The 143,453-nt window shown below is 54.5% G+C and overlaps 4 protein-coding genes across 8 annotated transcripts; 2 read left to right on the top strand and 2 right to left on the bottom strand.

Moving 5' to 3' along the window:
* Nucleotides 1-6,627: 6,627 nt before the first annotated feature.
* Nucleotides 6,628-33,428, top strand: LOC136613080 (insulin receptor substrate 1-like). The gene is made up of 4 exons (XM_066593918.1): nt 6,628-8,451; nt 18,597-18,889; nt 19,077-20,853; nt 32,344-33,428. The coding sequence occupies exons 1-4, from the start codon at nt 8,127-8,129 to the stop codon at nt 32,349-32,351; spliced, it is 2,403 nt and encodes an 800-aa protein (XP_066450015.1). The 5' UTR covers nt 6,628-8,126; the 3' UTR covers nt 32,352-33,428.
* Nucleotides 33,429-43,826: 10,398 nt separating this feature from the next.
* Nucleotides 43,827-45,394, bottom strand: SAP25 (Sin3A associated protein 25). Its single transcript, XM_066590111.1, has 3 exons — nt 45,331-45,394; nt 45,018-45,112; nt 43,827-44,170 (listed from the first exon to the last, which is right to left on the bottom strand). Exons 1-3 carry the CDS (start codon nt 45,350-45,352, stop codon nt 43,934-43,936), a joined length of 354 nt encoding a protein of 117 aa, XP_066446208.1. The 5' UTR covers nt 45,353-45,394; the 3' UTR covers nt 43,827-43,933.
* A 17,057-nt stretch (nt 45,395-62,451) lies between these two features.
* Nucleotides 62,452-121,197, bottom strand: LRCH4 (leucine rich repeats and calponin homology domain containing 4). 3 transcript variants are annotated; one of them, XM_066593914.1, is made up of 19 exons: nt 120,922-121,197; nt 104,759-104,903; nt 104,560-104,686; nt 104,015-104,120; nt 103,702-103,838; nt 103,502-103,620; nt 103,279-103,372; nt 102,971-103,058; nt 99,411-99,514; nt 99,246-99,307; nt 98,208-98,369; nt 91,309-91,371; nt 91,171-91,219; nt 90,414-90,453; nt 90,255-90,335; nt 89,980-90,077; nt 89,672-89,809; nt 89,518-89,595; nt 62,452-63,172 (listed from the first exon to the last, which is right to left on the bottom strand). In XM_066593914.1, exons 1-19 carry the CDS (start codon nt 121,136-121,138, stop codon nt 63,065-63,067), a joined length of 2,016 nt encoding a protein of 671 aa, XP_066450011.1. In that variant the 5' UTR covers nt 121,139-121,197; the 3' UTR covers nt 62,452-63,064. The 3 variants fall into 3 exon arrangements, with proteins under 3 accessions (XP_066450011.1, XP_066450009.1, XP_066450010.1); XM_066593912.1 differs by lacking the exon at nt 62,452-63,172 and adding an exon at nt 86,748-87,548 and having other exon boundaries at nt 120,922-121,167; XM_066593913.1 differs by lacking the exons at nt 62,452-63,172; nt 91,309-91,371 and adding an exon at nt 86,748-87,548 and having other exon boundaries at nt 120,922-121,190.
* On the top strand, nt 111,405-140,702 carry FBXO24 (F-box protein 24). Of its 3 annotated transcripts, none has more exons than XM_066593916.1 (12): nt 111,405-111,431; nt 124,914-125,140; nt 125,590-125,640; nt 125,909-125,977; nt 127,830-128,001; nt 128,076-128,320; nt 129,040-129,289; nt 129,387-129,545; nt 129,627-129,748; nt 133,822-133,953; nt 135,621-135,791; nt 140,349-140,702. In XM_066593916.1, the coding sequence occupies exons 2-12, from the start codon at nt 125,114-125,116 to the stop codon at nt 140,682-140,684; spliced, it is 1,734 nt and encodes a 577-aa protein (XP_066450013.1). In that variant the 5' UTR covers nt 111,405-111,431; nt 124,914-125,113; the 3' UTR covers nt 140,685-140,702. The 3 variants fall into 3 exon arrangements, with proteins under 3 accessions (XP_066450013.1, XP_066450014.1, XP_066450012.1); XM_066593917.1 differs by lacking the exon at nt 111,405-111,431 and adding an exon at nt 121,042-121,146 and having other exon boundaries at nt 129,040-129,268; XM_066593915.1 differs by lacking the exon at nt 111,405-111,431 and adding an exon at nt 121,042-121,146.
* Nucleotides 140,703-143,453: the final 2,751 nt, after the last annotated feature.

Below are 143,453 nucleotides of genomic sequence, written 5' to 3'. Positions count from 1 at the left end.
CCCATATACTGAGTGTGAGCAGTGGGTGCACCCTATATACTGAGTGTGAGCAGTATACACCCCATATACTGAGTGTGAGCAGTGTGCACCCTATATACTGAGTGTGAGCAGTGTACAGCCCTATATACTGAGTGTGAGCAGTGTACACCCCATATACTGAGTGTGAGCAGTGTGCACCCCATATACTGAGTGTAAACAGTGTGCACCCTATATACCGAGTGTGAGCAGTGTGCATCCCATATACTGAGTGTGAGCAGTGTGCACCCCATATGCAGAGTGTGAGCAGTGTGCACCCCATATACTGAGTGTGAGCAGTGTGCACCCCATATACTGAGTGTGAGCAGTGTGCACCCCATATACTGAGTGTGAGCAGTATACACCCCATATACTGAGTGTGAGCAGTGTACACCCCATATACTGAGTGTGAGCAGTGTGCACCCCATATACTGAGTGTGAGCAGTGTGCACCCCATATACTGAGTGTGAGCAGTGTGCACCCTATATACCGAGTGTGAGCAGTGTGCATCCCATATACTGAGTGTGAGCAGTGTGCACCCCATATACTGAGTGTGAGCAGTGTGCACCCCATATACTGAGTGTGAGCAGTGTACACCCTATATACTGAGTGTGAGCAGTGTGCACCCCATATACTGAGTGTGAGCAGTGTACACCCCATATACTGAGTGTGAGCAGTGTACACCCTATATACTGAGTGTGAGCAGTGTACACCCCATATACTGAGTGTGAGCAGTGTATACCCCATATACTGAGTGTGAGCAGTGTACACCCCATATACTGAGTGTGAGCAGTGTGCACCCCATATACTGAGTGTGAGCAGTGTGCACCCCATATACTGAGTGTGAGCAGTGGGCACCCCATATACTGAGTGTGAGCAGTGTACACCCCATATACTGAGTGTGAGCAGTGTATACCCCATATACTGAGTGTGAGCAGTGTACACCCCATATACTGATTGTGAGCAGTATACACCCCATATACTGAGTGTGAGCAGTGGGTGCACCCCATATACTGAGTGTGAGCAGTGTACACCCCATATACTGAGTGTGAGCAGTGGGTGCACCCTATATACTGAGTGTGAGCAGTATACACCCCATATACTGAGTGTGAGCAGTGTGCACCCTATATACTGAGTGTGAGCAGTGTACAGCCCTATATACTGAGTGTGAGCAGTGTACACCCCATATACTGAGTGTGAGCAGTGTGCACCCCATATACTGAGTGTAAACAGTGTGCACCCTATATACCGAGTGTGAGCAGTGTGCATCCCATATACTGAGTGTGAGCAGTGTGCACCCCATATGCAGAGTGTGAGCAGTGTGCACCCCATATACTGAGTGTGAGCAGTGTGCACCCCATATACTGAGTGTGAGCAGTGTGCACCCCATATACTGAGTGTGAGCAGTATACACCCCATATACTGAGTGTGAGCAGTGTACACCCCATATACTGAGTGTGAGCAGTGTGCACCCCATATACTGAGTGTGAGCAGTGTGCACCCCATATACTGAGTGTGAGCAGTGTACACCCCATATACTGAGTGTGAGCAGTGTGCACCCCATATACTGAGTGTGAGCAGTGTACACCCCATATACTGAGTGTGAGCAGTGTGCACCCCATATGCAGAGTGTGAGCAGTGTACACCCTATATACTGAGTGTGAGCAGTGTGCACCCCATATACTGAGTGTGAGCAGTGTACACCCCATATACTGAGTGTGAGCAGTATACACCCCATATACTGAGTGTGAGCAGTGTGCACCCTATATACCGAGTGTGAGCAGTGTGCACCCCATATACTGAGTGTGAGCAGTGTGCACCCCATATGCAGAGTGTGAGCAGTGTACAGCCCATATGCAGAGTGTGAGCAGTGTACACCCCATATGCAGAGTGTGAGTAGTGTGCACCCCATATGCAGAGTGTGAGCAGTGTGCACCCCATATGCAGAGTGTGAGCAGTGTACAGCCCATATACTGAGTGTGAGCAGTGTACACCCCATATACTGAGTGTGAGCAGTGTGCACCCCATATACTGAGTGTGAGCAGTGTGCACCCTATATACCGAGTGTGAGCAGTGGGCACCCCATATACTGAGTGTGAGCAGTGTGCACCCCATATACTGAGTGTGAGCAGTGTACACCCCATATACTGAGTGTGAGCAGTGTGCACCCCATATACTGAGTGTGAGCAGTGTGCACCCCATATACTGAGTGTGAGCAGTGTGCACCCCATATGCAGAGTGTGAGCAGTGTGCACCCCATATACTGAGTGTGAGCAGTGGGTGCACCCCATATGCAGAGTGTGAGCAGTGTACAGCCCATATACTGAGTGTGAGCAGTGTACAGCCCATATACTGAGTGTGAGCAGTGTGCACCCCATATGCAGAGTGTGAGCAGTGTGCACCCCATATACTGAGTGTGAGCAGTGGGTGCACCCCATATGCAGAGTGTGAGCAGTGTACAGCCCATATACTGAGTGTGAGCAGTGTAAAGCCCATATACTGAGTGTGAGCAGTGTGCACCCCATATGTAGAGTGTGAGCAGTGTGCACCCCATATACTGAGTGTGAGCAGTGTGCACCCCATATACTGAGTGTGAGCAGTATGCACCCTATATACCGAGTGTGAGCAGTGTGCACCCCATATACTGAGTGTAAGCAGTGTACTGCCCATATACTGAGTGTGAGCAGTGTGCACCCCATATACTGAGTGTGAGCAGTGTGCACCCCATATACTGAGTGTGAGCAGTGTGCACCCCATATACTGAGTGTGAGCAGTGTATACCCCATATACTGAGTGTGAGCAGTGTGCACCCCATATACTGAGTATGAGCAGTGTGCACCCCATATACTGAGTGTGAGCAGTATACACCCCATATACTGAGTGTGAGCAGTGTACACCCCATATACTGAGTGTGAGCAGTGTGCACCCCATATACTGAGTGTGAGCAGTGTACAGACCATATGCAGAGTGTGAGCAGTGTGCACCCCATATACTGAGTGTGAGCAGTGTATACCCCATATACTGAGTGTGAGCAGTGTGCACCCCATATACTGAGTGTGAGCAGTGTGCACCCCATATACTGAGTGTGAGCAGTGTGCACCCCATATGCAGAGTGTGAGCAGTGTGCACCCCATATACTGAGTGTGAGCAGTGTACACCCCATATACTGAGTGTGAACAGTGTGCACCCCATATACTGAGTGTGAGCAGTGTGCACCCCATATGCAGAGTGTGAGCAGTGTGCACCCCATATACTGAGTGTGAGCAGTGTGCACCCCATATGCTGAGTGTGAGCAGTGTGCACCCCATATACCGAGTGTGAGCAGTGTATACCCCATATACTGAGTGTGAGCAGTGTGCACCCCATATGCAGAGTGTGAGCAGTGTGCACCCCATATACTGAGTGTGAGCAGTGTGCACCCCATATGCTGAGTGTGAGCAGTGTGCACCCCATATACCGAGTGTGAGCAGTGGGCACCCCATATTCTGAGTGTGAGCAGTGTACACCCCATATACTGAGTGTGAGCAGTGTACAACCCATATACTGAGTGTGAGCAGTGTGCACCCCATATACTGAGTGTGAGCAGTGTGCACCCCATATACTGAGTGTGAGCAGTGTGCACCCCATGTACTGAGTGTGAGCAGTGTGTACCCCATATACTGAGTGTGAGCAGTGTGCACCCCATATACTGAGTGTGAGCAGTGGGCACCCCATATACTGAGTGTGAGCAGTGTACACCCCATATACTGAGTGTGAGCAGTGTACAGCCCATATGCAGAGTGTGAGCAGTGTGCACCCCATATACTGAGTGTGAGCAGTGTATACCCCATATACTGAGTGTGAGCAGTGTGCACCCCATATACTGAGTGTGAGCAGTGTGCACCCCATATACTGAGTGTGAGCAGTGTGCACCCCATATGCAGAGTGTGAGCAGTGTGCACCCCATATACTGAGTGTGAGCAGTGTGCACCCCATATACTGAGTGTGAGCAGTGTGCACCCCATATACTGAGTGTGAGCAGTGTACACTCCATATACTGAGTGTGAGCAGTGTACAGCCCTATATACTGAGTGTGAGCAGTGTGCACCCCATATACTGAGTGTGAGCAGTGTGCACCCCATATACTGAGTGTGAGCTGTATACAGCCCATATACTGAGTGTGAGCAGTGTACACCCCATATACTGAGTGTAAGCAGTGTGCACCCCATATACTGAGTGTGAGCAGTGTGCACCCCATATACTGAGTGTGAGCAGTGTGCACCCCATATTCTGAGTGTGAGCAGTGTGCACCCCATATACTGAGTGTGAGCAGTGTACACCCCATATACTGAGTGTGAGCAGTGTGCACCCCATATACTGAGTGTGAGCAGTGTGCACCCCATATACTGAGTGTGAGCAGTGTGCACCCCATGTACTGAGTGTGAGCAGTGTGTACCCCATATACTGAGTGTGAGCAGTGTGCACCCCATATACTGAGTGTGAGCAGTGTACACCCCATATACTGAGTGTGAGCAGTGTACAGCCCATATGCAGAGTGTGAGCAGTGTGCACCCCATATACTGAGTGTGAGCAGTGTATACCCCATATACTGAGTGTGAGCAGTGTGCACCCCATATACTGAGTGTGAGCAGTGTGCACCCCATATACTGAGTGTGAGCAGTGTGCACCCCATATGCAGAGTGTGAGCAGTGTGCACCCCATATACTGAGTGTGAGCAGTGTGCACCCCATATACTGAGTGTGAGCAGTGTGCACCCCATATACTGAGTGTGAGCAGTGTGCACCCCATATACTGAGTGTGAGCAGTGTACACTCCATATACTGAGTGTGAGCAGTGTACACCCCATATACTGAGTGTGAGCAGTGTACAGCCCTATATACTGAGTGTGAGCAGTGTGCACCCCATATACTGAGTGTGAGCAGTGTGCACCCCATATACTGAGTGTGAGCTGTATACAGCCCATATACTGAGTGTGAGCAGTGTACACCCCATATACTGAGTGTAAGCAGTGTGCACCCCATATACTGAGTGTGAGCAGTGTACACCCCATATACTGAGTGTAAGCAGTGTGCACCCCATATACTGAGTGTGAGCAGTGTGCACCCCATATACTGAGTGTGAGCAGTGTGCACCCCATATACTGAGTGTGAGCAGTGTACAGCCCTATATACTGAGTGTGAGCAGTGGGCACCCCATATACTGAGTGTGAGCAGTGTGCACCCCATATACTGAGTGTGAGCAGTGTGCACCCCATATACTGAGTGTGAGCAGTGTACAGCCCTATATACTGAGTGTGAGCAGTGTGCACCCCATATACTGAGTGTGAGCAGTGTGCAGCCCATATACTGAGTGTGAGCAGTATACACCCCATATACCGAGTGTGAGCAGTGTACACCCCATATACCGAGTGTGAGCAGTATACACCCCATATACTAAGTGTGAGCAGTGTGCAGCCCATATACTGAGTGTGAGCAGTGTACACCCCATATACCGAGTGTGAGCAGTGTGCACCCCATATACTGAGTGTGAGCAGTGTACACCCCATATACCGAGTGTGAGCAGTGTACACCCCATATACTGAGTGTGAGCAGTGTACACCCCATATACCGAGTGTGAGCAGTGTACACCCCATATACTGAGTGTGAGCAGTGTGCACCCCATATACTAAGTGTGAGCAGTGTGCAGCCCATATACTGAGTGTGAGCAGTGTGCACCCCATATACTGAGTGTGAGCAGTGGGTGCAGGGTGTACAGACACTTGCACAGACTGGGTGCAGCAGCAGTTGGGTGGCCTGTGCAGCTGCTGCCTTTAGGACCCTGTGCTGCCTGTCATTCAGCTGCTGTCTGGCCATGGGAGGGGATTGCAGAGAACAAGTTTAGTTCAGCTGCTGGGTGTGCGGTGCTGCCCTGTCCAGCCTGCTGCCATGCCTGCAGCCCCTGCATGAAGAGCCGCACACTGCTAGCATGGAGGGAGTGGTGTGCCCAGGACATACGGATGGCACTGCCTCACTGCAGCATGCCAGCAGCTCCCAGCCCTGAGCTGCAGCGCCATCCTGCAAGGACACATGTGCAGCGCTATGTGGGGGTGAGGCCTGGACGCTAATGGATACATTGTAGCAGCTGGCGCAGCACGTCACGCCTCGCACCGCTGGGCGGCTGACAGCTTTGGGAGAATTATTGCATTTTTCTGCTTTTTCAAAAACTTGAATTTTTTTTATTTTTATTTTTTGCCCTGGACGCCTGACAAAACCTCCTGGCAGCGGACCGCCGGGGCGCCCGATAAAACCTCCTGGCAGCGGACCGCCGGGGCGCCCGATAAAACCTCCTGGCAGCGGACCGCCGGGGCGCCCGATAAAACCTGGCAGCGGGGCGCCCGATAAAACCTCCTGGCAGCGGACCGCCGGGGAGCCCGATAAAACCTCCTGGCAGCGGGGCGCCCGATAAAACCTCCTGGCAGCGGACCGCCGGGGCGCCCGATAAAACCTCCTGGCAGCGGACCGGCGGGGCGCTCGATAAAACCTCCTGGCAGCAGACCGCCTGATAAAACCTCCTGGCAGCAGACCGCCTGATAAAACCTCCTGGCAGCGGACCGCCTGATAAAACCTCCTGGCAGCGGACCGCCTGATAAAACCTCCTGGCAGCGGACCGCCGGATAAAACCTCCTGGCAGCGGCACGTTTATTCTTTTCTCTTTTCCATGTGCCATTTTTGCTGTATTTTTGAGCAAAGTTCTATTTTTGTTACATTTTTTTTTCTCTCAGGTTTTAGGATAAATTTGCCATTTTTCCTCCTCTTTTCCTGGTTTCTGAAGTCTGGGTGACCCGCGGCCGACAGTGTAGCTTCTACGGAGGGCACAGATGGGCACCGCTTTGTGCAGCTGCATTTAAACATCGCCTTACTTGCAGAGAATGTTTTGTGCTGAAACTGCAATTTTTTTTTTTTTTTTTAAGGTGGCAGTAACCTGTTTTGTAGCCCCCCCCCTCCCCCGCAGATGAAATCTACCGCAATCTATAAGCTGCCAGCAATCACTGTGGGGATTGTTTAGGGTTTCCCACACACCCGGAGCTCTAGAAATATTTTCTTGCGCCAAATACTCGGCCGGCGGCGGCGCCTTCCAGTTTTGCGTTTCTGACTGTGTGCCTTCTCGCTGCTCGTTGACCGGTCAATCATTAACGACCTCACTTGGAGTTTTCAGCTTTATTTGCACATTTTTTCCCGTATTTACTGGATGATATTGAGAATTCTGAACGAAGTTCGGCACTAAGAATAATTTTTTTCTTTACAATTTTGTTAATTCCCAGTTTTTAGCTTTTTTCCCCCAAACCTTGCTTGAGATTCTCTGGAGATTCTCTGTTCTGGGAGGTGAAGACGCCGCGCCGATCCCGTTCAGGAATTGATCACTTTTTTTTTTTTTTTCTTGTAACAAAAGTTAAGAGTCAAAAACTTTCAGACTTAAAGCGTCCGTTGTTTCGGGAGCTCCATTCATTGCCTGCAAGCGCTGTGTTGCACAATCGGATGCCTACGCCGCGCCAATCGCTGCCCGCGGGGCTGAAGATATTTCTGACCGTGTTGTATTTGTTTTGGCACATGAGGGAGTATACAGGAACACATTTATAGGTATATAGTCTGTTCGTTCCGCATCATTCGCCTATAAGGTTTCTACGGAAAAATCTTCTAAAAACAGATGAATTGCGCCATTTTGCGGGTTTAGAAGCAAAAACTGCACTTAGGGTTTTTTTTTTTTTCTCAAAAACATTCTACAGGGATGGAACCGTTTTTTGAGGTTTGACGGAAGTGGATGGAGGGCGGCGAGGCGCAGAGCGGCTATTAGGAATACCTCCAGTCCTCACCTGTGGATGTACCGGCCCCCCCGGACGACTGACTTTTCTGGACACTTTGTGATATTTTCTTTTGTGATTTCTTTTTTTTTTTTTTCCAAGAACACAAATGTTTTTGTGGAGTCTGAAGGATCTAGAAGAGGAATCGGAGCTCCTCGTAGGGACTTGGCGCAGGGCTCAAGGCATCCTGGACTCTTATTGTGTTTTCCTTTTGGAGGGGGGGGGACACGAAAATTAAACAGTAATACCAAAACCAGATTTGCTGCAGCAAGTAATGGACGACGTGAAGAAGTGCGGCTACCTCCGCAAGCAGAAGTCGATGCGCAGGAGATTTTTCGTTCTGCGTGGCCCCGGCCCCCGAGGTCCAGCCCGGCTAGAGTACTTCGAGAATGAAAAGAAGTTCCGTCTGGGGGACGGCTCTGGGGGTCCGCGGGGAACTATTGTCCTAGAAGAGGCGTTTGGGGTCAACAAGAGAGCAGATGCCAAGAGACGACACCTCCTGGTGCTGTATACCCGGGACGGGGGACTGTGCGTGTCTGCCGAGGGAGAAGAGGAGCAGGACGCTTGGTACCAAGCCATACAGGAGCTGCAGGCACAGGGTAATGACACCGGCCACGTGCCCTACACGTCCTAGGCGGGACTCAATATGTACGCAGCCAGTCTGCAGACTCATGAGTGACTCCCACCTCAGACGTGGAGGTCACAAAACACCATATATATGTCACGGGGTAGCAGTGCCTGGTCTGTGTGTATACGGGGCACGGTGTAGCAGTGCCTGGTCTGTGTGTATACGGGGCACGGTGTAGCAGTGTCTGGTCTGTGGGTGTATACGGGGCACGGTGTAGCAGTGTCTGGTCGGTGTGTGTATACGGGGCACGGTGTAGCAGTGTCTGGTCTGTGTGTATACGGGGCACGGTGTAGCAGTGTCTGGTCTGTGTGTGTGTATACGGGGCACGGTGTAGCAGTGTCTGGTCTGTGTGTATACGGGGCACGGTGTAGCAGTGTCTGGTCTGTGTGTATACGGGGCACGGTGTAGCAGTGTCTGGTCGGTGTGTGTATACGGGGCACGGTGTAGCAGTGTCTGGTCGGTGTGCGTATACGGGGCACGGTGTAGCAGTGCCTGGTCTGTGGGTGTATACGGGGCACGGTGTAGCAGTGCCTGGTCTGTGGGTGTATACGGGGCACGGTGTAGCAGTGCCTGGTCTGTGGGTGTATACGGGGCACGGTGTAGCAGTGCCTGGTCTGTGGGTGTATACGGGGCACGGTGTAGCAGTGTCTGGTCTGTGGGTGTATACGGGGCACGGTGTAGCAGTGTCTGGTCTGTGTGTATACGGGGCACGGTGTAGCAGTGTCTGGTCTGTGTGTATACGGGGCACGGTGTAGCAGTGTCTGGTCTGTGTGTATACGGGGCACGGTGTAGCAGTGTCTGGTCTGTGTGTATACGGGGCACGGTGTAGCAGTGTCTGGTCTGTGTGTATACGGGGCACGGTGTAGCAGTGTCTGGTCTGTGTGTATACGGGGCACGGTGTAGCAGTGTCTGGTCTGTGTGTATACGGGGCACGGTGTAGCAGTGTCTGGTCTGTGTGTATACGGGGCACGGTGTAGCAGTGTCTGGTCTGTGTGTATACGGGGCACGGTGTAGCAGTGTCTGGTCTGTGTGTATACGGGGCACGGTGTAGCAGTGTCTGGTCTGTGTGTATACGGGGCACGGTGTAGCAGTGTCTGGTCTGTGTGTATACGGGGCACGGTGTAGCAGTGTCTGGTCTGTGTGTATACGGGGCACGGTGTAGCAGTGTCTGGTCTGTGTGTATACGGGGCACGGTGTAGCAGTGTCTGGTCTGTGTGTGTATACGGGGCACGGTGTAGCAGTGTCTGGTCTGTGTGTGTATACGGGGCACGGTGTAGCAGTGTCTGGTCTGTGTGTGTATACGGGGCACGGTGTAGCAGTGTCTGGTGTGTGTGTATACGGGGCACGGTGTAGCAGTGTCTGGTCTGTGTGTATACGGGGCACGGTGTAGCAGTGTCTGGTCTGTGTGTATACGGGGCACGGTGTAGCAGTGTCTGGTCTGTGTGTATACGGGGCACGGTGTAGCAGTGTCTGGTCTGTGTGTATACGGGGCACGGTGTAGCAGTGTCTGGGCTGTGTGTGTATACGGGGCACGGTGTAGCAGTGTCTGGTCGGTGTGTGTATACGGGGCACGGTGTAGCAGTGTCTGGTCGGTGTGTGTATACGGGGCACGGTGTAGCAGTGTCTGGTCTGTGTGTGTGTGTGTGTATCCGGGGCACGGTGTAGCAGTGTCTGGTCGGTGTGTGTATACGGGGCACGGTGTAGCAGTGTCTGTGGGTGTGTATACGGGGCACGGTGTAGCAGTGTCTGGTCTGTGTGTGTATACAGGGCACGGTGTAGCAGTGTCTGGTCTGTGTGTGTATACGGGGCACGGTGTAGCAGTGTCTGGTCTGTGTGTGTATACGGGGCACGGTGTAGCAGTGTCTGGTCTGTGTGTGTATACGGGGCACGGTGTAGCAGTGTCTGGTGTGTGTGTGTGTATACGGGGCACGGTGTAGCAGTGTCTGGTCGGTGTGTGTGTATACGGGGCACGGTGTAGCAGTGTCTGGTCGGTGTGTGTGTATACGGGGCACGGTGTAGCAGTGTCTGGTCGGTGTGTGTGTGTGTGTATACGGGGCACGGTGTAGCAGTGTCTGGTCGGTGTGTGTGTGTGTACGGTGCACGGTGTAGCAGTGTCTGCTCGGTGTGTGTGTATACGGGGCACGGTGTAGCAGTGTCTGGTCGGTATGTGTATACGGGGCACGGTGTAGCAGTGTCTGGTCTGTGTGTGTGTATACGGGGCACGGTGTAGCAGTGTCTGGTCTGTGTGTGTGTATACGGGGCACGGTGTAGCAGTGTCTGGTCGGTGTGTGTGTATACGGGGCACGGTGTAGCAGTGTCTGGTCGGTGTGTGTGTATACGGGGCACGGTGTAGCAGTGTCTGGTCTGTGTGTGTGTATACGGGGCACGGTGTAGCAGTGTCTGGTCTGTGTGTGTGTATACGGGGCACGGTGTAGCAGTGTCTGGTCTGTGTGTGTGTATACGGGGCACGGTGTAGCAGTGTCTGGTCTGTGTGTGTGTGTATACGGGGCACGGTGTAGCAGTGTCTGGTCTGTGTGTGTGTGTATACGGGGCACGGTGTAGCAGTGTCTGGTCTGTGTGTGTGTGTGTATACGGGGCACGGTGTAGCAGTGTCTGGTCTGTGTGTGTGTGTATACGGGGCACGGTGTAGCAGTGTCTGGTCTGTGTGTGTGTGTGTATACGGGGCACGGTGTAGCAGTGTCTGGTCTGTGTGTGTGTGTATACGGGGCACGGTGTAGCAGTGTCTGGTCTGTGTGTGTGTATACGGGGCACGGTGTAGCGGTGTCTGGTCGGTGTGTGTATAAGGGGCACGGTGTAGCAGTGTCTGGTCGGTCTGTGTGTATACGGGGCACGGTGTAGCAGTGTCTGGTCTGTGTGTGTATACGGGGCACGGTGTAGCAGTGTCTGGTCTGTGTGTGTATACGGGGCACGGTGTAGCAGTGTCTGGTCTGTGTGTGTATACGGGGCACGGTGTAGCAGTGTCTGGTGTGTGTGTGTGTATACGGGGCACGGTGTAGCAGTGTCTGGTCGGTGTGTGTGTATACGGGGCACGGTGTAGCAGTGTCTGGTCGGTGTGTGTGTATACGGGGCACGGTGTAGCAGTGTCTGGTCGGTGTGTGTGTGTGTGTATACGGGGCACGGTGTAGCAGTGTCTGGTCGGTGTGTGTGTGTGTACGGTGCACGGTGTAGCAGTGTCTGCTCGGTGTGTGTGTATACGGGGCACGGTGTAGCAGTGTCTGGTCGGTATGTGTATACGGGGCACGGTGTAGCAGTGTCTGGTCTGTGTGTGTGTATACGGGGCACGGTGTAGCAGTGTCTGGTCTGTGTGTGTGTATACGGGGCACGGTGTAGCAGTGTCTGGTCGGTGTGTGTGTATACGGGGCACGGTGTAGCAGTGTCTGGTCGGTGTGTGTGTATACGGGGCACGGTGTAGCAGTGTCTGGTCTGTGTGTGTGTATACGGGGCACGGTGTAGCAGTGTCTGGTCTGTGTGTGTGTATACGGGGCACGGTGTAGCAGTGTCTGGTCTGTGTGTGTGTATACGGGGCACGGTGTAGCAGTGTCTGGTCTGTGTGTGTGTGTATACGGGGCACGGTGTAGCAGTGTCTGGTCTGTGTGTGTGTGTATACGGGGCACGGTGTAGCAGTGTCTGGTCTGTGTGTGTGTGTGTATACGGGGCACGGTGTAGCAGTGTCTGGTCTGTGTGTGTGTGTATACGGGGCACGGTGTAGCAGTGTCTGGTCTGTGTGTGTGTGTGTATACGGGGCACGGTGTAGCAGTGTCTGGTCTGTGTGTGTGTGTATACGGGGCACGGTGTAGCAGTGTCTGGTCTGTGGGTGTATACGGGGCACGGTGTAGCAGTGTCTGGTCTGTGGGTGTATCCGGGGCACGGTGTAGCAGTGTCTGGTGTGTGTGGGGGTGTGTGTGTGTGTGTGTGTATACCTGGCACGGTGTAGCAGTGTCTGGTCGGTGTGTGTGTGTGTATACGGGGCACGGTGTAGCAGTGTCTGGTCGGTGTGTGTGTGTATACGGGGCACGGTGTAGCAGTGTCTGGTCTGTGTGTGTGTGTATACGGGGCACGGTGTAGCAGTGTCTGGTCTGTGGGTGTATACGGGGCACGGTGTAGCAGTGTCTGGTCTGTGGGTGTATCCGGGGCACGGTGTAGCAGTGTCTGGTGTGTGTGGGTGTGTGTGTGTGTGTGTATACCTGGCACGGTGTAGCAGTGTCTGGTCTGTGTGTGTATACGGGGCACGGTGTAGCAGTGTCTGGTCGGTGTGTGTGTATACGGGGCACGGTGTAGCAGTGTCTGGTCGGTGTGTGTGTATACGGGGCACGGTGTAGCAGTGTCTGGTCGGTATGTATACGGGGCATGGTGTAGCAGTGTCTGGTCGGTGTGTGTATACGGGGCACGGTGTAGCAGTGTCTGGTCGGTGTGTGTATACGGGGCACGGTGTAGCAGTGTCTGGTCGGTGTGTGTGTACGGGGCACGGTGTAGCAGTGTCTGGTCGGTGTGTGTATACGGGGCACGGTGTAGCAGTGTCTGGTCGGTGTGTGTATACGGGGCACGGTGTAGCAGTGTCTGGTCGGTGTGTGTATACGGGGCACGGTGTAGCAGTGTCTGGTCGGTGTGTGTATACGGGGCACGGTGTAGCAGTGTCTGGTCGGTGTGTGTATACGGGGCACGGTGTAGCAGTGTCTGGTCGGTGTGTGTGTACGGGGCACGGTGTAGCAGTGTCTGGTCGGTGTGTGTGTACGGGGCACGGTGTAGCAGTGTCTGGTCGGTGTGTGTGTACGGGGCACGGTGTAGCAGTGTCTGGTCGGTGTGTGTATACGGGGCACGGTGTAGCAGTGTCTGGTCGGTGTGTGTATACGGGGCACGGTGTAGCAGTGTCTGGTCGGTGTGTGTATACGGGGCACGGTGTAGCGGTGTCTGGTCGGTGTGTGTATACGGGGCACGGTGTAGCGGTGTCTGGTCGGTGTGTGTATAAGGGGCACGGTGTAGCAGTGTCTGGTCGGTCTGTGTGTATACGGGGCACGGTGTAGCAGTGTCTGGTCGGTGTGTGTGTATACGGGGCACGGTGTAGCAGTGTCTGGTCGGTGTGTGTGTATACGGGGCACGGTGTAGCAGTGTCTGGTCGCTGTGTGTGTATACGGGGCACGGTGTAGCAGTGTCTGGTCGCTGTGTGTGTATACGGGGCACGGTGTAGCAGTGTCTGGTCGCTGTGTGTGTGTGTGTGTGTGTATACGGGGCACGGTGTAGCAGTGTCTGGTCGGTGTGTGTGTATACGGGGTACGGTGTAGCAGTGCCTGGTCTGTGTGTATACGGGGCACGGTGTAGCAGTGCCTGGTCTGTGTGTATACGGGGCACGGTGTAGCAGTGTCTGGTCGGTGTGTGTGTATACGGGGCACGGTGTAGCAGTGTCTGGTCGGTGTGTGTGTATACGGGGCACGGTGTAGCAGTGTCTGGTCGGTGTGTGTGTATACGGGGCACGGTGTAGCAGTGTCTGGTCGGTGTGTGTGTGTGTATACGGGGCACGGTGTAGCAGTGTCTGGTCGGTGTGTGTGTGTATACGGGGCACGGTGTAGCAGTGTCTGGTCGGTGTGTGTGTGTATACGGGGCACGGTGTAGCAGTGTCTGGTCTGTGTGTGTATACGGGGCACGGTGTAGCAGTGTCTGGTCTGTGTGTGTATACGGGGCACGGTGTAGCAGTGTCTGGTCTGTGTGTGTATACGGGGCACGGTGTAGCAGTGCGTGGTCTGTGTGTATACGCAGCACGGTGTAGCAGTGTCTGGTCTGTGTGTGTATACGGGGCACGGTGTAGCAGTGTCTGGTCTGTGTGTGTGTATACGGGGCACGGTGTAGCAGTCTCTGGTCTGTGTGTGTGTATACGGGGCACGGTGTAGCAGTGTCTGGTCTGTGTGTGTATACGGGGCACGGTGTAGCAGTGTCTGGTGTGTGTGTATACGGGGCACGGTGTAGCAGTGTCTGGTCTGTGTGTATACGGGGCACGGTGTAGCAGTGTCTGGTCTGTGTGTATACGGGGCACGGTGTAGCAGTGTCTGGTCTGTGTGTGTATACGGGGCACGGTGTAGCAGTGTCTGGTCGGTGTGTGTGTATACGGGGCACGGTGTAGCGGTGTCTGGTCGGTGTGTGTATACAGGGCACGGTGTAGCAGTGTCTGGTCGGTGTGTGTATAAGGGGCACGGTGTAGCAGTGTCTGGTCGGTCTGTGTGTATACGGGGCACGGTGTAGCAGTGTCTGGTCGGTGTGTGTGTATACGGGGCACGGTGTAGCAGTGTCTGGTCGGTGTGTGTATACGGGGCACGGGGTAGCAGTGTCTGGTCGGTGTGTGTATACGGGGCACGGGGTAGCAGTGTCTGGTCGGTGTGTGTATACGGGGCACGGGGTAGCAGTGTCTGGTATGTGTGTGTATACGGGGCACGGTGTAGCAGTGTCTGGTCTGTGTGTGTATACGGGGCACGGTGTAGCAGTGTCTGGTCTGTGTGTGTATACGGGGCACGGTGTAGCAGTGTCTGGTCGGTGTGTGTGTATACGGGGCACGGTGTAGCAGTGTCTGGTCGGTGTGTGTGTATACGGGGCACGGTGTAGCAGTGTCTGGTCGGTGTGTGTGTATACGGGGCACGGTGTAGCAGTGTCTGGTCGGTGTGTGTGTATACGGGGCACGGTGTAGCAGTGTCTGGTCGGTGTGTGTGTGTATACGGGGCACGGTGTAGCAGTGTCTGGTCGGTGTGTGTGTGTATACGGGGCACGGTGTAGCAGTGTCTGGTCGGTGTGTGTGTGTATACGGGGCACGGTGTAGCAGTGTCTGGTCTGTGTGTGTATACGGGGCACGGTGTAGCAGTGTCTGGTCTGTGTGTGTATACGGGGCACGGTGTAGCAGTGTCTGGTCTGTGTGTGTATACGGGGCACGGTGTAGCAGTGTCTGGTCTGTGTGTGTATACGGGGCACGGTGTAGCAGTGCCTGGTCTGTGTGTATACGCAGCACGGTGTAGCAGTGTCTGGTCTGTGTGTGTATACGGGGCACGGTGTAGCAGTGTCTGGTGTGTGTGTGTGTATACGGGGCACGGTGTAGCAGTGTCTGGTGTGTGTGTGTGTATACGGGGCACGGTGTAGCAGTGTCTGGTGTGTGTGTGTGTATACGGGGCACGGTGTAGCAGTGTCTGGTCTGTGTGTGTGTGTATACGGGGCACGGTGTAGCAGTGTCTGGTCTGTGTGTGTGTGTATACGGGGCACGGTGTAGCAGTGTCTGGTGTGTGTGTGTGTATACGGGGCACGGTGTAGCAGTGTCTGGTCTGTGTGTGTATACGGGGCACGGTGTAGCAGTGTCTGGTCTGTGTGTGTGTATACGGGGCACGGTGTAGCAGTGTCTGGTCTGTGTGTGTGTATACGGGGCACGGTGTAGCAGTGTCTGGTCTGTGTGTGTGTATACGCGGCACGGTGTAGCAGTGTCTGGTCTGTGTGTGTATACGGGGCACGGTGTAGCAGTGTCTGGTGTGTGTATACGGGGCACGGTGTAGCAGTGTCTGGTGTGTGTGTGTGTGTGTATACGGGGCACGGTGTAGCAGTGTCTGGTCTGTGTGTGTATACGGGGCACGGTGTAGCAGTGTCTGGTCTGTGTGTGTATACGGGGCACGGTGTAGCAGTGTCTGGTCTGTGCGTGTATACGGGGCACGGTGTAGCTGTGTGTGTATACGGGGCACGGTGTAGCAGTGTCTGGTGTGTGGGTACACGGGGCACGGTGTAGCAGTGTCTGGTCTGTGGGTGTATACGGGGCACGGTGTAGCAGTGTCTGGTCTGTGGGTGTATACGGGGTACGGTGTAGCAGTGTCTGGTGTGTGTGTGTGTGTGTGTATATATATATATATATATATATACGGGGCACGGTGTAGCAGTGTCTGGTTTGTGTGTATACGGGGCACGGTGTAGCAGTGTCTGGTCTGTGGGTGTATACGGGGCACGGTGTAGCTGTGTGTGTGTGTGTGTATACGGGGCACGGTGTAGCTGTGTGTGTGTATATACGGGGCACGGTGTAGCTGTGTGTGTGTATACGGGGCACGGTGTAGCAGTGTCTGGTGTGTGTGTGTGTGTGTATACGGGGCACGGTGTAGCAGTGTCTGGTCGGTGTGTGTATACGGGGCACGGTATAGCAGTGTCTGGTGTGTGTGTGTGTGTGTGTGTATGTATACGGGGCACGGGGTAGCAGTGTCTGGTGTGTGTGTGTGTGTATGTATACGGGGCACGGGGTAGCAGTGTCTGGTGTGTGTGTATACGGGGCACGGTGTAGCAGTGTCTGGTCTGTGTGTATACGGGGCACGGTGTAGCAGTGTCTGGTCTGTGGGTGTATACGGGGCACGGTGTAGCTGTGTGTGTGTGTATACGGGGCACGGTGTAGCTGTGTGTGTGTGTATACGGGGCACGGTGTAGCAGTGTCTGGTCTGTGTGTATACGGGGCACGGGGTAGCAGTGTCTGGTGTGTGTGTATACGGGGCACGGTGTAGCAGTGTCTGGTCGGTGGGTGTATACGGGGCACGGTGTAGCAGTGTCTGGTCGGTGTGTGTATACGGGGCACGGTGTAGCAGTGTCTAGTCTGCGCAGTCTAGTTCAGCAGAGTTGTGTTAGTGCCAAACCCTCCTGATTTCATGTATATTGGGCTGCGTACCTTTCCGGCCTATGAATGCCTCCTTGTAGGTAAATGACCACAGGCTCCGCCCCTTCATGGTCCTGTTCGCAGGTTAGCCCTTTGAACAAGCACGGTCGGACATTAAATAGCTGCTGCACAGTTCGGGGATCGGTGACCCTCTATCTGTGACTTCATGTTTAGCTGCACATTACACCTCCACCCCGCTGGCCTGAGAAGCTGACACTCATTAGGCCCGAAGGTCTGACTCCTGGTTGTCATGGTAACCACAACTGCATCTACCAAGGTGAGTATCCATGGTGATCATGGCGTCAGAATGCTTGTTTTTACCTGCAGAGTGTCTCATCCTTAGCCCTGCGCATCCTGCTTTAATTTCTGCTTTTAAGGAGGTTCAGTGAGAATGTGCTGCAGATCTCCAGAGAGGTCAGAGGTGTAATAATCTGCAGGATATATCACTATATGGAGGTAGAGAGGATAGAGCGATGTGCTGCAGATCTCCAGAGAGGTCAGAGGTGTAATAATCTGCAGGATATATCACTATGAGGAGGTAGAGGGGACAGAGCGATGTGCTGCAGATCTCCAGAGAGGTCAGAGGTGTAATAATCTGCAGGATATATCACTGGATCAGGAGGTAGAGAGGACAGAGCGATGTGCTGCAGATCTAGAGGTCAGTGGTGTAATAATCTGCAGGATATATCACTATGTATCAGGAGGTAGAGAGGACAGAGCGACGTGCTGCAGATCTAGAGGTCAGTGGTGTAATAATCTGCAGGATATATCACTATGAGGAGGTAGAGGGGACAGAGCGATGTGCTGCAGATCTCCAGAGAGGTCAGAGGTGTAATAATCTGCAGGATATATCACTATATGGAGGTAGAGAGGATAGAGCGATGTGCTGCAGATCTCTAGAGAGGTCAGAGGTGTAATAATCTGCAGGATATATCACTGTGTATCAGGAGGTAGAGAGGACAGAGCGATGTGCTGCAGATCTAGAGGTCAGTGGTGTAATAATCTGCAGGATATATCACTGTATCAGGAGGTAGAGGGGACAGAGCGATGTTCTGCACACCTCTAGTTCTAGCGGTGGGGAGGTGCGCGCGGCTGCCTGTGTGCGCCGGGGAGGTGCGCGCGGCGGCCTGTGTGCGCCGGGGAGGTGCGCGCGGCGGCCTGTGTGCGCCGGGGAGGTGCGCGCGGCGGCCTGTGTGCGCCGGGGAGGTGCGCGCGGCGGCCTGTGTGCGCCGGGGAGGTGCGCGCGGCGGCCTGTGTACACTTCACCGTCAGATACCTTTAAATGCGGCGGTTTTATAGACCGGTCCGTTTGCCGCCGCAGCCAATCTACAGTTTAATTTTTTAAAGGAATACAAATTGCTCTGAGCGCTGCCTTGTGATTGGCTGCTGTGGGGAACTGTCTTGCCATTGTCTTGTACAGAACATCCTGTCATGTTCTTCCTCCGCAGCACGGGCTCTATCCATCCCCTCAGAAGATGGCGCCACCTTGCCTGGTCCACCATTCCGTGAAGTCTGGCAGGTGAGCTTGCGCCCCCGTGGCCTGGGCCAGACACGTAACCTGTCCGGAGCGTACCGCCTGTGCCTGACAGAACGCACCCTGAGCCTCCTGCGTCTTCGCTGTGACACCCCATCCGTTACCCTTCAGCTTATGAACGTTCGCCGCTGTGGCCACTCCGACAACTACTTCTTTGTGGAGGTGGGGAGATCGGCGGTAACTGGTCCGGGAGAGCTGTGGATGCAGGTGAGAGCAGTGCTGCCATAACTGACTGTGGGAGGGGCTAGATAGGGGCTCCTTACATATCGCCGTTATGGACTGTGGGAGGGTCGGTCAGACTGAATAATGATGGGGGTCCTCTGCATGAGCCCATTGTTGGGGGATGAGGGTGAATACTCTTGATGGCGGACACTTACGCCCGCTTACTTTTTAGGTGGATGACTCTGTTGTTGCACAGAACATGCATGAGACCATCCTGGAAGCCATGAAGTCTCTGAGCGAAGAGTTTCGTCCTCGGACCAAGAGTCAGTCGCTGTCCTCCACTCCCATCACTGTCCCCTCTCGACGCCACTTACCCAACCCACCTCCCCCCAGCCAAGTCGGTTTGTGCCGTAGATCTAGGATGGAGGTATCGATTGAAAACTCCCCGACTCCGAAACCCCGAGATCTGAGTCCACATTCCCCAGAAGAAGAGGAGGAGAAGCGTCCACCAGGAGAAGCCAGTCACCCTCTCGCAGACTACGGCTCAGCCTCATCTGATGAGTATGGCTCCAGCCCGGGATTTGAGCTATCAACGTTTCTGCCGCCATCATCATTGACTGAAATCAATTACATCTCCATGGGGCAACTGGCGAGAAGACCCAAAACGTTAGAGCTCGTGCCACCGCCATCTGTCGAGGAAAATGAAGGACGATTTAAGTTAGAAGACGAGGACAACTACGCGATGATGGGGAAGTGTGAACTGCGTCAAGAAATGGGCTACATGCCCATGTTACCGAGGAGTAGATCCTCCCAAGACTACATGCCCATGACCCCAACCAGCGTCTCACCCCCAGCTTCTATCGAAATGGCGGGCTATGTCATGATGTCTCCCCTCGGGAGCTGTTCCCCAGACAGGACAAGTTGGCCACCCTCTGGGGACATGTCAGTAGGCAGTGCTGACAGCCAAGTGTCAGATTACATGAACATGTGGCCACTTAGCCGTTCCGCCTCCAACACGCCACCACCAACACAGGAGAATCTTCTGTCGTCCATTCACCAGCCCACCAGGATCCCAGCCTCCTACCGATCACTGCCCCGTTCCTACAAGATGGACACTGTGCCTCTATCTCCTCACTCCTCCTCCTCCGATAGTCTGGAGGAAGTGACTGGTGGCAGGAGCCGGAGACCGCTCAGTATGTCTGTAGACACAGGACGGGCCAACACACTACCTGGACACTACCGCAGAGCACCTAGTCCTGGCGAGTACGTCAGCATCCATTACAAGTCTAAGCCAGAGAAGATATCTAGGAAGGATGACTCCTTTCAGGCAGAATACCTTGCCATGGACAGCCACCGCCATGTGCCAAATGGGGACTACACACACATGACATTTAAGCCGGAGTCCCTACTTTCTAATGTCAAAATGATGGCCAGACCGGAAAACGTAGCCGAAAAAGTGTGCAGACCTGCATTGCATAAGGCTCAGTGGGCATCGCCAGTCATGGAGTCCTCCACCAAGACCTCCACAGAAAAGACTTACTGTCTGTCCACCACCAGTGAGAAGATGCTCCACCCTGCAGAACCTACAGACGTGTATAGTAACACAGACCACATGGAGAAGATGGTGGTGAGCAGGTCCTCCTCTGAGGATGCCACCCTGAGGGGGCTACTCAATGCCGTATCCGGGTGTAATCTCTGCAAGGGCTCAGAACGGACAAAGCTCTCCAGGACAGAGCCTCCCACCAGGACAAGACACTGCTCTGAGGGGGCTTCTATCACTCCACTCAATGGTAGACGACCTTCAGTAGAGCAGTCCGCACTCAACTACATAGATCTAGACCTGGTGAAAGATGCTGGAGCTACTGCCCCCTCAGCAGTACTGGTGGGGACCAACGTACTGCCCCCCATGAAGACTGGAAACGTGGTGTCTGTTCCATGTATTAACACCTATGCCAGCATAGACTTCCAGATGTCTGGAGAACTAAGAAGAGGAAGCAGAGATGAAACAGGTACCGAAGAAGGTGGAGTGAAGTTACGTGTGTACAGTATAGGAATAGTAGAGATACGGGACGGACGGAGCTGGAGCGTAGATGGGTATGGGAATAGTGGAGCTATGGGAGAGGCGGAGGGGTGGGGGTGGAGTGTAGAGGTGTACAGGAATAGTAGAGATACGAGACAGACGTTGAGTGTAGATGGGTACGGGAATAGTGGAGCTATGGGACGAGCGGAGAGGTATGCGGGAATAGTGGAGCCACGCAACGGACGGAGCAGAGGGGTAGAGGAGAATGGGAATAGTAGAGCTATGGGACGGACTGAGGTGGGGCACAGGGATGAACGTTAAATAGTGGGGCGGAGATGGATAGAGGAATAGTAGAGATACGGCTGGAGGGTAGATAGATACAGGAATAGTAGAGATATGGCTGGAGGGTAGATGGATACGGGAATAGTAGAGATACAGCCGGGGGTAAGATGGATACGGGAATAGGAGAGACACGGCTGGAGGGTAGGGGGATACGGGAATAGGAGAGACACGGCTGGAGGGTAGGGGGATACGGGAATAGGAGAGACACGGCTGGAGGGTAGGGGGATACGGGAATAGGAGAGACACGGCTGGAGGGTAGGGGGATACGGGAATAGGAGAGACACGGCTGGAGGGTAGATGGATACGGGAATAGGAGAGACACGGCTGGAGGGTAGGGGGATACGGGAATAGTAGAGATACTGCTGGAGGGTAGGGGGATACGGGAATAGGAGAAACACGGCTTGAGGGTAGATGGATACAGGAATAGTAGAGATACGGCTGGAGGGTAGGGGGATACGGGAATAGGAGAGACAGGGCTGGAGGGTAGGGAGATAAGGGAATAGGAGGGATATGTAGAGGTGCAGGGGGATGGTAGAGGTGTATGGGGCGGGGGTGAGAGGTGTGCTGGGCGGGGTCGGGGTGAGGTTTGCGGGGCGTGGGTGAGAGGTGTGCGTACCGGGGTTAGAGGTGTACTGGGCAGGGGTCAGGTGTACTGGGCGGAGTTGGGGGTCAGAGGTGTACGGGTCGGGGGCAGGGATCATGTGTACAGGGCGGGAGTGTATGGAGTGGGAGTGTACAGGGCGAGGATGAGGTGTAGGGGGCGGGGCTCAGAGGTGTGCGGGGCTCAGAGGTGTGCGGGGCGGAGGCGGGGGTCAGATTTGTGGGGCGGAGGTCAAGGGTGTATGAGGTAGGGGTCAGAACTGTATAGGGCAGGGGTCCGAGGTATATGGGGTGGAGGCGGGGGTCAGATGTGCGGGGTGGGGCTCAGAGGTGGGGGTCAGTGGTGTACAGGGCAGAGGTGGGGTCAGGTGTACTGGGCAGGGGTCAGAGGTGTACGGGGTGTAGGCGGGGGTCAGAGGTGTACGGGGTGGAGGCGGGGGTCAGAGGTGTACAGGTCACAGGCGGGGCTCAGGTGTGCAGGGCGGGGCTCAGGTGTGCGGGACGGGGGTGAGAGGTGTTTAGGGGGCGGGGGTGAGAGGTGTGCGGGGCAGAGGTGGGGGTGAGATATGTATGGGGCGGGGGTGAGAAATGTGCGGGGTGGAGCCGGGGGTGAGAGGTGTACTGGGTGGAGGCGGGGGTCAGAGGTGTATGGGGCGGGGTCAGGGGAACGGGCGGGGTCCAGAGGTGTAGGGAGCGGGGTCCAGAGGTGTATGGGGCGGGAGGTGTACGGGGCCGTGGCGGGAGGTTACGGGGTGTGGACCAGAGGTGTACAGGACGGGGGTCAGAGGTGTGTGGGCCGGAGGCGAGGGTCAGAGGTGTGTGGGGTGGAGCGGGGGTCAGAGGTGTACGGCGCGGGTGTCAGAGGGGTACGGGGTGGGGAGCAGAGGTGGGGGTCAGGTTACGGGGCGGGGGTCAGGGGAATGGAGGCGTGACTCAGGTGTATGGGGCGGGGTCAGGTGGGCAGGGGTTAGGTGTACAGGGCAGTGGTGTGGGTCAGATGTATGTGGCGGAGGTCAGAGGTGTGCGGGTCAGAGGTGTGCAGGGCAGAGGCGGGGGTCAGAGGAGAACAGAGGCGGGGCTCAGGTGTATGGGGCGTGGCTCAGAGGTGTAGAGGGAAGAGGTGGGGGGGTCAGGTGTACAGGGTGTAGGCGTCGGTCAGAGGTGTACGGGGCGGGGGTCAGGGTAATAAAGGCGTGGCTCTGAGGTGTATGGGGCAGAGGCGGGGGTCAGAGGTGTGCGGGGCAGGGCTCAGGTGTACGGGGCGGAGGACTGCGGGTCACATGTACTGCATTACTGTTAGCCAGGTATGAATTATCTATTTATTTATTATTTAACCCTTTCACCTCTGCTACATGTTCGTGTTTGCAGTTATTTGGGGTGTTTTGGTAGCCCGCCATTTTCTCCGGAGTGCTCTCTTCTTTGTCGTGCTCTGGTCGCCGCTGGCTGTGCTGATGTCTGATTGGTCCTTGTGTTTTTGATTATATTTAGTGTAGGGAGGAAAGACGTAAAACCTGCGCTGTCGCATTAGTTGGTGTCCCGCAGCCAGCAGCCGCAGAGACTTGGCTTCCATGTCTGTGCAGATGGGATGGGGGGAGGGGCACTAAGGCAGCTGCTGATTTTCCCCATCATGGCCTCCTGCTATCGCCCCCCCCAACGTCCTAACAAATGGCGTCTCTCCTCCCACCATTAACGTCACATTGATGTATGGGTCGGAGGTATATGGCTCAGGGGCAGAGGTGGGGGTGAGAGGCGTACGGTTCGCAGGCGTTGGTCAGAGGTGTACGGGGCGGGGTCAGGGGAACGGAGGTGTGGCTCAGGTGGAAGGGGGCGGGGCTCAGGGCTGTGTGGGGCGGAGGCGGGGGTCCACAGGTGTGTGGAGCGGAGTGGGAGTCAGGTGTGCGGGGCAGAGGTCAGAGGCCCCGCCCCTCCTGAAGGCTGCACTAGCAGAGGGCGGCGCATTCTCCCTGTGCTGTCACCTCGTCATAATGGTCTGTGGCGGTCCTTGAGTTTGACAGGTGGGTCAGAGGGAGGGGACCATCCTCCGTCCCCCATATCGGCACCATCGTTGTCATGGAGACCCAGGACCTAGTCATGGCTTCCAGGTGGCCCATTAGAGGCACAGAGCCAAACGCAGTTTCTCACCTTCTTTCCCCAAACGGCAGTCTGTGCCCGCCTCTAGGGCATCGCTAGGCCCTGTTTGCCAAACCTATCGGCAAGTAACCAATCGGGGCTCAGCTTTCATTTTACCTCAGCAGGGCCAGAAATGAAAGCTGCGCTGTGATAGGTTGCTCGGGGCAGCAAGGTCCCTGTTAGCTATGAGAAAGGGGCCGAGAGTGTAGGGGTGCCGCCCAGGGTGGCGGATCTGTGGAGGAACGACCAGTTTCACTTTGCATGTTAATTAGAGATGAGCGAACGTACTCGGTAAGGCCGATTTCGCAATCGAGCACCGCGATTTTCGAGTACTTCACTACTCGGGTGAAAAGATTCGGGGGGCGCCGTGGGTGAGCGGGGGGCTGCAGAGGGGAGAGGGGGAGAGAGAGCTCCCCCCTGTTCCGCGCTGCTGCCCCCCGGCGACCCCTGAATCTTTTCACCCGAGTAGTGAAGTACTCGAAAATCGTGGTGCTCGATCGAGTAATTACTCGTAACGAGTATGTTCGCTCATCTCTAATGTTAATTTCTGGAAAACACTTGGCCGCCTCTTGGAGTCACCGCTTTGAAAATGTGACATGGCGCACAAAAACCAGTCCAGCAACATCCGCACCCCCAAAGCCAAATGGCCCCTCTGCTTCTGAGACTCCCCCGTGCTCGGGGGAGAGGGGGGTATTTTTAACCCTCATAGAAATAAGAGATTTGGGGCCGAACTGCAGTATTTCAAAAAATGGTATTTTTTTCCCATTTTTACGGCTTAATGGGAACAAATTCAACGCCAGGTTTGTGGGATAAAAATGGTATCAATTTTCCTGGATAGACCTTCCCTCCCGGGGTGTGTGTGTGTGTGTGTTGCCCTTTCCTCCCGGGGCCGCTGTGTGTGTGTTGCCCTTTCCTCCCGGGGCCGCTGTGTGTGTGTTGCCCTTTCCTCCCGGGCCGCTGTGTGTGTGTGTTGCCCTTTCCTCCCGGGGCCGCTGTGTGTGTGTGTTGCCCTTTCCTCCCGGGGCCGCTGTGTGTGTGTGTTGCCCTTTCCTCCCGGGGCCGCTGTGTGTGTGTGTTGCCCTTTCCTCCCGGGGCCGCTGTGTGTGTGTGTTGCCCTTTCCTCCCGGGGCCGCTGTGTGTGTGTGTTGCCCTTTCCTCCCGGGGCCGCTGTGTGTGTGTGTTGCCCTTTCCTCCCGGGGCCGCTGTGTGTGTGTGTTGCCCTTTCCTCCCGGGGCCGCTGTGTGTGTGTGTTGCCCTTTCCTCCCGGGGCCGCTGTGTGTGTGTGTTGCCCTTTCCTCCCGGGGCCGCTGTGTGTGTGTGTTGCCCTTTCCTCCCGGGGCCGCTGTGTGTGTGTGTTGCCCTTTCCTCCCGGGGCCGCTGTGTGTGTGTGTTGCCCTTTCCTCCCGGGGCCGCTGTGTGTGTGTGTGTGTTGCCCTTTCCTCCCGGGGCCGCTGTGTGTGTGTGTGTGTTGCCCTTTCCTCCCGGGGCCGCTGTGTGTGTGTGTGTGTTGCCCTTTCCTCCCGGGGCCGCTGTGTGTGTGTGTGTGTTGCCCTTTCCTCCCGGGGCCGCTGTGTGTGTGTGTGTGTTGCCCTTTCCTCCCGGGGCCGCTGTGTGTGTGTGTGTGTTGCCCTTTCCTCCCGGGGCCGCTGTGTGTGTGTGTGTGTTGCCCTTTCCTCCCGGGGCCGCTGTGTGTGTGTGTGTGTTGCCCTTTCCTCCCGGGGCCGCTGTGTGTGTGTGTGTGTTGCCCTTTCCTCCCGGGGCCGCTGTGTGTGTGTGTGTGTTGCCCTTTCCTCCCGGGGCCGCTGTGTGTGTGTGTGTGTTGCCCTTTCCTCCCGGGGCCGCTGTGTGTGTGTGTGTGTTGCCCTTTCCTCCCGGGGCCGCTGTGTGTGTGTGTGTGTGTTGCCCTTTCCTCCCGGGGCCGCTGTGTGTGTGTGTGTGTGTTGCCCTTTCCTCCCGGGGCCGCTGTGTGTGTGTGTGTGTTGCCCTTTCCTCCCGGGGCCGCTGTGTGTGTGTGTGTTGCCCTTTCCTCCCGGGGCCGCTGTGTGTGTGTGTGTGTTGCCCTTTCCTCCCGGGGCCGCTGTGTGTGTGTGTGTGTTGCCCTTTCCTCCCGGGGCCGCTGTGTGTGTGTGTGTGTTGCCCTTTCCTCCCGGGGCCGCTGTGTGTGTGTGTGTGTTGCCCTTTCCTCCCGGGGCCGCTGTGTGTGTGTGTGTGTGTTGCCCTTTCCTCCCGGGGCCGCTGTGTGTGTGTGTGTGTGTGTGTTGCCCTTTCCTCCCGGGGCCGCTGTGTGTGTGTGTGTGTGTGTTGCCCTTTCCTCCCGGGGCCGCTGTGTGTGTGTGTGTGTGTTGCCCTTTCCTCCCGGGGCCGCTGTGTGTGTGTGTGTGTGTTGCCCTTTCCTCCCGGGGCCGCTGTGTGTGTGTGTGTTGCCCTTTCCTCCCGGGGCCGCTGTGTGTGTGTGTGTGTGTTGCCCTTTCCTCCCGGGGCCGCTGTGTGTGTGTGTGTGTTGCCCTTTCCTCCCGGGGCCGCTGTGTGTGTGTGTGTGTTGCCCTTTCCTCCCGGGGCCGCTGTGTGTGTGTGTGTGTGTTGCCCTTTCCTCCCGGGGCCGCTGTGTGTGTGTGTGTGTTGCCCTTTCCTCCCGGGGCCGCTGTGTGTGTGTGTGTGTTGCCCTTTCCTCCCGGGGCCGCTGTGTGTGTGTGTGTGTGTTGCCCTTTCCTCCCGGGGCCGCTGTGTGTGTGTGTGTGTTGCCCTTTCCTCCCGGGGCCGCTGTGTGTGTGTGTGTGTTGCCCTTTCCTCCCGGGGCCGCTGTGTGTGTGTGTGTGTTGCCCTTTCCTCCCGGGGCCGCTGTGTGTGTGTTGCCCTTTCCTCCCGGGGCCGCTGTGTGTGTGTGTTGCCCTTTCCTCCCGGGGCCGCTGTGTGTGTGTGTTGCCCTTTCCTCCCGGGGCCGCTGTGTGTGTGTGTGTTGCCCTTTCCTCCCGGGGCCGCTGTGTGTGTGTGTGTGTGTGTGTTGCCCTTTCCTCCCGGGGCCGCTGTGTGTGCGTGTTGCCCTTTCCTCCCGGGGCCGCTGTGTGTGTGTGTTGCCCTTTCCTCCCGGGGCCGCTGTGTGTGTGTGTTGCCCTTTCCTCCCGTGGCCGCTGTGTGTGTGTGTTGCCCTTTCCTCCCGGGGCCGCTGTGTGTGTGTGTGTGTGTGTGTTGCCCTTTCCTCCCGGGGCCGCTGTGTGTGTGTGTTGCCTTTTCCTCCCGGGGCCGCTGTGTGTGCGTGTTGCCCTTTCCTCCCGGGGCCGCTGTGTGTGTGTGTTGCCCTTTCCTCCCGTGGCCGCTGTGTGTGTGTGTTGCCCTTTCCTCCCGGGGCCTGTGTGTGTTGCCCTTTCCTCCCGGGGCCTGTGTGTGTTGCCCTTTCCTCCCGGGGCCGCTGTGTGTTGCCCTTTCCTCCCGGGGCCGCTGTGTGTTGCCCTTTCCTCCCGGGGCCGCTGTGTGTTGCCCTTTCCTCCCGGGGCCGCTGTGTGTTGCCCTTTCCTCCCGGGGCCGCTGTGTGTTGCCCTTTCCTCCCGGGGCCGCTGTGTGTTGCCCTTTCCTCCCGGGGCCGCTGTGTGTTGCCCTTTCCTCCCGGGGCCGCTGTGTGTTGCCCTTTCCTCCCGGGGCCGCTGTGTGTTGCCCTTTCCTCCCGGGGCCGCTGTGTGTTGCCCTTTCCTCCCGGGGCCGCTGTGTGTTGCCCTTTCCTCCCGGGGCCGCTGTGTGTTGCCCTTTCCTCCCGGGGCCGCTGTGTGTTGCCCTTTCCTCCCGGGGCCGCTGTGTGTTGCCCTTTCCTCCCGGGGCCGCTGTGTGTGTGTGTTGCCCTTTCCGCCCGGGGCCGCTGTGTGTGTGTGTTGCCCTTTCCGCCCGGGGCCGCTGTGTGTGTGTGTTGCCCTTTCCGCCCGGGGCCGCTGTGTGTGTGTGTGTTGCCCTTTCCGCCCGGGGCCGCTGTGTGTGTGTGTGTGTTGCCCTTTCCGCCCGGGGCCGCTGTGTGTGTGTGTGTGTTGCCCTTTCCGCCCGGGGCCGCTGTGTGTGTGTGTGTTGCCCTTTCCTCCCGGGGCCGCTGTGTGTGTGTGTGTTGCCCTTTCCTCCCGGGGCCGCTGTGTGTGTGTGTGTTGCCCTTTCCTCCCGGGGCCGCTGTGTGTGTGTGTGTTGCCCTTTCCTCCCGGGGCCGCTGTGTGTGTGTGTGTGTTGCCCTTTCCTCCCGGGGCCGCTGTGTGTGTGTGTGTTGCCCTTTCCTCCCGGGGCCGCTGTGTGTGTGTGTGTTGCCCTTTCCTCCCGGGGCCGCTGTGTGTGTGTGTGTTGCCCTTTCCTCCCGGGGCCGCTGTGTGTGTGTGTGTTGCCCTTTCCTCCCGGGGCCGCTGTGTGTGTGTGTTGCCCTTTCCTCCCGGGGCCGCTGTGTGTGTGTGTTGCCCTTTCCTCCCGGGGCCGCTGTGTGTGTGTGTTGCCCTTTCCTCCCGGGGCCGCTGTGTGTGTGTGTTGCCCTTTCCTCCCGGGGCCGCTGTGTGTGTGTGTTGCCCTTTCCTCCCGGGGCCGCTGTGTGTGTGTGTTGCCCTTTCCTCCCGGGGCCGCTGTGTGTGTGTGTTGCCCTTTCCTCCCGGGGCCGCTGTGTGTGTGTGTGTGTGTTGCCCTTTCCTCCCGGGGCCGCTGTGTGTGTGTGTGTGTTGCCCTTTCCTCCCGGGGCCGCTGTGTGTGTGTGTTGCCCTTTCCTCCCGGGGCCGCTGTGTGTGTGGGCTGCCCTTTCCTCCCGGGGCCGCTGTGTGTGCGTGTGCGCGTGCGTGTGCGCGCGGGCCGGCTGCCCTTTCCTCCCGGGGCCGCTGTGTGTGTGCCGGCTGCCCTTTTCTCCAGGGGCCGCTGTGTGTGTGCCGGCTGCCCTTTTCTCCAGGGGCCGCTGTGTGTGTGCCGGCTGCCCTTTTCTCCAGGGGCCGCTGTGTGTGTGCCGGCTGCCCTTTCCTCCAGGGGCCGCTGTGTGTGTGTGCGCGTGCGGGCCGGCTGCCCTTTCCTCCCGGGGCCGGTGTGTGTGTGTGTGTCGGCTGCCCTTTCCTCCCGGGGCCGGTGTGTGTGTGTGTCGGCTGCCCTTTCCTCCCGGGGCCGGTGTGTGTGTGTGTCGGCTGCCCTTTCCTCCCGGGGCCGGTGTGTGTGTGTTACGGTTGCCCCTCCCTCCCGGGGGCCGCCGTGTGTGTGTTACGGTTGCCCCTCCCTCCCGGGGGCCGTCGTGTGTGGGGGCTGGTTGCCCCTCCCTCCCGGGGGCCGCCGTGTGTGGGGGCTGGTTGCCCCTCCCTCCCGGGGCCGCCGTGTGTGGGGGTCGGTTGCCTCTCCCTCACGGGGCCGCTGTGTGCGTCGGACCACAGAAAACCTGCAGGATCGGTGTGATAAATATGGGGTTTTGTTGCCCTGTCACAGTAAAGAAAGGGTTGGACAGCAGCTGAGCTTGCTGTGACTGAAAGCCGCTCCCCACTGTGAAAGGCGGATCAGTGAGAACACCTGCTGTTTCCCGCTATTAACCCCTTACATGTGGCAATCAATCTTGATTGTGGCATGTAAAGTGTTCACAGAGGGAGGGTGCACTGTCTGTGAGGTCACAGAAGGAGGGTGTGCCCTCTGTGATGTCATCGCCCCTCTGCCATGTAATTGCCAAGGGCCAATAGGTTACCTTGGTAATTAGACACTAGACAGTGACTATAAGAAGTGATAATGCAGTGCAATACAGAAATACTGCAATGTATTATCAATGTGATCATAGGTTTACAGGTTCAAGTCCCCTACACGGACATAAAAATGTAAGAAAAAGGAAAATTGTAAAGCAAAAAACATCAAGTTCAAAAATACTATTTTTTTGCGTACCTCCGCCTTTTAGTTTAAAGAAAAAATGAAATTTAAAAAAAAAATCATGTGGGGTATTGTCGCATCCGTAGCGGCCCGTCTGATAAACCGAACACCTTTTTATTCTGCACGGCCAATGCAAAAACAAAGCAAAAACACGCAGCCAAAAGGCTTTTTGTTCATTTTGCCTCCCAAAAAAACAATAAAAGTTATATGTAGCCCAAAATGGTACCAATTCAAATTGCACTTTGCTGCAGAGAACCCTCTGCCCGCACGGAGCACCGCCCACCGGACAATAAAGTTATGGGACTGTGGATGCAGTGATGCTAATAACCAGGCCCCCCTCCCCTTCCTTCACCTCCTGCCCCCGCCTCCCCTTCCTTCACCTCCTGCCCCCGCCTCCCCTTCCTTCACCTCCTGCCCCCGCCTCCCCTTCCATCACCTCCTGCCCCCCCCCCTCCCCTTCCTTCACCTCCTGCCCCCCCCCTCCCCTTCCTTCACCTCCTGCCCCCCCTCCCCTTCCTTCACCTCCTGCCCCCCCCCCCTCCCCTTCCTTCACCTCCTGCCCCCCCCTCCCCTTCCTTCACCTCCTGCCCCCCCTCCCCTTCCTTCACCTCCTGCCCCCCCTCCCCTTCCTTCACCTCCTGGCCCCCCCTCCCCTTCCTTCACCTCCTGGCCCCCCCTCCCCTTCCTTCACCTCCTGGCCCCCCCCCTCCCCTTCCATCACCTCCTGGCCCCCCCCTCCCCTTCCATCACCTCCTGGCCCCCCCCTCCCCTTCCATCACCTCCTGGCCCCCCCCTCCCCTTCCATCACCTCCTGGCCCCCCCCCTTCCTTCACCTCCTGGCCCCCTCCCCTTCTTTCACCTCCTGGCCCCCCCTCCCCTTCCTTCACCTCCTGGCCCCCCCTCCCCTTCCTTCACCTCCTGGCCCCCCCTTCCCTTCCTTCACCTCCTGGCCCCCCCTTCCCTTCCTTCACCTCCTGGCCCCCCCTTCCCTTCCTTCACCTCCTGGCCCCCCCTTCCCTTCCTTCACCTCCTGGCCTCCCCTTCCCTTCCTTCACCTCCTGGCCTCCCCTTCCCTTCCTTCACCTCCTGGCCCCCCCTTCCCTTCCTTCACCTCCTGGCCCCCCCTTCCTTCACCTCCTGCCTCCCCTTCCTTCACCTCCTGCCCCCCCCCCCTTCCCTTCCTTCACCTCCTGCCCCCCCCCCTTCCCTTCCTTCACCTCCTGCCCCCCCCCCCTTCCCTTCCTTCACCTCCTGCCCCCCCCTTCCCTTCCTTCACCTCCTGCCCCCCCTCCCCTTCCTTCACCTCCTGCCCCCCCCTCCCCTTCCTTCACCTCCTGCCCCCCCCCCCTCCCCTTCCTTCACCTCCTGCCCCCCCCTTCCCTTCCTTCACCTCCTGCCCCCCCCTTCCCTTCCTTCACCTCCTGCCCCCCCCTTCCCTTCCTTCACCTCCTGCCCCCCCCCTTCCCTTCCTTCACCTCCTGGCCCCCCCTCCCCTTCCTTCACCTCCTGCCCCCCCCTCCCCTTCCTTCACCTCCTGCCCCCCCCCCTCCCCTTCCTTCACCTCCTGCCCCCCCCCCTCCCCTTCCTTCACCTCCTGCCCCCCCCCCTCCCCTTCCTTCACCTCCTGCCCCCCCCCTTCCCTTCCTTCACCTCCTGCCCCCCCCCCTCCCCTTCCTTCACCTCCTGGCCCCCCCCCCTTCCTTCACCTCCCGCCCCCCGCCTCCCCTTCCTTCACCTCCCGCCCCCCCCATGCTTCCTTCACCTCCCGCCCCCCCCCATGCTTCCTTCACCTCCTGCCTCCCCTTCCTTCACCTCCCGCCCCCCCCCCATGCTTCCTTCACCTCCTGCCTCCCCTTCCTTCACCTCCCGCCCCCCCCCATGCTTCCTTCACCTCCTGTCTCCCCTTCCTTCACCTCCTGCCTCCCCTTCCTTCACCTCCCACCCCCCCCTCCCCCTTCTGTCACCTCCCACCCCCCCCCCATCCTTCCTTCACCTCCTGGCCCCCTCCCCTTCCTTCACCTCCTGCCCCCCCTTCCTTCACCTCCTGCCTCCCCTTCCTTCACCTCCTGCCTCCCCTTCCTTCACCTCCTGCCTCCCCTTCCTTCACCTCCTGCCTCCCCTTCCTTCACCTCCTGCCTCCCCTTCCTTCACCTCCTGCCTCCCCTTCCTTCACCTCCTGCCTCCCCTTCCTTCACCTCCTGCCTCCCCTTCCTTCACCTCCTGCCTCCCCTTCCTTCACCTCCTGCCTCCCCTTCCTTCACCTCCTGCCTCCCCTTCCTTCACCTCCTGCCTCCCCTTCCTTCACCTCCTGCCTCCCCTTCCTTCACCTCCTGCCTCCCCTTCCTTCACCTCCTCCCGCCCCCCGCCCCCCCATGCTTCCTTCACCTCCTGCCTCCCCTTCCTTCACCTCCTGCCTCCCCTTCCTTCACCTCCTGCCTCCCCTTCCTTCACCTCCTGCCTCCCCTTCCTTCACCTCCCGCCTCCCCTTCCTTCACCTCCCGTTTTCTCACTTTGTGATAATTTTAGCATTTCAGGTGATGTTTTTTTCCTCTTTTGTTCTTTATTTCCCCAGAATGCTGAAGCGCGGTGCGGGGACGGCGCAGCCGCGGCCTCCGTTATTATTTGCACTTTGTCTACATCCCGCATCTCACAAGTGACGCAAAATATCAGGACTTGACAAACAGAATGTGCCTTTTCCCGGAAACCGAGATTGTTGAGAGCCGAACGCAGAATTGTTGCCATAGCAACTGGGACGTCGAGGAGAAGTCCTCAGCATCAAGGTCACAGACGTTCATGAAAGCAGTAACCCCGACGGTACCGGAAACGGCGAGCGTCATGCTGCGGGGGAAACCTAAATGGTTTCCATCCGCTAGCGGCGACCCCGTGTTTTGGACTTGGTGACAGGGTGCCGAAAGTCGCCGTATAAAGTTCAAAGACTCTAGTAGGTACGATGTAGCTGCAGCCAGGAAACCACAAGATGGCTGCTCGAGGCCTCCCTGCGCGGGGGGCGGGGCTAACGGTATCGACATGATAGTGTTTTTAACCAAAAAACAAAATCTGACTAAACCTCATATTAGTTGCGGTACGACCGCCAGGACCAACGCGAAGGGTGGCGGCCATTTTGTGAGTGGAAGACGCCTGGTGCTTTACGAGATGGCGGTGACGCTGCTGCGAGGTACGAGCCACCAAACGCCTCCTAGAACTGACTTGATCTAAAGGCGCCTTCATTCACAAAATGGCGTCAGCCCCCATGTGGTTGCGGCGGCCTGCGCTAGGTGCGGCCCTGCGGCCGATGGATTATTTAGATGACATTTCTGACTATAATTTTGTGGCGATGAGGTTGTATATAGTCGTCTTATATCATGGGAGGGTGGGGGGGGCATAATATCCATCATCTGCTATACCTGCCTCGCTCCCCCCTTATCTCCTGTGTAAATGGAACATTCCAAGTGCTGGCTGAGGGGCGGGACAAGAATCTGAGCCAATGAGAATGCTCGCTTGCCATAAGCTTGTCCTGTGTTTTGTTCTTAGAACTCCATGGCAACCTCTAAGCTCCGCCCTTTATGGAGGGCTTACAAAATGGCTGCAGCCTGTGAAAACCCAAGTCACAGAACCGCTGCATTGTATAAGCTATGTCTAATAAAGTGTCTGAACGGCTCCGGAGCGTCTTCCCTCTGTATTTAGTGATGTCATCTGCAAGAGGGCGGGGCTGTGATTACCTCTTATAAGAGCACGGGCAGGACTACGATTACCTCTCCTATAAGTGATGTCATCAGCAGGGGCTGGAGCTGTGACTAGCTCATGATATCAGTGATGTCATAATCAAAGGGGAGCGCTATGATTAGCTCTCCTATCAGCGATGACCTCAGCAGGGGGCGGAGCTGTGACTACCTCGTGATATCAGTGATGTCATAATCAAGGGGCAGGGCTATGATTACCTCTCCTATCAATGATGTCGTCAGCAGGGGGCGGGGTGTGACTACCTCATGATATCAGTGATGTCGTTATCAGGGGGCAGGGCTATGATTGCCTCTCCTATCAATGATGTCAGCAGGGGGCGGGGCTGTGACTACCTCATGATATCAGTGATGTCGTTATCAGGGGGCAGGGCTATGATTGCCTCTCCTATCAATGATGTCAGCAGGGGGCGGGGCTGTGACTACCTCATGATATCAGTGATGTCATTATCAGGGGGCTGGGCTATGATTACCTCTCCTATCAATGATGTCAGCAGGGGGCGGGACGGTGACTACCTCATGATATCAGTGATGTCGTTATCAGGGGGCTGGGCTATGATTGCCTCTCCTATCAATGATGTCAGCAGGGGGCGGAGCTGTGAATACCTCATGATATCAGTGATGTCATTATCAGGGGACTGGGCTATGATTGCCTCTCCTATCAATGATGTTGTCAGCAGGGGGCGGGGCTGTGACAACCTCATGATATCAGTGATGTCATTATCAGGGGGCTGGGCTATGATTACCTCTCCTATCAATGATGTCAGCAGGGGGCGGGGCTGTGACTACCTCATGATATCAGTGATGTCATTATCAGGGGGCTGGGCTATGATTACCTCTCCTATCAATGATGTCAGCAGGGGGCGGGGCGGTGACTACCTCATGATATCAGTGATGTCGTTATCAGGGGGCTGGGCTATGATTACCTCTCCTATCAATGATGTCAGCAGGGGGCGGGGCTGTGACTACCTCTCAGACATGATAGACAGGTCAGTTGTCAGCAGGGATAGATGATGTTGCTGTAGTGTAGGGTGTCGGATCTCATGTCTAATCTCCAAAAAACACAGAGGCTTTTGTGCAGCGTTTGGCGCTGCCTTTTCAGCGCTGCGGTAAACACTGTACAAGGCTTCATCTCACTGGGGCTGCGCACACAAGCGTCCTCATTGCTGCGCTCTGACAGTGATGCATGTCCTATCTTTGCCCATTTCCAGCCTGGCGTTGCCCATTGAAATGAATGGGCAGCGGTTTCAGCGCTGCCAAAAATGTGGCACAGCTTGGTACCGTGGTTTTGGCAGCACTAAACACAAGTGCTAGCTGCACTACCAAAAAAAAATCAATACTCGCCTTGCTGGCGCTGTCTGGGTCCGGCCGCTGTTCTCTGGAGCTCCGGGCACTTGTCATCGCGGACAGAGCATCTTTTGCTAGTGACGGGGTTTTAAGACCCCGCACCAAGCAAGCGATTGCTCTAATCAGTTCCTCGAGTGCTGGCTGAGCCAATCACAGCCATTCAATGAATGGCTGTGATTGGCACCTCCAGTTCTGGCTCTGATTGGCTGAGCTCGCAGCGCTCACCCAATCAGAGCAATCTGTTGCTGAAGGCAGGGTCTTCAATCCCCGTCATTAGCAAAACCTGCTCTGTCTGCACTGACAAGTGCCTGGCAGCCTGCCCGGAGCTCTGGAGGACAGCGGCAGGGCCCGGACGGCGCCTGCTAGGTGAGGATTCATTTTTTTTCCAGCTGCGCTGAAAAGCTGGCAAAATGCAGGCCAGCGCTGCTGAAACCGCAGTAAGCGCAGCGTTCCAAAACACGCACACATCGGTGTGAGGGAGGCCGTATGGTTACACCCAACACGGAACAATGTAAGATTATATACTTTATTGACATATCTGCGCTCAAAACAGAAAATTCAAAATTGAGGCATAGGTGGCTGAACTAAATCCTTACGGCGTCCATAAGAGAAATCTATATTGCTGGAGGGCCGTGCGGCCAGTTGTCTTTCGCCACTAGTGCCTGGACGCCCAATTATACCTGCCAATGACAATCTAAGGCAGTGTTTCCCAACCTTTTCAGCCTTGGGGCACCCCTGGGGAAAAAACACCCCTACCAAAAGGGGGTGTGGCTACAGTGTGACTGGGGAGGGGCTTATTACAACATGGGCTTTTTACCTCCATTGTTATAAAAAGCACAGGGCTGTTTAAAGACACAGAGAGGAGCGCTGGATGGACTGTTGATATACATTATATTTAAAATTAACATGCTGCGGAATTAAATCCCGCCCCTTGGCTGCCACAGCTACTGTGAATTCTATAACTAATCCGCCCCGTGTAGTAATAGTCCCCCCCCCCATGTTGGTGGCCTCAGTAGTAATAGAGATCTCCTATATTGGTGGCCCCAGTAGTAATAGCAACCCCCTATATTGGTGGCCCCGGGGGTAATGGTGCCCCCCCCCACAGTGGCCCCAGTAGTAATGGTGACCCCATAGTGGCCTCAGAAGTAGTTATTTCGGCCTCTGTAGTAATAGGTCACGCCTATTGTTGCCCCAGCAGTAATAGGTGACCCCTATTGCGGCCCTGGCAGCAAGAGGTGACTCCTATTGCGTCCCCGGTAGTAATAGGTGACCCCTGTTGCGGCCCCGGTAGTAATAGCGGCACCAGTAGTAATAGTGAACCCTATTGCGGCCGCAGTAGTAATATTAACTCCACAGTAGCCACAGTAAAAATATTAAACCCCTCCCAGTAATAACACTAAGCCCCCCAATATTAACCCCGCCGCCCCCCCCCCCCAACCCATATACTTACCTCCTAGCAGTCCTGGGCTCACTGTGTCCTGGCCACCGGCTCTGTCCCCGCCGCTGACAGCTGCGTCTCGCGCTCATGGTGTCCTGGCCGCCGGCTCTGTCCCCGCCATTGACAGCTGCGTCAACCCACTCGGTGCACTCGTCACTATGTCCCAGCCGCCAGCTCTCCCTGCAGCTGCATCCCTCGCTTGGTGCGGTCTGCAGGACCGTTCTCTGGGTGCTGCTGTGCTCCCGGACCAACTGGCATGTGAGGACCTCATCACGGTGCTTTGCTGCCCTGCAGCTGATGAGTGAGATCTCGGTGCCGGATGGCACTTTGGAGGTGAGACATGCCCCCAGCCAGTCAGAAGCAGGGGGCATGACCCACTGTCAATAATGCTGCATTATGTCGCCACCCCTAACTCCCGGTGGTGACATAATACAACAGTACCACTGACGTGATTTCCAGCCAGAGAGCCGCGGCACCCTCGTTGGGAATCACTGATCTAAGGCATGGAATCAGTCAGTATATTGACCAGATCCTAAGACCCTTTGTTACATCCTTACCCATTCTAAAACTCTTATGATATCAGAGTACCCAAGGGGGGGCTCTATTGATAACTAGGGTGGCCCGAGTGTTAAGGCAGCAGAAATGCAGTCCTAAGCTCAGGCTCATCCCTGCATAGTTCAGGTAACTGGCTCAAGGTCGACTCAGCCTTTCATCCTTCTGAGGTTGGTAAAATGGTGGGGGTAATAAATAAATTACTTGAAAGGGCTGTGGAGTAAATTGGCACTATACAAATAACAAGGCCTGTCCCTGAGAGCCTATACACAAAAATTGTACATGGTCATGGAATAAAAGCAGTAGAACATACATGAGGGGGACACATTACCTTACAACACATTTGTGATAACTGTACTACATTTTTACTCACACGGAATTTACCATCGAGGACAAAGAAATGATTTCTCCAAAAACAAGGCACCGCGATGGGCACGGTAAGTGCGCTAACTTACTCAAACCTAGCCTTAGGTTGGTGGGAATCAACATGTCTTTATTGACGAACTTGAACAATTCAATAACCTCTTAAACTCGGGACTTTACGTTGCTGACATCATCTTAATCTGGGATGGAAGTATAGGAGATGCCAATCTGTTTATGGAACATCTCAATGCCAATAAAACAGGGGTGAGATTGACAGACGATGAGTTCCTCCGCGGTGACCTGCCCAGATCTTACACTGAGAATAACCGAGGAAGGCATTACAGAACTACTCCCAACAATCTGTCGTCATCCTCCTGCCCTGATGATGGGGCGAGACGGGACTGTTCATGGGACCTGGCACTTCAAAAAGAATGGGGCAATCTATTAGATTTAGGAAACGCTCTTAGCCCCCCAAAAAGTATTGAAAAGAGCAAAATGTGAGACTAGAGAGAACTTCCTGCAGATGACAAGATAATTGATGTTTTGGGACTTTTGACAGCAATTCCACTGCAGTTTCTAAGATCCTACATAAACACTGGCCTATTCCCTTGGCCGACCCGCAGCAGAAGGATGTTGTAAAGCTCTTCACTGCCTTCAATGTAAAAAATAACCTTTAGAGCTTAATTTATTCTCATAAGATTCAAAGACCAAAAACTACACGCCATAAAAACATCTACCACCTTAATGCCACTTAGCCGGTCCACCAAAGTGCATGTGGTCTGGGTAAAGAGGTGTCCCCAACAAAGTTACGTTAGGTGACATAGAAGAAATGTAGGTAACGCTCTCCGTTAAGGAATCCAAATGATCCGGGACTCCTCACCAAAGACAGTACTGGCGGAGAGTGGCGACCAGCCCTCACCTAAAGGGCGCCCTCAGAGGTATGGTGTTCACATAACAATGCTGAGATCTAGTCATTCTTCTGCTTGTAAGTGTAATGATTTGTGGCCACCAGCTTGATAACTATCTCCTAATAGTGGTCGGACCCTCACCAACAGGAATAGCCCCTAGTAAGTGAGGAAACAACCACTGGAGTAAGTGGAGGGAGGTGAACCCCTTCCCTGCCAGAAGACCCTGCTGAATGGGAATAGCTGTCTGGGTGCAACACCAGTTTTTCCCAAGCCTACAACAAAGCCCAGCAATGCTATGCCTGGCTATGCTGTAATAGAAGGTCTGCTTTCTTTAGACTCTCCTATTTAGAACACTTTAATGTGTGTGAGTTAAAACGGTCTTTAGTTAGGTTGTATCTAGTAATATGGTTCGCTTCAACACGCTTCCGTTGCACAAACAACTTCATCAGGAACCAATTAGTTAGACCAGCATAGTCTAACAAACTAATACTTAATGGTTCTTCATGAAAAATACACGAGTCCAAGCCAGAGCCATGAAAAAATAGGCTCAACAAAGAGAGACCGTATGGTGCAGGACCCCTTAATGGGTTTTTCTGGGCACCAGAAACCAATAGCTATCTGTTCATGAGCAGGATAACTCTAAGCCTAAACCCTTTTGCCCATAGGGAGGAGACACAGATTGGATATTAGACAGTGAGGGAATCAATGAGTGGAACAGGTTACCACGGGAGGTGGGGAGTTCTCCTTTAATGGAAGTGTTCAAACAAAGGCTGGACAGACATCTGTCTGGGATGGTTTAGTAAATCCTACACTGAGCAGGGGGTTGGACCCGATGACCCCGGAGGTCCCTTCCAACTCTACCAGTCTATGATTCTATATTCCAAAAACCTAAGCTAATGCTTCGCCCAAAATGGTTAAATATAAGGAAAATAACAAAAGAGTTCGTCAGAGGCTCCAGCCTGAATAGTAGACAGGAGACCATTAGAGAGTCATGCTTACAGTGTATCTTTTATAGCATCAGCCAAAACCACCCCTCTTGGAGACATGACCTAGGCAGCCAATCTAGATGGTGCACGTCATTAGGTCCGCCTCTAACAAGAGTGGGTTAGTTAATGATGTGACGTTTATCATTACGCTACTGTGATCATAGTCAAACAACATACCGGATTAGATACGTCTGACCCATCTGTTGGATCATTCTACCGGTCGGGTAGGTATTAAGCATCAGCATGCATGAACAAACCGTAACATGGACCCAGCAGAAGGTCGGGGGGGCATGTTACACGGATGACATTTGTCACGTGATTCCCTATACGCGATCATGACACCACCACATGGCACATCGTGCGCCATCAATTCCCGGCCCATACAATATGGTAACTCCCCTGCGGTGTCCCATAACTTTAAGGATGTGACGTGGCGCTGCATGCGCAATCACAGACAGTCACCGAGCGTTCTAATTGCCCGTCTCCGATGCAGTCAGCAATAGAATTGAATGGCCAAAAGCATGTCCTAGGAATAATATTACATACCCTCAATGTACTCATGGGGCTCATACAAAGATCGAGTAAATGGATACGGTATAGTTAGAGATCACCGTCTTCAACACACAATGAGGAAAATTACACGTCGGTAGCTATAATGTCTCACCCTCGAAAACATACATCATCTTCAAAAACGGGCCCGCATCCCACCATGGCAGCCACACGACGGGTAAGTAGATGAATAAATGGAAATCATCCCAAATTCTCAATAGAACATTGCCTCGTTGTCCCAGAGATCCCTGGAAATAGACCTGTTCTAGATCTCCCTGGTGATGCTGGCGCATGTTACCTACAAGTATCTGCTGCCAGAATTCTTGCGTGGTTTTACCCACATAATGTAGTGGGCAGGAGCAGGTGGCATGCATACCAGGTCAGATGACCGACAGTTGAAAAGCTCCCTGATTTTATAGGAGTTTTTGGTGTGAGCACTCGTGAATGTCTCTCCGTTTCTGACAAACTTACAAGCCCCACAATTGTTACACGGATAGGTGCCACAAGACCTATCTAGACAGGTAGTCGTGGTGTCGGGGATGAGGGGGCTTTTAACGATCCTATCTTTCATGACAGGTTTGTCTGGGTGGATATCCCTAAGATCAGGATCTTCCCTCAAAATGTCCCAATACGTGGACAAAAGATGACGCATCTGAGGGGCCCCATTGTCATCTGGACCAATAAGTCTAATTTTACAATCAGGTTCTTGGTACGTGTGATCAATACGTCAGATCTATTGCAGCACATTCAAAGGCTTCTGTCCCTTCGGGGTAGGCCCTCTTGATGGATCTTTGGTGTAGCTGTTGACTCTCATGTAAGAAGTCCCTTTCAGAGGAGCAGTTTCTCTTAAGGCACAGAAGCTGCCCTTTTGGTATGCCTTTTCTCAGGAGCAGAGGATGACAACGCTCCCAAGTTAGTAGGCTATTAGTAGCCGTTGGCTTACCAAATAATGCTGATGTCAACATACCGTTGTCTTCCTTACTGATCTTAATGTCCAAAAAAGAGACGGTCATTTTTTGGATATCCGAAGTGACCCGAAAATGAATGTCGTTTTGGTTTAGACACAAGACAAATTTCTCGAATTCTTCTATTGTTCCTGACCAGAGAAGGAGAATATCATTGATATACCAAAGCCAGACCAATATCCTTGTAGTCCAATCCACGTTGGCCTTATTTGTACACATTCATCCATTGAAGAAGGGCAAGCTCAAAGGATCTTGTAGTAAGAAGTAATTTTCAATATTCTATTGCCGAACATACACCTAAACATACCCCGTGGTCTGCATGTGCCCACTGCTCATTCTTCCCATATATTACCCCATCGAATGCATGTACCCCATGTGGCCGCCGCTCATTCTTCCCATATATTACCCCATAGTCTGGATGTACCCCATGTGGCCACTGCTTATTCTTCCCATAAATTACTCCATGGACTAGATACACCCCATGTGGGCACTGATTATGCTTCCCATATATTACCCTATGGACTGGATGTACTCCATTTGGCCACTGCTTATTTTACCCATATATTACCCAATGGACTGGATATACCACATGTGGCCAAGGCTGATTTTACGCCATATACTGGATGAACTTCATGTGGCCACTGCTTGTTTTAACCATATATTACTAGAGACCTCTCTGACATCTCCAGCCTCCTGTGTGGACAGAGACCTCTCTGACATCTCCAGCCTCCTGTGTAGTCGGAAAGAGACCTCTCTGACATCTCCAGCCTCCTATGGGGACAGAGACGTCTCTGAAATCTCTAGCCTCCTGCGTGGTCAGACAGAGACCTCTCTGACAGCTCCAGCCTTCTGCATGGTCGGACAGAGACCTCTCTGACATCTCCAGACTCCTGCGTGGTCGGACATAGACCTCTCTGACATCTCCAGCCTCCTGCGTGGTCGGGCAGAGACCTCTCTGACATCTCCAGCCTCCTGCGTCGTCGGACAGAGACCTCTCTGACATCTCCAGCCTCCTGCGTGGTCGGGCAGAGACCTCTCTGACATCTCCAGCCTCCTGCGTGGTCGGACAGAGACCTCTCTGACATCTCCAGCCTCCTGCGTGGTCGGACAGAGACCACTCTGACATCTCCAGCCTCCTGCGTGGTCGGACAGAGACCTCTCCGACATCTCCAGCCTCCTGCGTGGTCAGACAGAGACCTCTCCGACATCTCCAGCCTCCTGCGTGGTCAGACAGAGACCTCTCCGACATCTCCAGCCTCCTGCGTGGTCGGACAGAGACCTCTCCGACATCTCCAGCCTCCTGTGTGGTCGGACAAAGGCCTCTCCGACATCTCCAGCCTCCTGTGTGGTCGGACAGAGACCTCTCTGACATCTCCAGCCTCCTGCGTGGACAGAGACCTCTCTGACATCTCCAACCTTCTGCGTGGTCGGACAGAGACCTCTCCGACATCTCCAGCCTCCTGCGTTGTCGGACAGAGACCTCTCCAACATCTCCAGCCTCCTGCGTTGTCGGACAGAGACCTCTCCGACATCTCCAGCCTCCTGCGTGGTCGGACAGAGACCTCATCGACATCTCCAGCCTCCTGCATGGTCGGACAGAGACCTCTCCGACATCTCCAGCTCTCTGCGTGGTCGGACAGAGACCTCTCCGACATCTCCAGCCTCCTGCGTGGTCGGACAGAGACCTCTCCGACATCTCCAGCCGCCTGTGTGGTGGGACAAAGACCTCTCTGACATCTCCAGCCTCCTGTGTGGTCGGACAGAGACCTCTCTGATATCTCCAGCCTCCTGCGTGGACAAAGACCTCTCCGACATCCCCAGCCTCCTGTGTGGTCGGACAGAGACCTCCCTGACATCTCCAGCCTCCTGCGTGGACAGAGACCTCTCTGACATCTCCAACCTTCTGCGTGGTCGGACAGAGACCTCTCTGACATGTCCAGCCTCCTGTGTGGTCGGACAGAGACCTCTCTGACATCTCCAGCCTCCTGCGTGGTCGGACAAAGACCTCTCTGACATCTCCAGCCTCCTGCGTGGACAGAGACCTCTCTGACATCTCCAACCTTCTGCGTGGTCGGACAGAGACCTCTCTGACATCTCCAACCTTCTGCGTGGTCGGACAGAGACCTCTCTGACATGTCCAGCCTCCTGTGTGGTCCTGTGTCATTATATCAGTGATGTCATCAGCAGGGGGCGGGGCTGTGACTACCTCATTAGATTAGTGATGTCACCTGTAGGGGGCGGGCTGTGACTACCTCATTAGATTAGTGATGTCATCTGTAGGGGGCGGGCTGTGACTACCTCTCAGACATGATGTACAGACTAGTTGTTAGCAGTGGTAGATGTCAGTGTAGTATGAGGTGTCAGATCTCAAGTTTAATCACAGGTCATATCAGTGATGCCATCACCAGGGGGGTGGCAGCTGTGACTACCCCGCAGACATGATAGACAGGCTGGTTGTCAGCAGCAATAGGTGATGCTAAAGTATAAGGTGTCGGATCTCATGCCTGATGACATCACTGACATACCATGTTACCAGCAGGAGGCGGGGCTGTAACTACCTAATTATATCAGTGATGTCAGCAGGGGGCGGGGCTGTGACTACCTCTCAGACATGATATAGAGGCTGGTTGTCAGCAGTAATGGATAATGATACTGTAGTATAAGGTGTTGGATCTCATGTCATTATAACAGTGATGTCATCACCAGGGGGCGGGGCTGTGACTATTTTTTTTTTATTCCTCTTGTCAGAGGTTTATATTGCAATCTAGCTGTGTCCCTAAGACAACACCTCCTGTCCTTTCCTCCGCTAGGTCTAGGTTATCATATAGCCAACTTCTATGTCCTCACGCTGAACGAGGTGATTTCCGCGCAGATGCCGCGGTTCTCCTTTAATCGTTTGTCCATGTTGTACGTTGTCGCTGGTTGCTATGGACACCTCCCCTCCCCCACCTGCTTGTTTGTGCAGAATCCATACGTCCACATCTGTAATTATGTATAATACAAGCTGGTAAATATAGACGTCCGTCTCCGGGGCGCGCTCTGGCGTGGAGCGTGGGGGACGCTGTCCGGCGCTGAACCCTTAGATAACATTACACGAGGACGGACGGACACTTCATGAATTGTTTTGTTTTTTAATTCCAAGTCTTTCTCCATCTGTAGAATCTCGCGTTCTGCTCGGTGCGGCCTGCAGGAGGCGCACTGGGTGCCACTGTGACCTGTCGGCATGGTGCATCAGCCCCACCTAGTGTCCGGTGGAGAGAACTGCAGCCTCCGAGGAGCACAGCGTCTAGAAGTAACACGTGGGTGGAGCTTGGAGTCTAACGAGAAACGGCGGAGGATAAATGCAACAGACCGCATGCGGCATCCAGCTCTGAGGGCGTATACAGGGCAGGGGAGGGAGAACAACAGGGGGCAGCCATGGCCACGGGGGGCCGGTCATCTAAGGGATCGCCCGAAACGTCTTCATCACTCATAGGATTGTCCTGATAGGTGGAGGGAAAGATACAGGAAGACATGATGGGAGGCGGAGTCTGAAGGCGGAACCAGTCAAACACCTGCAAGAAAAAAATATCATAAATGTGTGACCCCGCCCACAGCAGGGTGATACAGAGGGGAGCTGTGACCCCGCCCACAGCAGGGTGATACAGAGGGGAGCTGTGACCCCGCCCACAGCAGGGTGATACAGAGGGGAGCTGTGACCCCGCCCACAGCAGGGTGATACAGAGGAGAGCTGTGACCCCGCCCCCTACAGGGTGACACAGAGGGGAGTTGTGACCCCGCCCCCTACAAGGTGACACACAGGGGAGCTGTGACCCCGCCCCCTACAGGGTGATACCGAGGGGAGCTGTGACCCCGCCCTCTACAGGGTGACACAGAGGGGAGCTGTGACCCCGCCCCCTACAGGGTGATACCGAGGGGAGCTGTGACCCCGCCCCCTACAGGGTGATACCGAGGGGAGCTGTGACCCCGCCCCCTACAAGGTGACACAGATGGGAGCTGTGACCCCACCCCCTGCAGGGTGATACAGAGGGGAGCTGTGACCCCGCCCCCTACAGGGTGATACCGAGGGGAGCTGTGACCCCGCCCCCTACAAGGTGACACTGATGGGAGTTGTGACCCCGCCCCCTGCAGAGTGACACTTACGCTGTGACCCCGCCCCCTACAGGGTGATACCGAGGGGAGCTGTGACCCCCTACAAGGTGACACAGATGGGAGCTGTGACCCCGCCCCCTGCAGGGTGATACAGAGGGGAGCTGTGACCCGACCCCCTGCAGGGTGATACAGAGGGGAGCTGTGACCCCGCCCCCTACAGGGTGATACCGAGGGGAGCTGTGACCCCCGCCCCCTACAAGGTGACACAGATGGGAGTTGTGACCCCGCCCCCTGCAGGGTGACACTTACGCTGTGACTGGCGGCTGACAGGCAGTTGTACACTCGCCGTCCGGGTGCCAGTAAGGGATCGCTGTAGAAATATTCTTCGCGATTTGCAGGAAATCCTGAGAGTGAAGAAAGCAGAGATGACCTGAGAGCGGCTGCTGGGGGCTGTTACAATGTAGCAGTGCAGCTGGGAGATCCAACTGAATTCACTGAAAGCAAGCAGAGAACTGACACAGAGCCTTACACTGTACCGGCCCTTTAAGACAAGTCAGCAGCTGACGGAGGCCCTGGGACGTGCCTCCTGTATGAGCGGAGCGTCAGCTCTGCGGGTCGTTACCTTCCTCCATCCTCAGCTGCATTTCTGGAGTCTCAAGGTTGCGCTGAACGGCGATCACAGCGTAGTACGCCTCAAAGGTGGGGTGAAAGAGAACGCGAGATGTCAGGGGTGGTAGAGGGGCAGCGTCCGATACTGTGAGGAAGAGCACAGCAGTCACCCCCATCCTCCTCCTTCATCGTAATCACCCCCATCCTCCATCACCGTAATCACCCCATCCCCCTCCTACATCATAATCACCCCCATCCTCCATCGTAATCACCCCCATCCTCCTCCTCCATCATCGTAATCACCCCCATCCTCCTCCATCATCGTAATCACCCCCATCCTCCTCGTGCATCATCGTAATCACCCCCATCCTCCCCCTTCAATGTAATCACCCCCATCCTCCTCCATCATAATCATCCCCATCCTCCTCCTCCATCGTAATCACTTTCATCCTCCTCCTCCATCATAATCACCCCCATCTTCCTCCATCATAATCACCCCCATCCTCCTCCATCATCGTAATCAGCCCCATCCTCCTCCTTCATCGTAATCAGCCCCATCCTCCTCCTTCATCGTAATCAGCCCCATCCTCCTCCATCATTGTAATCAGCCCCATCCTCCTCCATCATCGTAATCACCCCCATCCTCCTCCATCATCGTAATCAGCCCCATCCTCCTCCATCATCGTAATCACCCCCATCCTCCTCCTCCATCGTAATCACCCCCATCCTCCTCCTCCATCGTAATCACCCCCATCCTCCTCCATCATCGTAATCACCCCCATCCTCCTCCATCATCGTAATCACCCCCATCCTCCTCCATCATCGTAATCACCCCCATCCTCCTCCATCATCGTAATCACCCCCATCCTCCTCCATCATCGTAATCACCCCCATCCTCCTCCATCATCGTAATCAGCCCCATCCTCCATCATCGTAATCAGCCCCATCCTCCATCATCGTAATCAGCCCCATCCTCCATCATCGTAATCAGCCCCATCCTCCATCATCGTAATCACCCCCATCCTCCTCCATCATCGTAATCAGCCCCATCCTCCATCATCGTAATCAGCCCCATCCTCCATCATCGTAATCACCCCCATTCCTCCTCCTTCATCGTAATCACCCCCATCCTCCTCCATCATTGTAATCAGCCCCATCCTCCTCCATCATCGTAATCACCCCCATCCTCCTCCTCCATCGTAATCACCCCCATCCTCCTCCTCCATCGTAATCACCCCCATCCTCCTCCATCATCGTAATCACCCCCATCCTCCTCCATCATCGTAATCACCCCCATCCTCCTCCATCATCGTAATCACCCCCATCCTCCTCCATCATCGTAATCAGCCCCATCCTCCTCCATCATCGTAATCACCCCCATCCTCCTCCATCATTGTAATCAGCCCCATCCTCCTCCATCATCGTAATCACCCCCATCCTCCTCCATCATCGTAATCACCCCCATCCTCCTCCATCATCGTAATCAGCCCCATCCTCCTCCATCATCGTAATCAGCCCCATCCTCCAACATCGTAATCAGCCCCATCCTCCTCCATCATCGTAATCAGCCCCATCCTCCTCCATCATCGTAATCAGCCCCATCCTCCAACATCGTAATCAGCCCCATCCTCCTCCTCCATCGTAATCACCCCCATCCTCCTCCTCCTCCATCGTAATCACCCCCATCCTCCTCCATCATCGTAATTACCCCCATCCCCCTCCTCCATCGTAATCACCCCATCCTCCTCCTTCATCGTAATCACCCCCATCCTCCATCGTAATCACCCCCATCCTCCTCCTCCATCGTAATCACCTCCATCCTCCTCCATCATCGTAATCACCCCCATCCTCCTCCTCCATCGTAATCACCCCCATCCTCCATCATAATCACCCCCATCCTCCTCCTCCATCGTAATCACCCCCATCCTCCATCGTAATCACCCCCATCCTCCTCCTCCATTGTAATCACCCCCATCCTCCTCCATCATCGTAATCACCCCCATCCTCCTCCATCGTAATCACCCCCATCCTCCTCCTCCATTGTAATCACCCCCATCCTCCTCCATCGTAATCACCGCCATCCCCCTCCTCCATCGTAATCACCCCCATCCTCCTCCTCCATCGTAATCACCCCCATCCTCCTCCTCCATTGTAATCACCCCCATCCTCCTCCATCGTAATCACCGCCATCCCCCTCCTCCATCGTAATCACCCCCATCCTCCTCCTCCATCATAATCACCCCCATCCTCCTCCTCCATCGTAATCACCCCCATCCTTCTCCATCGTAATCACCGCCATCCCCCTCCTCCGTAATCACCGCCATCCCCCTCCTCCATCGTAATCACCCCCATCCTCCTCCTCCATCGTAATCAGCCCCATCCTCCTCCATCATCGTAATCACCCCCATCCTCCTCCTCCATCGTAATCACCCCCATCCTCCATCGTAATCACCCCCATCCTCCTCCTCCATCGTAATCACCGCCATCCTCCTCCATCATCGTAATCACCCCCATTCTCCTCCATCGTAATCACCGCCATCCCCCTCCTCCATCGTAATCACCCCCATCCTCCTCCCCCATCATAATCACCCCAATCCTTCTCCTCCATCGTAATCACCCCCATCCTCCTCCTCCATCGTAATCACCGCCATCCTCCTCCCCCATCGTAATCACCCCAATCCTTCTCCTCCATCGTAATCACCCCCATCCTCCTCCATCATCGTAATCACCCCCATCCCCCTCCTCCATCGTAATCACCCCCATCCTCCTCCATCATCGTAATCACCCCCATCCTCCTCCTCCATCGTAATCACCCCCATCCTCCTCCATCATCGTAATCACCCCCATCCCCCTCCTCCATCGTAATCACCCCCATCCTCCTCCTCCATCGTAATCACCCCCATCCTCCTCCCCCATCGTAATCACCCCCATCCTCCTCCTCTATCGTAATCACCCCCATCCTCCTCCTCCATCGTAATCACCCCCATCCTCCTCCTCCATCGTAATCACCCCCATCCTCCTCCTCCATCGTAATCACCCCCTCCTCCATCGTAATCACCCCCATCCTCCTCCTCCATCGTAATCACCCCCATCCTCCTCCTCCATCGTAATCACCCCCTCCTCCATCGTAATCACCCCCATCCCCCTCCTCCATCATCGTAATCAGCCCCATCCTCCTCCATCATCGTAATCAGCCCCATCCTCCAACATCGTAATCAGCCCCATCCTCCTCCTCCATCGTAATCACCCCCATCCTCCTCCATCATCGTAATTACCCCCATCCCCCTCCTCCATCGTAATCACCCCATCCTCCTCCTTCATCGTAATCACCCCCATCCTCCATCGTAATCACCCCCATCCTCCTCCTCCATCGTAATCACCTCCATCCTCCTCCTCCATCGTAATCACCCCCATCCTCCATCATAATCACCCCCATCCTCCTCCTCCATCGTAATCACCCCCATCCTCCATCGTAATCACCCCCATCCTCCTCCTCCATTGTAATCACCCCCATCCTCCTCCATCATCGTAATCACCCCCATCCTCCTCCATCGTAATCACCCCCATCCTCCTCCTCCATTGTAATCACCCCCATCCTCCTCCATCGTAATCACCGCCATCCCCCTCCTCCATCGTAATCACCCCCATCCTCCTCCTCCATCATAATCACCCCCATCCTCCTCCTCCATCATAATCACCCCCATCCTCCTCCTCCATCGTAATCACCCCCATCCTTCTCCATCGTAATCACCGCCATCCCCCTCCTCCGTAATCACCGCCATCCCCCTCCTCCATCGTAATCACCCCCATCCTCCTCCTCCATCGTAATCACCCCCATCCTCCTCCATCATCGTAATCACCCCCATCCTCCTCCTCCATCGTAATCACCCCCATCCTCCATCGTAATCACCCCCATCCTCCTCCTCCATCGTAATCACCGCCATCCTCCTCCATCATCGTAATCACCCCCATCCTCCTCCCCCATCGTAATCACCGCCATCCTCCTCCTCCATCGTAATCACCCCCATCCTCCTCCTCCATTGTAATCACCCCCATCCTCCTCCATCGTAATCACCGCCATCCCCCTCCTCCATCGTAATCACCCCCATCCTCCTCCCCCATCGTAATCACCCCAATCCTTCTCCTCCATCGTAATCACCCCCATCCTCCTCCTCCATCGTAATCACCGCCATCCTCCTCCCCCATCGTAATCACCCCAATCCTTCTCCTCCATCGTAATCACCCCCATCCTCCTCCATCATCGTAATCACCCCCATCCCCCTCCTCCATCGTAATCACCCCCATCCTCCTCCTCCATCGTAATCACCCCCATCCTCCTCCCCCATCGTAATCACCCCCATCCTCCTCCTCTATCGTAATCACCCCCATCCTCCTCCTCCATCGTAATCACCCCCATCCTCCTCCTCCATCGTAATCACCCCCATCCTCCTCCTCCATCGTAATCACCCCCTCCTCCATCGTAATCACCCCCATCCTCCTCCTCCATCGTAATCACCCCCATCCTCCTCCTCCATCGTAATCACCCCCTCCTCCATCGTAATCACCCCCATCCCCCTCCTCCATCATCGTAATCACCCCCATCCTCCTCCTCCATCGTAATCACTCCCATCCTCCTCCATCATCGTAATTACCCCCATCCCCCTCCTCCATCGTAATCACCCCCATCCTCCATCATCGTAATCACCCCCATCCTCCTCCTTCATCGTAATCACCCCCATCCTCCATCGTAATCACCCCCATCCTCCTCCTCCATCGTAATCACCTCCATCCTCCTCCATCATCGTAATCACCCCCATTCTCCTCCTCCATCGTAATCACCCCCATCCTCCATCATAATCACCCCCATCCTCCTCCTCCATCGTAATCACCCCCATCCTCCTCCTCCATTGTAATCACCCCCATCCTCCTCCATCGTAATCACCGCCATCCCCCTCCTCCATCGTAATCACCCCCATCCTCCTCCTCCATCATAATCACCCCCATCCTCCTCCTCCATCATAATCACCCCCATCCTCCTCCTCCATCGTAATCACCCCCATCCTCCTCCATCGTAATCACCGCCATCCCCCTCCTCCATCGTAATCACCCCCATCCTCCTCCTCCATCGTAATCACCCCCATCCTCCTCCATCATCGTAATCACCCCCATCCTCCTCCTCCATCGTAATCACCCCCATCCTCCTCCATCATCGTAATCACCGCCATCCCCCTCCTCCATCGTAATCACCCCCATCCTCCTCCTCCATCGTAATCACCCCCATCCTCCTCCATCATCGTAATCACCCCCATCCTCCTCCTCCATCGTAATCACCCCCATCCCCCTCCTCCATCGTAATCACCCCCATCCTCCTCCATCATCGTAATCACCGCCATCCCCCTCCTCCATCGTAATCACCCCCATCCCCCTCCTCCATCGTAATCACCGCCATCCCCCTCCTCCATCGTAATCACCCCCATCCCCCTCCTCCATCGTAATCACCCCCATTCCCCTCCTCCATCGTAATCACCCCCATCCTCCTCCCCCATCGTAATCACCCCCATCCTCCTCCTCCATTGTAATCACCCCCATCCTCCTCCATCGTAATCACCCCCATCCTCCTCCATCATCGTAATCACCGCCATCCCCCTCCTCCATGTTAATCACCCCCATCCTCCTCCTCCATCGTAATCACCCCCATCCTCCTCCTCCATCGTAATCACCCCCATCCTCCTCCTGCATTGTAATCACCCCCATCCTCCTCCATCGTAATCACCCCCATCCTCCTCCATCATCGTAATCACCGCCATCCCCCTCCTCCATGTTAATCACCCCCATCCTCCTCCTCCATCGTAATCACCCCCATCCTCCTCCTCCATCGTAATCACCCCCATCCTCCTCCTGCATTGTAATCACCCCCATCCTCCTCCATCGTAATCACCCCCATCCTCCTCCATCATCGTAATCACCCCCATCCCCCTCCTCCATCGTAATCACCCCCATCCTCCTCCTGCATTGTAATCACCCCCATCCTCCTCCATTATCGTAATCACCCCCATCCTCCTCCATCATCGTAATCACCCCATCCTCCTCCATCATAATCACCCCCATCCTCCTCCATCGTAATCACCCCCATCCTCCTCCATCATCGTAATCACCGCCATCCCCCTCCTCCATGTTAATCACCCCCATCCTCCTCCTCCATCGTAATCACCCCCATCCTCCTCCTCCATCGTAATCACCCCCATCCTCCTCCTTCATCGTAATCACCCCCATCCTCCTCCTCCATCGTAATCACCCCCATCCTCCTCCTCCATCGTAATCACCCCCATCCTCCTCCTCCATCGTAATCACCCCCATCCTCCTCCTCCATCGTAATCACCCCCATCCTCCTCCTCCATCTTAATCACCCCCATCCTCCTCCTCCATCGTAATCACCCCCTCCTCCATCGTAATCACCCCCATCCCCCTCCTCCATCATCGTAATCACCCCCATCCTCCTCCTCCATCGTAATCACCCCCATCCCCCTCCTCCATCGTAATCACCCCCTCCTCCATCGTAATCACCCCCATCCCCCTCCTCCATCGTAATCACCCCCATCCTCCTCCTCCATCGTAATCACCCCCATCCCCCTCCTCCATCGTAATCACCCCATCCCCCATCATCGTAATCACCCCCATTTTCCTCCATCATCGTAATCACCCCCATCCTCCTCCTTCATCGTAATCACCCCCATCCTCCTCCTCCATCGTAATCACCCCCATCCTCCTCCTCCATCGTAATCACCCCCATCCCCCTCCTCCATTGTAATCACCCCCATTCTCCTCCTTCATCGTAATCACCCCCATCCTCCATCGTAATCACCCCCATCCTCCTCCATCATCGTAATCACCCCCATCCTCCTCCTCCATCATAATCACCCCCATCCCCCTCCTCCATCGTGATCACCCCCATCCCCCTCCATCATGATCACCCCCATCCTCCTCCTCCATCGTAATCACCCCAATCCCCCGCCTCCATCGTAATCCCCCCATCCCCCCCCTCCACCGTAATCACCCCCATCCTCCTCCTCCATCGTAATCACCCCCATCCTCCTCCTCCATCGTAATCACCTCCATCCTCCTACTCCATCGTAATCAGCCCCATCCTCCATCGTAATCACCCCCATCCTCCTCCTCCATCGTAATCACCCCCATCCTCCATCGTAATCACCCCCATCCTTCTCCATCATCGTAATCACCCGCATCCCCCTCCTCCATCATAATCACCCCCATCCCCCTCCCCCATCATGATCAGAGTCTTGTCCACTGGTTTATCTTCTGTCCTTTCTGAAGGATCTCGCTGCGCCTCCTGCTTTTACACCACAACGAATGTGATGAGTGAAGCTGCAGTGTAAAGCAGAAGGGACAGAACAGCAGGCAGAGCTGACAGTGAGACAGGAGGGGGATTTCTGCTCCCCAATAGCCAATCAGCTAAGCTAGAGTCACGGATCATAGCTATATATCCAAATGAAGCAGCGCTGCAGTGTAGAGCATGGACTTTAACAGTATATCAGCAGCAGCACAGACACTCACCTGTATGCGCAGAGCTGAGGACGGATGCGTCACAATGTGTCGGCGGCGGGGACTGATGGGGCGGAGCTTCCCGGGCATCTGCAGAGCTGAGAGATTGCTGTGAGAGTCATCGTATAGAATGGGGTGCAGCAGTGGAAATAAGGGGTCCCCACCCCCCACACATGACAGCTCACCTGAAGTCCTCTTGCTCCTCATAGTCCTCTATGGACTCGCAGTCTGTGTAGCCGCAGCAGGACATCTGCAGGAAAGATGCAGCGATCAGACGAGTGCTGCCACCAGCTGGTCACACAGCAGAATGCAGGAGACGGTTCACTGCCCGGACAGCCGGCCTGCGATCACTAGTAGTGATAATGCACCGCAGTACTGCAGTGTACTATCAGAGCGATCATAGAGTCACAGGTTCGGTCCCCGCAGGGACATAAAAATGTAAGAATAGAGAGAGGAAAAAAGTTTTAACCCCCCCCCCCTCTGTGTGCCGCACGGTCTGCTCTTCAATAAAATATATATATATATATAAAGCCACGTTTGGGATCATCGCAGCGAGAGCGGCCGGCCGGGCGATCAGCTGAAAACACTTTATGCTGCGCAACATAAGGAGACACAACGCTCAAACCGTACGAAGCCCAATGGCCGCCGCCACACGCCGCCGCCCCCCCCCGCTCTGCGGACGCGGAAAACAAAAACCTCCTGGAGCTTTAAAAGCCGCAACGCAAAATATATATATTATCCGGAAAAAAACAAAAAGATTTTATTATGCCAAACTGGAAAAACCTAAAAAAATACAATTTTGGTATTGTTGGAATCGCCGGACCGCAGAACGAGTATAACGCGACCTCCACGGTTAACGCCCCCAAAGGGGAAAATCATAAGGGTTCTGTAAAACTACAGCTCACCGCGCAAAACACGACCCTCATCCGACCGCGGGGGGAGGGGTAACAAATTGTCACGTCCTTCAAGGCCGAAACAGTCGGGCGTCACTAAGGGGTTAATATGACAGCCACCCCTTCGGAGACCCCTCCCCCGCTGGAGATGCTCTGTGCTGCTGTGAGCCGCAGTTGCTTCCATATCAGGCAGGGGGCAGCACTACTCTACTGCAGACCCCAAAGCACAGCATGCTAGTAGCCTGCAGCACAGCCCCTCGGCCGGACTCACCTATTAGGGAGCACTTACCTCCCAACCGACAGTTACAATCTTCTGAGGGCAGTGCAGCTCCCCGCAGCGCCGCCAGGGGGCGTTTAGCCTCTGTAGAACCATTCAATGCAATTCGGCTTCAGCACAGCGCCATCTGGCGGCCACTGAGTAATATGACCTGTAATCCCACAGAGTAGAGAAACACCGCCCTCTGGAGGCGCCACCCTGTTAGTACCGCTCACTGCAGCCTACAGAGAGCGCTGCTGTGTCCTCATAGTAAGTCATGTCAGTAAGCAGCCCCAAAGCCTGTGTATATATGTACCACGGAGTACGGCTACGGCCTGTGTATATATGTACCACGGGGGACGGCTACGGCCTGTGTATATATGTACCACGGGGGACGGCTACGGCCTGTGTATATATGTACCACGGGATACGGCTACAGCCTGTGTATATATGTACCACGGGGGACGGCTACGGCCTGTGTATATATGTACCACGGGGGACGGCTACGGCCTGTGTATATATGTACCACGGGGGACGGCTACAGCCTGTGTATATACATACCACGGGGAACGGCTACAGCCTGTGTATATATGTACCACGGGGGACAGCTACGGCCTGTGTATATATGTACCACGAGGGACGGCTACAGCCTGTGTATATATGTACCACGGGATACGGCTACAGCCTGTGTATATATGTACCACGGGGGACAGCTACGGCCTGTGTATATACATACCACGGGGAACGGCTACGGCCTGTGTATATATGTACCACGGGGAACAGCTACGGCCTGTGTATATATGTACCACGGGGAACAGCTACGGCCTGTGTATATATGTACCACGGGGGACGGCTACGGCCTGTGTATATATGTACCACGGGGGACGGCTACGGCCTGTGTATATATGTACCACGGGGGACGGCTACAGCCTGTGTATATACATACCACGGGGAACGGCTACAGCCTGTGTATATATGTACCACGGGGGACAGCTACGGCCTGTGTATATATGTACCACGAGGGACGGCTACGGCCTGTGTATATATGTACCACGGGATACGGCTACAGCCTGTGTATATATGTACCACGGGGGACAGCTACGGCCTGTGTATATACATACCACGGGGAACGGCTACGGCCTGTGTATATATGTACCACGGGGGACGGCTATGGCCTGTGTATATATGTACCACGGGATACGGCTACAGCCTGTGTATATACATACCACGGGGAACGGCTACGGCCTGTGTATATATGTACCACGGGGAACAGCTACGGCCTGTGTATATATCTACCACGGGATACGGCTACGGCCTGTGTATATATGTACCACGGGGTACGGCTACGGCCTGTGTATATATGTACCACGGGGGACGGCTACGGCCTGTGTATATATGTACCACGGGGTACGGCTACAGCCTGTGTATATATGTACCACGGGGGGGCGGCTACGGCCTGTGTATATACATACCATGGGGAACGGCTACGGCCTGTGTATATATGTACCACGGGGGACGGCTACGGCCTGTGTATATATGTACCACGGGGATACGACTACAGCCTGTGTATATATGTACCACGGGGGATGGCTACAGCCTGTGTATATATGTACCACGGGGGACGGCTACAGCCTGTGTATATATGTACCACGGGGGATGGCTACGGCCTGCGTATATATGTACCACGGGGGACAGCTACAGCCTGTGTATATATGTACCACGGGGAACAGCTACGGCCTGTGTATATATGTACCACGGGGTATGGCTACGGCCTGTGTATATATGTGCCACGGGGAACAGCTACGGCCTGTGTATATATGTACCATGGGATACGGCTACGGCCTGTGTATATATGTGCCACGGGATACGACTACAGCCTGTGTATATATGTACCATGGGGAACAGCTACGGCCTGTATATATATGTACCACGGGGTACGGCTACAGCCTGTGTATATATGTACCACGGGATACGGCTACAGCCTGTGTATATATGTACCACGGGGGACGGCTACGGCCAGTGTATATATGTACCACGGGATACGGCTACAGCCTGTGTATATACATACCACGGGGAACGGCTATGGCCTGTGTATATATGTACCACGCAGGACGGCTACGGCCTGTGTATATATGTACCACGGGACACGGCTACAGCCTGCGTATATATGTACCACGGGATACGGCTACAGCCTGTGTATATATGTACCACGGGGGACGGCTACAGCCTGTGTATATATGTACCACGGGATACGGCTACAGCCTGTGTATATATGTACCACGGGGAACAGCTACGGCCTGTGTATATATGTACCACGGGGAGCGGCTACGGCCTGTGTATATATGTACCACGGGGTACGGCTCCGGCCTGTGTATATATGTACCACGGGGAACGGCTACAGCCTGTGTATACATATATGTACCACGGAGTACGGCTACGGCCTGTGTATATATGTGTACCACGGGGAACGGCTACGGCCTGTGTATATATGTACCATGGGGTACGGCTATGGCCTGTGTATATATGTACCACGGGGGACGGCTACGGCCTGTGTATATATGTACCACGGGATACGGGTACAGCCTGTGTATATATGTACCACGGGCTACAGCTACAACCTGTGTATATATGTGCCACGGGATACGGCTACAGCCTGTGTATGTATGTACCACGGGATACAGCTACAGCCTGTGTATATATGTACCACGGGGAACAGCTATGACCTGTGTATATATGTACCACGGGGAGCGGCTACGGCCTGTGTATATATGTACCATGGGGAGCGGCTACGGCCTGTGTATATATGTACCACGGGGAACGGCTACAGCCTGTGTATATATGTACCATGGGGTACGGCTGCGGCCTGTGTATATATGTACCACGGGGTACGGCTACGGCCTGTGTATATATGTACCACGGGATACGGCTACGGCCTGTGTATATATGTACCACGGGGGACGGCTACGGCCTGTGTATATATGTACCACGGGATACGGCTACAGCCTGTGTATATATGTACTACGGGGTACGGCTGCGGCCTGTGTATATATGTACCACGGAGAACGGCTACGGCCTGTATATACATATATGTACCACGGGGTACGGCTATGGCCTGTGTATATATGTACCACGGGGAACGGCTACAGCCTGTGTATACATATATGTACCACGGAGTACGGCTACGGCCTGTGTATATATGTGTACCACGGGGAACGGCTACGGCCTGTGTATATATGTACCATGGGGTACGGCTATGGCCTGTGTATATATGTGCCACGGGGAACGGCTACGGCCTGTGTATATATGTACCACGGGATACGGGTACAGCCTGTGTATATATGTACCACGGGGGACGGCTACGGCCTGTGTATATACATACCACGGGGTAGGCTACAGCCTGTGTATATATGTACCACGGGGATACGACTACAGCCTGTGTATATATGTACCACGGGGGACGGCTACAGCCTGTGTATATACATACCACGGGGAGCGGCTACAGCCTGTGTTTATATGTACTACGGTATATGGCTAGACCTTGTGTATATAAGTGTTACACGGGGTACGGCTACAGCCTGTATATATATGTACCACGGGGGACGGCTCCAGAGATAAGCATTGCTATTTAGCATGGGTGCATTTTGTACTGTGACATCCGTCCTAGTTTCTCCCTTGGTCGGCCCGACTCTTTGCTGCGGCTCAGATGCGCGGCTGCTGCAGCCGGCTCTTCCCACTGAGCATCGGTGTTGATGTTCTTGTTGTTGCATCAAAGATGCTGATTGTAAAACACTAAATGATGTTGCTGAGCGAACTGCGCAGCAGATTCTCCAGGAGCACAAAATCCGAACACAGCGGGATCAACAGCCAGCATTTCACCTGTCAAATTAAGCATGCTGGTATAACCTGGGTATCTCCTGTATATAATTATATATGTACAGCTGGTATAAGTTATACATCTCCTGTATATAGTGATATGGAGCATGCTGGCATAACCTGGGTATCTCCTGTATATAGTGATATGAAGCATGCTGGTATAGCCTGGGTATCTCCTGTATATAATTATATATGTACAGCTGGTATAAGTTATACATCTCCTGTATATAGTGATATGGAGCATGCTGGTATAACCTGGGTATCTCCTGTATATAATTATATATGTACAGCTGGTATAAGTTATACATCTCCTGTATATAGTGATATGGAGCATGCTGGTATAACCTGGGTATCTCCTCTATATAAATATATATGTACAGGTGGTATAAGTTATATATCTCCTGTATATAGTGATATGGAGCATGCTGGTATAACCTGGGTATCTCCTGTATATAATTATATGTGTACAGCTGGTATAAGTTATACATCTCCTGTATATAGTGATATGGAGCATGCTGGTATAACCTGGGTATCTCCTGTATATAATTATATATGTACAGCTGGTATAAGTTATACATCTCCTGTATATAGTGATATGGAGCATGCTGGTATAACCTGGGTATCTCCTCTATATAAATAAATATGTACAGGTGGTATAAGTTATATATCTCCTGTATATAGTGATATGGAGCATGCTGGTATAACCTGGGTATCTCCTGTATATAATTATATGTGTACAGCTGGTATAAGTTATACATCTCCTGTATATAGTGATATGGAGCATGCTGGTATAACCTGGGTATCTCCTGTATATAATTATATATGTACAGCTGGTATAAGTTATACATCGCCGTATACAGTTATATAGACCATGCTGGTATAACCTGGGTATCTCCTGTATATAATTATATATGTACAGCTGGTATAAGTTATACATCTCCTGTATATAGTGATATGGAGCATGCTGGTATAACCTGGGTATCTCCTCTATATAAATATATATGTACAGGTGGTATAAGTTATATATCTCCTGTATATAGTGATATGGAGCATGCTGGTATAACCTGGGCATCTCCTGTATATAATTATATGTGTACAGCTGGTATAAGTTATACATCTCCTGTATATAGTGATATGGAGCATGCTGGTATAACCTGGGTATCTCCTGTATATAATTATATATGTACAGCTGGTATAAGTTATACATCTCCTGTATATAGTGATATGGAGCATGCTGGTATAACCTGGGTATCTCCTGTATATAATTATATATGTACAGCTGGTATAAGTTATACATCTCCTGTATATAGTGATATGGAGCATGCTGGTATAACCTGGGTATCTCCTGTATATAATTATATATGTACAGCTGGTATAAGTTATACATCCTGTATATAGTGATATGGAGCATGCTGGTATAACCTGGATATCTCCTATATATAATTATAGATGTATAGCTTGTATAAGTTATACATCTCCTGTATATAGTGATATGGAGCATGCTGGTATAACCTGGGTATCTCCTGTATATAATTATATATGTACAGCTGGTATAAGTTATACATCCCCTGTATATAGTGATATGGAGCATGCTGGTATACCCTGGGTACCTCCTGTATATGATTATATATGTACAGCTGGTATAAGTTATACATCTCCTGTATATAGTGATATGAAGCATGCTGGTATACCCTGGGTACCTCCTGTATATGATTATATATGTACAGCTGATATAAGTTATACATCCCCTGTATATAGTGATATGGAGCATGCTGGTATACCCTGGGTACCTCCTGTATATGATTATATATGTACAGCTGATATAAGTTATACATCTCCCTGTACATAGTGATATGGAGCATGCTGCTATAACCTGGGTATCTCCTGTATATAATTATATATGTACAGCTGGTATATGTTATGCATCTCCTGTATATAGTGATATGGAGCATGCTGCTATAACCTGGGTATCTCCTGTATATAATTATATATGTTCAGCTGGTATAAGTTATGCATCTCCTGTATATAGTGATATGGAGCATGCTGATATAACCTGGGGAACTCCTGTATATAATTATATATGTACAGCTGGTATAAGTTATACATCTCCTGTATATAGTGATATGGAGCATGCTGGTATAACCTGGGTATCTCCTGTATATAATTATATATGTACAGCTGGTATAAGTTATACATCACCCGTATATAGTGATATGGAGCATGCTGGTATAACCTGGGTATCTCCTATATATAATTATAGATGTATAGCTTGTATAAGTTATACATCTCTTGTATATAGTGATATGGACCATGCTGGTATAACCTGGGTATCTCCTGTATATAATTATATATGTACAGCTGGTATACGTTATACATCTCCTGTATATACTGATATGGAGCATGCTGGTATAACCTGGGTATCTCCTGTATATAATTATATATGTACAGCTAGTATAAGTTATACATCTCCCTGTATATAGTGATATGGAGCATGCTGATATAACCTGGGGAACTCCTGTATATAATTATATATGTACAGCTGGTATAGGTTATACATCCCCTGTATATAGTGATATGGAGCATGCTGATATAACCTGGGTATCTCCTGTATATAATTATATATGTACAGCTGGTATAAGTTATACATCCTGTTTATAGTGATATGGAGCATGCTGGTATAACCTGGGTATCTCCTGTATATAATTATATATGTACAGCTGGTGTAAGGTATACATACTCTGTATATAGTGATATGGAGCATGCTGGTATAACCTGGGTATCTTCTGTATATAGTGATATGGAGCATCCTGGTATAACCTGGGTATCTTCTGTATATAGTGATATGGAGCATGCTGATATAACCTGGGTATCTCCTGTATATAATTATATATGTACAGCTGGTATAAGTTATACATCTCCAGTCAATAGGGATATGGTGCATGCTGGTATGAACTGGGTATCTCCTGTATATAGTTATATGGAGCATGCTGGTATAACCTGGGTATCTCCTGTATATCATTATATATGTATAGCTGGTATAAGTTATACATCCCCTGTATACAGTTATATGCGCCATGCTGGTACAACCTGGGTATCTCCTGTATATAATTATATATGTACAGCTGGTATAAGTTATACATCTCCCTGTATATAGTGATATGGAGCCTGCTGGTATAACCAAGGTATCTCCTGTATATAATTATATATGTACAGCTGGTATAAGTTATACATCTCCTGTATATAGTGATATGGAGCATGCTGGTATAACCTGAGTATCTCCTGTATATAACTTTATATTTACAACTGGTATAAGTTGTACATCTCCTGTATATAGTGATATGGAGTGTGTTGGTATAACCTGGGTGTCTTCTGTATATAATTATATGTGTACAGCTGGCATAAGTTATACATCCCCTGTGTATAATTATATGCGCCATGCTGGTACAACCTGGGTATCTCCTGTATATAGTGATATGGAGCATGCTGGTTTAACCTGGGTATCCCCTGTATATAATTATATATGTACAGCTTGTATAAGTTATACATCACCCGTATATAGTGATATGGAGCATGCTGGTATAACCTGGATATCTCCTATATATAATTATAGATGTATAGCTTGTATAAGTTATACATCTCCTGTATATAGTGATATGGAGCATGCTGGTATAACCTGGGTATCTCCTGTATATAATTATATATGTACAGCTGGTATAAGTTATACATCCTGTATATAGTGATATGGAGCATGCTGATATAACCTGGGTATCTCCTGTATATAATTATATATGTACAGCTGGTATAAGTTATACATCCTGTATATAGTGATATGGACCATGCTGGTATAACCTGGGTATCTCCTGTATATAATTATATATGTACAGCTGGTATAAGTTATACATCCTGTATATAGTGATATGGACCATGCTGGTATAACCTGGGTATTTCCTGTATATAATTATATACTTACAGCTGGTATAAGTTATACATCTTGTATATACTGATATGGAGCATGCTGGTATAACCTGGGTATCTCCTGTATATACTGATATGTAGCATGCTGGTATAACCTGGGTATTTCCTGTATATAATTATATATGTACAGCTGGTATAAGTTATATATCTCCTGTATATAGTGATACGGAGCATGTTGGTATAACCTGGGTATCTCCTGTATATAATTATATATGTACAGCTGGTATAGTTTATACATCTCCTGTATATAGTGATATGGAGCATGCTGGTATAACCTGGGTATTTTCTGTATATAATTATATATGTACAGCTGGTATAAGTTATATATCTCCTGTATATAGTGATACGGAGCATGTTGGTATAACCTGGGTATCTCCTGTATATAATTATATATGTACAGCTGGTATAGTTTATACATCTCCTGTATATAGTGATACGGAGCATGCTGGTATAACCTGGGTATCTCCTGTATATACTGATATGGAGCATGCTGCTATAACCTGGGGATCTTACTGTTTATATATCATTGACTTGTATAGTGATTACAACACGCTATGAGTTGTTTCCATATCATGCTGTAGTTACATTGTTAGTTACAGCATGACTTTATTTCCATGTGTGTAGCATGATGTAAAGCATAGACTGTATGTGGAGCTGCGGCGTTACATCTTGGCACACAAAGTAAGCTATATAATACATTCCCTTCTTATTCTTGGCGGTGTCCGTTATCACATGTACATCCGTGTGGAGTCCGTGTACGGTCTGTTTCCTCTGACCTCGAGAGCTATACTGGAGGATGTGCTGCAGTCCCGCCATCCCCAATGCCAGGAGGGCACTACAGTCAGCAGTCCGCACCTGGAAACTAAGATAGAGGTAGGGCAGATGTGGTTACACCGGGCCCCGGAGCCTTAGGGGGCCCATGGGAAGAGCTCAGTGCCAGACATGAAGCGTTATAGTTGGGCGCTCTTCACACATTTAGCATTTTGAACATTTCATTTCCAGCAGGGGTGAGGACGGCTGCCACAAGTCTGATAGTGACATCATACAGCATTAACCCCGTACTGCATCCATCTGCCAGCAACAGGCTCCTCCCTTTTGTCAGATGTCTATCTACAAAAAGAAGAGAAATGTTTGGGCCTCCTTCTAGGATATTTCCTGGTGGCTGCGGCTCGTCTTCGCGATGAGAGGGGTCACGCCTTGGGGGATTTCGTGCTGTGCCGAAACAGTGACTGCACTGTGATGAACACGCGGCTCAATCCTTCACCCTCCAGGATGTCATGAGGAGAACAGAGGTCGTCCTGGGAGTCAGACATGGCGGAGGAGGACACAACACCGGGGGTGGGGGTGGGGGGCGACATTATAGACGGAGGACAAGGAGAGAGAGAAGAAGATCTGTGAGTTATGCAGACTGATGACATCATGAACAGGCTTATTACATCATAGGATATCAGAGGGTGGGAGGATGGGGATACCTTCTTATGGCCCGGTCCTTACATCCCTTACACCCTCCTGGTCCTCGCCCAGAGACTGCTGTTTAGTTTTGCTTGCGGATAAAGAAACATCGCAGGGGTCACCTACAGAGACTGTTCAACTAGGAATAGCATTACCGCCCCCAAGCCGGAGATAGGGAATAACTGGATGGCTGGGGGTCCAACCACTGGCCCCCGCCGATCCAGAGAAATCCCTCCTGCCAGCAGTGGCCATGTATGCGCATCACTCACTTGAGAGACCGCCAGGGATCACCCGGTTTAAGTGTTTGGCGCTCTCTGACCGCCCCACTTCATGTAAGTCTGAAGAAGAACCCTGCGAGGTCTGCCGGCTGCAGTAACATCATGTCTTTGTGTCGGCCAGTAAGGGGTCTCCTATCTACAGGATGACCTGGCTTCTCTCGCTGGGATAATCACATTCGCTCTCCTGGCACCGGACTGAACCCTTGCCTTCACACTGAAGTGAATGTGACCCGCAGAGGTACCCTAACGCTTGAACATGGCAGTCTTTATTGAAGTGGCTGGCGCTGCGCATGTGTGGCAGGACCTGCAGTCAGTGACTTCTTGGAGGAGGGAAGAGCCTCAGCGCTCGGAACCCCCTACCCCTCCCATGTGGATAACTTGCTGAGATGGGAATACCCCTTTAACAATAAGAAGGTAGCAGCGAGCCCCGGGGAACCTCCAGGAGTGGGTCAGCAGAAAATAACCCATTATAGAAATCACATTTTAGTGTTAAACCTTTTTTAAGAATTTTTTGTAAATGTTTTTTTATTTTTCTTTGACATTTTCACAATCTATAAAATCTTGTATAGTTTACAACACAAAGCTTAATAATAGTCTGACACTTCCTGTTCTGTAGAGCAAACCTCTCAGCAGTCATATCATTATCATCACAGGCAGGATTACACTGAGCGCAGACACCTATATATAGCTAACACAAGAGCCACCATTCACAATAGTCACAGCTCACCTCCTCCCCTCCCTGTACATACAGGATTACACTGAGAGGAGACAACTATGTATAGATAACACAGGAGCCACCATTTACAATAGTCACAGCTCACCTCCTCCCCTCCCTGTACATACAGGATTACACTGAGAGGAGATAACTATGTATAGATAACACAGGAGCCACCATTCATAATAGTCACAGCTCACCTCCTCCCCTTCCTGCACAGACACCATTACACTGAGAGGAGACTCCTATACATAGATAACACAGGACCACCAATCACAATAGTCACAGCTCACCTCCTCTCCTTCCTGTACAGGCAGGATTACACTGAGAGGAGACAACTATATATAGATAACACAGGACCCACCTTTCACAATACTCACAGCTTACCTCCTCCCCTCCCTGTACAGACAGGATGACACTGACAGGAGACACCTATATATAGATAACACAGGATCCACTATTCACAATAGTCACAGCTTACCTCCTCCCCTCCCTGTACATACAGGATTACACTGAAAGGAGACAACTATATATAGATAACACAGGACCACCAATCACAATAGTCACAGCTCACCTCCTCCCCTCCCTGTACAGACAGGATTACACTGAGAGGAGCCACCTATATATAGATAACACACCACCCACCATTCACAATAGTCACAGCTCACCACCTCCCCCTCCCTGTACAGACAGGATTACACTGAGAGGAGACACCTATATATAGATAGGTATATATAGATATATAGATCCCTGCATCGGTCACAGATCATGCCTAGAACAGTCTACCATACAAAACAATGAGTCACCTGTCCACTGTGTGAATGGCCTATGAAGCTGCTGTAAAGCAAATCTCTAAATGCTGTTAAATACAATTTAGCCAAGATGGCCCCTCCCATAGTCATGTACAGATGAGATTGCCGTCCCCATAGCAATGTACAGATGAGGTGGCCATCCCCATAGTCACGTACAGATGAGATGGCCATTCCCATAGTCATGTACAGATGAGATGGCCGACCCCATAGTCACGTACAGATGAGGTGGCCATCCCCATAGTCACGTACAGATGAGGTGGCCATCCCCATAGTCATGTACAGATGAGATGGCCATCCCCATAGTCATGTACAGATGAGATGGCCGTCCCCATAGTCATGTACAGATGAGATGGCCATCCCCATAGTCATGTACAGATGAGATGGCCGACCCCATAATCATGTACAGATGAGATGGCCGTCCCCATAGTCACGTACAGATGAGATGGCCGTCCCCATAGTCGCATACACATAAGATGGCCATCCCCACAGTTACGTACAGATATGTACAGATGAGAAGGCTGACCTCATAGTCATGTACAGATGAGGTGGCCATCCCCGTAGTCATGTACAGATGAGATGGCCGTCCCCATAGTCACGTACAGATGAGATGGCCGTCATATAGAGATGGCCGTCCCCATAGTCACGTACAGTTGAGGTGGCCATCCACATAGTCATGTACAGATGAGGTGCCCATCCCCGTAGTCATGTACAGATGAGATGGCCGTCCCATAGTCACGTACAGATGAGATGGCCATCATATAGAGATGGCCGTCCCCATAGTCACCTACAGATAAAGATGGCCGCCACCATAGTCATGTACAGATGAGATGGCCATTCCCATAGTCACGTACAGATGAGATGGCCGTCCCCATAGTCATGTACAGATGAGAGGGCCGTCCCCATAGTCATGTACAGATGAGATGGCCGTCCCCATAGTCATGTACAGATGAGATGGCCGTCCCCATAGTCATGTACAGATGAGAGGGCCGTCCCCATAGTCATGTACAGATGAGATGGCCGTCCCCATAGTCATGTACAGATGAGAGGGCCGTCCCCATAGTCATGTACAGATGAGATGGCCGTCCCTATAGTCACGTACAGATGAGAGGTCCAACCCCATAGTCATGTACAGATGAGATGGCCGTCCCCATAGTCACGTACAGATGAGATGGCCATTCCCATAGTCACGTACAGATGAGATGGCCGTCCCCATAGTCACGTACAGATGAGATGGCCGTCCCCATAGTCGCATACACATAAGATGGCCGTCCCCATAGTCATGTACAGATGAGATGGCCAGTCATGTACAGATATGTACAGATGAGATGGCTGACCCCATCGTCATGTACAGATGAGGTGGCCATCCCCGTAGTCATGTACAGATGAGATGGCCGCCCCATAGTCACGTACAGATAAAGATGGCCGCCACCATAGTCATGTACAGATGAGCTGGCCGCCCCCATAGTCATCATGTACAGATGAGATGGCCGCCCCCATAGTCATCATGTACAGATGAGATGGCCATCCCCATAGTCACGTAGAGATGAGGTGGCCGTCCCCATAGTCACGAACAGATAAGATGGCAGTCCCCATAGTCACGTACAGATGAGAGATGAGATGGCCGTCCCCATAGTCATGTATAGATGTGTTGGCTGTTCTATAGTCACGTACAGATGAGATGGCCGTCCCCATAGTCATGTACAGATAAGATGGCCGTCCCCATAGTCACGTACAGATGAGATGGCCGTCCCCATAGTCATGTACAGATAAGATGGCCGTCCCCATAGTCATGTACAGATGAGATGGCCAGTCACGTACAGATATGTACAGATGAGATGGCTGACCCCATAGTCATGTACAGATGAGGTGGCCATCCCCGTAGTCATGTACAGATGAGATGGCCACCCCATACTCACGTACAGATGAGATGGCCATCATATAAACATGGCCGTCCCCATAGTCACGTACAGATAAAGATGGCTGCCACCATAGTCATGTACAGATGAGCTGGCCGCCCCCATAGTCATCATGTACAGATGAGATGGCCGCCCCATAGTCACGTACAGATGAGGTGGCCATCCCCATAGTCATGTACAGATGAGATGGCCGTCCCCATAGTCACGTACAGATGAGATGGCCGTCCCCATAGTCACATACAGATGAGATGGCAATGATATAGTCACATACAGATAAGTTGGCCATCCCTATAGTCATGTACAGATAGGTTGGCCGCCCTATAGTCACGTGAAGATGAGATGGCCATTCCCATAGTCATGTACAGATGAGATGGCCATCATATGGTCACGTACAGATGAGATGGCCGACCCCATACGTATGTACAGATGAGATGGCCATCCCCATAGTCATGTACAGATGAGATGGCCGCCCACATAGTCACGTACAGATGAGATGGCCACCCCTATACTTATGTACACATAAGATGGCCATGCCCATAGTCATGTATAGATGAGATGGCCGTCCCCATAATCAAGTATAGATGAGATGGCCGCTCCCATAGTCATGTACAGATGAGATGGCCGCCCCCATAGTCACGTACAGATGAGATGGCCGTACCCCTAGTCACATACAGATGAGATGGCCGTACCCATAGTCATGTACAGATGAGATGGCCGTCCCCATAGTCATCATGTACAGATGAGATGGCCGTCCCCATAGTCACGTACAGATGAGATGGCCGCTCCCATAGTCATGTACAGATGAGATGGCCGTACCCATAGTCATGTACAGATGAGATGGCCGTCCCCATAGTCATCATGTACAGATGAGATGGCCGTCCCCATAGTCACGTACAGATGAGATGGCCGCTCCCATAGTCATGTACAGATGAGATGGCCGCTCCCATAGTCATGTACAGATGAGATGGCCGTCCCCATAGTCATGTACAGATGAGATGGCCATCCCCATAGTCATGTACAGATGAGATGGCTGCTCTATAGTCATGTACAGATGAGATGGCTGCTCTATAGTCATGTACAGATGAGATGGCCGTCCCCATAGTCATGTACAGATGAGATGGCCGTCCCCATAGTCACGTACAGATGAGATGGCCGCTCCCATAGTCATGTACAGATGAGATGGCTGTCCCCATAGTCACGTACAGATGAGATGGCCGTCCCCATAGTCACGTACAGATGAGATGGCCGTCCCCATAGTCATGTACAGATGAGATGGCCGTACCCCTAGTCACATACAGATGAGATGGCCGTCCCCATAGTCATGTACAGATGAGATGGCCGTCCCCATAGTCATGTACAGATGAGATGGCCTTCCCCATAGTCATGTACAGATGAGATGGCCGTCCCCATAGTCATGTACAGATGAGATGGCCGTCCCCATAGTCACGTACAGATGAGATGGCCGCTCCCATAGTCATGTACAGATGAGATGGCCGTCCCCATAGTCACGTACAGATGAGATGGCCGTCCCCATAGTCACGTACAGATGAGATGGCCGCTCCCATAGTCATGTACAGATGAGATGGCCGTCCCCATAGTCACGTACAGATGAGATGGCCGTCCCCATAGTCACGTACAGATGAGATGGCCGCTCCCATAGTCATGTACAGATGAGATGGCCGTTCCCAAAGTCACGTACAGATGAGATGGCCCTCCCCATAGTCACGTACAAATGAGATGGCCGTCCCCATAGTCACGTACAGATGAGATGGCTGTCCCTATAGTCATGTACAGATGAGATGGCCGCCCCCGTAGTCATGTACAGATGAGATGGCTGCTCTATAGTCACATACAGATGAGATGGCCGTCCCCATAGTCATGTACAGATGAGATGGCTGTCCCTATAGTCATGTACAGATGAGATGGCCGTCCCCATAGTCATGTATAGATGAGTTGGCTGCTCTATAGTCACATACAGATGAGATGGCCGTCCCCATAGTCATGTACAGATGAGATGGCCGCCCCCATAGTCATGTACAGATAAGTTGGCTGCTCTATAGTCACATACAGATGAGATGGCCGTCCCACAGTCACGTACAGATGAGATGGCTGCTCTATAGTCACGTACAGATGAGATGGCCGCCCCCATAATCATGTACAGATGAGAAGGCCATCCCCATAGTCATGTACAGATGAGATGGCCGTCCCCATAGTCACGTACAGATAAGATGGCCGTCCCCATAGTCATGTATAGATGAGATGGCCGTCCCCATAGTCATGTACAGATAAGATGGCCGTCCCCATAGTCATGTATAGATGAGATGGCCGTCCCCATAGTCACGTACAGATTAGATGGCCATCCCCATAGTCATGTATAGATGAGATGGCCGTCCCCATAGTCACGTACAGATTAGATGGCCGTCCCCATAGTCATGTACAGATAAGATGGCCGTCCCCATAGTCATGTATAGATGAGATGGCCGTACCCCTAGTCACGTACAGATGAGATGGCCGTCCCCATAGTCATGTACAGATGAGATGGCCGTCCCCATAGTCATGTACAGATGAGATGGCCATCCCCATAGTCATGTACAGATGAGATGGCCGTCCCCATAGTCACGTACAGATGAGATGGCCGCTCCCATAGTCACGTACAGATGAGATGGCCGTCCCCATAGTCACGTACAGATGAGATGGCCGTCCCCATAGTCACGTACAGATGAGATGGCCGTCCCCATAGTCACGTACAGATGAGATGGCCGTCCCCATAGTCACGTACAGATGAGATGGCTGCCCCCATAGTCATGTACAGATGTGATGGCCGCTCTATAGTCACATACAGATGAGATGGCCGTCCCCATAGTCCTGTACAGATGAGATGTCCGTTCCCATAGTCACGTACAGATGAGATGGCCGTCCCCATAGTCACGTACAGATGAGATGGCCGTCCCCATAGTCATGTACAGATGAGATGGCTGTCCCTATAGTCATGTACAGATGAGATGGCCCTCCCCATAGTCACGTACAAATGAGATGGCCGTCCCCATAGTCACGTACAGATGAGATGGCTGTCCCCATAGTCATGTACAGATGAGATGGCTGTCCCTATAGTCATGTACAGATGAGATGGCCGTCCCCATAGTCATGTATAGATGAGTTGGCTGCTCTATAGTCACATACAGATGAGATGGCTGTCCCCATAGTCATGTACAGATGAGATGGCCGCCCCCATAGTCATGTACAGATGAGATGGCTGTCCCTATAGTCACGTACAGATGAGATGGCCTTCCCCATAGTCATGGACAGATAAGATGGCCGCCCCATAGTCATGGACAGATGTGATGGCTGTCCCTATAGTCACATACAGATAAGATGGCCGCCCCCATAGTCATGTACAGATGAGATGGCCGTCCCCATAGTCACGTACAGATGAGATGGCTGTCCCTATAGTCACATACAGATAAGATGGCCGCTCCATAGTCATGTACAGATAAGTTGGCTGCTCTATAGTCACATACAGATGAGATGGCCGCCCCCATATTCATGTACAGATGAGAAGGCCATCCCCATAGTCACGTACAGATGAGGTGGCCGTCCCCATAGTCACGTACAGATAAGATGGCCGTCCCCATAGTCACGTACAGATAAGATGGCCGTCCCCATAGTCACGTACAGATAAGATGGCCGTCCCCATAGTCACGTACAGATAAGATGGCCGTCCCCATAGTCACGTACAGATAAGATGGCCGTCCCCATAGTCACGTACAGATAAGATGGCCGTCCCCATAGTCACGTACAGATTAGATGGCCATCCCCATAGTCATGTATAGATGAGATGGCCGTCCCCATAGTCACGTACAGATGAGTTGGCCATCCCCATAGTCACGTACAGATGAGTTGGCCATCCCTATAGTCATGTACAGATGAGTTGGCCATCCCTATAGTCATGTACAGATGAGATGGCCGTCCCCGTAGTCACGTACAGATGAGATGGCCGTCCCCATAGTCACGTACAGATTAGATGGCCGTCCCCATAGTCATGTATAGATGAGTTGGCCATCCCTATAGTCACGTACAGATGAGATGGCCGCCCCATAGTCATGTACAGATGAGATGGCCGTCGCTATAGTCACATACAGATGAGATGGCTGCTCTATAGTCACATACAGATGAGATGGCTGTCGCTATAGTCACATACAGATGAGATGGCTGCTCTATAGTCACATACAGATGAGATGGCTGTCGCTATAGTCACGTACAGATGAGATGGCCGTCGCTATAGTCACATACAGATGAGATGGCCGTCGCTATAGTCACGTACAGATGAGATGGCCGTCCCCATAGTCACGTACAGATGAGATGGCCGTCCCCATAGTCACGTACAGATTAGATGGCCATCCCCATAGTCATGTATAGATGAGATGGCCGTCCCCATAGTCACGTACAGATGAGTTGGCCATCCCCATAGTCATGTACAGATGAGATGGCCATCCCCATAGTCATGTACAGATGAGTTGGCCATCCCTATAGTCATGTACAGATGAGATGGCCGTCCCCATAGTCACGTACAGATGAGATGGCCGTCCCCATAGTCACGTACAGATGAGATGGCCGCCCCATAGTCATGTACAGATGAGATGGCCGTCCCCATAGTCATGTACAGATGAGATGGCCGTCCCTATAGTCACGTACAGATGAGATGGCCGTCCCCATAGTCACGTACAGATGAGATGCCGTCCCTATAGTCATGTACAGATGAGATGGCCGTCCCCATAGTCACGTACAGATGAGATGCCGTCCCTATAGTCAGGTACAGATGAGATGGCTGTTCCCATAGTCACGTACAGATGAAATGGCCGTCCCCATAGTCACATACAGATGAGATGGCCGTCCCTATAGTCATGTACAGATGAGATGGCTGTCCCTATAGTCACATACAGATGAGATGGCCGTTCCCATAGTCACGTACAGATAAGATGGCCGTCCCCATAGTCATGTACAGATGAGATGGCCGTCCCCATAGTCATGTACAGATGAGATGGCTGCTCTATAGTCACATACAGATGAGATGGCCGTCCCCATAGTCATGTACAGATGAGATGGCCGTCCCCATAGTCATGTACAGATGAGATGTCCGTCCTCATAGTCACGTACAGATGACATGGCCGTCCCCATAGTCATGTACAGATGAGATGGCTGCTCTATAGTCACATACAGATGAGATGGCCGTCCCCCTAGTCATGTACAGATAAGATGGCCGCCCACATAGTCACGTACCGATGAGATGGCTGCTCTGTAGTCACATACAGATGAGATGGCTGCCCCATAGTGATGTACAGATGAGATGGCCGTCCCCATAGTCATGTACAGATGAGTTGGCTGCTCTATAGTCACGTACAGATGAGATGTCCGTCCTCATAGTCACGTACAGATGAGATGGCCGTCCCCATAGTCATGTACAGATGAGATGTCCGTCCTCATAGTCACGTACAGATGACATGGCCGTCCCCATAGTCATGTACAGATGAGATGGCTGTCCCCATAGTCATGTACAGATGAGATGTCCGTCCTCATAGTCACGTACAGATGAGATGGCCGTCCCCATAGTCATGTACAGATGAGATGTCCGTCCTCATAGTCACGTACAGATGACATGGCCGTCCCCATAGTCATGTACAGATGAGATGGCTGCTCTATAGTCACATACAGATGAGATGGCCGTCCCCCTAGTCATGTACAGATAAGATGGCCGCCCACATAGTCACGTACCGATGAGATGGCTGCTCTGTAGTCACATACAGATGAGATGGCTGCCCCATAGTGATGTACAGATGAGATGGCCGTCCCCATAGTCATGTACAGATGAGTTGGCTGCTCTATAGTCACGTACAGATGAGATGTCCGTCCTCATAGTCACGTACAGATGAGATGGCCGTCCCCATAGTCATGTACAGATGAGATGTCCGTCCTCATAGTCACGTACAGATGACATGGCCGTCCCCATAGTCATGTACAGATGAGATGGCCGTCCCCATAGTCATGTACAGATGAGAGGGCCGTCCCCATAGTCATGTACAGATGAGATGGCCGTCCCCATTGTCATGTATAGATGAGATGGCCGCCCCCGTAGTCACGTACAGATGAGATGGCCGCTCATGGACTTCTCACTCAGCGCTTCACATTCTATGTAACACAGGGCGGAGAGCGTTCAGACGCAGTGAGAAGTGAGCGAACCAGTGATGATTTTTATGCTGGTTGAAACTGAGCAACAAACCACATAATGGAAAAGAAATAAACGAAAGCTGTGAATTTAGACAGAACAATCATTACATGTAAGTCAGACGTGAGGCCCCGCTGCCATCTCTATCACACTTCTCAGTTGAGATCAGGGCCTTACCTTTGACAGGATAGGTGGGGGTCTCATAAGGATTAATGGTGGAGGAGGGGGATGTAGCTGCAGTGAAGTGTGAGGTTACAATATCTGTGAGCCAACCTGAGACTTCCTGCTGTGAGAGGGGAGGAGGAGCAGTGCTGGAAGATGTGGGAATGGGCACAATAAGTGGGGTTATGGGACTTGTGGTGGCACTGGTTGGCAGCTTCATCAGTCAGAGAGATAGCTTTGCCTTTGCTGGAAAAGTCTTGATTAAACACTGATCACGTCTGGTGCAGGCGTGTCTCCCTGGTAACAGACTACAAGTAATTTGGAGATACAACTCTGCACAGGAACTGTATACACAAAACGATTGGACAATTTTAATCAATACAGTTTCTAAGCTGCTTCATTTTTTGTAACCCATATGCCCCCCTGGAAGAATAAAGTCCTATTCGTGAAGGCGTACAGATGGGATGTAGAGGATTGTGGTCTCTCCAGGCTGGCACTGGATGACTGCACCCAGGGTGGGCAGCATCTGCAGGGGATTCTGGATATTAGTGACTAATTGGTTTCATGCCATCTTCACATACACTTCTAGGATGGGAGAAGCCCTTTGTTGCATCACTACTGCAGTGTGTCTCCTAGACCAGAGCCGTAGGACGCACAATGAGGACTCAATCTTTCATGGGGCGAAGTCTGATGCCTGTGGGCATATCTGCCCTTGTTTACTAATGTAGAAGGCATGCCAGCTTTCACCCCTAGACACTGCGCTGCTGCTGTCCACATGTGTGATTTTCACTTGACTAGGATGAGTCTGTCACTTCCTGGGCTGCAGCAACTTCCATCAAAGAGGAGACATAAAGGGGGTCTACTGGCGCCACTCCCGGCTGCCATTTTACCCCTGGCTTTGTCACGGTTGGCATTCTTCCCGGCTCTGGGCCAGCACTCACCTTCCTCATTCTTCCCTTGCCAATCATGGACTATCTCTGCATATATCAGACACCTCCCCTCTAAGAAAGGTGCCGGAGCTTCGGGTCTTCAGCTTAGAGCGCTGCTCTGGCGATAGTGAATTTCGGTTTTCACCCCTTTACTGCATGAAAACCGATACATTGGTGGTCTCCAGCTGCTGAGAATGGGGAACCAATGCCCCCCTATTTCACAATCCATGTTCCCATTTCTGTGGTGCAGCGGCAAATAGGCGGCTGATCACACATGAACGGCAGCAGCTCCATTCAATGGCACAGATAGTCGAGCGCTATGCGCGACGATTTCAGTCAGCCCCATGGAAATGACTGGTACGCTGCCGGGATTTATTTCAATGGGAGTGAGGGAAGTAGCCCAGCTCTGTGCTCGGCTATCTTGGTCTGCTCCACTGAAATGAATGAAGAGGCGCATGAATGTGGACACCAAAGCTTGCCACGCACAGCGTTCATCGCAATGGGGCTGACGAGCGGCTGTCTGTACCGTCGCGATGAATGGAGCTACCACTCTTCTTGTGTGACCAGCGGCCCATTTGCCACACCACAGAAGTGTGAGAATGGATTGGAAAAGAGGGAGGAGGGGGGGGGGAGGGGGAACATCGTTCCCACATTCTCAAAATGAGTGGGGTCCCAGTGGTCAGACCCCCACTGCTCGAGTGAATGGGTCAAAACTAGAGATGAGCGAACGTACTCGTCCGAGCTTGATGCTCGGGCGAATATTAGCGTGTTCGGGATGCTCGTTACTCTTAACGAGCACCACGCGGTGTTCCGGTTACTTTCAGTTTCCTCTCTGAGACGTTAGCGCGCTTTTCTGGCCAATAGAAAGACAGGGAAGGCATTACAACTTCCCCCTGCGACGTTCAAGCCCTATACCACCCCCCTGCAGTGAGTGGCTGGGGAGATCAGGTGTCACCCGAGTATAAAAGCCGGCCCCTCCCGTGGCTCGCCACAGATGCATTCTGACAGAGATCAGGGACAGTGCTGCTGGTGCCGTAGCTGCTGTAGGGAGAGTGTTAGTAGTGAGTGTAGGCTTCAAGAACCCCAACGGTCCTTCTTAGGGCCACATCTATCCGTGTGGAGGCTGCTGTTAGCAGTGTTGCCCTTTTTTTTTTTTCAAAATCGGCTGTGCAGAGCATTGCGCCCTGCAGTAATACTACAGGGACAGAAGTGGTGGTTAGGCAGGGAGAGTGTTAGGAGTGAGTGTAGGCTTCAAGAACCCCAACGGTCCTTCTTAGGGCCACATTTAACCGTGTGCAGTACTGTGGAGGCTGCTGTTAGCAGTGTTGCATTTTTTTTTTATTTTTTTTTTTAATCGGCTGTGCAGAGCATTGCGCCCTGCAGTAATACTACAGGGACAGAATTGTGTAGGCAGGGACAGAAGACATATATTATTGATTGAATATAGTCAGTGGGCCTTTTCTTTAACCAAAAAAGGGAAACATTCTATGTGCCCTGCCTCTGTCAGTCCTCAGCGTTCTGTGTACGTGTGTGGTGGGTGCAGAACGTCAAAACAGAAATCATACGCAGCCAGCTACGTTTAACAGCAGGCTTGCGCCAATTTATTTCCTGCCTGGGAAATCAAATCACTGGTAATACAGCATGCTGAGGGGTAGGGGTAGGCCTATAGGACGTGGACGCGGGCGAGGACGCAGAGGCCCAAGTCAGGGTGTGGGCACAGGCCGAGCCAGTGCGGTGGCCAGGGGTAGAGGCAGGGCCAGACCGAATAATCCACCAACTGGTTCCTAAACCGCCCCCTCGCGCCATGCCACCCTGCAGAGGCCAAGGTGCTCTAAGGTCTGGCAGTTTTTCACAGAGACGCCTGACGACCGACGAACAGTGGTGTGCAACCTTTGTCGCGCCAATATCAGCTGGGGAGCCACCACCAACAGCCTCACCACCACCAGCATGCGCAGACATATGATGGCCAAGCACCCCTCAAGGTGGGACGATGTCCGTTCACCGCCTCCGGTTTGCACCACTGCCTCTCCCCCTGTTCCCCAACCTTCCACTGAGATCCAACCCCCCTCTGAGGACACAGGCAGTACCGTCTCCTGGCCTGCACCCACACCCTCACCTCCGCTGTCCTCGGCCCCATCCAGCAATGTCTCTCAGCGTAGCGTCCAGATGTCGCTAGCGCCACAGTTTGAGCGCATGCGCAAGTACGCCGCCACACACCCGCACGCTCAAGCGTTAAACGTGCACATAGCCACATTGATCAGCCTGGAGATGCTGCCGTATAGGCTTGTGGAAACGGAGGCTTTCAAAAGCATGATGGCGGCGGCGGCCCCGCGCTACTCAGTTCCCAGTCGCCACTACTTTTCCCGATGTGCCGTCCCAGGCCTGCACGACCACGTCTCCCGCAACATTGTACGCGCCCTCACCAACGCGGTTACTGCCAAAGTCCACTTAACTACGGACACGTGGACAAGCACAGGCGGGCAGGGCCACTATATCTCCCTGACGGCACATTGGGTGAATTTAGTGGAGGCTGGGACAGAGTCAGAGCCTGGGACCGCTCACGTCCTACCCACCCCCCGAATTGCGTGCCCCAGCTCGGTGGTGGTATCTGCGGGGGTGTATGCTTCCTCCACTAAAGCACCCTCCTCCTCCTCCTCCTACGCAACCTCTGTCTCGCAATCAAGATGTGTCAGCAGCAGCAGCACGTCGCCAGCAGTCGGTGTCGCGCGGTGTGGCAGCACAGCGGTGGGCAAGCGTCAGCAGGCCGTGCTGAAACTACTCAGCTTAGGAGATAGGAGGCACACGGCCCACGAACTGCTGCAGGGTCTGACAGAGCAGACCGACCGCTGGCTTGCGCCGCTGAGCCTCCAACCGGGCATGGTCATGTGTGACAACGGCCGTAACCTGGTGGCGGCTCTGCAACTCGGCAGCCTCACGCACGTGCCATGCCTGGCCAATGTCTTTAATTTGGTGGTTCAGCGCTTTCTGAAAAGCTACCCCCACTTGTCATACCTGCTCGGAAAGGTGCGCCAGCTCTGCGCACATTTCCACAAATCCCACACGCACGCTGCCACCCTGCGGACCCTGCAACATCGGTTTAATCTGCCAGTGCACCGACTGCTGTGCGACGTGCCCACACGGTGGAACTCTACGCTCCACATGTTGGCCAGACTCTATGAGCAGCGTAGAGCTATAGTGGAATACCAACTCCAACTTGAACGGCGCAGTGGGAGTCAGCCTCCTCAATTATTTATAGAAGAGTGGGCCTGGTTGGCAGCCATCTGCCAGGTCCTTGGAAAATTTGAGGAGTCTACCCAGATGGTGAGCGGCGATGCTGCAATCATTAGCGTCACCATTCCTCTGCTATGCCTCTTGAGAAGTTCCCTGCAAAGCATAAAGGCAGACGCTTTGGAATCAGAAACGGAGGCGGGGGAAGACAGTATGTCGCTGGATAGTCAGAGCAACCTCATGTCTATATCTCAGCGCGTTGAGGAGGAGGGGGAGGAGCATGAGGAGGAGGGGGAAGAGACAGCTTGGCCCACTGCTGAGGGTACCCATGCTGCTTGCCTGTCATCCTTTCAGCGTGTATGGCCAGAGGAGGAGGAGGAGGAGGATCCTGAAAGTGATCTTCCGAGTGAGGACAGCCATGTGTTGCGTACAGGTACCCTGGCACACATGGCTGACTTCATGTTAGGATGCCTTTCTCGTGACCCTCGCGTTACACGCATTCTGGCCACTACGGATTACTGGGTGTACACACTGCTCGATCCACGGTATAAGGAGAGCCTTTGCACTCTCATTCCCGAAGAGGAAAGGGGTTCGAGAATGATGCTATACCACAGGACCCTGGCGGACAAACTGATGGTAAAATTCCCATCCGACAGCGCTAGTGGCCGAAGGCACAGTTCCGAGGGCCAGGTAGCAGGGGAGGCGCAGAGATCAGGCAGCATGTACAGCGCAGGAAGGGGAACATTCTCCAAGGCCTTTGCCAGCTTTATGGCTCCCCAGCAAGACTGTGTCACCGCTCCCCAGTCACGGCTGAGTCGGCGGGAGCACTGTAAAAGGATGGTGAGGGAGTACGTAGCCGATCGCACGACCATCCTTGGTGACGCCTCTGCCCCCTACAACTACTGGGTGTCGAAGCTGGACACGTGGCCTGAACTCGCGCTGTATGCCCTGGAGGTGCTTGCTTGTCCTGCGGCTAGCGTCTTGTCGGAGAGGGTGTTTAGTGCGGCTGGGGGAATCATCACAGATAAGCGTACCCGCCTGTCAACCGACAGTGCCGACAGGCTAACACTCATCAAGATGAACAAAGCCTGGATTTCCCCAGACTTCTCTTCTCCACCAGCGGACAGCAGCGATACCTAAGCAATACGTAGGCTGCACCCGCGGATGGAAGCATCGTTCTCTATCACCATCCAAAACGGGAACATTTCTGCTTCATCAATCTGTGTATAATATTCCTCCTCCTCCTCCTGCTCCTCCTCCTGAAACCTCACGTAATCACGCCGAACGGGCAATTTTTCTTAGGCCCACAAGGCTCACTCATATAATTTTTCTAAACAATTTTTATATGTTTCAATGCTCTTAAAAGCGTTGGAACTTTAACTTGAACCAATTTTTATTTTAACTGGGCTGCCTCCAGGCCTAGTTACCACTTAAGCCACATTAACCAAAGCGATTAATGGGTTTCACCTGCCATCGTGGTTGGGCATGGCCAATTTTTTCTGAGGTACATTAGTACTGTTGGTACACCAATTTTTTTGGGCCCTCGCCTACAGTGTAATCATAGTAATTTCTATGTTCTTCGCCTGCACTCATGGTACAGAAAGGTGTGTGGGGTTGGCCTACACTTTAGCTACATAAATGTCTATATTGCAGCTACTGAAATGTGAAAGAGACTGTTATCTCCCTAAACTGCTGCAATGGGAATGTTACTGGGGCCTGTCTTGAGTGCTACTATTACTGAAATAGAACTAAGACTGCGCTCCCCCTATACTGCTGCTAGTGATATGTTAGTGGGGCCTGTCCCTAATGCTACCGCTGAAATGTTAATAATTGTGGGCTCTGCCTATACCGCTGCTAATGGTATGTCTCTGGGGTGTGGAAACAGAGGCTTCACAAAGACATGATGGCGGCAAGGCCATTTCCCACCAACGCTGTTACTGTTAAGGTGCATATAACCACGGACACGTGTAGAGGACACATAGTGCCTCCAAAACATCCCCCTCCTCCTCCAACAATGAAAACATTCTTGGCAAATACCTTTGCATTGGTCCGTCTCGTGGCAGTCCAAGAATTTCACCTTTAACGACACAACAAGAGAGCACCACCACCATCCCCCCGCCACGGCCCACTTAATCCTGGCCACATTCCGAAAACCAACTACATAAAACCGCGCTACTAGGTCCGCAGTCACCACCACATTCCCACCAACAAGGTTACTGTTAAGGTACATATTACCAGTCAGACTGGGGCATGCAGTGTGGGCTGAAGCCCACCTGTATTAAGCACGACATTACTACCTCAGCTGTGATGGGCAATGCTATGAGATATTTTTATGTACAGCCGGTGGGTTCCAGGGAGCCACCCATGCTGTCGGTCCACAGGGACTTCACAATAGGGAGTTGTACCTGCCTGTGTCTATGAATTAAAAACCGCGGTCTGACTGGGGCATGCAGAGACACCTTGACAGAATGAACAGTGTGTGGCACATAGGTTCCCCATTGCTATGCCCACGTGTGCAGCTCCAGATGGCGGTGGCACAGGATTATATTTCTCATTGCTTCTGTACAGCATTGTGGGCTATCGCCCCGCCCCTTTTAAAGAGGGTCGCTGCCTAGCCGTGCCAACCCTCTGCAGTGTGTGCCTGCGGTTCCTCCTCATGGCAGACGCACTTATAAATAGACATGAGGGTGGCGTGGCATGAGGGCAGCTGAAGGCTGCGCAGGGACACTTTTGTGTGCGCTGTGGACACTGGGTCGTGCGGGGGGGTTGGGCAGCATGTAACCCAGGAGAAGTGGCAGCGGAGTGTCATGCAGGCAGTGATTGTGCTTTGTTGGAGGTAGTGTGGTGCTTAGCTAAGGTGTGCCTTGCTAATGAGGGCTTTTCAGAAGTAAAAGTTGTTGGGAGGGGGCCCACTCTTGCCGGTATTGTGGCTTAATAGTGGGACCTGGGAACTTGAGATGCAGCCCAACACGTAGCCCCTCGCCTGCCCTATCCGTTGCTGTGTCGTTCCCATCACTTTCTTGAATTGCCCAGATTTTCACACATGAAAACCTTAGCGAGCATCGGCGAAATACAAAAATGCTCGGGTCGCCCATTGACTTCAATGGGGTTCGTTACTCGAAACGAACCCTCGAGCATCGCGATAATTTCGTCCCGAGTAACGAGCACCCGAGCATTTTGGTGCTCGCTCATCTCTAGGAAAAACTGATAAAATTCCCCCTTTCTGGAATACCCCTTTAAGATGCTACCTCGTTCATATGGACTCTCTAGTTTTTCACAGTTATCCGTCTGGCGCCTGCCCCGACCCCCGCTTTGTTTCTTGCTGAGATTACGCTGCTTGCCTCAACCCGGATGGATTGAATGCCTCCATTCATAAACACAGGTGCCACGCCTTGGTCTATAGTAGCGTGCGCTGCCACATAACCAGGCCCACTTCCAGCGTGAGGAGCTGCAGAACCCACCAGGTGGTGTGGAAGGGTTCAAGTGTTGCCTCTGCATCTGGCCCAAAACCAGCCCAGCATGCGGCACTATTTCCCCCATTAGCAGCTATCACAGCAGTGCAAACACCAGGCCATGTCTCCGATTGCAGCAATGAGTTACTCTTGCAGGTAACTTGTACCTCTGCACACAGCTGCCCGAAAGGAGTTCACTGGACCGTGATCAACGGTGGCCCAACCACTTCAGTCCCGGTGTCTGAATGTACTTCCCGCTAACCAGTCACATGATGAACTTTCACCATTCTGACACAAAACACTTCAAACTTCGATTTGTCTGTGAAAAGACCCTTCCTCCCCTGACCGGCGGTACGGCTCCCGACTTATCAGCCCACAAAAGCCTGTTTTTATTACCAGTAGAAAGGATCGTCTGACCAGACTGTTAGGAGGTGTTGGGACAAGTGGATGGGGGGCACACAAGGTGACCGGGCTCAGGATGCCCCCTACAGACCACCAGTAGAGAGGAGTGTCTGACCAGTCTCTTATGAGGTGTTGGGGCCAGTGGATTGTGAGGGCACACAAGGCGATTGGGCTCAGGACTCCCTACAGACCAACAGTCAAGAGGAGCGTCTGACCCAACTGTTAGGAGGTGTTGGGATCAGTGGATGGGGGCACACAAGGTGACTGGGCTCAGGACACCCCCTAACAGACCACCAGTAGAGAGGAGCATCTGACCAGACTGTTAGGAGGTGTAGGGACCAGTGGATGTGTGAGGGTACACAAGGCAACCAGGCTTAGCACCTCCCACAGACCACCAGTAGAGAGGGGAATCTGACCAACATGTTAGAAGGTGTAGGGACCAGTGGATAGGATTACAAGGTGACTGGGCTCAGGGCGTCCCCTACCAATCACCAGAATAGAGGGGAGCATCTGACCAGACTGGTAGGAGGTGTTGGGACCAGTAGAGGTCTGCGGGCACACAAGGTGACCGGGCTTAGCACCCCCGACAGACCACCAGTAGAGAGGGGCGTATGAGCAGACTGTTAGGAGGTGCTAGAACCAGTGGATGAGAGCACACAAGGTAACCGTGCTCAGGACGCCCCCCCCCCCCCCTACCCGACCACCAGTAGAGATAAGCGTCTGACCAGACTGTTAGGAGGTGTTGGGACAGTGGATGCGGGAGGGCACATAAGGCGACTGGGCTCAGGACGCCCCCTACAGGCCACCAGTAGAGAGGAGCATCTGACAAGACTGTTGGGTGGTGTTGGGACCAGTGGATGGGGCCACACAAGGTGACTGGGCTTAGGACCCCCGACAGACCACCAGTAGAAAGGGGCGTCTGACCAGACTGTTAGGAGGTGCTAGAACCAGTGGATAAGAGCACACAAGGTGACCGGACTCAGGGCGCCCCATACAGATCACCAGTTGAGAGAAGCGTCTGACCAGACTGTTAGGAGGTGTTGGGACCAGTGGATGTGTGAGGGTACACAAGGCAACCAGGCTTAGCACCCCCGACAGACCACCAGTAGAGAGGGGAATCTGACCAGCCTGTTAGGAGGTGTAGGGACCAGTGGACTGGATCACAAGGCAACCGGGCTCAGGATGCCCCCTACAGGCCACCAGTAGAGAGGAGCATCTGACAAGACTGTGAGGTGGTGTTGGGAGCGGTGGATGGGGGCACACAAGGTGACCGGGCTTAGCACCCCCAACAGACCACCAGTAGAGAGGGGGGTCTGACCAGACTGTTAGGAGGTGCTAGAACCAGTGGATAAGAGCACACAAGGTGACCGGACTCAGGGCGCCCCATACAGATCACCAGTTGAGAGAAGCGTCTGACCAGACTGTTAGGAGGTGTTGGGACCAGTGGATGTGTGAGGGCACCTAAGGCGAGCGGGCATAGCACCCCCGACAGACCACCGGTAGAGAGGGCGTCTGACCAGACTGTTAGGAAGTGTTGGGACCAGTGGATGGGGTGCACACAAGGTAACCAGGCTCAGGACACCCCCTACAGACCACCAGTAGAGAGGAGCATCTGACCTGACTGTTAGGAGGTGTTGGGACTAGTGGATGTGTGAGGGCACACAAGGCGACTGGGCTCAGGATGCCCCCTACAGACCACCAGTAGAGAGGTGTGGCTGACCCGACTGTTAGGAAGTGTTGGGACCAGCGGATGGGGGCACATAAGGCGACCGGGCTTAGCACCCCCCGCCCCCCCCAACAGACCACCAGTAGAGAGGAGCATCTGACCAGACTGTTAGGTGTAGGGACCAGTGGATGTGTGTGGGTACACAAGACAACCAGGCTTAGCACCCCCCCCCCCCCCCCCCCAAACCACCAGTAGAGAGGGGAATCTGACCAACATGTTAGGAGGTGTAGGGACCAGTGGATAGGATCACAAGGTGACTGGGCTCAGGGCGCCCCCTACCAATCACCAGAATAGAGGGGAGCGCCTGACCAGACTGGTAGGAGGTGTTGGGACCAGTAGATGTCTGAGGGCACACAAGGTGACCGGGCTTAGCACCCCCGATAGACCACCAGTAGAGAGGGGCGTCTGACCAGACTGTTAGGAGGTGCTAGAACCAGTGGATGAGAGCACACAAGGTGACAGGGCACAAGACCACCAGTAGAGATAAGCGTCTGACCAGACTGTTAGGAGGTGTTGGAACCAGTAGATGTGTGAGGGCACATAAGGCGACCGGGCTTAGCACCCCCAACAGACCACCAGTAGAGAGGGGCGTCTGACCAGACTGTTAGGTGGTGTTGGGACCAGTGGATGCGTGAGGGCACACAAGGTGACCAGGCTCAGGGCGCCCCCTACAGACCATCAGTAGAGAAGAGTGTCTTACCAGACTGTTAGGAGGTGTTGGGACCAGTGGATGGGGGCACACAAGGTGACCGGGCTCAGGACGCCCCCTGCAGACCACCAGTAGAGAGAAGCGTCTGACCAGACTGTTAGAAGGTGTTGGGACCAGTGGATGTGTGAGGGCACATAAGGCGCCCGGGCTTAGCACCCCCGACAGACCACCAGTAGAGAGGGGAGTCTGACAAGACTGTTAGGAGGTGCTAGAACCAGTGGATGTTTGAGGGCACATGAGGTGACCAGGCTCAGGACACCCCCTACAGACCACCAGTAGGGAGAAGCATCTGACCTGACTGTTAGGAGGTGTAGGGACCAGTGGATGGGATCACAAGGTGACCGGACTCAGGGCGCCCCATACAGATCACCAGTTGAGAGAAGCATCTGACCAGACTGTTAGGAGGTGTTGGGACCAGTGGATGTGTGAGGGCACCTAAGGCGACCGGACTTAGCACCCCCGACAGACCACCGGTAGAGAGGGCGTCTGACCAGACTGTTAGGAGGTGTTGGGACCAGTGGATGGGGTGCGCACAAGGTAACCAGGCTCAGGACACCCCCTACAGACCACCAGTAGAGAGGAGCATCTGACCTGAGTGTTAGGAGGTGTTGGGACTAGTGGATGTGTGAGGGCACACAAGGCGACTGGGCTCAGGATGCCCCCTCCAGACCACCAGTAGAGAGGTGCGTCTGACCCGACTGTTAGGAGGTGTTGGGACCAGCGGATGGGGGCACATAAGGCGACCGGGCTTAGCACCCCCCAACAGACCACCCATAGAGAGGAGCATCAGACCAGACTATTAGGAGGTGTAGGGACCAGTGGATGTGTGTGGGTACACAAGGCAACCAGGCTTAGCACCCCTCCCCCCCCCCCCACAGACCACCAGTAGAGAGGGGAATCTGACCAACATGTTAGGAGGTGTAGGGACGAGTGGATAGGATCACAAGGTGACTGGGCTCAGGGTGCCCCCTACCAATCACCAGAATAGAGGGGAGCGTCTGACCAGACTGGTAGGTGTTGGGACCAGTAGATGTCTGAGGGCACACAAGGTGACCGGGCTTAGCACCCCCGACAGACCACCAGTAGAGAGGGGCATCTGACCAGACTGTTAGGAGGTGCTAGGACCAGTGGATGAGAGCACACAAGGTGACAGGGCACAAGACCACCAGTAGAGATAAGCGTCTGACCAGACTGTTAGGAGGTGTTGGAACCAGTAGATGTGTGAGGGCACATAAGGCGACCGGGCTTAGCACCCCCAACAGACCACCAGTAGAGAGGGGCGTCTGACCAGACTGTTAGGTGGTGTTGGGACCAGTGGATGTGTGAGGGCACACAATGTGACCAGGCTCAGGACGCCCCCTACAGACCACAAGTAGAGAAGAGTGTCTTTCCAGACTGTTAGGAGGTGTTGGGACCAGTGGATGGGGGCACACAAGGTGACCGGGCTCAGGACGCCTCCTACAGACCACCAGTAGAGAGGAGCATCTGACCAGACTGTTAGGAGGTGTTGGGACCAGTGGATGGGGGCACACAAGGTAACCAGGCTCAGGACACCCTCTACAGACCGCCAGTAGAGAGGAGCATCTGACCAGACTGTTAGGAGGTGTGGGGACCAGTTGTTGTGTGAGGGCATACAAGGTGACCAGCCTCAGGACGCCCTTTACAGACCGCCAGTAGAGAGGAGCATCTGACGTGTCTGTTAGGAGGTTTAGGGACCAGTGGATGGGATCACAAGGTGACCGGGCTCAGGGCGCCACCTACAGATAACCAGAATAGAGGGGAGCGTCTGACCAGACTGCTAGGAGGTGTTGGGACCAGTGGATGAGGGCACACAAGGTGACCGGGCTCAGGACCCTCCTAGACACAATAGAGAGGAGCGTCTGACCAGACCGTTAGGAGGTGTTGGGACCAGCGCTATGTTTAGGATCTCCTGCAGCCACATGTTCCTTTCATGGTGGCTTCCAGTAGAACAGAAAAGGCATCCTGGGAAAGCTAGGTTGTCACCCTCCTTGGCTTGGCCGTTGGCAGATTTATCACCAATTGAGCAATTATGGGACCATCTGAGACTCCAACTTACACCTCCCATGTGTGTGCAGGATCTGAAGGCTAAGTTACTACATCTGTTGGAAATGTACTGTAAGATACCGTACAGAACCTGTATGGCTCCCTGCCCCCGTATAACATCATGTATCCAAGCTCGAGGCAGTACAACAGGGTAGTAGAGCCACCATGCCCGCCCGTATCACATTTTGTATCCAAGCTAGAGACAGTACAACAGCATACTAGAGCCTCCATGCCTACTTGTATCAAATCTTGTATCCAAGCTAGAGGCGGTACAACAGGGTACTAGAGCCTCCATGCCTACTTGTATCACATCTTGTATCCAAGCTAGAGGCGGTACAACAGGGTACTGGAGCCTCCATGTCTGCCTGTATCACATCTTGTATCCAAGCTAGAGGTGGTACAACAGGGTACTGGAGCCTCCATGCCCACCCGTATCACATCTTGTATCCAAGCTAGAGGCCGTACACCAGGGTACTAGAGCCTCCATGCCTGCCTGTATCACATCTTGTATCCAAGCTAGAGGTGGTACAACAGGGTCCTAGAGCCTCCTCTGAATTGCAGTTTTCCCCTATAAAGGACCCTTTTGCACACAGAATCGGATGAACCGTTGTCTGTAACGATGATTTAGGAGGACTCCTCCTTGGTGCGTTATTTTTTTGTCAATGAGTACTTTATAGAGCGACTCTCCGGGCCCGGAGTTATGGCTGCTGCCAGCCCCGCCACTTACCTGAGAGCCGTTGAGGATCCCTTAATACTACACATGGTACACCTCGGCGCCGCGCTGCCGTCCAATCAGGTAACAATCACCAAGGTTTAATCATAAATATATTGTCATTACTGTACAGTGCAGCTTACCCATCATCAGTGTATCCCGGCCTCAGTATACAGTGTGTACATCTATATACAGTGCATTTATAAATATAGAGGGTGCATAGTATACGGGGGTCTAGAGCTCAGGCACTAGAGGGGCTCAGTGCTTTATTAGATGCTACGTCCTATAAAATATATTACTAATACTTCTCTATGGCAGGCAGACCCCTATACAAAATATATAGATGGATTTCTATAGGCCCTACAAGGGCGCGGCTCAGGCACTCACGGGGGAGGGTGAAGGGCGGCCCTGAGGAACTCAACAAGTCAGCTGGAGCCCATGGGAGCCTCAGCCAATCAGAAGAGGCGATGTAAGGCAACAGACATGAGCGCTGTAGGGGCCTGGCACGTGTTGGATCTTTTTGGCTTTAGCCTCATTGGCTGAGCTGCGGACAGTTAAGGCACACGGGTTTAGGCTCTTCCACGGGGTGTGGGGTACACCAGTGTTCACCCGGGGACTGAGTAGTGTATGAAGGGTGGTCCCAGGCTACAGCCGCCGGCGGTCCGCTCCCTACGAGGAGCACAACTTGCTGTAGACGACATATAAGACCAGCATTAGCAGAGTGTAGAACAGCAGGAAGCCGTGGTGCCGATAGAGCAGGACAGACGGACACGTCGCCGCCTCGCTGGGGGGACCAGACCCTTCTTCAGAGGCACACAGCAGCAGAGAGGACACCGTCCTTAGTACATCGAGCGGACGCTCCCCTCCCAGGACGTCACGGGCCGAGCACAGGTCTCGCTGCACATGGAGAGACAGACGGGAGCGGAGCAGATGTCACATAGACAGCAGGAGACGTGGGGGGGGGGGGGGAGAGAGAGAGAAAGCAGAACAAAAAAAAAAAGAAGAGGCTTGTTAATACATGAAGCATCAGCGGGCGCACAACAACACTCTGCAGCACGAGCCGGAGGGAAATGTGTGATGGACGAGCCATGCACCCGACCCGAGCGTTATAATGACCAGAGGCCGACCCGACAGGCAGAGCGAGCAAGTCATGGAAAGCATAGGAACGCAGGAGGAAAGGAGCAGGGGCAACAATACATAAAGATATGTAGAGCAGGCAGGACCGTGCACCAGTAGTAACGGACCCCTACAGGGCGGGCAGGACCGTGCAGCGGTAGTAACGGACCCCTACAGGGCAGGCAGGACCGTGCAGCGGTAGTAACGGACCCCTACAGGGCAGGCAGGACCGTGCAGCGGTAGTAACGGACCCCTACAGGGCAGGCAGGACCGTGCAGCGGTAGTAACGGACCCCTACAGGGCAGGCAGGACCGTGCAGCGGTAGTAACGGACCCCTACAGGGCAGGCAGGACCGTGCAGCGGTAGTAACGGACCCCTACAGGGCAGGCAGGACCGTGCAGCGGTAGTAACGGACCCCTACAGGGCAGGCAGGACCGTGCAGCAGTAGTAACGGACCCCTACAGGGCAGGCAGGACCGTGCACCAGTAGTAACGGACCCCTACAGGGCAGGCAGGACCATGCACCAGTAGTAATGGACACCTATAGGGCGGGCAGGACCGTGCAGCGGTAGTAATGGACCCCTACAGGGCAGGCAGGACCGTGCAGCGGTAGTAATGGACCCCTACAGGGCAGGCAGGACCGTGCACCAGTAGTAATGGACCCCTATAGAGCAGGCAGGACCGTGCACCAGTAGTAATGGACCCCTATAAGGCAGGCAAGACTGTGCACCAGTAGTAATGGACCCCCTATAAGGCAGGCAGGGCCGTGCACCAGTAGTAATGGACCCCTATAAGGCAGGCAGGACCGTGCATTGATAGTAATGGACCGCTATAGGGCAGGCAGGACCGTGCACCAGTAGTAATGGACCCCTATAAGGCAGGCAGGACTGTGCACCAGTAGTAATGGACCCCCTATAAGGCAGGCAGGGCCGTGCACCAGTAGTAATGGACCCCTATAAGGCAGGCAGGACCGTGCACAGGTAGTAACGGGCCCCTATACGGCAGGCAGGACCGTGCACCAGTAGTAATGGACCACTACAGGGCAGGCAGGACTGTGCACCATTAATGGACCCCTATAAGGCAGACAGGACCGTGCACCGGTAATAATGGACCCCTATAAGGCAGACAGGACCGTGCACCAGTAGTAACGGACCCCTATAGGGCAGACAGGACCGTGCATCAGTAGTAATGGACCCCTATAAGGCAGGCAGGACCGTGCACCAGTAGTAATGGACCCCTATAAGGCAGGCAGGACCGTGCACCAGTAGTAATAGATAGTCATAGCGCAGGCAGCGCCAGTAGTAATGGACTGTTCAAGAGCAGGCAGGACCGTGCACCAGTAGTAATAGATAGTCATAGCGCAGGCAGCGCCAGTAGAAATGGACTGTTCAAGAGCAGGCAGGACCGTGCACCAGTAGTAATAGATAGTCATAGTGCAGGCAGCGCCAGTAGTAACGGACCCCTATAGGGCAGACAGGACCGTGCATCAGTAGTAATGGACCCCTATAAGGCAGGCAGGACCGTGCACCAGTAGTAATGGACCCCTATAAGGCAGGCAGGACCGTGCACCAGTAGTAATAGATAGTCATAGCGCAGGCAGCGCCAGTAGTAATGGACTGTTCAAGAGCAGGCAGGACCGTGCACCAGAAGCAACGGAACGCTATAGGACAAGCAAGACCATGCACCACCATCCGCCCTTAGGCAGGCAGTACATATTTACCCCGACCGTGCATTTAGTGCGTAGCACTTACCTCGGGGACACCCAGCCTCCGACACGCTTCCAGGAAGCTGTCCACATTCTTCCTACACTTCACAAGATTGAGCTTGGGCTGGAAGAGAACAACGGGGAATAAATGGGGGTAGAAGAGCAGCAGGTCCGGCTGTACTACACGACAGGCATCATACCACAGCAGGCGAGGGCACATTGATGATGGGGATGGTGCGTGGGCGCAGATGGTTCAGAAGCTGGCACAGTGCAACGCCGTTAGAGAGAGACTCACAGAGTGGATCCTCCAGAGCGACGTTCAGATGGGATTCAATGTCCTGAGAAGGAGAGAACCCTGAGGATTATATGGCGGCATGAGAAAAGATCCCGGCCCTCCTGTGTGACTAGAGCGTGCGCACAGCCAGTACTGCAGAGCCGCTCACCATTAGGGCACGGCTACAGGTATACAAGCCATGCACAGACAGCAGTTAGTGGCGGTGCTGCGTACCTTACGGAGTTGTGCTACGGCTGTCTTATCGTCTGTACGAGGAATCGGACTACGTAACCGTACAGGACTAGAACTCCCAGCCGGGCTCTGCTCTGAACCTACGGAAGAACACAAGGGTCACATATACAGGAGAGAAGCATGGCCGGTAGGCAAGTCACAGGGGACACAAAGGGGCTAGCAAAGATTGCCAGAGATGCCAATATTCCAACTCCCCAGCAGAGGGCAGTAATTCTAGCGGTTGGTAGGCGTGATCGGCGATGGATCAGGACGATCACCTGCAGCACTCCGCACAGATCCTCGGGAGGAAGACCGGAAGAGGAAACTGTTCGGTTTCTGCACGGAACCAGCGGAGGTCTCTGAAAAACAGAGGGACAGATCCATGAGGTGAGCGCCCACACGGCCAGAGACGAGAGGACAAGCAGAGCGGCACACACCTGTAGGGGACTGCAGCTTCGGCACCTCCATCTGACTGCCCTGCGCAAAAAGAGGTTTATCATGAGGACAACTATATGAGTGGGCGACCGGGACACGCTACCGTACAGACATACAGAGGAGTAAGTGTATCGCAGACCCGACACCTAACTGCGTCCTCTCCTCTCTAGTATGACCTCCAAGGAGCCATGTCCTCCGGTACGACCACTATGTAATAACCATGTTCTTCTCTCTCTAGCATGACATCTCTATGAAACACCCCTATATGACGGTGTGCTGCGGGACGAGCCCGCCCCCGTGTAGAACGGCGTGCTGCGGGACGAGCCCGCCCCCGTGTAGAACGGCGTGCTGCGGGGCGAGCCCGCCCCCGTGTAGAACGGCGTGCTGCGGGGCGAGCCCGCCCCCGTGTAGAACGGCGTGCTGCGGGGCGAGCCCGCCCCCGTGTAGAACGGCGTGCTGCGGGGCGAGCCCGCCCCCGTGTAGAACGGCGTGCTGCGGGGCGAGCCCGCCCCCGTGTAGAACGGCGTGCTGCGGGGCGAGCCCGCCCCCGTGTAGAACGGCGTGCTGCGGCACGAGCCCGCCCCCGTGTAGAACGGCGTGCTGCGGCACGAGCCCGCCCCCGTGTAGAACGGCGTGCTGCGGCACGAGCCCGCCCCCGTGTAGAACGGCGTGCTGCGGCACGAGCCCGCCCCCGTGTAGAACGGCGTGCTCCAGGACGAGCCCGCCCCCGTGTAGGACGGCGTGTTCAAGAGCACTTACCTGACTCCGCACTCTGTTCCAGCCATCAGAGGAGACCGTGGACACCGGACTAAAGGGAAAGAACACAAACAAAAGGTCAGTGACTCCTCCAATTGCAAAAAGGCCCGACTCTCCCCTCTCACCCCCCTGTATTTTTACTTCACGGGGTCAGGTGTGGATATGGCCCTATCCCCTTCCCGCGACATCCCTGAACCATGTGACCTGGAATATGTAAATAAAGGCATGAATACTTGTCACCATCTGCGACTCGTCCTCCAACTGCCTTATTGTCTCCGCTGTTGCAGCCCGCGAGAGAACTGTCTGCGAGGCCCATGACAGCGCTGCCTGTCAGTAAGAACTGTCTGCGAGGCCCATGACAGCGCTGCCTGTCCCTACGGCGGCGCTGCCTGTCAGTAAGAACTGTCTGTGAGGCCTATGACACCGCCGCCTGTCAGTAAGAACTGTCTGCGAGGCCCATGACAGCGCTGCCTGTCAGTAAGAACTGTCTGTGAGGCCTATGACACCGCTGCCTGTCCCTACGGCGGCGCTGCCTGTCAGTAAGAACTGTCTGTGAGGCCTATGACACCGCTGCCTGTCCCTACAGCGGCGCTGCCTGTCAGTAAGAACTGTCTGTGAGGCCTATGACACCGCTGCCTGTCCCTACGGCGGCGCTGCCTGTCAGTAAGAACTGTCTGTGAGGCCTATGACACCACTGCCTGTCCCTACGGCGCTGCTGCCTGTCAGTAAGAACTGTCTGCGAGGCCCATGACAGCGCTGCCTGTCAGTAAGAACTGTCTGTGAGGCCTATGACACCGCTGCCTGTCCCTACGGCGGCGCTGCCTGTCAGTAAGAACTGTCTGTGAGGCCTATGACACCGCTGCCTGTCCCTACAGCGGCGCTGCCTGTCAGTAAGAACTGTCTGTGAGGCCTATGACACCGCTGCCTGTCCCTACGGCGGCGCTGCCTGTCAGTAAGAACTGTCTGTGAGGCCTATGACACCACTGCCTGTCCCTACGGCGCTGCTGCCTGTCAGTAAGAACTGTCTGTGAGGCCTATGACACCGCTGCCTGTCCCTACGGCGGCGCTGCCTGTCAGTAAGAACTGTCTGTGAGGCCTATGACACCGCTGCCTGTCCCTACGGCGGCGCTTCCTGTCAGTAAGAACTGTCTGTGAGGCCTATGACACCACTGCCTGTCCCTACGGCGCCGCTGCCTGTCAGTGAGACCTGTCTGTGAGGCCTAGGACACCGCTGCCTGTCCCTACGGCGGCGCTGCCTGTCAGTAAGAACTGTCTGTGAGGCCTATGACACCGCTGCCTGTCCCTACGGCGCCGCTGCCTGTCAGTGAGACCTGTCTGTGAGGCCTATGACACCACTGCCTGTCCCTACGGCGCTGCTGCCTGTCAGTAAGAACTGTCTGTGAGGCCTATGACACCGCTGCCTGTCCCTACGGCGGCGCTTCCTGTCAGTAAGAACTGTCTGTGAGGCCTATGACACCACTGCCTGTCCCTACGGCGCCGCTGCCTGTCAGTGAGACCTGTCTGTGAGGCCTAGGACACCGCTGCCTGTCCCTACGGCGGCGCTGCCTGTCAGTAAGAACTGTCTGTGAGGCCTATGACACCGCTGCCTGTCCCTACGGCGCCGCTGCCTGTCAGTGAGACCTGTCTGTGAGGCCTATGACACCACTGCCTGTCCCTACGGCGCTGCTGCCTGTCAGTAAGAACTGTCTGTGAGGCCTATGACACCGCTGCCTGTCGCTACGGCGGCGCTGCCTGTCAGTAAGAACTGTCTGTGAGGCCTATGACACCGCTGCCTGTCCCTACGGCGGCGCTTCCTGTCAGTAAGAACTGTCTGTGAGGCCTATGACACCACTGCCTGTCCCTACGGCGCCGCTGCCTGTCAGTGAGACCTGTCTGTGAGGCCTAGGACACCGCTGCCTGTCCCTACGGCGGCGCTGCCTGTCAGTGAGACCTGTCTGTGAGGCCTATGACACTGCTGCCTGTCCATGAGCCTCGCGGGGCTGCAGTTATTACACTACATGTAGCAGTCCTTGTTCTGCCCTTTGCCCTCTGGGTATAGTATATGATGGCCCGCGTCTTTTCCGCGGACACGGTTGGCTGCAGCCCTCGCACCAGGGGTATCATATGTGAGGGTTCTGCATCTCCCCAACATGAAGCAGTTGGTATGCTCCGCCCCTTAAGGACCTTTTTTTCTTCCCTTTTCATTTTTGCTTTTTCTTCCCCACTTTTAAAAATAAGGTACCTTCTGTACGCATCGGCGCGGCTGTCTGAGGGCGACCGGACCGCGCACTGAAAAACTCGGAAAAAGTGTGAAGTGAAATGGCAAAAACACCGACCCCACAATTCCACCATCTTTAGGCGGGGTTCCCACACGATCCCCGCCGGAAATCTCGCATTTTGGCCGCAGCAAAAAAACGTTAGATTTCTGACGGGAAAGTGCTGCTTCAAAAGCCGCGGCAGTTAGCCATGGGAGGAGAGCGGCGGCAATGGAAAGAAAAAACAAAATGACATACTGCGGCCGGGAAATCCGCATCACAGCGAAGGCTCCTGGTCCACATGGCTGGCCAACGTAAGGATTAGCGGCCGCAGGCGGATTTGCCGCAGTGAAATTCCGCCCTGTGTGAACCCAGCCTTAGGGGTCTTTTTTATGGCGCACACACACCGACAAAAAGGCGCTTTTTTTTTTTGCTGTACTACTTTTAAAAAAGCTAAATCTCTTCAAGAAAAAGCAAGATTTTGGTCTAGCAGTAAAATCTTCCGTGTGCCTTTCATTGGGGGGGGACAGCTTGAAGACTGCAGGTATAGCTACTGCCACTAGGAGGCAGACTAAGCAGAAAAAGTCTTAGCTCCTCCCACTTCATTATACCCCCTGCAGGCACCAAGTTAATCAGCTTGTATGTGAAGTAGGAACAGCCAAGCGGGAATGGGAGAACATGCCATAAATGTCCCCCAGCATGTAAATCTACAGATGCCTCAGAGTGGCGCCGCGTGCGTCAGCAGGGGGAAGGTCCAACTGGGAGAAGAGCGGAAGAAAGACAATGATTATTACCTGTGCGGCTCATTGGGGGGGCAGCTTGTACCCTGTGGGGCGTGCCAGGGCAGAGAACGCTGCTGGAGGCAGTGCCACCTCTCGGACCGGAGACACGGGGAAGGAGGCTGGATGTTACTGGGAAGACCTGGTTAGGATGGCAGTCCACCCGCTGAGGCCAGAACAGCCAGGCCACTACATACCAAGTCAGGTTGGAGTGAAAACCCACAAAAACGAAAACCCCCTGTGAAGAGGAAGGAGCATCGCCTGAGCGAAAGCCTCTGGGACCGAAGCGTCAGGCGAAGGATACTAAAGGACGACCTCTGGAGCCCGGGCATCTGAGACATGGGCGAGCCGGGATAAATTGGGTGTGGAGCGCCTGTCAGCAGAGGACGGCCTTGAGGGCCGTGGATGCCAGGAGGCCTTGGGTTTCCGAGAGGGTTGTTGCTTCGGGTCCTGTGATAATCCCTTACCATCCGAGGCCCGGGATTTATACCCGAGTAATGCCCGCCCACTTAGGACTATTCTGTGCCAGGCGGGAGCTTTCCCAACCGGTGGCATCGGAGAGGTTTCCCGCCAACAAAAGGCCGGCGGCATCAGCATCCCAGGACTTTAGCCACGAAGCTCAGCCGTGTCCAGGGGAGTCTCACAAGAGCTTCTCTGCCGGCCCATCTGATGCGCCGTATCTGCCCGTTCCTGCGGCGAGGAGCCAGAGAGAATACCCAATAAGCCGTGCCTTTGCTGGCCCAGGTCCAGGCGAAAACTGGTCTAAGAGCCAAACCCCACTGCCTCCAAGGACGCCAGGGCTAGGTTTTACCGGTCACACAGACCAAGCGACCACCATAGGAAGAGTGGCATGTTTCGCCAACCGGGGACACTGCTGAGGGCACTACTGGCTTTCCCCTAACAGGAGATCCAGGCAGATTCCCTCCCCTACTTAACGCCTCGCCGAAGTCCTCATGTGCAGGAAATATCTTGGGAGAACGCCTATGGTGTCTGAAGGAAAGACCCGCCGTAGACTGACCCGCTACCTGCAGATACCCACCATCATGTAAGGCTTCTTGTCCAGTTGGGAATTAGAGGGAGTGACAGGAGGAGCTGCCGGAGTCGCACAGAATACCCTCCAACATCAGGAAAGGCGAAACAGGAGGAGCTACCATAGCCCTACAGAATACCCCCCAGCATCAGGACTGGAGGAACAGGAAGAGCTACCAGAGCCCTACAGAATACCCTCCAGCATCAGGACTGGAGGGACAAGAGGAGCTACCAGAAGTCTACAGAATACTCTCCAGCATCAGGACCAAAGGGACAGGAGGAGCTACCAGAGCCCTACAGAATACCCCCCCAGCATCAGGACCGGAGGGACAGGAGGGGCTACCAGAGCCCTACAGAATACCCCCCAGCTTCATGACCGGAGGGACAGGAGGAGCTACCAAAGGTCTACAGAATACCCCCCAGCTTCATGACCGGAGGGACAGGAGGAGCTACCAGAGGTCTACAGAATACCCTCCAGCGGCTACCGACGCAATGTCATGCACAAGACTCCATGAGGGTGGCCTGCGGGCCCGATGTCCTGTAGCGGGACCCTCATAGCCCGGGACCTGGCATCTCAATTAGGCCAGAAGACACCAGAATTATCGGTCCCGCCATTGTTACAGATGGGAGCCGGTTCACACAGAGCAGGGAAGAGTGTGCAGACAACGGAGGTCCATGTATGATGGACGGGACCCCCTCATTTTTTTTGAGCCGCGTATATAATTTGGATCATACGTGTTAAAAGAATATCCCTTGAGTCGGTGGTAATGTAATCGCGGGGGTCCAACAGCGAGGACCACCACTGATGCCAAAGGGTCGCTGCACGAATGGAGCAGACATTACGTAGATACAGCATCACTTCCGTCACTTCAGGTGCCTGCGATCTCTAGCGGCCCCACCGACATAAATGGAGTGCAGCGCCATTTATGCAAGGACCTTCAAGATCCCCACCAATCACATAGTTAGCCCTATCCTGTGGAGCCAATCCTACTCCATACAGGTCACATGCCTGCAACAGGCGTGATCAACTGACTGCGGCCGTTAACCCTTTAAAAGCCACTGTGAATTCTGACAGAAGCAATTTAAATGCCCAGATTGGTATTCGGGGGTCCCACACAGACCCCTGCGATGAGATCATGAGTTGCCATGGCAGCCTAGGGGCCTTCTGAAAGCCCCCACGGCTGATTGCCTGTCAAGCCATGCCTGTATAATACTATAGTGATACAATATACACTATGAGTGATCAAACAATCCTAAGTTCAAACAAGGATAAAATCGGTCAGCCCTATAGAACTATATGGGTGCACGTTGGACCACGGCTGCAGCGTACATAGAAGCCGAAACCAAGGGATGGCCACAGCCCGCAGCAGACCCCTACTATCAGAGGTTACATACCTAGAATACGCTAATGTGATCAAATCATATTGGCCCATCTACCAACATTCGGGTGATCGAGCGCTCAGATGGGTCCTAACGCTCATACCAGGTGGTGTAATCTTAACCTGGGAAAGTTGGGTTCCTACCGCTCAGAATGCTCCTTTCTTGGGACTAAACCTACAAATAACACTGCGGGGGGGTAGGACACCATTTATATGGTCCAGTAGGAGGGACAGAGGGTACAAGAGCGGGACATGCTCAGAGGCAGGTACCCAACCTCCCCAGGTTAAGATTAAACCCCCTGGTATGAGCGTTAGGACCCATCTGAGCGCAGTCACCAAAAAAAGTAATAGAAAGTGTTCAAAAGGTTATCTGTACCCGAAAACTGAACCGACGGAATCTACAGGCGGCCAGCAACAGACCAGAAAATAAAGATCTGCTGGTCAGAAGATGGCGGCAGAAAATAACAGTTTTTATTTTTCCTAAAGATATTTTAACGATTGTGCAGCAAAAACAAAACAAGAAACAAACCTCCATCTGGCCCCCGCGGACGGGATTCCCCAAAGAATCTTCGCCCGTGGCCGCTGCCATAGGATTGCATTAGAAAATGCAATCCTAGCAGACGGGCGCGAAACCACGTGCGGAAAACAAACCGCGGCATGCTTTATGTCAGCTGGCCGACAGCCGGCACATCAAAGGGGCGGAGCCGCGGGAGAGGCGAGTGCCGCGCTGGTCCCTGCAGGGGCGCGGGTCGGGTCCCGCTGCGAGAATTCAGGCAGCAGGATCCAACCCGGCTGCAGGCGGCCTAACTTTGGTATTGTTGTAATCCTACTCGCCCCACAGAATCCAGCATGTCCTTTGTGCCGCAGCGTGTACACCGTATAATAGAGATGAGCGAGTATACTCGCTAAGGCACTACTCGCTCGAGTAATGTGCCTTAGCCGAGTATCTCCCCCCTCGTCCCTGAAGATTCGGGAGCCGCCGCGGCTGACAGGTGAGTTGCAGCGGGGAGGAGAGAGGGAGAGAGAGCTCTCCCCTCCGTTCCTCCCCGCTCTCCCCCGCAGCTTCCCGCCCTGCGGCGGCCCCCGAATCTTCAGGGACGAGCAGAGAGATACTCGGCTAAGGCACATTACTCGAGCGAGCAGTGCTTTAGCGAGTATACTCGCTCATCCCTACCGTATAAACAATACCCCCAAAGATGGCAGAATTAGCTTTTTTTCCATGTGACTCCACTCCATTTTTTTAAAGTTGCTCACTCCATTATCTGGTACCTTGAGAAATACAACAGATATCACTGTTAGAAAGTGCGCAGGTGCAGACCCATCTGAAACAGGCCGTGCCAGTAATGGGTTAATGCTCCCAGTAGTCACTAATTAACCAGAAGCGAGTCTTCCGTGTTTCGGGGTGTAACAAAAAAGCAGCAGTTCTGTGCGGGACGAGTAACCGGTTCATGTCCCCGCACCGCTTGTGGCAGGCGCCCTCAGCAGGTCACATACTCACTTGGTCCCTTCGCTGCAGGAGGAGGTTTACAATCCGGGAGACCATTAGTATATAACCCGCCGGACGCCTACAGCCAACCATGACCTGCCCCTCAGCTCACCTCTCCCTGCGGTCCACAGACGGCCTCCGCAGGACATCCTGACGCTGCTGGAGTTGTTGCTGCCGCTCTCGCTCTTTCCAGATCAGCAGGGTCTCCGGTCTGCGCCGCTCTTCCGTGGCCTGATCTTGTCGCAAGTTGGGATGAGGGGGAGACGGCTCGGAACTATGCGAGAGGACACGATATTAATGGGCATGTACGCCGGCCATCCTATAGCACTGAGCATCCAACATAAGCCGCAGGACATTCACAAAGGCCCATTAGACTACCTATAGGCCAAAACCAGCGACAAGGTGACAGCCAGCCTCACAGCATGTGGCAACCATTATACAATGCCCCCATCAGGGTTAATGCCAGTTATAGTACAGGGCAGTGGCAAGGACCCATTAAAGGAGATGTCCCGCGCCGAAACGGTTTTTTTTTTTTTTTAAACCCCCCCCCCGTTCGGCGCGAGACAACCCCGATGCAGGGGTTAAAAAAACCACCCGCACAGCGCTTACCTGAATCCCGGCGGTCCGGCGTCTTCATACTCACCTGCTGAAGATGGCCGCCGGGATCCTCTATCTTCATGGACCGCAGGGCTTCTGTGCGGTCCATTGCCGATTCCAGCCTCCTGATTGGCTGGAATCGGCACGTGACGGGGCGGAGCTACACGGAGCTACACGGAGCCCCATAGAGAAGAGGAGAAGACCCGGACTGCGCAAGCGCGGCTAATTTGGCCATCGGAGGGCGAAAATTAGTCGGCACCATGGAGACGAGGACGCCAGCAACGGAGCAGGTAAGTATAAAACTTTTTATAACTTCTGTATGGCTCATAATTAATGCACAATGTACATTACAAAGTGCATTATTATGGCCATACAGAAGTGTATAGACCCACTTGCTGCCTCGGGACATCTCCTTTAAGCTAGGTGGTCTGGGTAAATACCATCTGCGCTTGCCAAGTCCAGGGTAGGTATACTATGTATGCAGAAAACCAATGCTGCGCTCCCGGGACTCATGGTAATCCCCAACATCATGGCTCGGGCTAGAGACACTCACCCACAAACCAGAGTCCGCTCCTCCGGCCGAGGTGTGGAGTGCAAATCCGGCTTCCTGCGATCCTGTAAGGGAACCACCAGGTGATGAACAGTAACAGAGGGACAGAGTGCAGCTCCGCAGCACACAAGGGTTCTCCCGGAGGGCTCTGATGTACAGATCAGTCACCTGTGCAGTAGTCCCGACGTGGAGGCCGGCGTCAGACCTCGAGTCCTCATCTTCCTCATTTGTGCTGCTGTCAATGAAATCCGGAAGGTCATTCTCTCCATTTGCTGCAACACAAAATAAGCAAAATCTGCAAATCGGGACAAAAAGTGGAGAAGTAGAAATGAACGGGGTCCGTCTGCCACGGAGATTAACCCCTTCCTGACCGCCATAACTGGCTTTTAACCTGCACACACACCTTTTCCAGGCGATGGATGGCCGACTACTGACAGCCTGGGGTGGAGAAACCTCAGATCCGGGCAGCTTAACCCCTTACATGCCACAATCAATAGCAACATGTACGCAGATAACGAGGGGAGGGGGGGGCCTTTTATCACCCATTGGCACCACACAGTGCGACTGTAAGGTACCAGTGGCTTCCCATGGCAGCTGGAAGCTCAATGTCTGCCATGTAACTCCGGCAAAGTCTAATAGGCGGCTGTGAAAGGCTTAGGCCAGACTCACATGAATAGATTTGAATTGAGGATTCTGTGATAGTGGTTCGTGTGATGCGCGGTAACAGACGGGCAGGGAAAGGCTTGGACGTTGGTCGCTTCACTCACACTTGCAGGTAGGAATTGCGGATTCTGCAAGAAGAAAAATCGCAGCATGCTCTATCTTCCGGCAGATTCCACGGGTATGATCTGTATGGATGCATGCGATCCGCAGTCACCTGGAGTATGGACGCCGATTTGTAGCACATTGCTAGACCAGATAACAAATGGTACAAGGAAAGCAGGAATTTGTGGGCAGACAAGCAGGACGGAGTCTGGGGAGCAGCAAACCCATCCAGCCCGTCTGCAGCCTCCGCTTGTTCCTCTGGAGTCCTCCACAAGAAGAAGGCTTTTAAAGTGGTTTATACCACTACCAAAATAAGTAGTGTAAACCAGCATCCCACCCTGAAGGCTTTCACCACGGCAGCGCGAGAGAACGTTGCATGGGCAATGGAGTGTTTCCAGGGGGTTGAGCACCTTCTGGTCATTCCCTGCTTGTTAGTTCTTCCACGCAGACAACGTGCTGTCATAGAGGAGCACTCCTAAGCGGCCATACGCAATTCGCTTCCACGGTCATACACGGGCTTCCCACTGCGGAAATAAGCTGGCGGAATCCGTCATGTTCGTGTGAGCCGGCCTAAAAGGGGTTCTGACATGAAAAAAAAATGTTTTACTTACCTTGCCTGGCCAGGACCAATGGTCAGGCATGTCCCCTCCATCGGGCATCTTCTTCTGTGGCAGAGCTGGAGCAGTAAAAATGACCACTTCCTGCTCTGCTCCGTCAGCCACTTCCAGGGTGAACGGACGGGTGCCACGTCACAAGCAGTGCTTGCTGTGGGCGGCCCGTCTGTCCTGGCTGAGTTCTGCGCGTGCGCAGTGGAGAGGCCTCACGATCCAGGAGTCACCTGTCCCCCAAACCGGTACCAAGACAAACGTTACCGGAAGACTCTCCAATCGGCTAAACTGGAAACCAATGAAGAGAGGCAATTCTTCCCATCGGAATCAATGTAAATCCAATTCGTTCATTCGTTCTAGACATTCCCAACCCACCACACCCCGTGTTTATACAGCATTCAGCTCTGCTTTTTCAGCGCTGCGCTAAACGCTGTACAACGCTCCCATTCATTTCAATGGGGCCGTTCACACAAGCTTTTTCGGCTCTGCGTCGCCCATTGAAATGAACGGCCAGCGCTGCCGAAAACACGGCAAAAGTTGGCATCACTAAACGCCCCAGCTACACTACCGGGGGGGAGGGGGGTGGAAATCAATACTCCCCTTTCAGGTGCCGTCAGGGTCCCCACCGCTGCTTTCAGGGCATCTGGCCGGCTGCTGGGCGCATGTCAAGCATCTGTTGCTAGTGACAGGGATTGAATTCTCCGCCTTCCAGCAAGAGATTGCTCCGATTGCTCTGAGTGACAGCCTGCTCAGCCAATCACAGCTAGCACTGGATGCTCCAATCACAGCCATTCATGGATAAATGGCTATGATTGGAGCAATCCAAGAATGGCTGTGATTGGACAGCAAGGTAATGCGGGCCAGCAGTGAAACTAGAAGCAGGCAACTTAGGTAGAGGCGCAATTCTGCGCTGGAGAATTGGCAAAACTGGAAACCGCTGAAAAAAGAAAGCGGCGAAAGTAGAGTTATGACGGTATATGTTCTGGGCCTTGGACTAGCGATGCAGTCAATTGGTTTTACTTAAAAACATGTTTTTATTGTGCAAAAGTAGAAAAAAAATAAATATTAAACATCTGTATAAACTTGTTATTGCTGCAGTCGTGCTGATGCAGATAAGGGCTCCTTCACACGAGCGGATTGAAGTATTACGCACGTATAAAACGCGGCAAATCGCAGCATTTTAAAACATTTTCGCACTAGCATTTTTTCATTGCATATATGCAGGTATAAAGGAAGACGCACCAGGCTGTATTTTAGCGCGTGATAGCGCCCTACGGTTCTCTACGGGGGCGTAAGAAACTCTGTACATATAATTACAGCGCAGCTTAGCTAAGCGACAGAGGAGGAGATTTAGGATAAAAACAATAGTCCTGCAGTCACGTGAAGTCCAAAATCGCTACAATACGCGGCGGTAAAGCAGTAATACACGCAGCGTTTTACGTATACACTCGTGCGAATGATCCTTAAGTTATCAGCTTACTTACCCGCAGCGGGATCGGACATTGCAGGACTTCTACTTACCCGTCCGGGTCTTCTCTCAGTCACTGCGAATGTGTGTGGAAGCACCGGCGCCGCTGCACATGTACAATGGAGAGGTTTTTTCGTTCAATTCCTGCTTTCCGGCGGAACCCGTGGTCCGTCCACGGCCACAGATCGGTCAGCTTCCATTGACATCAATGGAAGCCGTCTGTGCGGGATCCGCCGTCAAATGGAGCATGCTGCGGTTTTTTTTGTTCCCCGAACAAAAATCGAATCCGCATGCTTTATTTCACTTGCGGACGCCCATGTTTCCCTATGGGCAGCTGGATCTGCAGATCTTCCACACAGATTCCACAAATCAGATCCGCCTTCGGACATTGGGCCTGAAAGTTCTCCAACACGTTATTTGTACCCCGGAGTGGTGCCATTGAAAAATACAACTCTACAAAAAACAAGGCCTCATACGGATGTCAACAATATAATCCGCGTGGTCCTTAAGGGCCCCTGCACTGGCAGCAGGCATGTCAGGCTGAAGGAATCCCCTGGCGTGGCTGGCACAGCTGCAGCAGGGGATCACAATGTTCTCCACTGTTTTCAATGGAGCGGCAATAGGCAATACTGCTAGAAGATAGGAGATGCTGAGATTTTACCAGAATGAAACCCTTGAAAATCACTGGTCTCATAATCGTGTGTTTTGACTCTCACATTGCAAGAAAATAACTCGATTTTCTCGTCAGTGTGAAGGAGCCTAAAGAACAAAGTAGGCCAGCCACAAAGGGGTTAAGCTCTGGGGCAGCATATCCTCTGATGTACCCTCTGCTCTGGACATGTATACGTTCCAGTATCCCCTCCCCCAGCTGGCAGCGGACAACTTACCGGCACCGTTGAGTTTTTCTTTGAACGGTCGCACATCCCGACCCGAACTGGAGACCCGAAAGGAGAGGTCAGGGAGCTCGTCGGCAGACTGAAATACAAAGGACGTCACGTCAGCCGAAACGCACGCTATACAGGCAGGGGTGTATTAGGTGTTCAACAACTGGGATGGGTGACAGACTATATGGGGGTGCACACAAGCAGAGATTACATCTCACAAGCCTACATCACAGACTAGAAGGGGCTCACTGGGTGCACGGTCATGCTTCTGAGTAGGGGGGAGTGCAATAGGTAGCAGGTCAGGTACGCACCTCATTGCCAGACCACCGCTTGCTGCCGCTGTCCACACTGTTGAACCCAGAATCGAGTCCCCCGTATGGCTGAGAGTACAGGTCATCGGTGAGGCTGCAGACAGAGAAGTCCCAGTGTGAACACCTGCCTTACCTCTACGAAGAGATCCAGGCCGCCCACACCCCGGCATGGAGGGACCCGGCCTGCTTCTGACTGACCACCCGTGCTGGCACATTCACTTACCATGTGGTAAAGCTGGTGGGGCGGCTCAGTTTCCCCAGGTCTCCCAACTCTGGGGCGGCTTTACTGCAAGCTTCTATGTTCAAGTACTTAAATATGTGAACCTTCCCTTTAAGGCAGATCTAGAGTGGAAAAGAAGCGGGATAAGAGGAGTTCCTGCTGGGGGTGAAGAAGAAGACGGAAGGGGCGGGAGGAGGGCGGACCTGGGCGGGCGGGTACTGCAGGGGGTTATTGTCCAGTACGATGCTCTGAAGGTGCCGTAAGTGGCGGTAACAGGTAGGAATGCGGGCGACTCGGTTACAAGAGAAGTCCAGACGAGTCAGCGGCAGCTCAGAGATTTCTGGAAAACACAAGATATAGATAAGACTCCATCATCTCCGACCACATCGGAAAAAGTGGCACCTCCTCCTAACAGTGAGCGGCTACTGCCTCGTGGGCACCCATAACAGCCCTCAGTCACTGACCCCTTAGCGAATCCCCAAGTAAAGCAACAAGTGCCCGAATAGTGGCCAATACCGGCTGGGAGCGACGTTAGCTGGTTCCTGCGCACATTTAACTCCCGCAGCGACCGCAGGGACCCCATCTGTGCTGGCAGCGACTGGAGCTCATTGCAGCTAATATCCTGTGAATACAGAAAGAGAAGAGGTCAGTGACCGCGAACCTCAGCCAATACCGCCACCCACCAGTATATACCTGTCCAGCAGCATCGCACCGACATCCGACACCCTACACTACAGTAACATCATCTATTACTGCTGATAACTAGCCTGTATATCATGTCTGAGAGGTAGTCACAGCCCCGCCCCCTGCTGATGACATCACTGATATCACTGACAGGTGATCATGCAGGAAGTTAGGAGATGATGCAAGACTGCCGATGAGCGTGACCCAACATCCTGCGCTCTGCTGATCTCGTACAGGCCGGAAGATCGCAGGACACCAAGCAGTGAACCTGTAGGGCGTACAGACAGAATAACCGTACGCCCCCCCTCCCCCAGGCGCTCCATGGCAGCGGGGTCGTCCGGTTACAAGGTCCACAACACACAGGTCAGGGTACTCACCAACTGCCGAAGACTCATCATGGCTCCCACCTCATCTGGTACGGAGGTCAGCTTGTTGTTGCTGGCGATGAGGATGGTGAGGGGCAGACGGCAGACATGCGGGGGCAGAGAGGTGAGGAGGTTGCGGCTGTAGACAAAGGAGAAGAGTAAGGCGTGTAAACAGAGAAGACAATGGACAATATGGGGGGCGTCCACTCACCTGATGTTCAGGTATGTGAGGACCTGAAGGTTGGAGAGAGATGGAGAGAGAGTCCGCAGACAGTTGTGGTACAGGGTCAGAGACTCCAGAGACACCAGGTGGCACAGCTCGACTGGCAACTCCGACAAGCGGTTCCTGGAGAGATCTGTGGAGGACAACAACGTACTGAACTCCAATACCCCTAATGATACTACACCGTGCCGCGTATACACACAGACCAGGCACTGCTACACCATGCCGCGTATACACACAGACCAGGCACTGCTACACCGTGCCGCGTATACACACAGACCAGGCACTGCTACACCGTACCGCGTATACACACAGACCAGACACTGCTACACCGTGTCCCGTATACACACACAGACCAGGCACTGCTACACCGTACCGCGTATACACACAGACCAGACACTGCTACACCATGCCCCGTATACACACAGACCAGGCACTGCTACACCGTGTCCCGTATACACACACAGACCAGACACTGCAACACCGTGCCCCGTATACACACAGACCAGACACTGCTACACCGTGCCCCGTATACACACACAGACCAGACACTGCTACACCGTGCCGCGTATACACACACAGACCAGGCACTGCTACACCGTGCTGCGTATACACACAGACCAGGCACTGCTACACCGTGCCGCGTATACACACAGACCAGGCACTGCTACCCCGTGCCCCGTATACACACAGACCAGGCACTGCTACACCGTGCCGCGTATACACACAGACCAGACACTGCTACACCGTGCCGCGTATACACACAGACCAGGCACTGCTACACCGTGCCGCGTATACACACAGACCAGGCACTGCTACACCGTGCCGCGTATACACACAGACCAGGCACTGCTACACCGTGCCGCGTATACACACAGACCAGGCACTGCTACACCGTGCCGCGTATACACACAGACCAGGCACTGCTACACCGTGCCGCGTATACACACAGACCAGGCACTGCTACACCGTGCCGCGTATACACACAGACCAGGCACTGCTACACCGTGCCGCGTATACACACAGACCAGGCACTGCTACCCCGTGCCCCGTATACACACACAGACCAGACACTGCTACACCGTGCCGCGTATACACACAGACCAGACACTGCTACACCGTGCCGCGTATACACACAGACCAGACACTGCTACACCGTGCCGCGTATACACACAGACCAGACACTGCTACACCGTGCCGCGTATACACACAGACCAGGCACTGCTACACCGTGCCGCGTATACACACAGACCAGGCACTGCTACACCGTGCCCCGTATACACACAGACCAGGCACTGCTACACCGTGCCGCGTACACACAGACCAGGCACTGCTACACCGTGCCGCGTATACACACAGACCAGGCACTGCTACACCGTGCCGCGTATACACACAGACCAGGCACTGCTACACCGTGCCGCGTATACACACAGACCAGGCACTGCTACACCGTGCCGCGTATACACACAGACCAGACACTGCTACACCGTGCCCCGTATACACACAGACCAGGCACTGCTACACCGTGCCGCGTATACACACAGACCAGGCACTGCTACACCGTGCCCCGTATACACACACAGACCAGACACTGCTACCCCGTGCCCCGTATACACACAGACCAGGCACTGCTACACCGTGCTGCGTATACACACACAGCCCAGACACTGCTACACCGTGCTGCGTATACACACACAGACCAGGCACTGCTACACCGTGCCGCGTATACACACACAGACCAGACACTGCTACACCGTGCCGCGTATACACACACAGACCAGGCACTGCTACACCGTGCTGCGTATACACACAGACCAGGCACTGCTACACCGTGCCGCGTATACACACAGACCAGGCACTGCTACCCCGTGCCCCGTATACACACAGACCAGGCACTGCTACACCGTGCCGCGTATACACACAGACCAGGCACTGCTACACCGTGCCGCGTATACACACAGACCAGGCACTGCTACACCGTGCCGCGTATACACACAGACCAGGCACTGCTACACCGTGCCGCGTATACACACAGACCAGGCACTGCTACACCGTGCCGCGTATACACACAGACCAGGCACTGCTACACCGTGCCGCGTATACACACAGACCAGGCACTGCTACCCCGTGCCCCGTATACACACACAGACCAGACACTGCTACACCGTGCCGCGTATACACACAGATCAGACACTGCTACACCGTGCCCCGTATACACACACAGACCAGACACTGCTACCCCGTGCCCCGTATACACACAGACCAGACACTGGTACACCGTGCCGCGTATACACACAGACCAGGCACTGCTACACCGTGCCGCGTATACACACAGACCAGGCACTGCTACACCGTGCCGCGTATACACACAGACCAGGCACTGCTACACCGTGCCGCGTATACACACAGACCAGGCACTGCTACACCGTGCCGCGTATACACACAGACCAGGCACTGCTACACCGTGCCGCGTATACACACAGACCAGGCACTGCTACACCGTGCCGCGTATACACACAGACCAGGCACTGCTACACCGTGCCGCGTATACACACAGACCAGGCACTGCTACACCGTGCCGCGTATACACACAGACCAGGCACTGCTACACCGTGCCGCGTATACACACAGACCAGGCACTGCTACACCGTGCCGCGTATACACACAGACCAGGCACTGCTACACCGTGCCGCGTATACACACAGACCAGACACTGCTACACCGTGCCCCGTATACACACAGACCAGGCACTGCTACACCGTGCCGCGTATACACACAGACCAGGCACTGCTACACCGTGCCCCGTATACACACACAGACCAGACACTGCTACCCCGTGCCCCGTATACACACAGCCCAGGCACTGCTACACCGTGCTGCGTATACACACACAGCCCAGAGACTGCTACACCGTGCTGCGTATACACACACAGCCCAGACACTGCTACACCGTGCCGCGTATACACACAGACCAGGCACTGCTACACCGTGCCCCGTATACACACAGACCAGACACTGCTACACCGTGCCCCGTATACACACACAGACCAGACTGCTACACCGTGCCCCGTATACACACACAGACCAGACACTGCTACACCGTGCCCCGTATACACACACACCGACCAGACACTGCTACACCGTGCCCCGTATACACACACACCGACCAGACACTGCTACACCGTGCCGCGTATACACACAGACCAGGCACTGCTACACCGTGCCGCGTATACACACAGACCAGGCACTGCTACACCGTGCCGCGTATACACACAGACCAGGCACTGCTACACCGTGCCGCGTATACACACAGACCAGACACTGCTACACCGTGCCGCGTATACACACAGACCAGGCACTGCTACACCGTGCCGCGTATACACACAGACCAGGCACTGCTACACCGTGCCGCGTATACACACAGACCAGGCACTGCTACACCGTGCCGCGTATACACACAGACCAGGCACTGCTACACCGTGCCGCGTATACACACAGACCAGGCACTGCTACACCGTGCCGCGTATACACACAGACCAGGCACTGCTACACCGTGCCGCGTATACACACAGACCAGGCACTGCTACACCGTGCCGCGTATACACACAGACCAGGCACTGCTACCCCGTGCCCCGTATACACACACAGACCAGACACTGCTACACCGTGCCGCGTATACACACAGACCAGACACTGCTACACCGTGCCGCGTATACACACAGACCAGACACTGCTACACCGTGCCGCGTATACACACAGACCAGACACTGCTACACCGTGCCGCGTATACACACAGACCAGGCACTGCTACACCGTGCCGCGTATACACACAGACCAGGCACTGCTACACCGTGCCCCGTATACACACAGACCAGGCACTGCTACACCGTGCCGCGTATACACACAGACCAGGCACTGCTACACCGTGCCGCGTATACACACAGACCAGGCACTGCTACACCGTGCCGCGTATACACACAGACCAGGCACTGCTACACCGTGCCGCGTATACACACAGACCAGGCACTGCTACACCGTGCCGCGTATACACACAGACCAGGCACTGCTACCCCGTGCCCCGTATACACACACAGACCAGACACTGCTACACCGTGCCGCGTATACACACAGACCAGACACTGCTACACCGTGCCCCGTATACACACACAGACCAGACACTGCTACCCCGTGCCCCGTATACACACAGACCAGACACTGCTACACCGTGACGCGTATACACACAGACCAGGCACTGCTACACCGTGCCGCGTATACACACAGACCAGGCACTGCTACACCGTGCCGCGTATACACACAGACCAGGCACTGCTACACCGTGCCGCGTATACACACAGACCAGGCACTGCTACACCGTGCCGCGTATACACACAGACCAGGCACTGCTACACCGTGCCGCGTATACACACAGACCAGGCACTGCTACACCGTGCCGCGTATACACACAGACCAGGCACTGCTACACCGTGCCGCGTATACACACAGACCAGGCACTGCTACACCGTGCCGCGTATACACACAGACCAGGCACTGCTACACCGTGCCGCGTATACACACAGACCAGGCACTGCTACACCGTGCCGCGTATACACACAGACCAGACACTGCTACACCGTGCCCCGTATACACACAGACCAGGCACTGCTACACCGTGCCGCGTATACACACAGACCAGGCACTGCTACACCGTGCCCCGTATACACACACAGACCAGACACTGCTACCCCGTGCCCCGTATACACACAGACCAGGCACTGCTACACCGTGCTGCGTATACACACACAGCCCAGAGACTGCTACACCGTGCTGCGTATACACACACAGCCCAGACACTGCTACACCGTGCCGCGTATACACACAGACCAGGCACTGCTACACCGTGCCCCGTATACACACAGACCAGACACTGCTACACCGTGCCCCGTATACACACACAGACCAGACTGCTACACCGTGCCCCGTATACACACACAGACCAGACACTGCTACACCGTGCCCCGTATACACACACACCGACCAGACACTGCTACACCGTGCCCCGTATACACACACACCGACCAGACACTGCTACACTGTGCCCCGTATACACACAGACCAGACACTGCTACACTGTGCCCCGTATACACACAGACCAGACACTGCTACACCGTGCCCCGTATACACACAGACCAGACTCTGCTACACCGTGCCCCGTACACACACAGACCAGACACTGCTAGACCGTGCCCCGTATACACACACACACACACCAGACACTGCCAGACCGTGACCATATATACACACAGACCAGACACTGCTACACCGTGCCCCGTATACACACACACCGACCAGACACTGCTACACCGTGCCCCGTATACACACACACCGACCAGACACTGCTACACCGTGCCCCGTATACACACACACCGACCAGACACTGCTACACCGTGCCCCGTATACACACACACCGACCAGACACTGCTACACCGTGCCCCGTATACACACATAGACCAGACACTGCTACACCGTGCCCCGTATACACACAGACCAGGCACTGCTACACCGTGCCCCGTATACACACACAGACCAGGCACTGCTACACCGTGCCCCGTATACACACACAGACCAGACACTGCTACACCGTGCCCCGTATACACACCCACAGACCAGACACTGCTACACCGTGCCCCGTATACACACAGACCAGACACTGCTAGACCGTGCCCCGTATACACACAGACCAGACACTGCTAGACCGTGCCCCGTATACACACCCACAGACCAGACACTGCTACACCGTGCCCCGTATACACACACACACAGACCAGGCACTGCTACACCGTGCCCCGTATACACACACACACAGACCAGGCACTGCTACACCGTGCCCCGTATACACACACAGACCAGACACTGCTATACCGTGCCCCGTATACACACACAGACCAGACACTGCTATACCGTGCCCCGTATACACACACAGACCAGACACTGCTATACCGTGCCCCGTATACACACACAGACCAGACACTGCTATACCGTGCCCCGTATACACAGACCAGACACTGCTACACCGTGCCCCGTATACACACACAGACCACTACTACTTTGTATTATGTGCTGTAGATGAGCGGTTGTGCCCTAAACCCCCTTAGGTTACCTCTGACCTTGGTTTTAAACCCTCCCCTCCCCTCCCCCCTTGATCGATCCTTTCAGTCATCAGCCCCCTCCGCTGTGTTGTTGCTCTTCTGGGGTGTTGGCAGCGCGCGCCTGTGCCCGAGGGCAGCACGTGGCTTATGTCAGCTCAGTGTGGCACGGTGCCCAGCTGGTAATAAAGGACTATTCAGATGGCTGACTCACAAGGGAGCTAATGTTGTTATATGGTGACCCCAGTCATAACTGCAATCATTCTTCTGGGAGCCGTGTCTAACGTGTACCCCATAAGTAACGCAGCCCCGAGACTGCGTCATGCATGCTGCAACCATGGGGATGGTGGCATGTACACTCCAGGGGGTGTAGAAGAGAACCCCAACCTAACACCAGGGGTCAGCAATACCAGTAATAAGCTACCAGAGGGGGCGCCACAGCATGGAGGCAAACAAGCCTCTGCCTGGCCTAAGTACTCATTTACTGCTGACCATCCTTGTGCCCACAGGACCTGCTGGTAGGTGCTAGGATGCAGCAGAGCTGGTACAGCAACATGCCTGTGACTCCTGTACAACTGCGGGGTCCGGATGTGGTGCCATCCCTGCACACATTACTTCTGCAAAGTGAGGACTGCAGTGGTGGGGGAGGGGGCATCAGCCTAGGAAGGAGAGCCAGCCCTCTAGTCACAGCATGGTGCGGCCTGGCAGCAGAGCCCCCCAAGGGGAAGCCCGTCAGCAGGGCACATCGCTGCCTCCTCCCCAGGGACAGCCCGTCAGCAGGGCACATCTCAGCCTCCCCCCCCCAGGGGCAGCCCGTCAGCAGGGCACATCTCAGCCTCCCCCCCCCCCCAGGGGGCAGCCCGTCAGCAGGGCACATCTCAGCCTCCCCCCCCCCCCCCAGGGGCAGCCCGTCAGCAGGGCACATCTCAGCCCCCCCCCCCCCCAGGGGCAGCCCGTCAGCAGGGCACATCTCAGCCTTCCCCCCCCCCCCCCCCCCCGGGGCAGCCCGTCAGCAGGGCACATCTCAGCCTCCCCCCCCCCCCCCAGGGGCAGCCCGTCAGCAGGGCACATCTCAGCCTCCCCCCCCCCCCCAGGGGCAGCCCGTCAGCAGGGCACATCTCAGCCCCCCCCCCCCGCCCAGGGGCAGCCCGTCAGCAGGGCACATCTCAGCCCCCCCCCCACCAGGGGCAGCCCGTCAGCAGGGCACATCTCAGCCTCCCCCCCCCCCCCAGGGGCAGCCCGTCAGCAGGGCACATCTCAGCCTCCCCCCCCCCCCCCCAGGGGCAGCCCGTCAGCAGGGCACATCTCAGCCCCCCCCCCCGCCCAGGGGCAGCCCGTCAGCAGGGCACATCTCAGCCCCCCCCCCACCAGGGGCAGCCCGTCAGCAGGGCACATCTCAGCCTCCCCCCCCCCAGGGGCAGCCCGTCAGCAGGTCATATCGCTGCCTCCCCCCTCAGGGGCAGCCCGTCAGCAGGTCATATCGCTGCCTCCCCCCCCAGGGGCAGCCCGTCAGCAGGTCATATCGCTGCCTCCCCCCCCAGGGGCAGCCCGTCAGCAGGGCACATCTCAGCCTCCCCCCCCCCCCCAGGGGCAGCCCGTCAGCAGGGCACATCTCAGCCCCCCCCCCCGCCCAGGGGCAGCCCGTCAGCAGGGCACATCTCAGCCCCCCCCCCACCAGGGGCAGCCCGTCAGCAGGGCACATCTCAGCCTCCCCCCCCCCAGGGGCAGCCCGTCAGCAGGTCATATCGCTGCCTCCCCCCTCAGGGGCAGCCCGTCAGCAGGTCATATCGCTGCCTCCCCCCCCAGGGGCAGCCCGTCAGCAGGGCACATCTCAACCTCCCCCCCCAGGGGCAGCCCGTCAGCAGAGCATGTCTCTCCCTCCCACTCCCCAGTGGCAGCCCGTCGGTATTAGAGTATCTTGACGCCACCAGGAAGTCCTGGTGGAGTCAAGATTGACAGTGGGGTGACCTTCGCTGTACCTGATTGGCTGCGATTGGGCGAAGGCCGCCAGGTCCTACTAGGAGGCTGTGCATGGATGTGTGCGTGATGTGCACAATTGTTGTTACGCTTACATTATTAGCTGTAAATGCTGCCATGTTACCGCTGTAACGTGGCAGCATTACCATAACGTGAGCGTAAAGATAAAACGTACCCTCACCCTAAGGTCCCCCGCTCACAGCTGCCGGCCTCCAGCTCCGTGTCGCCCGCTCCCCCGCTCACAGCTGCCGCGCTGATGGTGTGGCCTCTGCCGCCAGGACTTTCATCTACGTGGACAGCGCTGACCTGCTTACACATGACAATGTCACCACTTGTTGTCCGCCACCGTGACTGTGACATCCGTGCCCCCGGCTGCCCGACGTACAGCTTCCACTCTCTGCACTTCAGCTCTGCCACCGGGAAAGCCACATCCCCTTCGGTGGGTGCCGGGAGGATTCCTGCGGTGTGTGCTCCTGCTGCCGGCCGCCGGATAGCACTGCGTCTTCCCCCTGGCCGGTAGGCACGCTGTTGCCGGCGGTATATGGAATGTGGGGAGGCTGTTGTTGCTGTGCCGCCAGCGGCGCTCCACATCGCGTTCAGGATGGTTTTGCCTCAAGATGGCCAGGAACACCATGGCAGCTCTGGCTCTGCGTTTCAACGAGGGCCCGCTGCATCCATTTCCCCACGACTTTTAGTGCCCTTCCAGGAGTTATGTGCCAGGTTTGTGTTCAGCCAATTGGGTACAGGGCGCATCACCCAACTGTCAAGATACACTAATACCCAGCCCGTAAGCAGAGCACATCTGTGCTGCCTCCCCCCCCCCCCCCCCCCCCCGGGGCAGCTCATTAGCAGGGCACGCCTTTGCCTCCCCCCCCCTCCCCCCAGGGCAGCCCGTCAGCAGGACACGTCTCTTCTTCCCCCCCAGGAGCAGCCCGTCAGCAGGACACGTCTCTTCTTCCCCCCCAGGAGCAGCCCGTCAGCAGGACACCTCTCTTCCCCCCAGGAGCAGCCCATCAGCAGAGTAAGGAGCCATCATTAGGTATAGCCTCTCTCTCCCCCTCCCTCATCCTCTCTCTCTCTCTCCCCCCCCTCATCCTCTCTCTCCCCCCCTCATCCTCTCTCTCCCCCCCTCATCCTCTCTCTCCCCCCCTCATCCTCTCTCCCCCCCCACCCTCCCGCCCCCATCCTCCCCCCCCATCCACTCCCTCCCCCAACTCCCCCCCCATCCTCCCCCCCCCAACCTCCCCCCCCATCCCACACCCCCCCCACCACTCCCCCCCCCCCATCCTCACACCCCCCCATCCTCTCCCCCCCCACCATCCTCTCCCCCCTCACCACTCACCCCCCCACCACTCCCCCCCTCATCCTCTCTCCCCCCCATCCTCTCTCCCCCCCCCTCATCCTCTCCCCCCCCATCCTCTCACCCCCCACCTCACCCCCCCTCCTCTCCCCCCCCATCCTCTCTCCCCCCCATCCTCTCCCCCCCCATCCTCTCTCCCCCCCCTCATCCTCTCTCCCCCCCTCACTCTCTCCCCCCCTCATCCTCTCCCCCCCCCTCATCCTCTCCCCCCCCACCTCTCCCCCCCCCTCATCCTCTCTCCCCCCCTCATCCTCTCCCCCCCCCTCATCCTCTCCCCCCCCCTCACCTCTCTCCCCCCCTCATCCTCTCCCCCCCCCACATCCTCTCTCCCCCCCTCATCCTCTCTCCCCCCTCATCCTCTCTCCCCCCCTCATCCTCTCTCCCCCCCCTCATCCTCTCTCTCCCCCCCCTCATCCTCTCTCCCCCCCCTCCTCCTCTCTCCCCCCTCATCCTCTCTCCCCCCCTCATCCTCTCTCCCCCCCCCACATCCTCTCTCCCCCCCCTCATCCTCTCTCCCCCCCCTCATCCTCTCTCCCCCCCCTCATCCTCTCTCCCCCCCCTCATCCTCTCTCCCCCCCCTCATCCTCTCTCCCCCCCCCTCATCCTCTCTCCCCCCCCCTCATCCTCTCTCCCCCCCCTCATCCTCTCTCCCCCCCCTCATCCTCTCTCCCCCCCCCTCATCCTCTCTCCCCCCCCTCATCCTCTCTCCCCCCCCTCATCCTCTCTCCCCCCCCCTCATCCTCTCTCCCCCCCCCTCATCCTCTCTCCCCCCCCCTCATCCTCTCTCCCCCCCCTCATCCTCTCTCCCCCCCCTCATCCTCTCTCTCCCCCCCTCATCCTCTCTCCCCCCCCTCATCCTCTCTCTCCCCCCCCTCATCCTCTCTCTCCCCCCCCTCATCCTCTCTCCCCCCCCCCTCATCCTCTCTCCCCCCCCCTCATCCTCTCTCTCTCTCCCTCATCCTCTCTCTCTCTCCCCCTCATCCTCTCTCTCTCTCTCTCCCTCATCCTCTCTCTCTCTCTCTCCCTCATCCTCTCTCTCTCTCCCTCATCCTCTCTCTCTCTCTCTCTCTCATCCTCTCTCTCTCTCTCCCCTCATCCTCTCTCTCTCTCTCCCCTCATCCTCTCTCTCTCCCCCTCATCCTCTCTCTCTCTCTCCCTCATCCTCTCTCTCTCCCTCATCCTCTCTCTCTCTCTCCCTCATCCTCTCTCTCTCTCTCTCTCTCCCCCTCATCCTCTCTCTCTCTCTCTCCCTCATCCTCTCTCTCTCCCCCTCATCCTCTCTCTCTCTCCCCCTCATCCTCTCTCTCCCCCTCATCCTCTCTCTCTCTCCCTCATCCTCTCTCTCTCTCCCTCATCCTCTCTCTCTCCCCCTCATCCTCTCTCTCTCCCCCTCATCCTCTCTCTCTCCCCCTCATCCTCTCTCTCTCCCCCTCATCCTCTCTCTCTCCCCCTCATCCTCTCTCTCTCTCCCCCTCATCCTCTCTCTCTCTCTCCCTCATCCTCTCTCTCTCCTCATCCTCTCTCTCTCTCTCTCTCTCCCCTCATCCTCTCTCTCTCTCTCCCCCTCATCCTCTCTCTCTCCCTCATCCTCTCTCTCTCCCTCATCCTCTCTCTCTCCCTCATCCTCTCTCTCTCCCTCATCCTCTCTCTCTCTCTCTCTCCCCCTCATCCTCTCTCTCTCTCTCTCTCCCCCTCATCCTCTCTCTCTCTCCCCCTCATCCTCTCTCTCTCTCCCCCTCATCCTCTCTCTCTCTCTCCCTCATCCTCTCTCTCTCTCTCCCCCTCATCCTCTCTCTCTCTCTCCCCCTCATCCTCTCTCTCTCTCTCCCCCTCATCCTCTCTCTCTCTCTCCCCTCATCCTCTCTCTCTCTCCCCCTCATCCTCTCTCTCTCTCTCCCCCTCATCCTCTCTCTCTCTCTCCCCCTCATCCTCTCTCTCTCTCTCCCCCTCATCCTCTCTCTCTCTCTCCCCCTCATCCTCTCTCGTCTCTCCCCCTCATCCTACATCCTCTCTCTCTCTCCCCCTCATCCTCTCTCTCTCTCCCCCTCATCCTCTCTCTCTCTCTCCCCCTCATCCTCTCTCTCTCTCTCCCCCTCATCCTCTCTCTCTCTCCCCCTCATCCTCTCTCTCTCTCTCCCCCTCATCCTCTCTCTCTCTCTCTCCCCTCATCCTCTCTCTCTCTCTCTCCCCTCATCCTCTCTCTCTCTCTCTCCCCCTCATCCTCTCTCTCTCTCCCCCCTCATCCTCTCTCTCTCTCTCTCCCCCTCATCCTCTCTCTCTCTCTCTCCCCCTCATCCTCTCTCTCTCTCCCCCTCATCCTCTCTCTCTCTCTCTCCCCCTCATCCTCTCTCTCTCTCCCCCTCATCCTCTCTCTCTCCCTCATCCTCTCTCTCTCCCTCATCCTCTCTCTCTCCCCCTCATCCTCTCTCTCTCCCCCTCATCCTCTCTCTCTCCCTCATCCTCTCTCTCTCTCCCTCATCCTCTCTCCCTCATCCTCTCTCTCTCTCCCTCATCCTCTCTCCCTCATCCTCTCTCTCTCTCTCCGTCCCCTCATCCTCTCTCTCTCTCTCTCCGTCCCCTCATCCTCTCTCTCTCTCTCTCCGTCCCCTCATCCTCTCTCTCTCTCTCTCCGTCCCCTCATCCTCTCTCTCTCTCTCCGTCCCCTCATCCTCTCTCTCTCTCTCCGTCCCCTCATCCTCTCTCTCTCTCTCTCTCTCCGTCCCCTCATCCTCTCTCTCTCTCTCTCTCTCCGTCCCCTCATCCTCTCTCTCTCTCTCTCTCTCCGTCCCCTCATCCTCTCTCTCTCTCTCTCTCCGTCCCCTCATCCTCTCTCTCTCTCTCCGTCCCCTCATCCTCTCTCTCTCTCTCCGTCCCCTCATCCTCTCTCTCTCTCTCTCCGTCCCCTCATCCTCTCTCTCTCTCTCTCCGTCCCCTCATCCTCTCTCTCTCTCTCTCCGTCCCCTCATCCTCTCTCTCTCTCTCTCCGTCCCCTCATCCTCTCTCTCTCTCTCTCCGTCCCCTCATCCTCTCTCTCTCTCTCTCCGTCCCCTCATCCTCTCTCTCTCTCTCTCTCTCTCCCCGTCCCCTCATCCTCTCTCTCTCTCTCTCTCTCCCCGTCCCCTCATCCTCTCTCTCTCTCTCTCTCTCCCCGTCCCCTCATCCTCTCTCTCTCTCTCTCTCTCCCCGTCCCCTCATCCTCTCTCTCTCTCTCTCTCTCCCCGTCCCCTCATCCTCTCTCTCTCTCTCTCTCTCCCCGTCCCCTCATCCTCTCTCTCTCTCTCTCTCTCCCCGTCCCCTCATCCTCTCTCTCTCTCTCTCTCTCCCCGTCCCCTCATCCTCTCTCTCTCTCTCTCTCTCCCCGTCCCCTCATCCTCTCTCTCTCTCTCTCTCTCCCCGTCCCCTCATCCTCTCTCTCTCTCTCTCTCTCCCCGTCCCCTCATCCTCTCTCTCTCTCTCTCCCGTCCCCTCATCCTCTCTCTCTCTCTCTCTCTCCCCGTCCCCTCATCCTCTCTCTCTCTCTCTCTCTCCCCGTCCCCTCATCCTCTCTCTCTCTCTCCCCGTCCCCTCATCCTCTCTCTCTCTCTCTCTCTCCCCGTCCCCTCATCCTCTCTCTCTCTCTCTCTCTCCCCGTCCCCTCATCCTCTCTCTCTCTCTCTCTCTCCCCGTCCCCTCATCCTCTCTCTCTCTCTCTCCCCGTCCCCTCATCCTCTCTCTCTCTCTCTCTCCCCGTCCCCTCATCCTCTCTCTCTCTCTCTCTCCCCGTCCCCTCATCCTCTCTCTCTCTCTCTCTCTCCCCGTCCCCTCATCCTCTCTCTCTCTCTCTCTCTCCCCGTCCCCTCATCCTCTCTCTCTCTCTCTCTCCCCGTCCCCTCATCCTCTCTCTCTCTCTCTCTCTCTCCCCGTCCCCTCATCCTCTCTCTCTCTCTCTCCCCGTCCCCTCATCCTCTCTCTCTCTCTCTCTCCCCGTCCCCTCATCCTCTCTCTCTCTCTCTCTCCCCGTCCCCTCATCCTCTCTCTCTCTCTCTCCCCGTCCCCTCATCCTCTCTCTCTCTCTCTCTCCGTCCCCTCATCCTCTCTCTCTCTCTCTCTCTCCGTCCCCTCATCCTCTCTCTCTCTCTCTCTCTCCGTCCCCTCATCCTCTCTCTCTCTCTCTCTCTCCGTCCCCTCATCTCTCTCTCTCTCCGTCCCCTCATCCTCTCTCTCTCTCTCTCCGTCCCCTCATCCTCTCTCTCTCTCTCCGTCCCCTCATCCTCTCTCTCTCTCTCCGTCCCCTCATCCTCTCTCTCTCTCTCCGTCCCCTCTCTCCCTCCGTCCCCTCTCTCCCTCCGTCCCCTCTCTCCCTCCGTCCCCTCTCTCCCTCGTCCCCTCTCTCCCTCGTCCCCTCTCTCCCTCCGTCCCCTCTCTCCCTCCGTCCCCTCGTCCCCTCTCTCCCTCCGTCCCCTCGTCCCCTCTCTCCCTCCGTCCCCTCTCTCCCTCCGTCCCCCCGTCCCCTCTCTCCCTCCGTCCCCTCTCTCCCTCTCTCCCTCCGTCCCCTCGTCCCCTCTCTCCCTCCGTCCCCTCGTCCCCTCTCTCCCTCCGTCCCCTCTCTCCCTCCGTCCCCTCTCTCCCTCCGTCCCCTCTCCCCCTCCGTCCCCTCTCCCCCTCCGTCCCCTCATCCCCTCTCTCCCTCCGTCCCCTCATCCCCCTCCGTCCCCTCTCTCCCTCCGTCCCCTCTCTCCCTCCGTCCCCTCATCCCCTCTCTCCCTCCGTCCCCTCTCTCCCTCCGTCCCCTCTCTCCCTCCGTCCCCTCTCTCCCTCCGTCCCCTCTCTCCCTCCGTCCCCTCTCTCCCTCCGTCCCCTCTCTCCCTCCGTCCCCTCTCTCCCTCCGTCCCCTCTCTCCCTCCGTCCCCTCTCTCCCTCCGTCCCCTCTCTCCCTCCGTCCCCTCATCCCCCTCCGTCCCCTCATCCCCCTCCGTCCCCTCTCTCCCTCCGTCCCCTCATCCCCTCCGTCCCCTCTCTCCCTCCGTCCCCTCATCCCCTCCGTCCCCTCTCTCCCTCCGTCCCCTCTCTCCCTCCGTCCCCTCATCCCCTCCGTCCCCTCTCTCCCTCCGTCCCCTCTCTCCCTCCGTCCCCTCTCTCCCTCCGTCCCCTCTCTCCCTCCGTCCCCTCTCTCCCTCCGTCCCCTCTCTCCCTCCGTCCCCTCTCTCCCTCCGTCCCCTCTCTCCCTCCGTCCCCTCTCTCCCTCCGTCCCCTCTCTCCCTCCGTCCCCTCATCCCCCTCCGTCCCCTCTCTCCCTCCGTCCCCTCATCCCCTCCGTCCCCTCTCTCCCTCCGTCCCCTCATCCCCTCCGTCCCCTCTCTCCCTCCGTCCCCTCTCTCCCTCCGTCCCCTCATCCCCTCCGTCCCCTCATCCCCTCCGTCCCCTCTCTCCCTCCGTCCCCTCTCTCCCTCCGTCCCCTCATCCCCTCCGTCCTCTCATCCCCTCCGTCCCCTCATCCCCTCGTCCCCTCTCTCCCTCCGTCCCCTCATCCCCTCCGTCCCCTCGTCCCCTCTCTCCCTCCGTCCCCTCTCTCCCTCCGTCCCCTCTCTCCCTCCGTCCCCTCTCTCCTTCCGTCCCCTCTCTCCTTCCGTCCCCTCTCTCCCTCCGTCCCCTCATCCCCTCTCTCCCTCCGTCCCCTCATCCCCCCTCTCTCCCTCCGTCCCCTCATCCCCTCTCTCCCTCCGTCCCCTCATCCCCTCTCTCCCTCCGTCCCCTCATCCCCTCTCTCCCTCCGTCCCCTCATCCCCTCTCTCCCTCCGTCCCCTCATCCCCTCTCTCCCTCCGTCCCCTCATCCCCTCTCTCCCTCTCTCCCTCCGTCCCCTCTCTCCCTCCGTCCCCTCATCCCCTCTCTCCCTCCGTCCCCTCATCCCCTCTCTCCCTCCGTCCCCTCATCCCCTCTCTCCCTCTCTCCCTCCGTCCCCTCTCTCCCTCCGTCCCCTCTCTCCCTCCGTCCCCTCATCCCCTCTCTCCCTCCGTCCCCTCATCCCCTCTCTCCCTCCGTCCCCTCTCTCCCTCCGTCCCCTCATCCCCTCTCTCCCTCCGTCCCCTCATCCCCTCTCTCCCTCCGTCCCCTCTCTCCCTCCGTCCCCTCATCCCCTCTCTCCCTCCGTCCCCTCTCTCCCTCCGTCCCCTCTCTCCCTCCGTCCCCTCATCCCCTCTCTCCCTCCGTCCCCTCATCCCCTCTCTCCCTCCGTCCCCTCATCCCCTCTCTCCCTCCGTCCCCTCATCCCCTCTCTCCCTCCGTCCCCTCATCCCCTCTCTCCCTCCGTCCCCTCATCCCCTCTCTCCCTCCGTCCCCTCATCCCCTCTCTCCCTCCGTCCCCTCATCCCCTCTCTCCCTCCGTCCCCTCATCCCCTCTCTCCCTCCGTCCCCTCATCCCCTCTCTCCCTCCGTCCCCTCATCCCCTCTCTCCCTCCGTCCCCTCATCCCCTCTCTCCCTCCGTCCCCTCTCTCCCTCCGTCCCCTCATCCCCTCTCTCCCTCCGTCCCCTCATCCCCTCTCTCCCTCCGTCCCCTCATCCCCTCTCTCCCTCCGTCCCCTCATCCCCTCTCTCCCTCCGTCCCCTCTCTCCCTCCGTCCCCTCATCCCCTCTCTCCCCCCGTCCCCTCCGTCCTGCAGTCTCCTCATCCCCCGTATGTCCCTGTTTCTCACCCGCTCGGATGACGTCCGTCAGGTCGCTGTTCCGGACGCTCCCGGGAAGTTCCTTCAAGCGGCGGCCGGACACGTTGAGTACGCCGGTGTTGACCGCCTCCTCCAGGGCCTTCTCCAGGCTCCTCCGGCCGCCGGGCCCCGTGTGTGGCTCATTGGTGCACAGTTCGGTGTCTCCGTCCCTTCCGCCGCCTTCGTCGTCATCGTTACCCGCCGCCATTGAGAACGGTAAGGGCCGGGGCCGGAACGCTGCTAAGCGACAGCCAATGACAGTGCGTCCATGGGCAGAGGCCCTAGGATTCAGCCAATCAGCGCCAGATGTGCTTCTAAATTACAACATTACGTCAGCAAATCAGCGTTAACGTGATAGAATGCCCCGCCCCTCACTAGCCAGTAACTCTGAAGTCCGGCCCCGTGATCTACTGTTTTCCAATCAAATCAGGCAGTCAATTTGGTCCCGCCCCTTCTGTCACTAACGGAACTGAGCGGTACCATGTACTCCTTGATCCCGCCCACCTAGAGTTCGTCCAATAGCTGAGTACCTTTTTGACTGACAGCTCTCCCGACCTATCGGAGGGCTCCCGACACCTGTCTTGTTACAGACCCATCATCAGGAAGGATTTTCAGCCCCACTTTTTACAATTATGTTTTTTTAGGTTTTTCCTTTTTTTTACAATAAAACCCTATTCTTAGAAAATAATGTTTTTTGCCTCGTTGCCTTCCGATACCCAGAGCTTTAGCCTTTGTCCATGGACGGCGCTCTGTATGGTTTTGCGCAGCGAGTTGTATTTTTTCTTGGCACTATTTTGGGCACACGTGGTTTTTTTATCAGTTTTATTGCTTTTGGGCCGGTGAAGTGAACTAAAATAGCATTTTTTCTGTGTTTTATTTAGTTTTCTTTCTTTGCCGCACAGGATAAAGAAGTGTTTTCCGTTCATTGCGCGGTCACGGCGGGCGCAGCCAGATTTGTTCTAATTTTGTTTTTAAGAAAAGTGCACAAAAGGGCTTGTTTAAAGTTATTTTTTATGTGGCTTTTTTTTTAACTACTTTCATGTTTTGCCATGATTTTTATGCAGGCACCTTTAACCGGCGGTCTTAGATAATACACTGCAGTACTTCTGGTCTTAGATAATACACTGCAGTACTTCTGGTCTTAGATAATACACTGCAGTACTTCTGGTCTTAGATAATACACTGCCGTACTTCTGGTCTTAGATAATACACTGCCGTACTTCTGGTCTTAGATAATACACTGCAGGACTTCTGGTCTTAGATAATACACTGCAGTACTTCTGGTCTTAGATAATACACTGCAGGACTTCTGGTCTTAGATAATACACTGCAGTACTTCTGGTCTTAGATAATACACTGCAGGACTTCTGGTCTTAGATAATACACTGCCGTACTTCTGGTCTTAGATAATACACTGCCGTACTTCTGGTCTTAGATAATACACTGCAGGACTTCTGGTCTTAGATAATACACTGCAGGACTTCTGGTCTTAGATAATACACTGCAGTACTTCTGGTCTTAGATAATACACTGCAGGACGTCTGGTCTTAGATAATACACTGCAGGACTTCTGGTCTTAGATAATACACTGCAGTACTTCTGGTCTTAGATAATACACTGCAGTACTTCTGGTCTTAGATAATACACTGCAGGACTTCTGGTCTTAGATAATACACTGCAGGACTTCTGGTCTTAGATAATACACTGCAGTACTTCTGGTCTTAGATAATACACTGCAGGACTTCTGGTCTTAGATAATACACTGCAGTACTTCTGGTCTTAGATAATACACTGCAGTACTTCTGGTCTTAGATAATACACTGCAGTACTTCTGGTCTTAGATAATACACTGCAGTACTTCTGGTCTTAGATAATACACTGCAGTACTTCTGGTCTTAGATAATACACTGCAGGACTTCTGGTCTTAGATAATACACTGCAGTACTTCTGGTCTTAGATAATACACTGCAGTACTTCTGGTCTTAGATAATACACTGCAGGACTTCTGGTCTTAGATAATACACTGCAGGACTTCTGGTCTTAGATAATACACTGCAGTACTTCTGGTCTTAGATAATACACTGCAGGACTTCTGGTCTTAGATTATACACTGCAGTACTTCTGGTCTTAGATAAAGCACTGCAGTACTTCTGGTCTTAGATAATACACTGCAGGACTTCTGGTCTTAGATAATACACTGCAGTACTTCTGGTCTTAGATAATACACTGCAGGACTTCTGGTCTTAGATAATACACTGCAGTACTTCTGGTCTTAGATAATACACTGCAGTACTTCTGGTCTTAGATAATACACTGCAGGACTTCTGGTCTTAGATAATACACTGCAGGACTTCTGGTCTTAGATAATACACTGCAGTACTTCTGGTCTTAGATAATACACTGCAGGACTTCTGGTCTTAGATAATACACTGCAGTACTTCTGGTCTTAGATAAAGCACTGCAGTACTTCTGGTCTTAGATAATACACTGCAGTACTTCTGGTCTTAGATAATACACTGCAGGACTTCTGGTCTTAGATAATACACTGCAGTACTTCTGGTCTTAGATAATACACTGCAGGACTTCTGGTCTTAGATAATACACTGCAGGACTTCTGGTCTTAGATAATACACTGCAGTACTTCTGGTCTTAGATAATACACTGCACGACTTCTGGTCTTAGATAATACACTGCAGGACTTCTGGTCTTAGATAATACACTGCAGTACTTCTGGTCTTAGATAATACACTGCAGTACTTCTGGTCTTAGATAATACACTGCAGGACTTCTGGTCTTAGATAATACACTGCAGTACTTCTGGTCTTAGATAATACACTGCAGGACTTCTGGTCTTAGATAATACACTGCAGGACTTCTGGTCTTAGATAATACACTGCAGGACTTCTGGTCTTAGATAATACACTGCAGTACTTCTGGTCTTAGATAATACACTGCAGGACTTCTGGTCTTAGATAATACACTGCAGGACTTCTGGTCTTAGATAATACACTGCAGTACTTCTGGTCTTAGATAATACACTGCAGGACTTCTGGTCTTAGATAATACACTGCAGGACTTCTGGTCTTAGATAATACACTGCAGTACTTCTGGTCTTAGATAATACACTGCAGGACTTCTGGTCTTAGATAATACACTGCAGGACTTCTGGTCTTAGATAATACACTGCAGGACTTCTGGTCTTAGATAATACACTGCAGTACTTCTGGTCTTAGATAATACACTGCAGTACTTCTGGTCTTAGATAATACACTGCAGTACTTCTGGTCTTAGATAATACACTGCAGGACTTCTGGTCTTAGATAATACACTGCAGTACTTCTGGTCTTAGATAATACACTGCAGGACTTCTGGCATCCCATTGGTCCTCTGCGATTGGATGGCGGAAAGCGGTGAATCCGCCAGCGGTCTTAGCCCCGTCGTTGCGCAATTCCATGCGCGGATTTCCAACGCATTTCTGCATCACGCAGGGATTTTCCACTTCTTGACGCAGAAATGTAATTTTCTGAGTCAAAATTCCACAGGTGGATTCTGCGTATTGTTGGGTAAATCCACCCACGAATCCGCGGCGAGGAACACGAAAGAAAAACACAGACTTTGCCGCAGTATTCTAAAATTCATACGGAAAATTCTGCCGTATGACGGTCATATCTGCACCGTGGGCGGGCTCTAACTTCAGTGTGCCGAGTGTTGGTTCCTCGGGGGCGGAGCTATATTTATGGGAATTAGGTCATATCCACCTCTACATCACCAGGAACATATCTCACGGACGGCGACTCTGTGGTGTCTGTCTATGAAGGAACGAGGCTGCGGACCCAGAGTCGTGCTGGGGTCATGTTGTGCATTCTAAGTCACCTGATGTGCACAGCCAGATAAGAGGCCACGCCCTCTTTGGGTTGGTCACATGACACTCTGACACCATTGATCGGATAGGATTGTGTCACTATGTGTTTTTGCTTCTGCAGACGCCCTCTTCTTCAGGCCACCACAGGCAATGGCTTCCTGCTCCTATAGGTACATCTAGCCCCGCCCACTGCCTGCAGCTGGCGGTCCTGGCAAAGAATGTGCAGAGCTGCTATGATGTCATAATGCCACCTGTGCCACGGAGCTGCAGCCGGTGTGAGAACCCCACAAGCCTCTGCTCCCCGCCAGCCTCAACAGGACAATGAAGAGGAGGGCCGACCGCCGCCAGGTCAGGAGGCGACATATAAACCTACGGAAAGTAGAGCTGAGCGGATCACAACTCCCAGCATTCCCACACCTGGCAGATTCACAAACGCATTGTAACTGCTGCCAAATGGGCGGAGCCTAAAACACTGAGCTGCTCATCTCTAGTATCAGCCAATCATTTCCCAGCTACCCTGGCGGCTCGTTTAATGCTCATTCGCGGCAGATTTGTTATGAACATTTCTGCGGCTGCCCCACAAATCATCGGAAACATCTGCCGCGTGTGAAGGGGCGCAAATGCAAACCGCGATCTGATTGGTTGTTGCAGTAGGCCGCGTGTGAAGGGGCACAAATGCAAACCGCCATCTGATTGGTTGTTGCAGTAGGCCGCGTGTGAAGGGGCGCAAGTGCAAACCGCGATCTGATTGGTTGTTGCAGTAGGCAGAATGTAACGTCTATCTTGTCTTCCATCAGGACAATGAAGCCAAATCTGTGGACGGCGCACCGGCAGATAGTCACTTACCGGTGAGTCTGGGGTCAGGTGACCATCTATCCAGTCTGTAGGGGAAGAGTATTTCAGGAGAGCAGAGAGTTACCCCCTGTAAGGAACAGGCTGCAGCAGCACAGAGTATTTCAGGAGGGCAAAGGGTCAGTTACCCCGTGGAAGGAACAGGCGGCAGCAGCACAGAGTATTTCAGGAGGGTGAAGGGTCAGTTACCCCGTGGAAGAGTAGCGCAGAGTATTTCAGCATATGTCCCATACTGATTGTGTCCTCTAATAATCTCCACTGCAGGTCAAAAGACGATGCCTGGACCGCCCGCTAACCTGCGGCATCGCCCTTCAGGATCTTCCTCCAGAGTTGGTGAGCTTCGAACATGACATCACATAGTCACCACCCACCTGAGGGTGTCTCCACCACTCTGTGTCATGTGATCCTCCAATCACACCCACAGCTGCACCCCCAATTGTGCTGTAACATCCCATATTATACTCCAGTTACCCACAGAGCTGCACCCACAATTCTGCTGTAACATCCCATATTGTACTCCAGTTACCCACAGAGCTGCACCCCCAATTGTGCTGTAACATCCCATATTATACTCCACTTACCACAGAGCTGCACCCACAATTCTACTGCAACATCCCATATTGTACTCCAGTTACCCACAGAGCTGCACTCACAATTCTACTGTAACATCCCATATTATACTCCAGTTACCCACAGAGCTGCACTCACAATTCTGCTGTAACATCCCATATTATACTCCAGTTGCCCACAGAGCTGCACTCACAATTCTACTGCAACATCCCATATTATACTCCAGTTGCCCACAGAGCTGCACTCACAATTCTACTGCAACATCCCATATTATACTCCAGTTACCCACAGAGCTGCACCCCCAATTGTGCTGTAACATCCCATATTATACTCCACTTACCACAGAGCTGCACCCACAATTCTACTGCAACATCCCATATTGTACTCCAGTTACCCACAGAGCTGCACTCACAATTCTGCTGTAACATCCCATATTGTACTCCAGTTACCCACAGAGCTGCACTCACACTTCTGCTGTAACATCCCATATTTCCAGTTACCCACAGAGCTGCACTCACAATTCTACTGTAACATCCCATATTATACTCCAGTTACCCACAGAGCTGCACTCACAATTCTGCTGTAACATCCCATATTATACTCCAGTTGCCCACAGAGCTGCACTCACAATTCTACTGCAACATCCCATATTATACTCCAGTTACCCACAGAGCTGCATTCACAATTCTGCTGTAACATCCCATATTAAACTCCAGTTACCCACTACGCTGCACTCACAATTCTACTGTGACATCCCATATTATACTCCACTTACCTACAGAGCTGCAATCATAATTCTGCTATAACATCCTAATACTCCAGTTACCCACAGAGCTGCACTCACAATTGTACTGTAACATCCCATAATATACTCCACTTATCCACAGAGCTGCATTCACAATTCTGCTATAACATCCTGTGTGAGTGGAGTATAAGAACGATGGGGCAGAGTTGTGTTTGCAGCTCTGGATGTAAGTGGAGTATAAGAAGCATGAGACAGAGTTGTGTTTGCAGCTCTGGCTGTGAGTGGAGTATAAAAAGCATGGGACAGAGTTGTGTTTGCAGCTCTGGATGTGAGTGGAGTATAAGAATGAGGAACCAGATTTATGTTTGCAGCCCTGGATGTGAGTGGAGTGTAAGAAGCATGGGACAGAGTTGTGTTTGCAGTTCTGGATGTGAGTGGAGTATAAAAAGCATGAGACAGAGTTGTGTTTGCAGCTCTAGATGTGAGTGGAGTATAAGTCCAATGTGACAGAGTTGTGTTTGCATCTCTGGATGTGAGTGGAGTATAAGAACAATGTGACAGAGTTGTGTTTGCAGCTCTGGATGTGAGTGGAGTACAAGACCAATGTGACAGAGTTGTGTTTGCAGCTCTGGATGTGAGTGGAGTATAAGAACAATGTCACAGAGTTGTGTTTGCAGCTCTAGATGTGAGGGGAGTATAAGTCCAATGTGACAGAGTTGTGTTTGCAGCTCTGGATGTGAGTGGAGTATAAGACCAAAGTGACAGAGTTGTGTTTGCAGCTCTGGATGTGAGTGGAGTATAAGAAGCATGGGACAGAGTTGTGTCTGCAGCTCTGGATGTGAGTGGAGTATTGATGGAAGTCTTCCGCAGGTGGAGTGTGTTCTGCGGTACCTCGCAGTGCGGGATGTGGTGTCGCTGGGCGGGACGTGCCGCTACCTGCGTGACGTGTGTAACAGCCCGCGGACCTGGAGGAGCCTGTGCCGGAGGATCCGCCCTGACGTAAGGGAGGCTGCCGACTGGAGGAGACTGACCATCCTGAACCGTAAGCAGAGGCGCGGAGAGCGCGGCCGCCCGGGTACAAGATACCAAGCCTCCATCTTGTCTTCCTCTTTGCAGACACGAAGGGGATGAGCTTCCACCATTTTGCCGGCCGCTGGCGTACGTCTAGTAACATCATGCCGCCCGCTGCCCCCAATGGCTTCCAGCGCTTCCTGGTGACGGCAGACAACCTGTGCATCCTAGACTACTGGGGGGCGCTCTTCCACATCAGCGGCAACATCCGGGCTCCCAGCTTCATCTTCCGCAATGGAGAGTGGGAAACCTACTTGAATTGCGCGGCGCTGCGCCCGGACGTCAAGGATGTGAGTTATGGGCGCTCTTCTGTGGGTAATGGAGGATTTGTGTCGTCTTCCTGGTAACACGGCATTCCTCCGTAGTTACTACTGGTATTTCATGGTACAACCGCTACTCTCAGACTGTTTCCATGGTTACATATGTCACTATCACATTTCCATGGTAATGCCATACTGTTGTTTCTATGGTTACGTCTGTCACTGACACATCCCACGGGCGTTTCCATGGTAATGCCATACTGTTGTTTCTATGGTTACGTCTGTCACTGACACATCCCACGGGCGTTTCCATGGTAATGCTATACTGTTGTCTCCATGGTTACGTCTGTCACTGACACATCCCACGGGCGTTTCCATGGTAATGCTATACTGTTGTCTCCATGGTTACGTCTGTCACTGACACATCCCACGGGCGTTTCCATGGTAATGCTATACTGTTGTCTCCATGGTTACGTCTGTCACTGACACATCCCACGGGCGTTTCCATGGTAATGCTATACTGTTGTCTCCATGGTTACGTCTGTCACTGACACATCCCACGGGCGTTTCCATGGTAATGCCATACTGTTGTCTCCATGGTTACGTCTGTTACTGACACATCCCACGGGCGTTTCCATGGTAATGCTATACTGTTGTCTCCATGGTTACGTCTGTCACTGACACATCCCACGGGCGTTTCCATGGTAATGCTATACTGTTGTTACCTCCTAATAATGTGTCCTGAACAGTTCACCGTTGACCCGAGGAGCGACGCCTCATGCCGCAGGTATTTCTACGTACTCGCCTCACGAGAGGTCAGAGACGCCAAGCTACAGGTGAGAGAATGCGACTGCGTTGAAATCTACCATCAGTCTACTGCAAAGAGAATCTTTAAGATGACCTTCCACCCGTCCATGAAGATGAAGAAGATGGTCCTACTTGGCATGGAGGCAGATAGACAACTGCTGCTGCTTTCAGGTGAAGGAAGATGGCGGACAGGTCAGGCCCCGCCCACTCTTTACGCGCCTGGCCGGCGGAGTTGGTGAGATTTGAATCAGGAGCTGCGGACGTTAATCGGTTGCTCCCGTTTCCGTAGAGTTGGGGAAGGTCTACAGCGTCACCATCAACGAACTGTCCTTCAACCGTCCGAGATCGTACATCACCCACCTGAGGCTGCGGAAGATCTCCGAGATCCTCCCGGACGCGTCCGTCACCCAGATGTGCAGCCATCACAGCAGCGTCCTCTATGTCACCGGTGAGAAGACGGGGTGATGGAACTCCGAGCTATCATCCACAGATGACCAACTCCGTCTACCGCCATGTCTTCTCTCTGCAGGTGATGGCGCCGTCCACCTCGAGGCACACTCCGCTGCCATCTACCAGGATATATTTGGGACCCTTGAAGGCTTCAACCCTCTGAACACGCAGACGCCCGTGCCAATATCCATCGCCAACAAGGTATAGGGGGCGAAGCCAAACGTCTACATTGTAGCCTTGGCCAACCCTGCCCGCTCAGCTTACTAATGCCACCCACTACCGCCCCCTAGTGATACCCCATGACAGTGCCCATATAATTACACCCTCCACTAAGGGGACCAGATTTTCCCAGGGTCAATGCGGGGCAGAGGGGTGTGGTCAGGGGCGGGGCACAGGGGTGTAGGCGGGTGGGGCAGAGGAGTGTGGTCGGGGCAGAGGGGTGTGGTCGGGGGCGGGGCACATGGCTGTGGGCGGGTGGGGCAGAGGAGTGTGGTCGGGGCAGAGGGGTGTGGTTGGGGGTGGAGCAGAGGGTGTGGTGGGGCAGGGCTTATCACAGCGTAGGGCTTTACCTCCATCGTTATAAAAAGTACAGCGCCGGTTCAGAAAAGACGGGGAGCGCACCGCAGCATTTCTGCATCTAAAAACAGTCAAAATCTGCGGCATGGGTGTGGAGTACCCGCAGCTGATGTCACACTATGCGGCGCTCCCCCTCACCTCCTCCGTAGGCTTCCTGCTGTCAACGCTTCCCAGCTTACGATTCACAGTGGCCTGTAGTGGCCTCACAGGACCAGCGGCGCCGCACCTGACTAGCATCACCTGACCAGCGGCACCGCACCTGACTAGCATCACCTGACCAGCGGCGCCGCACCTGACTAACATCACCTGACCAGCGGCACCGCACCTGACTAGCATCACCTGACCAGCTGCACCACACCTGACTACCATCACCTGACCAGCGGCACCGCACCTGACTAGCATCACCTGACCAGCTGCACCGCACCTGACTAGCATCACCTGACCAGCGGCGCCGCACCTGACCAGCATCACCTGACCAGCGGCACCGCACCTGACCAGCATCACCTGACCAGCGGCACCGCACCTGACTACCATCACCTGACCAGCGGCGCCGCACCTGACTAGCATCACCTGACCAGCGGCACCGCACCTGACTGGCATCACCTGACCAGCGGCACCGCACCTGACTAGCATCACCTGACCAGCGGCGCCGCACCTGACTAGCATCACCTGACCAGCGGCGCCGCACCTGACTAGCATCACCTGACCAGCGGCGCCGCACCTGACTAGCATCACCTGACCAGCGGCGCCGCACCTGACTAGCATCACCTGACCAGCGGCGCCGCACCTGACTAGCATCACCTGACCAGCGGTACCGCACCTGACTAGCATCACCTGACCAGCAGCGCCGCACCTGACTAGCATCACCTGACCAGCGGCACCGCACCTGACTAGCATCACCTGACTAGCATCACCTGACTAGCGGCACCGCACCTGACTAGCATCACCTGACTAGCACCGCCACACCTGACCAGCGGTGACGCACCTGACCAGCATCACCTGACCAGCGGTGACGCACCTGACCAGCATCACCTGACTAGCAGTGCCGCACCTGACTAGCATCACCTGACCAGCATCACCTGACCACCAGCGCCGCACAAGACCAGGGCGCTGGGGAGCGTCGACAAGCGAAAAGCCTACGGAGGAGGTGAGGGGAGTGCTGCATAGTGTGACATCAGCTGTGCGTACACGGCTGACGTCCAGTCCAAATCCGCACCAATGCTACAGATTTTAACTGTTTTTGGATGCAGAAATGCTGTGGAATTTGCTGCAGACACTTTTGCTGCAGACATGTGTAAACTTACCCGAAGGGTGACGGCCCACTACAGGTTTTTTTTACTGCGAAATTCGCAGTGGTTTTTTTTCTGCAGGGGTCTATGGGACTTGTAATGTTAAAATCGCGATCGCGCAAAATCGCAATTTACCGCGTAATCGCGATTTTAACATTACAAGTCCCATAGACCCCTGCAGAAAAAAAAAAATAACTGCAGTGGGTAGTCACCCTTAGTCAGCTTTTGGTATGCTGCCATGTGCGGAGCAGCCTTAGTAGTAATAGTGACCCTAATATCAGCCCCAGTAGTAATAGTGACCCTAATATTTGCCCCAGTAGTAATAGTGACCCTAATATCTGCCCCAGTAGTAATAGTGACCCTAATATCAGCCCCAGTAGTAATAGTGACCCTAATATCTGCCCCAGTAGTAATAGTGACCCTAATATCTGCCCCAGTAGTAATAGTGACCCTAATATCAGCCCCAGTAGTAATAGTGACCCTAATATCTGCCCTAGTAGTAATAGTGACCCTAATATCAGCCCCAGTAGTAATAGTGACCCTAATATCTGCCCCAGTAGTAATAGTGACCCTAATATTTGCCCCAGTAGTAATAGTGACCCTAATATCTGCCCCAGTAGTAATAGTGACCCTAATATCAGCCCCAGTAGTAATAGTGACCCTAATATCAGCCCCAGTAGTAATAGTGACCCTAATATCTGCCCCAGTAGTAATAGTGACCCTAATATCTGCCCCAGTAGTAATAGTGACCCTAATATCAGCCCCAGTAGTAATAGTGACCCTAATATCAGCCCCAGTAGTAATAGTGACCCTAATATCAGCCCCAGTAGTAATAGTGACCCTAATATCAGCCCCAGTAGTAATAGTGACCCTAATATCAGCCCCAGTAGTAATAGTGACCCTAATATCTGCCCCAGTAGTAATAGTGACCCTAATATTTGCCCCAGTAGTAATAGGGACCCTAATATCTGCCCCAGTAGTAATAGTGACCCTAATATCTGCCCCAGTAGTAATAGTGACCCTAATATCTGCCCCAGTAGTAATAGTGACCCTAATATCTGCCCCAGTAGTAATAGTGACCCTAATATCTGCCCCAGTAGTAATAGTGACCCTAATATCTGCCCAAGTAGTAATAGTGACCCTAATATCTGCCCCAGTAGTAATAGTGACCCTAATATCTGCCCCAGTAGTAATAGTGACCCTAATATCTGCCCCAGTAGTAATAGTTACCCTAATATCAGCCCCAGTAGTAATAGTGACCCTAATATCAGCCCCAGTAGTAATAGTGACCCTAATATCAGCCCCAGTAGTAATAGTGACCCTAATATCAGCCCCAGTAGTAATAGTGACCCTAATATCTGCCCCAGTAGTAATAGTGACCCTAATATCTGCCCCAGTAGTAATAGTGACCCTAATATCAGCCCCAGTAGTAATAGTGGCCCTAATATCAGCCCCAGTAGTAATAGTGACCCTAATATCAGCCCCAGTAGTAATAGTGACCCTAATATCAGCCCCAGTAGTAATAGTGACCCTAATATCTGCCCCAGTAGTAATAGTGACCCTAATATCTGCCCCAGTAGTAATAGTGACCCTAATATCTGCCCCAGTAGTAATAGTGACCCTAATATCAGCCCCAGTAGTAATAGTGACCCTAATATCAGCCCCAGTAGTAATAGTGACCCTAATATCTGCCCCAGTAGTAATAGTGACCCTAATATCTGCCCCAGTAGTAATAGTGACCCTAATATCTGCCCCAGTAGTAATAGGGACCCTAATATCTGCCCCAGTAGTAATAGTGACCCTAATATCTGCCCCAGTAGTAATAGTGACCCCCTTGAAACCCATATACTTACCCTCTTTCTGGTTATTTTAGAGCGTCGCTGCTCCTCTTCTCAGCGCTGCTGCGGGTGGAAGTGTGTGCGCCCACAGCAGCGCCTCCTCCATTCTCCTCTTCTCTTGCAGAACCAAAGAGGATACATCAGGTGAAAAGGGGCCGAAGATCCCGGATGCACACACTGCCGTCAGGGTGTCTATCCGCCAGCGTTGCCGCAGAATGATTACCAGCCGAGGAGCTACAGCACCCCAGCTGGTAATCACTTTAATGGTGACCAGACATCCCGAAAGCGGGACAACTGCCTGTCCCACCTAGGATCCTGGGGAAAGCGGGACACAGGGACAGTCCCGCCTAAATCGGAGCGTCTGTTCACCCTCCACAGTGGCCATATAATACAACACTTATGGCCTCCGTGGTCCGATGCAGTTGTGTTGCATTGTGGGTGCCCTGGATGCTGCGCTCCTCCTGCCACCCATTGAGGCTCTCCTGGGCATAGATTGGGACTGTCATGGTGCCGCAGGATGATGGACTGATGTGTGATGGCGGGAGATCAATGCTTTGCGCTCTTCCTGCAGGTGGTGCTCTGCTCTCTTGGGCGCAATCACCTGGCATTGGTAGACGAATTCGGCAGAATATTCATGCAAGGAAACAACCGTTTTGGACAACTGGGCACCGGGGACAAGATTGACCGAGGCGACCCCTGCCAGGTGATGAAATGTGTCTGCGCCTCTCCTCCCTCATCCACCTCTTCTCTTCTTATTTCCCTCCCCATCCGCCATAGGGCACCCGTTTCCCCATCTGGCCTCTATTTCGCTCACTCTTCTCCATTCTACTTGTCTCCTTTCTACCCCTGTTCCCTTCCCTATCACCTGTCTGCCGCCCACCTCTCCTCTGTCATCTGTGGGACCCCCAACTCCCCCCTGTCACCTGTCTGCCCCGCCACCTCTCCTCTGTCACCGATCTGCCCCACCACCTCTCCTGTGTTACCCTTCTGCCCCCCACCTCTCTTCTGACATCTGTGGGACCCCCAACTCTACCCTGTCACCCATCTGCCCCCCACCTCTCCACTGTCACCCATCTACCCCCCAACTCCTCCCTGTCACACGTCTGCCCCCCCACCTCTCCTCTGTCACCCATCTGCCCCTCCCCTGTCACCTCATTTGCCCCCCAACTTCCCCCTGTCACCCTTCTGCACCCCCTCCTCTCCTCTGTCACCCGTCGTCCCACCCACCTCTCCCCTGTCACCCGTCGTCCCACCCACCTCTCCCCTGTCACCCGTCTGCCCCCCCCCACCTCTCCCCTGGCACCCGTCTGCCCCCCCCCCACCTCTCCCCTGTCACCCGTCTACCCCCCCCACCTCTCCCCTGTCACCCGTCTACCCCCCCACCTCTCCCCCGTCACCCGTCTGCCCCCCCCCCACCTCTCCCCTGGCACCCGTCTGCCCCCCCCCACCTCTCCCCTGTCACCCGTCTGCCCCCCACCTCTCCCCTGTCAACCGTCTGCCCCCCCACTTCTCCCGTCACCCGTCTACCCCCCAACTCCTGTCACCTGTCTGTCCCCATCCACCTCTCCTCTGTTACCCGTCTGCCCCCCACCTCTCTTCTGACATCTGTGGGACCCCCAACTCTGCCCTGTCACCCATCTGCCCCCCACCACTCCTCTGTCACCTGTCTACCCCCCAACTCCCCCCTGTCACTTGTCTGCCCCCCACCTCTCCTCTGTCATCCATCTGCCCCCCAACTCCTCCCTGTCTGTCCACCCAGCTTCTGTCACCTCTCTGCCCTTCCCCGGCATATTACCCCTCTGCCGTTGTCCAGCCTCTGTCACCCGTCTGCCATCCGCCCAGCCTCTGTCACGCCTCTGCCCTCCGCCCAGCCTCTGTCACGCCTCTGCCCTCCGCCCAGCCTCTGTCACGCCTCTGCCCTCCGCCCAGCCTCTGTCACCCCTCTGCCCTCCGCCCAGCCTCTGTCACCCCTCTGCCGTCATCCAGCCTCTGTCACCCCTCTGCCGTCGTCCAGCCTCTGTCACCCCTCTGCCGTCGTCCAGCCTCTGTCACCCCTCTGCCGTCGTCCAGCCTCTGTCACCCCTCTGCCCTCACCCAGCATGTCACCGGTTTTCCCTCCGCCCAGCCTCTGTTACCACTCTGCCATCCGCCCAGCCTCTGTCACCCCTCTGCCCTCCGCTCAGCCTCTGTCACCCCTCTGCCCTCCGCCCAGCCTCTGTCACCCCTCTGCCCTCCGCCCAGCCTCTGTCACCCCTCTGCCCTCCGCCCAGCCTCTGTCACCCCTCTGCCCTCCGCCCAGCCTCTGTCACCCCTCTGCCCTCCGCCCAGCCTCTGGCCTCCATTTCTCACTCCAGCCTTTTTCCTCTGTAGATTCCATACTTAAGGAACCCAACTGATATATTTTGTGGCCTTAACCACACATTAGTCCTCGTGCCCTCCAGGGATTCAGTGATGGAAATCCACGGCTGTGGGTGCGGGGCTCGGGGGCGCCTACCCGGATGGCCTAAAGGAAGCCCCTCTTTTGTAAAGCTGCTTTTGAAGGTGAGAAGGTTCGGATTATCAGTAATGAATTGTCTTTTTTCTTGTGAGTGATGGAAAATGGACCAAACAGAGAGCGACAGGTAGAGGGACAGAGAGACACAGGTGGAGAGACGAAGAGCGGCAAGTAGATGGACAGAGAGTGCCAGATGCAGGGACAGAGTGTGTGGGAGGGAGGAGCACAGAGCCGCAGGTGGAGAGACAGAGAATGGCAAGTGGCGGGGCAGAGAGCGCTAGCTAGAGGGACAGAGAGACGCAGGTGGAGAGACAAAGAGTCGAAGGTGGAGGGACAGAGAGCGCCAGGTGGAGGGACAGAGAGTGCCAGATGGAGGGACAGAGCGTGTGGGACGGAGGAACACAGAGCGCCAGGAGGAGGGACAGAGAGCGGCAGGGGGAGAGATAAAGAGCCGCAGGTGGAGAGACAGAGAGAGGAAAGTAGATGGGCAGATAGCGCCAGGTGGAGGGGCAGAGAGCGCCAGGTAGAGGGACAGAGAGACGCAGGTAGAGAGACGAAGAGTCGAAGGTGAAGAGACAGAGAGCAGCAAGCAGATGGACAGAGAGCGCCAGGTGGAGGGACAGAGAGTCCCAGATGGAGGGACAGAGCGTGTGGGACGGAGGAACACAGAGCGCCAGGAGGAGGGACAGAGAGCGGCAGGGGGAGAGATAAAGAGCCGCAGGTGGAGAGACAGAGAGAGGAAAGTAGATGGGCAGAGAGCGCCAGGTGGAGGGGCAGAGAGCGCCAGGTAGAGGGACAGAGAGACGCAGGTAGAGAGACGAAGAGTCGAAGGTGGAGAGACAGAGAGCGGCAAGCAGATGGACAGAGAGCGCCAGGTGGAGGGACAGAGAGTCCCAGATGGAGGGACAGAGCGTGTGGGACGGAGGAACACAGAGCGCCAGGAGGAGGGACAGAGAGCGGTAGGGGGAGAGATAAAGAGCCGCAGGTGGAGAGACAGAGAGCGGAAAGTAGATGGGCAGAGAGCGCCAGGTGGAGGGACAGAGAGCGCCAGACGGAGGGACAGAGCGTGTGGGAGGGAGGAACACAGAGCTGCAGGTGGAGAGATAGAGAGTGGAAGGTGGAGGGGCAGAGAGCAACAGGTGGAGAGACAGAGAGCACCAGGTACAGGGACATAGGGCATGTGGGACGGAGGAACACAGAGCGCCGGAGGGAGGAACAGAGCGGTAGGTGGAGGGACAGAGAGCACCAGGTAAAGGGACATAGAGTGAGTGGGACAGAGGAACACAGAGCGGCAGGTGAAGGGACAGAGAGCGGCAGGTGAAGGGACAGAGAGCGTGTGGGAGGGAGGAACAGAGCGGTAGGTAGAGGGACAGAGAGCGGCAGGTGGAGGGGCAGAGAGTACCAGGTACAGGGACATAGAGTGAGTGGGACAGAGGAACACAGAGCGGCAGGTGAAGGGACAGAGAGCGTGTGGGAGGGAGGAACAGAGCGGCAGGTGGAGAGACAAAGAGCATGTGGGAGGTAGGAACACAGAGCAGCAGGTGGAGGGACAGAGAGCGGCAGGAGGAGAGACAGAGAGTCGATGGGAGGGAGGAACACAGAGTGGCAGGTGGAGGGGCAGAGAGTGGCAGGTGGAGGGACAGAGAGCGTGTGGGAGGGAGGAACACAGAGCAGCAGGTGGAGGGACAGAAAGCAGCATGTGGAGGGACAGAGAGCATGTGGGAGGAAGGAATACAGAGCGGCAGGTGAAGGGACAGAGAGCGGCAGGTGAAGGGACAGAGAGCGGCAGGTGAAGGGACAGAGAGAGCGGCAGGTGAAGGGACAGAGAGAGCGGCAGGTGAAGGGACAGAGAGCGGCAAGTGTAGGGACAGAGAGCGGCAAGTGTAGGGACAGAGAGCGGCAAGTGTAGGGACAAAGCGGCAGGTAGAGGGACAGAGAGCTGCAGGTGGAGGGACAGAGAGCATGTGGGAGGAAGGGACAGAGAGCACCAAGTGAATGGACAGAGAGCACCAGGTAGATGGACAGACAGCGCCAGGTGGAGGGACAGATAGAGCATGGGTGGGAGGAACACAGAGAGCCAGGTGGAGGAGCAGAGAGCGTGTGGGAGGGAGGGACAGAGAGTGCCAAGTGAATGGACAGAGAGCACGAGGTGGAGGGACAGATAGAGCATAGGCGGGGGGAACACAGAGAGCCAGGTGGAGGGGTAGAGAGCGTGTGGGAGGGAGGGACAGAGAGCGCCAAGTGGATGCACAGAGTGCACCAGGTGGATGGACAGATAGAGCAGGGGCGGGAGAAACGCAGAGAGCCAGGAGGAGGAGCAGAGAGAGTCAGGTGTAGGGGCAGAGAGCGTGTGGGAGGGAGGAACACAGAGCGGCATGTAGAGGGGCAGAGAGCGTGTGAGATGGAGGAACACAGAGCGGCAGGTGAAGGGGCAGAGAGCGCCAGGTGGAGGGGCAGAGAGCGTGTGGGAGGAAGGAACACAGAGCGGCAGGTAGAGGGACAGAGAGCGGCAGGTAGAGGGACAGAGAGTGGCAGGTGGAGAGACAGAGAGCGTGTGGGAGGGAGGAACACAGAGCAGCAGGTGGAGGGGCAGAGAGCGTTGGGAGGAACAGAGAGTGCTGGGTGGAGGGACAGAGCGCGCCGGGTGGAGGTGTAGAGAACCACAGGTGGAGGGACGGAAAGCACGTGCAAGTAACAGAGCATTAGGTGGAGGTACAGAGCGCAGCAGGTGGAGAGACAGAGAGCGTGTGAGAGGGAGGAACAGAGCGGCAGGTAGAGGGACAGAGAGCGGCAGGTGGAGGGGCAGAGAGCGGCATGTGGAGGAAGAGAGAGCATGTGGGAAGGAGGAACACAGAGCGGCAGGTGAAGGGACAGAGAGCGGCAGGTGAAGGGACAGAGAGTGGTAGATAAAGGGACAGAGAGCTGCAGGTTGAGGGACAGAGAGCATGTGGGGGGAGGAACACAGAGCGTCAGGTGGAGGGACAGAGAGCTGCAGGTTAAGGGACAGAGAGCATGTGGGGGGGAGGAACACAGAGCGGCAGGTGGAGGGACAGAGAGCGCCGGGTGGAGGTGTAGAGAACTGCAGGTGGGGGGGACAGAAAGCACGTGCAAGTAACAGAGCACTAGGTTGAGAGACAGAGTGCAGCAGGTGGAGGGAGGAACACAGAGGGCCTAGTGGAGGGGCAGAGAGTGTGTGGGAGGGAGGGATAGAGAGTGCCAAGTGGATGGATAGAGAGCACCATGTGGAGGGGCAGATAGAGCATGGGCGGGAGAAACACAGACCGCCAGGTGGAGGAGCAGAGAGCGCCAGGTGGAGGAGCAGAGAGCGCCAGGTGGAGGAGCAGAGAGCGCCAGGTGGAGGGGCAGAGAGCGCCAGGTGGAGGGGCAGAGAGCGCCAGGTGGAGGGGCAGAGAGCGCCAGGTGGAGGGGCAGAGAGCATGTGGGAGGGATGGACAGAGAGCACCAGCTGGATGGACAGAGAGCACCAGGTGGAGGGACAGATAGAGCATGGGCGGGAGGAACACAGAGAGCACCAGGTGGATGGACTGAGAGCGCCAGGTGGAGGGACAGATAGAGCATGGGCGGGAGGAACACAGAGAGCACCAGGTGGATGGACTGAGAGCGCCAGGTGGAGGGACAGATAGAGCATGGGCGGGAGGAACACAGAGAGCCAGGTAGATGGTCAGAGAGCGTGTGGAAGGGAGGAACAGAGAGTGCCAAGTGGATGGACAGAGAGAGCACCAGGTGGATAGACAGAGAGCACCAGGTGGATGGACAGAGAGCGCCAGGTGGAGGGATAGATAGAGCATGGGCGGGAGGAACACACAGAGCCAGGTGGAGGGACAGAGAGTGCCAGGTGGAGGGGCAGAGAGTGTATGGGAGGGAGGAACACAGAGCGCCAAGTGGATGGACAGAGAGCACCAGGTGGATGGACAGATAGAGCATGGGCGGGAGGAACACAGAGAGTCAGGTGGAGGGGCAGAGAGCGCCAGGTGGAGGGGCATAGAGCGGAGAGAGCGTGGCAGGTGGATGGACAGAGCGCCTAAGGTGAAGGGACAGAGGGCGCCAGGTGGAGGGACAGAGAGCGGAGAGAGCGTGAAGTGAAGGGACAGAGCGCGTAAGGTGAAGGGACAGAGGGCGCCAGGTGGAGGGACAGAGAGCGGCAGGAGGAGAGACAGAGAGTGTGTGGGAGGGAGGAACACAGAGCGGCAGGTGGGGAGGCAGAGAGCGGCAGTGGAGGGGCAGAGAGCGCCAGGTGGAGGGGCAGAGAGCCCTGAACATCAAGAGGGAGGGGAGCAGATGGGTGACAGAGGCGGGTCAGAGGGCAAACGGGTTGATTGAAGGCCAAATCAACCCCTGGATTTGGTTGATAAGATTTCAGTGAACTCTAAGCATGTAGGAGAGTCGAGGAAGTGAGAGAGAAGGATGGAATTAGGCAGGGTGAGAAGAGAGCGGAAGAGAAGACGTGAGATGGCGCTCAGGGAGAGGGCATACGGGGGGAGAGGGCAGCGTCATATCTACTACATCATCTGGAGTCAGTTATCACTCTGTTGTCTGTCCTCATTTTCCATCATGTATGTAACATGTAACGTGTCTCCTGGTAGGTTCCTGTGTTTGCCCGCCGCATCTCCTCGACCCGCGACTGCCTTTATATCATGTCCAGTTACGACCCAGAGGAGGACAATCGATACCGCGCCATCCCCACCATCGCCTCTGATGATGCGGGCATCGGGAAGGCGGCACAAACCTGTGAGGAATTTCTGCACCAGCTACTCCGCTACACCAGTATCCAGGAGAGGGTGGCCAAGACCAGGGACTTCATCACCCACCTACCCCTGCAGGGGTATCAGAAGGACTGCCTGTGGCAGGCCTTGGGCATGGTGCAGCGGGCAGCTGAGACCAATAGGACAGACGGGCACCAACATCACTGCAAAAAATAAAGTTACCTGAGAAAATGAGATGTCAAGTCTATGAGAGAGAATGATTTATCCCCAAATACCCCCGCATATTGCCCCAAACACTGATCCTACCTCCAACCTACCCCAGGTACCCCCGCATACTGCCCCAAACACTGATCCTACCTCCAACCTATACCAGGTACGACCAAACACTCCTACCCCAGGTATGTCCAAATACTGCCCCAAAGACTGATCTTGCCTCCTACCTACCCCTGGTACCCCCACATACTGCCGTATGCACTGATCCGACCACCTACCTACCCCAGATACCCGCACATACTGCTGTATGCATTGATCCGACCACCTACCTACCACAGGTACCCCCACATACTGCTGTATGCACTGATCCTGCCTCCTACCTACCCCAGGTACCCCCGCATACTGCCGTATGCACTGATCCTACCTCCTACCTACCCCAGGTACCCCCGCATACTGCCCCAAACACTGATCCTACCTACCCCAGGTACCCCCACATACTGCCATATACACTGATCCTGCCTCCTACCTACCCCAGGTACCCCCACATACTGCCCCAAACACTGATCCTACCTCCTACCCCCAGGTACCCCCACATACTGCCTCAAACACTGATCGTACCTCCTACCTACCCCAGATACCCCCCATACTCCCCTATTCAGTGATCCTACCGCCTACCTACCCCAGGTACTCCCACATACTGCCCTTAACACTGATCCTACCTCCTACTTATCCCAGGTTCCCCCACATACTGCCGTATACACTGATCCTACCACCTACCTACCCCAGGTACCCCCACATACAGCCCCAAACACTAATCCTACTTACCCCAGATACTCCCATATACTGCTGTATACACTGATGCTACTTCCTACCTACCCCAGATACCCCTACATGCTGCCATATACACTGATCCTACCTACCCCGCATACTACTGTATACACTCATCCTGCTCCCTACTTACCCCAGACACCCCCACATACTGCTGTATACACTAATCCCACCTACCCTAGGTACCCCACGTACTCCCCCAAACACTAATCCTACCTCCTACCTACCCCAGATACCCCCCACATACTTCTGTATGCACTGATCCTGCCTCCTACCTACCCCCAGTACCCCCACATACTGCCGTATACTCTGATCCTACCTCCTATCTTCCCCAGGTACCTCCACATGCTGTCCCAAACACTGATCCTACCCCCTATCTTCCCTAGATACCCCCTATCTTCCCTAGATACCCCCACATACTGCCGTATACACTGATCATGTCTCCTACCTACCCCAGGTACCCCCACATACTGTCCCAAACACTGATCCTACCTCCTATCTTCCCTAGATACCCCCACATACTGCCGTATACACTGATCCTACCTCCTATCTTCCCTAGATACCCCCACATACTGCCGTATACACTGATCCTGCCCCCTACTTACCCCAGGTACCCCCACATACTGCCGTATACACTGATCCTGCCTCCTACCTACCCCAGGTACCCCCACATACTGCCCCAAACACTGATCCTACCCCCTATCTTCCCTAGATACTCCCACATACTGCCGTATACACTGATCCTGCCTCCTACCTACCCCAGGTACCCCCATATACACTGACCCTACCCCCTATCTTCCCTAGATACCCCCACATACTGCCGTATACACTGATCCTGCCCCCTACCTACCCCAGGTACCCCCACATACTGGCCAGTGCACGTCTGTATTGCTCTGCAGCTGGCACGGTGTATAGTATGTACATTTATTATAGAGGTGGCAGTGATATAATATATATATTATAATATGGCAGCCTCACTTATATCCGCCTGCACGGTGACCAACGGCCAAACCGTAACAGTCAGTGACACGACGAGGAGAGCCGCAGCGATACGAGTAAGTAGTGACGGATGTCCACCACGGGTACATTATATCCTGGACGCATCAGATGTACTGCCACGGTGGTGCCACGTCCCAAGCCCTGCAAGCATGCAGAGACGGGCAGCTCGCGCTGCCGCAAGCTGCACTGTACTTCTGCGTCGTTGAAGACTCTGGGGAAGATTTATGACACTGCCTAAAAGAAAAACAGTCTTTGTTTCCATATTGACCAATCACAGCGCAGCTCTCATGTTGTACTCTGCTGGGGTGAAGTAAAAGCTGCGCTGTGATTGGCTGCGATGGGCAACAAGGACAGTTTTTCTTTCAGGCAGTATTAATGTGCCCCGTCTGTGTGGTGACACGGGGTGCCCGGCCTCTTCTTCTTGGTCTCAAGCTTGAGAAACGCCAATATGGGCAAAAGGTCGCCATTCCGTATGTGATGGGGCATACGTTTCCAATGGCCGTGCACCCTGCATGCTGACGGAGTCTTTTTTCATATTTATAGACATTTTTCAAGAGTCAGATTCGGTCTCCGGAGTACTTTGGCTGTTGCATCTATTAGCCCGACCCAGACCGGGGTCCATATTGGTGCTGCTGACGCAAATTTTTACATTTGGTTAGCATCTCTGTCCTTGGTGTCCATTGGTCAGTGTTCCAGTCCTTGGTGCCCATTGGTCAGTGTTCCAGTCCTTGGTGCCCATTGGTCAGTGTTCCAGTCCTTTCTGCCCATTGGTCAGTGGTCCAGTCCCTGGTGTCTGTAGGTTAGTGTCCTAATTTCCAATATCCATTGGTCAGTGTTCCAGTCCTTGGTATTCATTGGTCAATGTTCCAGTCCTTGGTATTCATTGGTTAGTGTTCCAGTCCCTGGTGTCTGTAGGTTAGTGTCCTAATCTCCAATATCCATTGG

Source organism: Eleutherodactylus coqui, chromosome 2 (assembly GCF_035609145.1).
Source record: "Eleutherodactylus coqui strain aEleCoq1 chromosome 2, aEleCoq1.hap1, whole genome shotgun sequence".
NCBI classification, from domain to species: domain Eukaryota; kingdom Metazoa; phylum Chordata; class Amphibia; order Anura; family Eleutherodactylidae; genus Eleutherodactylus; species Eleutherodactylus coqui.
This window is presented reverse-complemented; position numbering and strand designations above follow the sequence as displayed.

Bases quoted from the DNA above. Each gene is read 5' to 3' on its own strand.
- SAP25 (XM_066590111.1), bottom strand. From the start codon at position 45,352: ATGCAGCTGAGGATGGAGGAAG. The intron at 45,113-45,330 runs GTAACGACCCGC...CTTCACTCTCAG, and splicing joins GCAGCTGAGGATGGAGGAAG to GATTTCCTGCAAATCGCGAA. The intron at 44,171-45,017 runs GTAAGTGTCACC...TTTTTCTTGCAG, and splicing joins TGTCAGCCGCCAGTCACAGC to GTGTTTGACTGGTTCCGCCT.
- LOC136613080 (XM_066593918.1), top strand. From the start codon at position 8,127: ATGGACGACGTGAAGAAGTGCGGCTACCTCCGCAAGCAGAAGTCGATG. The intron at 8,452-18,596 runs GTAATGACACCG...CTTCCTCCGCAG, and splicing joins ACAGGAGCTGCAGGCACAGG to CACGGGCTCTATCCATCCCC. The intron at 18,890-19,076 runs GTGAGAGCAGTG...CTTACTTTTTAG, and splicing joins CGGGAGAGCTGTGGATGCAG to GTGGATGACTCTGTTGTTGC.
- FBXO24 (XM_066593916.1), top strand. From the start codon at position 125,114: ATGAAGAGGAGGGCCGACCGCCGCCAG. The intron at 128,002-128,075 runs GTAAGCAGAGGC...TCCTCTTTGCAG, and splicing joins GAGACTGACCATCCTGAACC to ACACGAAGGGGATGAGCTTC. The intron at 129,290-129,386 runs GTCAGGCCCCGC...CCGTTTCCGTAG, and splicing joins TGAAGGAAGATGGCGGACAG to AGTTGGGGAAGGTCTACAGC.
- LRCH4 (XM_066593912.1), bottom strand. From the start codon at position 121,138: ATGGCGGCGGGTAACGATGACGACGAAGGCGGCGGAAGGGACGGAGAC. The intron at 99,308-99,410 runs GTGACTGATCTG...GTTCCCTTACAG, and splicing joins ACGTCGGGACTACTGCACAG to GATCGCAGGAAGCCGGATTT. The intron at 90,078-90,254 runs GTGATCGTCCTG...GTTCTTCCGTAG, and splicing joins ATCTGTGCGGAGTGCTGCAG to GTTCAGAGCAGAGCCCGGCT.